Raw genomic sequence first — 144,179 nt, 5'->3', positions numbered from 1 at the left:
GAAAAGTTCAGGGACACATAAACAGCCAAAAAAAACAAAAACAAGTTAGACAAAGCCAAATGACAAAAAGGGAAGAAAAGAAACTTGAAGAATACAACATGGTTCAGACTGATGGGTGTGTAGTCTAAGGTATGGAGATGGATGTGTGTGTGTGCGCGGTGTGTGCGCGGTGTAATGGATGTGCCAGAGGTTTAGTATGAGGCTAGGGGGTAATACAAGACACATGAATACACATATATGTTACATACAGATCTGCATTTACATATGTGTACATACATATATTGTTCAGTTCATGTATAGAGGATAGAGGGTGCAAGAGAAGAAGAGGAGAAAAAGAACATGCAAATATTTGAGAGAAGTAGAATTGGATCTTCTAAGGTGCCCAGTGTCGCCTTTAGAGGTGGAAATCAAAAGATCTCTTTTTCCTAGAGAAAGCTGTTGTATGCTGTTGCATAGTTCTTTGTTTTTCCCGTTTCCAACCGAACAGAAAAAAAGGAGCAGTGATTAGTTTTCACAGCTTAGTTTGAGACATGGGGAGATTCTGATGTTATTGAGCATGGTTGATAATATTGTGATAAGTATGGGTCTCTTTAAATAGTATTTTAAAGAGTGTGGTCTAGACCTGCTCTATATGAAAAGTACCCTCTCTCTTGGGACATTTGTATTATAAGTGAAAGGCCAAACAGTACTCTGAATATTTAAAAAACTATTCTGTTATGTCAGGTTTATCACAGGGAGAATTCAGTGTTGCTGGTTAAACACAACATTTGCTTGCAAATAGTAGTGGCATCACTGTGTGCATGGAAGTATATCCATATACTGAACACACCTACTATAATCTAAATAAACAAAAAAATTGTTAACATATTTTACTGTACTGCGAGTTACTGGAGTGTCATTGCACAGACAATCATTAAACACGGACATGAATTTCTGTTTCCTATTCTAGATCAGGGATCTTCAACGAGTTTCACAAGTTGCAAGTGCAGTAAGGACCCCCTAACTACATATGTATAACTTTGAGTTGCATATTAAACTGGGCCTACAATAACGTGTAGGGTGGCCTATAGGGACATATATTAACTTAATTATATTATGGGTAACAGTCAATTCATAAAAATCGTTTTATAAAACAGAATTCAGGTCCTCAATTATGATTGGATGAACAATGTTCGAACCCGTTGTAAAATGCTCAAACACACAGCTGTGACTGCATTACAATAGTACTGCGACAATGAGTCACCTATTGTGATAAGTGGTTGGAAGAGACAGACAGGATAGAGGAGGAAGGTAAAATGATTTACCTGATGATATAAAGCAGGGGTAGCCAACACGGTGCTCGCAGGGATTACGTTCTCGCAGGGATTACGTGAGTCGCCCGCAGGGCATGATCCACAGCCACTGAAATGAATAATCAATGGTTAACAAAAGAGGAGTTATACATGAAAACCTAATTAAAATAAACACCACCGCTGCAAAAGTGCAACTAAATCAAAAAATTAAATGTGGGCTCTTAAACATCAGATCTTTATCAACGAAAGCTGGATTGGTAAATGATTTAATATCCGATAATAAGATTGATTTATTCTGTCTCACTGAAACCTGGCTGAGACATGAAGGATATGTCAGTCTAAATTAATCCACTCTACCTGGTCATATTAATACTCACATTCCTCGAGACACTGGCCGACGAGGTGGAGTTGCGGCCATATTTGACTCAAACCTCTTGTTCAATCCTAAACCTAAACTAAACTATAACTCTTTTGAAAGCCTTGTTCTTACGCTCTCAAACCCAACATGGAAAACAATAAAGCCAATTTTATTTGTTACTGTGTACCGCCCTCCTGGTCCATATTCTGAATTTCTATCTGAATTCTCAGAATTTTTATCAAGTTTAGTCCTTAAAACAGATAAAGTAATTATTGTAGGTCACTTTAATATTCATGTGGATGTTGATAGTGACAGCCTTAATAATGCATTTATCTCAATATTAGATTCAATTGGGTTCAGTCAAAATGTACATGAACCAACTCACTGTTTAAACCACACTCTGGACCTTGTTCTGGGATATGGTGTTGAAATTGAAAGTTGATCAGTATGTCTACATAATCCTCTTCTGTCAGACTATTTTTTAATAACTTTTGAAGTCCTGTTACTGGACTACAAGCCAGTAGGCAAAATATCCTACGCTCGATGTCTATCTGAAAGTGCTGTGACTAAATTTAAGGAAATGATTCCATCAGCACTTAATTATAATACCAAGACTCAATATTATTATAACGGAGGACTACAATGCTAACTTTAGTCCCTCTCAATTTAATCATCTTGTTGATAGTGCTGCAGCCTCACTGCGAATAACACTCGACTCTGTCGCTCCTCTAAAAAAGAAGATAATAAATCAGAAAAAGAAAATGGCGTTCCACTAAATTGGAAAAATCTCATTTGGTCTGGTTAGATCATCTTAAAACGTATAAGAAGGCTCTCCGTAATGCCAGAGCAGCTTATTACTCTTCATTAATAGAAGAAAATAAGAACAACCCTAGGTTTCTTTTCAGCACTGTAGCCAGGCTCTACAGAGTATTCTATTCCTATACCGCTCAGCAGTGATGACTTCATGAGCTTCTTTAACGATAAAATTATACTTATTTGAGACAGAATTACTCTCCTCCTGCCCTCAATTGGTAATCACTTAACTTCAACCTCCGGAATTTCAAAAACAGCTGTAACTCCTGTAACTGTTTAAAGAAGTTTTACCCTTAATTAACACCTCGTTATTAAATATGATCAACCTGTCTCTATTATCTGGCTACGTACTACAATCCTTTAAAGTAGCTGTAATAACACGACTTCTTAGCCTAGTCTTGATCCAGAGGTTTTAGCCAACTATAGGCCGATATCTAACCTTCCCTTTCTCGCTAAGATCCTTGAGAAAGCAGTTGCAAAACAGTTATGTGATTTTTTACATAATTATAGTTTATTCGAGATTTTTCAATCTGGATTTAGAGTTCATCATAGCACAGAGATGGCACTGGTGAAAGTTAACAATTACCTTCTATTGGCATCTGACAAAGGACTTGTCTCTGTTCTGTTCTTCTGTTCATGTACCTCAGTGCTGCCTTCGACACTGTTGATCATGACATTCTACTACAGAGACTGGAACATTGTGTTGGCATAAAAGGAACCACACTAAGCTGGTTCAAGTCCTATTTATCTGAGCGATCTCAATTTGTACATATTAACGATAAATCCTCCATGACAGCCAAAGTCAGTCTTGGAGTCCCGCAAGGTTCTGTACTTGGACCGATTCTATTCATCTTATATATGCTTCCTTTGGGCAATATTATAAGGAACCACTCTATAAACTTTCATTGTTATGCGGATGATACCCAATTATATCTATCAATTAAACCAGATGAAACCAATCAATTGGCTAAACTTCAAGCATGCCTTAAGGACATAAAAAAACTTCAATGTCTAGCAACTTTTTGATGTTAAACACAGACAAAACTGAAGTTATTGGCCCTAAACGCCTCCGAAACGCATTTTCTATTGACATAGAAGCTCTGGATGGCATTAATTTGGCCTCCAGCACCACCGTAAGGAATCTTGACATTATCTTTGATCAGGATCTGTCTTTTAAATCCCACATAAAACAAATCTCAAGGACTACCTTCTTTCATCTACAGAATATCATTTAAAATCCCCCTGACCTACAAAGCAATTCATGGTCAGGCTCCAGCATATCTTAAAGATCTCATAGTACCTTATAAACCAATAAGCATTGTGCTCCTAGACTGCAGGGTTACTTGTAGTTCCTAGAATCTCTAAGAGCACAATGGGAGCCAGAGCCTTCAGCTATCAAGCTCCTCTCCAGTGGAACCAGCTTCCAGTTTGTGTTCGGGAGGCAGACACCCTCTCCATATTTAAGAGCAGGCTAAAGACTTTGATTTTTGATAAAGCCTGTACTTAGGGCTGGCTCAGGCTTGCCTTGGATCAGCCCCTTGTTATGCTGCTATAGGCTTAGACTGCAGGGGGACACCTCTCTGCACTCCTCCTTCTCTTCCTCTCTCCTCCCTTCCCTCTCCCCTCCTCTCCCTCTCTATCTGTATGCATTTATGTAAATATATGTTACTAACACAGCATCCGGGGCATCATCTCCGGAGTTTCTGTGTCTCATGTGGCAGGTTGCCACTGATAAAGTTTACGTCAGGATCAGGAATCGTGGCTGCGCCTGCTGCCCTGGTCCTACCGGACACCAGGATTTTCTCTTTTGATCTTTTAGCCTGGTCTTGTTAACTATTTTCACAATGCCAAAGTCCTCTAACCGATTCACGTATAGGGTGTGGAGTTCAGACAGTTTGAATAATAATGTTCCAGAGTCAACAGCTTTCTCAATATAACTTGTTAGTTCCACAAACACTCTGCTTTCATTCACTTTCTCGTTTGTGTTTTGTGGTTCCTGGTTACCTTTTCTGATCATGCTCCAGTAGCGATTTCTTAGCTTGACAGGCAGTTTAGGTGGTACTTTGCCTCTATAGCGATCAAGTCTCCCCGGTAATTCTTGCTAGGAGCCGAGTATCTTGCAGTGCCGTGATCATGGTATGGATATATCAAATGTAGAAACTTGCCGAAGATCCCCTTCCTCAACCCCTTGCTCACAGAGAAAGCACTTTTGGATATCCAGTGACTGACGTTTACAAGGCCTACTCTCTTCAGGCTCTCTATGGTCTCTTGGTTTCTTTTTTGATTTTGTGAACTTCCTGTTGTTAAATTTTAGATGACAGGATTTGTGCTAAGATGCAGAATGAGTTGTAAAGTTTTCAACACTTTCATCACTTCCAAAATAGATTTTAGTTGGGATTTTGCCAATGTCTCGGAACTGCGAAACATTTGCTAAGAAATTTGTGTAAGCATTTGTATTGTCTTGACTGGTTCCAGGGATCTGTAATGGGCACCTTAATGGCTCAGTGGTGACTTTCTGACAGATAACACAACGCATCCAATCCATCTCCATCACATAATATTATATTATAAGCTGAAAACATAAAAAAATATTCTGTAAATTGAAGATGCTGTAGCATGGTTAGCCTATCATGCCTCAGTGCATCCAACCATACAAGAACCGCCTGCTGTGTGTGCATTACTCCCACTTTTCTATGAAAAGTCTGCTACTCCTAGGCTAAAATTAATCAGTAGGACCAGGAGAACATTCATGCCAAATGTGGTGCTTGTATCCGCTCAGTAACGGTAATCTAAAAAAATGATGCTAAGCCACCTGACTATAAGAGTTTTTCAGAAAAAATCAGCCCTGTTTTCAGCTTTGTGACGATTAATTGACTTTTTCTTTCTTCTGGTTCCCATTGTACTCTTAGAGACTCTAGGAACCACAAGTAACCCTGCAGTCTGGGAGCGTAATGCTCTAGTTGGTTTATAAGGTACTATGAGATCTTTAAGATATGCTGGAGCCTGACCTTTAATTGATTTGTAAGTCAGGAGAAGGATTTTGAATTCTATTCTGTATTTTACCGGGAGCCAGTGCAGAGCAGCTAATACAGGAGTAATATGATCCCATTTCCTTGTTCTAGTCAATACACGTGCCGCTGCATTTTGGATCAACTGAAGAGTCTTAACCGACTTTTTTGGACAACCTGATAACAATGAGTTGCAGTAATCCAGCCTTGAAGTAACAAATGCATGGACTAGTTTTTCTGCATCATTTTGAGACAGGATGTGTCTTATTTTTGCAATGTTACGTAGATGAAAGAAGGCAGTCCTTGAGATTTGTTTTATGTGGGAGTTAAACGACAGATCTTGATCAAAGATGACGCCAAGATTCCTTACAGTGGTGCTGGAGGCCAAGTTAATGCCATCCAGAGCTTCTATGTCATTAGAAAATGCGTTTCGGAGGCGTTTAGGGCCAAGTATAATAACTTCAGTTTTGTCTGTGTTTAACATCAAAAAGTTGCTAGACATCCAAGTTTTTATGTCCTTAAGGCATGCTTGAAGTTTAGCCAATTGATTGGTTTCATCTGGTTTAATTGATAGATATAATTGGGTATCATCCGCATAACAATGAAAGTTTATAGAGTGGTTCCTTATAATATTGCCCAAAGGAAGCATATATAAGGTGAATAGAATCGGTCCAAGTACAGAACCCTGCGGAACTCCATAACTGACTTTGGCTGTCATGGAGGATTTATCGTTAACAAGTACAAATTGAGATCGCTCAGATACACCAGCAGTGGGAGAACGTCTTCAATTTGTACATATCAAGTTATACTTGTTGTTTTTCTTAGTAGAGTTTGGTTATATTGAAAGACAGAGGACAGACAGTACGTGCATTTATAAGGAGGTCCATAAGGAAGTGACATACCGACAGAGATACATGGCTTCTCCTACCACAGCTAAGCAGATGACACTCAACTGATTCTGTCTTTTCCCAGATCTGAAACCCAGGTGGAGGCACGGATCTCGGCTTGTCTGGCTGATATATCTCGGTGGATGGCTGCACATCACTTGATAATGGGGAAGCTCAGAATAACATTACTTTTGACTATCCACTCACTTAGCCTTCTCTGCTAGGACTCTGTGGCTACAACCAACCTTGACAACCAAACCAAAAGACCAGACAAGACCGAGCTCTTTTTCCTTCCGGGAAAGGGCTCTCCCATCCAAGACCTTACCATCAACATCGGCACCTCTGTTGTTTCCCCGACTCGGACTGCAAGGAATCTGGGTATGACACTGGACGATCAACTGTCTTTTGGTGCCATCATCGCTGCAACAACCCGCTCCTGCAGACACACTCTGTACAACATCAGGAGGATATGTCCCCTACTGACTCAGAAGGCGACGCAAGTTCTTGTCCAGGCTATTGTCATCTCATGCCTTGACTACTGCAATTCCCTCCTTGCTGGACTGCCTACATGTGCCATCCGACCTCTACAGCTCATCCAGAATGCAGCAGCCCGACTGGTCTTCAATCTATCCAAGTTCTCCCACACTACACCGCTTCTCCGCTCCCTTCACTCGTTACCAGTGCCGTGTGTTGTGCATCCTTCAAAAACAATTTCAGCTATGTTGATGCTCGAGATAGTACCACTCATTCCTGTGACAGGAAAGGAGTTGATGGGTCAAATTTACAGGATCTATTACAATAGCATGTAGTAGCAAATTCCACTATATGGGTAAGAACCCAAACTATAACTTTAGGCATGCAAAAAGCATATAAGACCATCACGGTGCAAATCCACTTCAAAATCAGGCCTTGGCAATGTTTTGGATTGTTTGGTAGTCAGAAAGGAAATGGCAGAGATTACTTTAAATGATAATCCGGATTCTCTCTGACGTGAGAATGAGTGCTTCCCCAGGAATTTTTACATGTCAAAATGATTGCACATGGATACCGCCAATTGCGGCTAAAGTGAATAGGTGTCAGCCTAATATGTTTAAGCAACTCATACCTGGTACATTACATTACATTTCATTTAGCTGACGCTTTTGTCCAAAGCGACTTACAATAAGTGCAAACATTCATGAGGATACAACTCCGAGCATTACATTAGCTTCAAATCGGGGAAATCATTTAAGTGCAGAACAATAGTGGTCATTAAAAAGTGCTGTCTTTCAGCTGGATGTTAAACATTAAAACATCTAAAGCCAGCTAAATGCAACTCACTATCTGCAAATATTATAGATGAATACCACAGACAAAGGATCATGTAAATAAAACATTTAGACAAATCATGTCTTAGATAAAGAAGTCCAATTCTGGATCAGAAAAAGGGCCTCTTCCCCAACACTTTTAGTCTTCAGCACAATCAACTAGTTACTGAAGTCTCTAATCATTTTCAAAAAGAATACACTGGAGACAAACAGAGTCCGACACAATAAAGTTTTATTCTTTAAAAACAGAGAGAACAAAACCCGAGTCCGCCTCGAGAACAGATATAAATGAAATATTGTCTGATGCTCGCTTTTATAACAAGAATATTTTGTCCTGATAGGTGAAAAATGTGGATGGACACCCCCTTTCTTACAAAACTTGCTTTTCAGGACTTATGTAGGTCACAGGTGTGATATGATCTCACGCTGGTGGCCAGGTTGTTGCTGACTTCAGCATCCCCGAGATCCCTTTATGGCAGTGTTTCTCAAACTTTTCATACCAAGGACCACTTAACCAATAAAAAAACACTCACTGACCACCTAACTCCCCAAATGTCCAAAAACAATATGCCTGCTTACCACTTCAACAATATATTACAAATGACAGCCTAATAATGAGCTTTATGTGACAACCACAAGCATTTCTTTCATTTAAACAATAAATTCTGATAGATTCATATTACACGTAGACTGCATTTATTACTGAGTTTATGTCCGTACAGAGTCGCAACTTACCCACGGCAAGATCGTTTGCTACTGAGAGATACGCAAAATGCAAACTGTGAGGGCGCCTTCGTCATGTGTTTCTTAAGTTCATCACAGTTTTCTCTCAACAAATCCTAAAGGTTTCCCAAAATAATCCTTGTGTTTACTCTCAAAATGTTGCTTGAGCTTGGCGGGATTGGATTGGGATCCTCTTCATCTCCAGTTCAAAAAATCCAGATTTGATGTAGTCGCTGTGATATTTTCTCTTCACTTTAGCGCTGGACTTTTCGCGTTCAAGCCAAGTTTCACAGCTTTCAGCCGGGTGGTGGTTGGACGGCGAACTGCTCTCCTGGGACTCAATAACGCACACAAAATCACTTGTTGTTGCTGTAGCTGAACTACTTGTAGCTGCTGAATCACCTGCATCAGGACAATGTACCTTCACTGCCGCATCAGATTTTTTATTTAATTTTCTTTTAGCTGTCTTGAGCCATCGATCCATCTTGTCAGTTGATCGCGGCTCAAATTGACCGTGCAGATCATGTATGACGTAAGATCGTTTAACAAACCTACATAGCTACGCTACATCTATGCTACACTCTAGTCTATACTAGTAATTTCTAAACAGTTTGAGAAACACTTTTTAACTTATAATATATTAATTTCAAATGTGACATTTTACCAATGTACTCACGCACCACTCTTTGAGAAAGACTGCTTTGTGGTATGCCAGACCTGCTCGCAACCCTAGTGTTTTGATCATGCTCATAGCTCTCTGGTATCAGTGTGCTCACATGCTGCTTTGATGTACATACCCCTGACTCTCTTGGGCCTGGCTGCACTGTTTATGCTCAGGGGCCTTTAACCTGCTACTATACCCCTCCAGTTATAAGCTCACAGTCTCTACCTTGCCAATGAACATGGATACAGGTTTACACGCTGAATACATAGATACGTTTTTACCATTTTATAATGTAGAGCAGTTTCCTAAGAAACTTTACTACAACAGTCATACAAAACTTGTAGTGTGAATGTGATAAAAAAACAAAAACAAAGCACTGTTTGATACAGCATGAAATCAAAGGGGGACAAATATTAAAGGATCAACATAAAGATATTTAGCCACACAACTCAATGTATAACTTATTTTACTGTAATAATCAATCAAACACTGCAAAAATGTTTTAAACTATGCATTGTTATGCTTATGTTTTATGTTGATTGATCTAAACTTTGAAATGAGTTTCATTGTTTATCATCTGATGTATTGAATTATATGTGTATTATAAATATACAATATATATTATCACTATTTTTCAAACTATTTTTAGCTAAGGCACATTTTTTACATAGAAAGATCCTGCGGCTCACCACCAACCAAAAATGTCACAAAATGACACATTTACAATGACAATTTAGTCTCTCAATATATTTATACTCACTCAGTGTGAAACCTGGGCCTGTTTATTTTCCACTGAACAACCTTTTCGATGTCTGCAGACATGTCATCAATATGTCTGGCAATTAAGTTATCTGAGAGAGGGACTAGGGGCTACTTCTTTAACCGCGTCAGGGCCGAGCATCTCATTTACAATGGCTTTGCAGGTAGGTGGTATTAATGTCTCTGCCACAGTGTGTGGCTTTTTTGATTTGGCTAAGAGTTCAGCTACTAAGTAGCTCTGAGAGCTCTCGCAGACACCGTTGTAGTTTTTCTCATAAATGTTGCCTGTTCCTCCTTATTTTTTCTCAGGCGAACAAAATAGTCTGTGTTCTTGCTTTGAAGTGACGGGTGTGTAGTTTGGAGATCGCGTTTAAGCTTGTTTGGGACCATGGCACTATTTTCCCCACACACCAAGCATAACGGAGTCGGATCCCCGGTGAAAGTAAAGCCAAACAAAAGATAACTTTCGCTGTATTGTCTCAAGCTCATCGTTTTTGCTTTCTTTTGATTACCACTCATATTACGCTCTTTATCTGGGTTAGAATTTTGTCCAGGGACCAGTTTGAAGTCTTCATTTTTTCTTTTCAAATATTTAACCAACGCTGTTGTACGTCTTGTCACCGACACCTTTCGCACGCATAACTATTGTCTTAAATTAACAAGATCATTATTGCGCTACCTACTGCCACCTACTGACATGGAAGTTTATTTAATTACTCCGCCAGTCACTACATTGCAGGTACAGATGTGCAACCATGGCAAATTATTTGCAGTAACTGAAAAAAAATATTTTGGACTAATTTAGTGAAATTGTGATCATTTCCCACAGCACACCTGACGATCTCTCACGGCACAGTGGTTGAAAATCACTGGTCCACATACTTACAAGATCTAAGAGGTTGCCCCAGGATACAGTCTGATGTGACAAAGGATGCTTCAAGAATTAGGTATCTATAAAAGATAAATGGTTCTAATTAGAAACAAAATTAATTTAACATGTAATTCTAGAATTTTTGATTTTCTTTTGTCTCTGAAATCACAAAGCCAGTATAAATCTTTCATATGTCATCCTTCAGACCAAAATGTGTCCATTGTCCTTATGCTTATTTATCAGTTATTTTTTAGAACTCATAAATAATATACAGAATTTTAGAAACAGAAAAAATAACGTACAAAAGTAAATTTCGAATAAATATTTTTCATGAGGCTTTAATCAGAAAAGGACAGGGTTCGTAATTAAACTTCAGTATTTCCTGCAGTCACAAGAGAAGTACAGTAGGTATAACACAAGTGAATATTTTTACTAATGATACTCTTTTGCATGTAGTGTCAGTAGAGTCAGATTGCATATCTATACAGTGTAACCAATTGATAATGATTAAAGTATTTTTAAAAGGCTCTTCATAAAAGGCCATGTGTAATGGATGCAAACATTTCCGTCCTACAGAGTCAAATTAATTTTGGGATTTTACAAAGCAGAGAGCTTTGTAAAATCAGCCGAGTGCACTTTAACCTGAACTTTCATCGCTTGACGTAGGTGGGTCTGACTACAACAAAGGGTAATGGTTCTGATGACGGATCCCAGTGCTGTCTCCCTGTGTGGCATGCAGTCTGATTCTGTGCTACTGCTGTGACACACACACACACACACACACACACACACACACACACACACACACACACACACACACACACACACAGACAGATATTACTTAATGCCTCGATCAAAGCTACTTGTTAGGTTCTGCCAAGAACAGCTCTGTTTCAAAGTGATTTATTTATGCTGTGAAAAGACTTCCACCAGTACACCGGTATAAGTGTACAAATCACCTTTGCAGGATTTTCTGCAGCCACAAGAAAAAACGGCAATCAATGGCAAGCAGTGAAACTCATAGTCCTAGAATGCATTTCTCATGGTTTTTGAGCCAATACAGAAACTAATCAGGAGTGTTATTACAGGAACGTTCTAAGTCTGAAATCCTCTCTTATTATCAGTATAGAACTTCCTAAGTGCATTTAGGAAGAAATCCTATTCTAACATGGGATAGGATTTTAGCTATTACAGAACCATCCTAATTTAAGGATTTCCCAAGTTAGCAATCATAAATTTGGATAGCATAGAAAAACAAACTGCCAAAAAATGTTGATCTGGAAGGTAATGACAATGGAACAACATGAACAACAAAGATTCCTGGACCATGTAATAATGGGTATATATCGACTGCCAAGATGATTAATTTTGCATCGTTTCAAAGTGCTACGTCCGGCTCTAGAGAGGTAAGAGAGTTGATATTATGGCTTGTCCATCTGGAGTAGCCTACCGGTACATTCTAATCAATGATACAGGCATGACAGTGCAAGTGCTGATTGAAGAACAGAATTTACAGTTATAGTTAGGATTTCTTAAGTTAAGATAAGACAGGAGGTCTGAGGTAGGAGAGGAGGCAGCCATGAGTTTAGGAATTGCGTCTGGGATTGGAAGACAGGATTGTTCCTGTCTTTGAAATTTGAGTGAAGATAGGACTAGCATTTAGGATATTTCTTTATAATGACGCACCTGTACTGAAAAAAAGGCTTGGAGATATGTTCCAAAACATGCTAAATAATATGTGCTCATGTATATTATATACATTGCATGTGTACTGTATGGTGTCAGCAACTTATTTTGGCTTCACTCAATTTCCAAACACGTTTTGGAGTATAAATCAAATTATTTTTGTTTTATTATTAACCTTATTTGACATACAGTGTAGCTGTCTGCAGTAGAAAAGCTGTCATTCAAGTGTGGTTTATAATCATTGTGTAGGCTGCAGATAGATCCTATTTGCCATCAACTCTATCAGTTACGATATCATTGTACTCGCCAAAGTATCTGCTGAAATTCGGGAACATCGAAACATCAGTCGGACAAGGTAAGAAACACAGAATGTCTGTTGGTTTCAAACAACACCCACAGAATAGCCAGATTATATAAAACACTTTATATGGAAGTAAAACCATGAGCCCTCCAACAGTAAGTACAGTTGAACCAAGAAATTAGTGACGGTTCAGACGGTTTAGTGAAAAAACATATTACCCTTTGCATTTGTTTTCTCTCTCTCTGATCGTCTCACTGCTTCTTTTTACCAATGTCACCACATTACCAGATCTGTATCTGTATCAGGTGTATTGTATACAATGTTATTATTAACTTTAGAAATAATGGCCATAGAAACCTCAGAGTCTACTTTCCACCCTCCCTATCAGTATCAGTATCGCTATCTTCCTCTCAGCTGGACATTCCTCTTTGCTTTCTAGTGAGTTGTTGTTGCCTTGAGTAACAAATCAGCTGAGGAATGTGTGTTGCAAATGGATTTAGGGCTAATACATTTCCAAAAGGCCAAGTAATGGACAGTGCTTCATAATGATGAAGAGTTGGGAGAAACAATGTTATGGAGTTTTTGTTATTACAAAAGGCAGTGTGGAATCATCACTGGGTTTCAGCCTGTGTTAAACCCTGACTCCCTATGAATTAGAGTAGGAAGCCCCTCTATGATTTAGATCTCACAGCTCCTAGCGACAGCGCGGCAGACAAAAGCTTTTAAATGAACAGGTACTGTAGGCTAAATGTAGCCTGACCCAGCGCAGAGCGGTAGGGTTTCTGCTTGCCTGCAGTCGAGCACACCTCAAAGGCCAGATGCTCTGTGCTTCAGATTTGAACTAACTCCCATCCACAGCTAATGAACATCCTTTCAGTGGGTGACATATTGACGAGACAAACTGTGTGTTAGGTCGTCATAAAGTATTCTCCCACAGAGCCTTCCGAGTGCTGCCTGTGGATGTGGGGAATGTGAATCTGCTCTGTTGTGCAGCAGTCAGGCGAACAAAGAGCGGGCCAGGGCCGTCAGCGACTGTGGGACACACTAAGCATCTGGTGACAGATCCGTCGGGATGCATGACCACTTTACACTGGGCTGTCTGTGTGTGGGAGTCCTGGATAGATACATGGAGTGTTTTTACTGCCAACTTAGTGCACACCTCAGGAATTCAAGCAAGGTCCTTTTCTCACTAGTAAAACCTGCTCGTGTGCTCTAATCCAACCAGCCACATGTTTAATTGTCTGTGGTAGGGGCCTGCAAAGCACAAATGCCTTCCTTTTCTCCACCTGTCACATGAACACATCGCTCGGTGCTCTTCCCCAGGCTGAATAAATCAGTACAAAAAGCAACACCCTGCTGCATTCATGCAACTGCTGGAGTTGTTTATGGGAATCTGAAGTCTTTGCCGAGTTTGATGATTCAGTGGTGATGATTCAGCAGAACGGTAATGAAATGTTGCTCTTAAAGGTCAGATTTAGTAGAAAGACTTTTTCTGTGGAGAAAAGTGTTGTATATATATATATATATATATATATATATATATATATATATGTATATATATATACATATATATCAAATGACAGTTGTTGAGTTGTTTTGTCACTGTCAATCTGATCAAACCACATCCATACAATCAAACCCGATGAAGTAGATTAACTGAGTTTATGAGAGTAAAACTCCTAAAAGAATAATGCAAATAAAATCAATCAATGGCTGTAAACAGAGATTAAAACCAAATTTGTTATGGTTTAAAATGATCTTCTATACCGGGAGTACCTGTCTTGTAATAGCACAACTGCACAGTGATTGGTTCATAAAGGTTTATTTGAAAGACAGCTAAGTGTGATTTGCAGAATTTATCTTTCATACTAAAATGATATACATTTTAACGCTGGGAAATGTTCTGACAACCAGCTACATGATCCTTTCCTAGATATGAGCTACAGCAAAGGAACAAACTATCCCTTTTTCTAGCTCCATGTAAAAAAAACATTAGGGCTATGTGTGGTGGAAGTAACACAGCCTCAGGGCATGAAGCCGGAATTCACAGTTGGTTTAGTGGATAAGAAGAGCGCTGCCGGTGCCGTCAGCTACAACAGGAGGTGGTGCAAAGTTCAGCAGCAGGTAAAACTTACCTGACAGACTGACCTGGAGCTATCTGACTGCTGGGAAACCGAAATGGGAGGGAGTGGGAAAGGAGGAGCTGACATACGATTACAAGAGGGGACACATGAAGGGAACATTGTTTAAAATAGGCCACCTCTGAATCATATACTCATCATAACTCATATTGTATATATGTGATTACACTTTAACTGGTGACAGTAGAAATGCATAACATGCAAAGCAAAAATATCTTAAATGCAGTGATATTATTTCTCAGCAGAGAGATGCAGATAATGAGAAACCCCAAATTATTGAATCATACAACACAGATATTGTTCAAACAGGCCACACATGCCAAGGGCTTCAAATTCCTCAACTAATCATCCCTCAAAAACACACATATAAAAGTAGTAGTACTTGTTATATATTTGCTTCACTTCCTCTGCAGCACAGCAATATACAGGCTAGCTGTCATGTGTAATCTTCAAAACCGAAGCAATTGTGTGTTGAAATGAACAAACCTTTCTCTTTATGACCCCTAAGGCTGTTGACAGGAAGGTATCAGGTTGTTCTGCAGGACTGGTGCTTATCCGTCTTCCAGAAGATTGGGATCTCACTTCAAAGAGAATCTTAGTGCTTTCTATCAATACTGGTGAGTTATAAACCTGTAATTAAGTCCAAATTATGTCTATTAATAACCTGCATAGAAGAGGTTGAAAACTTAATGACTTAATTTGGAGGTAGGATCAAGACATGATCATTTAAGGAGACAGCCTGCATGCGCTCACCGTGACAATGAAGAGTGGACCAGGTGTTGAACTTCCTGAATACAGATATTCAGAATGCTTGTGAAAGGGCTGTCACCCTCCCTCTTTTTACCCATAAATACCTCCTCCAGGTTACCCCTGTCCAGCCAAAACTTGAAACTACAAATGCCATACTTTTAAATCCATATGTAACTTGATTGACTTTTGTGTGCACTAGTGCGGCCAAAAATGAATGGCAGGTGCACTTTATTATGAAAATTATTGCTTTTCTTGGACATGTGTAGCATTCAAGGGCAAAATTGTAAAATATGACCTGCATAAGTAAACAACTTATAAGTAAACAACTTACTGGGAGCTCTCAGCCCATCGCAGACAGACCCAAATCCAGCTTGGCTGCCTTCGACCTGATCAACATATTTATATTTTAACATCGCTAAACTTAGGTGTGTTGTATCCCATCTTGAGCTAGAGATGATCATATACGCTTTTGTATCATCCCAGCTGGACTATTGCAATTCCCTTTTCCCCTGCCTCAGTAATTTATCCCTGAACATTTCCAAATGGTCCAGCAGGGCAACTCACACCTCACCCATTGTATCTGCTTCACATTGGCTTCCCATGAAGTTTAGGATTCATTTTGACTGGTTGTCTCTCAAGCTCGAATGAAAGCAAAAGGTGATCTTTGAAGTTGTGGATCCGACACTGTGGAATGCTCTTCCTATAGACATTTGATCTGCAGTCTCTGTTAACGCCTTTAAAAAGCAGATAAATGCTCCACTTATTTAAACTGGCCTTAGTCTCGCCTCCTGCTGTCTAGTGTTTGTATATATGTATATACATACGTCTGTTTTATTTCTTTTACTGTTTTTATGGTCTCATTTATAAAAACATTTTTATTATTTTAAAACACTTAGTGATCTTGTTCTATGAGAGGTGCTATACTAAATATACTTTACTTCCTTACTTTTAGTGTTTTGTCCTTTTATTTAAAGCATTTTTCAAAAGTTAATCTATAATCATTTCTGGTTCACATTTAAATACATTTTATTTAGATTTGCACTCCTTTTGTATTAACTACTTACTGATAATGTAAGATTTCAAATTGAAATCTGACTTTCAATTGGTGTCATTTATTTTGTGAGGTTGGAAACTGGCCGATTGTGTTTATTTATTTATTTTTTTGACCCACTATATTAGCTTCACAATACCCACAAGACCTTCTCAGAGGTCGCAACATCTCAAATAAACTAATCAGATAAATTGTTGTTTTTTTACAATAAAAGTATAGTTTCTCAGTGATTATTCTGCATTGTCTTAAAGAAATGTCCCAACAAGACCATCACATAACATTAGCTTTTCATTTCCCTCTTGGCTGTTGCCCTCGGAGAAAGAGAAAATGGTAGGCACAGTGGTGTCCTTCAGGCATGTCCTTCTCTAATAAAAACAAAAAATATGAAATTGTTTTTCCATAAAAGACCTTTGTATGTGAATGTGGTTTCAAAGTTAACAGTGTACTACAAAGATAATCAGTATGAACGTAGAGTTCATCCAAATTAAAAGTATTGTTACTTTAAAAATTATATTAACTCAGACTAGGTTTGGCTATTCTCACCCTATGACAAAAGGGTCTTTGCAATAAATGCACTGAAATGTGAAAGTTTGCAAATAAGTGTCATGTTGCTTGAATGTTAAAATATTTTTTATTTGGCCTTTTGCATACTTCACTGATGTCACAGAGCAAGCTGTGCCTTAATCAACTATTTAGTAATGTATTCTAGTAAATAGTTTTACTTTATACCAATAAGTTGCTTGATGCTTTGTAAGGTATGATAAAACTGTTGACTCAAAGTTCACTGCACAGAAGGCGAGTCTTGTTAGGAGTCCAGTTCTGTCTTCTCATGTTGAGCATCTTCTGCTCTAGCCTGTCTGGACCAGTGGTTCTCAACCTTTTGGGCCAGCGCCCCCCTTATCCATTATCCAGGTCCCTTACCGCCCCCCATCAAATAAAATGTAGGCTAATTGTCTCCCCCGAATTTCAATGTTGATTATCATTCTATTTCTATTATCATTTCTATTACATATTGATTATATTCCTTTAGTATTTAAATTCTTATATTATTTTTCTTAATAGGCTGCTATATTATCTTATTATAAAAAACTCAAATTCTCTGAGATTGAAGTTACATAATAACATTTCTAAATATTATATATTCTTTGTTGTTGTTTTTACCTTCAATTGCCCTAATACTGTCACAGTTCTGTTCCTTTAAGTGTCGCTTACCCAGTAGTGTGCCACTCACCTCACTCACCTCCTGGCTGACTGGTTGGCTGGCTTGCTGGCTGGCCTTTTCAGGGGAGGAACTCTTGAGTCTGCAGAGATACCAGCCATTCCACATCCATGCAGTGCAGGAAAGAGAATCTATGCATCTCATGCTTCACTCCTTGTCATTGGAAGAGGGATTGCAACAGACATGGATAGAGACAAAGAACCCTCAGGGAAGATGAGTCATGATTCAAGGATCAGCAGAGGTGCCTGCTTTCAGACAGTTGTTCTTCACCCAAGTTGCAGTGAATGACAACGTGGTTGAACTGAAGGGCATGATAGATTCAGGATCCATGGCCTGCACTCTGAATGTGGAATGGTATACTGAGAGAAGCTGGAGCTCTGGTGGGAGAACCTCAACCAGCAGAACGATTTGTGCTAGTCGGCTGTGGAGGAAAGCAGACCCACCCAAAATGTATTGACACTGAACATCTACTGAGTGAAATGCATTGTCCCTGTTTTAGTGGTAGCAGGTCAATACGATGATCTCATCATTGTCTCAAACACCTAATGTGTGTCATGAAAGGCCATAATGACTACAATAAGCTCTATATCGGCAGGGTGTAATCATTCACTACTTGATTATGAGCATTTCTTAGATATGATTTCCTGCACCAACAGATGGAGGGGAGATGAGGTTCCTGACAGGATTGGCACTGTGATGCTATTACTTCCTCAGTGTGAATACCTAGTGTGGGGAAAACTGTCCTGAAATGTACCAGTATCTCCAGGAAGCACAGTAATTGTAGAACCCTGCACCTCTAAAGGCAGACCAAGAGACATCCTTGTTGGACGGGTCATCACACCGATGTGGGGAGATTGGTGGTTGCCCATGAAGATGACTAATCAAAAAATGAAAAAAAATATTTTAAGAACCTGCTCTGTGACCTAGGTTTGAGCAACCTCGGCATTGACTAATGTCTAAGAGTAAGCTTGTTGAGCTTGTTAAAGAGTATGACAACATTTTCTACAGACACTCGCTTGACAGTGGCATAGCAGAAGGGTTTGTACACCACATTTGCCTCACTGATGACCGCCCATTCCGCATGTCATATAGAAGTGTGCTCAAAATTACCATTAAAGGCGTAACACACCCGTTACACATTCATCACCTTAATTAAGTAAAAGTACAAAAGTATTAGCAGAATATACCTAAAGTACAAGAAGTAAAAGTACTCATTATGGAGAAAGGCCAACTTCAGAATAATATATTCTATGTTATTGAATTATAATTAGTGATGCATTCATGTGTTCATCACTTTAAAGGTTGCAGCTGGTAAAGGAAGAGCACATATGAATGACTTTATATACTGCTGGGTAGTTTAATCTAGGCTATATGATATATTAGAACCTATTTGCAAATTTAGATTATTAATACAAAATATAAATAAACTGGGCATCCCGGAAGCACTCACCCGAAAGCGCTCACCCGGTAGCTCACCCGGTAGCTCACCCGGTAGCTCACCCGGTAGCTCACCCGGTAGCTCACCCGGTAGCTCACCCGGTAGCTCACCCGGTAGCTCACCCGGTAGCTCACCCGGTAGCTCACCCGGTAGCTCACCCGGTAGCTCACCCGGTAGCTCACCCGGTAGCTCAGGCGACCCATATACAAAGGCCTTGCCACAGCGGCCTGTGGTTCAAGTGTGACCATTTGCTGTCGTTCCCCTTCTCTCTCTCCCCTTTCACAATATACACTTCACTATCTGTCATTAAAGGCATAAAAAACTATATATATATATAAATAAATTAAGTAAAATCTAAACATGAATGTATGTAAAAAATTTAGTAAAACATGCAATAATTGCCTCTGAGATAAAGTGGTAGAAGTATACAGTAGTATAAAATGGAAACACTACTAAGTAAAGTACAAGTATCTCAAAAGTGTAGTACAGTACTTGAGTGAATGTAACATTCCACCAATGAAAATCAGGGTTTTAAAAATATGTTAATGATAACCATTTGAGACAGGTAAGACAGTTGAGGGGTAGAAAACATTAGTTGTGACGTTGTTTTCTATGGTGGGAAGGCTGACATCTTTGTTTTGAATCAGAAACAGAGGCACATCGTTATTGTGGACAGAATCTTTTTTCAAATGACCTGGGTTTTTTGAGACATAGCCAGTTAATTGTCTTTTAGTGAATACGATGATATCTAATGGTGACCCGAATGTATACTAATACATTGGAGTCAAAAACTAGTTAAAAGAATGCATTGTAAATAAAAAACTGTTGCTGTCACAGTTTAAATTGAAAAAAATTTAATTTAGTGCTGGACAAAAATGAATGAATGATTCTGTTCTATTGATACTTCTGCGAGTTCAATACATACCGGGTATTCACTGGTACATAAGGCCTCCAGGAAATAGCTGTATGCTTGCAGCCATAAGTCGGACACTTAGAGTCCCCTTCTCCTACATATTCTGCTTTTATAAATTACCAAACTAACTGCCAGCCATATAAATTGAATCATTAAAACTGTGTGACAAAGTTTAGCTTTTAGCATTGTTGGTTATGACTGACTGATAAATGTTTTCCCTGCGGGGCTTACAGTACCTGTATGTACTGGCTGCTGAGACAATTCAGTACTAAAACCTACAAACTCGACCTGACTCAACTCGGCTGCTGCTGAAACCAGCTCTCTTGAGGCACAAACTGGGACTAACTTTGAACATACTTTTGCTTACTAAGAATTAACCAGGAGAGGGATAGGTACAAGAGAACGTAACATTACGATTTGGACAAGTCTTTCGGCGGAAGCAGCTGTCTTTGAATGGTAGATTTACAGGTTGAACTGGGGAGGTTTGTCATCTTTATCTGGTGCAATATCTGCTAGCTCCTGTACTTCCACGGTGCCTCTCACAAATGAATGTTGAGCCTTGAGGGCCTGGAAACTATTTTGGTGTAGAGGCAGAAAACTTGTCCAACAAGTTTTTGGCAGTCACAAAAAATATACATTTCTCATTTACTCCCTAAGTCTATGAGGATTGTCAGCCTTTGCACATGGTATACTGATCAATATCAAACTAATGTCAGTAAAACAATGTTAAAACATAATTTATTTTGCATTTGTGCTAGTATTTCAACAGTTTGCAATTGAGAAATAGGAGATTAAGTGGAATATGAGTTATAAATGCCTTAGTCAGCTGATCCACACAGTATGGCAGGTACAATTTCTATTGTAATAATATAGTAGTCCTGTACACACGACATCTATTGCACGTCTGTCCGTCCCGTGAGAGGGATCCCTCCTCAGTTGCTCTCCCTGAGGTTTCTTCCATTTTTCCCCCTTTAATTGTGGGGTTTCTTTTAGAAAGTTTTTCCTTGTGCGGTACGAGGGTCTAAGGACAGAGGGTGTTGTATCCTGTACAGTCTGTAAAACCCACTGAGACAAATGTGTAATTTGTGATATTGGGCTATATAAATAAATTTGATTTGATTTGAGTAATCCATAATGAGCTAAACCAAAGCACTGCAACTACGGGGCTACACTAATGTGCAGTGTACAGGGAAAGCACATTAATAAAGCAGGTTCATTCTGGTAAATCTGTCATATTATTAGGACCGCAATATTTTTTCTTCCATCCTGTTGTTGGCAAGGAAATGTAAGCTTAATGCTAAAGTTCACTTTGCCTGTTACACCGATGCAAGTGCTCTACTGGATGATGTTGCATTGCCACAGGGAGAAAATAGAACCAGAACTAAGGTTACTGTCATTTTCTAATTAAAACAAATTGTCAATATATACATTTTAGGCCTGGAAACTTCAGTGGGATGAAAAAGTTTATTTTTCATTTTTATTTAACATTAACCATGTCCTTTTTGTTATGCACACCTGTAATTTTGGAGCATTTAGCTGCAATTTCCTGCAGGGCTTTTCTCACTTTAATGCATTCCCTCAGCTTTTGTTCACTCTTTTTCCTGGACGGTCTCTTTTTAGCATGACACGACTATAGGACACGACACATTGACGATAACAAACAGACAATATTAGACACCCTATATCAGGGGTGTCAAACTAAATTTCAGAGAAGGCCAAAATTAAAAACTGGGACTACGTCGAAGGCCAACATTTATTGAAAAAGATAGACATATTATTGTATGTATTGTGTTGGATGTAACTGTGTAAATGGGCCTTGAGTTTGACATGTCTGCATTATATATTATTTACAAAAAAAAGTTAAAATAAACTAAAATAGAATTTAAATATAATATTACAAAATTTAAGATTTGAAAGAAATGTCATAATGTTACATTACATTATTACAGTTAATTTAGCTGACGCTTTTGTCCAAAGCGACTTACAATAAGTGCAAACAAGCATGAGGATTCAACTCCGAACAGCAAGAATCTTGAAAGTATATTAGCTTCAAATAGGTACAATCCTTTAAGTGCAGAACAATAGCTTAAAATTAGCCAAACAAAAGTGCAACATACAGAAACAATGGAATATGAATTCAACCATTAACTACAAATAAGCCAAACCAAAAACAATGTTGTCGAGGTGCAGTAGAAACAGGTGAGTTTTCAGTCTGCAACGGAAGGTGTGAAGACTGTCTACTGACCTGAAATAAATAGGGAGGTCGGAGAAGTGGTGTACCGTAGTGTGGGAAAACTTGGATCGGTCGGGCTGCTACATTCTGGAGTCGGGGAAACAACAGAGGTTCCGATGTTGATGGTAAGGTCTTGGATGGGAGAACCCTTCCCCGGAAGGAAAAGGAGCTTGGTCTTGTCAAGATTGAGTTTCAAGTGATGTGCAGCCATCCACTGAGAGAGATCAGCCAGACAAGCAGAGATCCGTGCCTCCACTTGGGTTTCAAATGGGAAAAGACATAATCAGTTGAGTGTCATCTGCGTAGCTGTGGTAGGAGAAGCTATGAGAGTTGGTGTACAGAGAAAAGAAGAAGGGACCCAGGACGGAGCCCTGAGGTACTCTCAGTTCTTGGAGGGTGTAGAGGAGGATCTGGTGGTTCACTGTGTCAAACACAGCAGAAAGGTCCAGAAGGATGACAACGGAGGTGAGGGAGGCTGCTCTCGCGGCATGAAGTTCCTCAGTGACAGCGAGTTGAGTGGCCTGCCTTGAAACCAGATTGGTGCGGATCTAGAAGGTTGTTCTGGTGAAGGTAAGACGAGAGTTGATTAAAGACTGTACACTCAAGTGTTTTGGAAAGAAATTAAAGAAGAGAGACAGGTCTCTAGTTGTTCACTTCCGAGGGGCCGAGTAAGGGTTTCTTTAAGAGAGGGATCACTCTTGCCTCCTTAAGATTGTTAGGAAAGCAACCAGTTGTTAAGGAAGTGTTGATGAGATGGGTGAGAAAAGGAAGGAGGTCAGGAGCAATAGACTGGAGAAGGTGAGAGGGGATAGGGTCCAGAGGGAAGGTGGTAACGAGGTAACGAGGGATATAACTTCATTTGAAGAGAGGGGAGAGAAATTAGTTATAGTGGGGGGAAGTGATGTGGATGGTGAACAGTTGATGTCAGTCAGTAAGCCATAAAATGAAGAGCGTATGAGATCAGCAGACCAATGCCACCTCCTCGGCCAATGGCTCTGGGTGAGTGGGAGAAGGAGTAGGCTGTGGAGAGAGCAGCAGGGGTGGAAGTGTTATCTGTTGTGATCCAAGTCTCAGTGAGGGCAAGGAAGTCGAGGGATTGCTGGGAGGCGTAGCTAGAGATTAACTCAGTCTTGCGAGTGGCTGCCGCTCTAACAAATGCTGTTTCCTTAAATTAAGATTTAATTACCAGGGTGGCTACAGCTGTGTTAGCCACACCCATTGTAATCAGTCCACAAGATGGGCCTAATTGATGGCTTACAATTGAAACTCACTCAGCAGTCAAGACTAATTGTAAATAAAGTACAGTATATCTCAAAAGTGAGTACACCCTTTAGATTTTTGCAAATATTCTGTTATATCCTTTCAGGGGATAACATTATCCTACTGAAACTTTGATATAACTTAAAGTAGTCAGTGTGCTGCTTGAATAACAGTATAGATTTATTGTCCTTTGAAAATTACTCAGTACACAGCTGTTAATGTCTAAACAGCTGGCAACAAAAGTGAGTACACCCCATAGTGAACATGTCTAAATTGTGCCCAAAGTGTCAATATTTTGTGTGACCACCATTGTTATCTAGCACTGCTTTAACCCTCCTGGGCATGGAATTCACCAGAGCTGCACAGGTTGCTTCTGGAATCTTCTTCCACTCCTCCACGACGACATCACGGAGCGCACGGATGTTGGACACCTTGCACTCCTCCACCTTCCTCTTGAGGATGCCCCACATGTGCTCAATTGGGTTTAGGTCTGGAGACATACTTGGCCAGTCCATCACCTTAACCTTCAGCTTCTTCAGCAAGGCCGTTGTCATCTTGGAGGTGTGTTTAGGGTCATTATCATGTTGGAAAACTGCCCTACGGCCCAGTTTCCGAAGAGAGGGGATCATGCTCTGCTGCAGGATGTCACAGTATATATTGGAATTCATGTGTCCCTCAATGAAATGCAGCTCCCCAGTGCCGGCAGCACTCATGCAGCCCCAGACCATGATGCTGCCACCACCATGCTTGACTGTAGGCAAAACACATTTGTCTTGGTACTCCTCACCAGGGTGCCGCCACACACGCCGGACACCATCTGACCCAAACAGGTTTATTTTGGTCTCATCAGACCACAGGACATGGTTCCAGTAACTCATGTTCTTGGATTCATTGTCTTCAGCAAACTGTTTGCGGGCTTTCTTATGCATCGGTTTCAGAAGGGGCTTCTGTCTGGGGCGACGGCCATACAAACCGATTTGATGCAGTGTGCGGCATATGGTCTGGGCACTGACAGGCTGACATCCCACTTCTGCAACCTCTGCAGCAATGCTGGAAGCACTCGCACGTCTATTTTTGGAAACCAACCTCTGGATATGACGCTGAGCACGTGGACTCAACTTCTTTGGTCGACCCTGGCGAGGCCTGTTCCGAGTGGAACCTGTCCTGGAAAACCGCTGTATGATCTTAGCCACTGTGCTGCAACTCATTTTCATGGTGTTGGCAATCTTCTTATAGCCAAGGCCATCTTTGTGAAGCGCAATAATCCTTTTTTTCAGCCGCTCAGAGAGTTCCTTGCCATGAGGTGCCATGTTGTCCAGCATTCAGAGAGAATTGTGCCCAAAACACCAAATTTAACAGCCCTGCTTATCATTTACACCTGAATCCTTGTAACACTAACGAGTCACATGACACCAGGGCGGGAAAACAACATCATTGGGCACAATTAGGACATGTTCACTATGGGGTGTACTCACTTTTGTTGCCAGCTGTTTAGACATTAACAGCTGTGTACTGAGTAATTTTCAAAGGACAATAAATCTATACTGTTATTCAAGCAGCACACTGACTACTTTAAGTTATATCAAAGTTTCAGTAGGATAATGTTATCCCCTGAAAGGATATAACAGAATATTTGCAAAAATCTAAAGGGTGTACTCACTTTTGAGATATACTGTATACTTTAGCAGACAACCTATTAAAAGCATTACACTTTAACTTAGTAAAAACTTAGTAAACAATGTTCTCACAGTCTAGTAAAAGTTCCTCCAAGATTCAGATGCACTAATGTTTTGTTAAAACATTAAAAATTATACTTTGGACCGTATACTTCAACAAACAGATGAACTTTTATAGCCTTAAGAGCTTGGCCAAAGTAGCTGTCGATAGAAAAATAAATTAGTCTTTCTCATACAGGAATCGTAACTTCATCATTTAAGATAACACCTATTTTTTTAAGTAAAAGCTTCTTCTAACTCAGACTCACTCGCTTCATTCAAACATGATATAACTATTAGAGCATCGGTCCCCAACCTTTTTTGTGCCACGGACCGGTTTCATGTAAGACAATATTTTCACGGATCAGCCTTCAAAGTGTGATGGGATAAATTTTGACGAAATAAAATGATACGGCATAAAAACAAATATAAAGTGCATACAAAACTCACGCTGAATTAGTGGAAGCCCTGAGCTTGTGTCTCTGCAACGAGCCGGTCCAATATAGGGGTATAAATTCTTCACTTGGAAACAGACAATGGTAGGGGAAACACTGATAGCGCTTTTAGTACTCGGAGACGTGATATACTTAAAACTCAATTTTATTAAATATATGGCTCTCAAGGAAATAGATTTAAAAATATTTGGCTTTTATGGCTCTCCCAGCCAAAAAGGTTCCCGACCCCTGCTATAATATCTAAAAGTACATTGGGAGCCAGAACCTTCAGCTATCAAGCTCCTCTCCTGTGGAACCTGCTCCCATTTTGTGTTTGGGAGGCAGACACCCTCTCCACATGTAAGAGCAGGCTAAATACTTTCCTCTTTGATAAAGCTTATAGTTAGGGCTGGCTCAGGCTTGCCTAAGACGTCAGGCTGCCAGGGGACGTACACCTCTCTCCTCTTCCCTTCCCTATCTCTCTCCCTCTCTATTTGTATGCATTCACGTCTCTTACATAACTGTTACTAACTCAGCATCCGGCCACTATTAAAGGGCCTACGAAATGATAAACATGAATTTCTACAGATGCTAGTAAATGCTATTTGTGGTGTAAAATGATGTGTTATTTATGACACAATGATCGCAGTATTTAATAAATCATGATTTAGTATGTCGACCACCGATGTTTACGTTGCCGCTACCGGAAACACCCAACGCTGTGTTTTGACGTCACAAGTAGAATACAATCCACCAGTAGAATAAACAGACAGCACGGCAGAAGTAGCAGAAGTGGCAGACGTGGCAGACGTGGCAGACGTGGCGATGTCGGACTCTGGCTTGGATGTTCCGACAGAATCGAGTAACAGTGAGTTGTCAATAGACTCGTTGCACCTTCAAGAAGAGGAGTTTATTGAAGAGGATGCCGGTGTCGTGGATTTAGATCATGCAGGCGAGTTTAACGTGGTGGAAACAGAGCAGCTTGAGACACAGTATTCAAGATGGAGACACAGACGGGAGCGAACATGCGGATGACGGTGACGGTGATCCTGGATTTGGTGGAGATCCTGTGCGGCAACAGAACACAGACAGGTATATACATTTGACTATAGTTCATAGAACTTCCCAATAAATAGTGAATACATCATAATAAAACGTAACATAATCCTTGATCGTAAATAGATCGCAAGTTATCCTATCCTCTACTTGGACACATCGCCGTCTGTAAAGCTTGATAACTTGATTCTTTCTCGAAGTTTCTGCGGTTGAGGTTCTATCGTTGTGTCTTATGTCAAAAGTCATATATTACGAGGCTGTATATAAAGCATTAGCTATTAGCTAACAAACAGACCATCTCACGGCTGCCTATAGTAGCCGGAACACTTACCAGATGTTCGTGGAAGTTACAATGTCGTAACTTTACGAGACTTACGTGAAACAGGTAACAAGTTGCTACTAGATAGATCCAACCTCCGTACGACCATAACAGGCTTATGAGCAGCTTACGAGCCTGTCGTGAAACACAGGCATATAAATAGTATGAAATTAAGATGACGTTAATATTGGCCTTTTTTCTGGATATTGCATATTGTGTACATGTCTTCTTTTGTACAATTAGGTGTACATGTGAAAACTGTACAATTATGGAAGCAATTGAAGAGCTGCTGCCAAGAAAAGGATGTCATGAAGGAATTTAATGAATATGAGGGACATGGTGCAAACATAACCTGCATAACAGATAACCCAGGATTCAAATCAAAGTGTCTGGATGTTTGGGTGTTGCAGACAGCCTACCAAAGGTATTCGAAGAGGGACAGACAACAAGCAGGTGATCAGCCACGTAATGAGTAAGTTACTTGTGTGCACAAATGTGTAGAGCTCAGAAACTTTGATGTATTTATGGGGAGTCGAATGGTCACTCTGGCACAGTCACAGAATAAATAGATAAATAAGCAAATAAGGTTAAGTGATTACCATTGACATGTATTATCTTGTATTTTACAGAATGTATCACTATATGGCATACCACCAGCTGGTGAGATTTTGTTGGGGAATACTTGGTAAGAACCACAGAATGCCATCATGTGCCATTCAAAAGATCTGTGCTACGTTTCCATCTGACAACTACACGTCGTTCAAGTATCAGCACTTTATTAGAGTCAATAACAAAACACAATGTCAGTTCAGTGATTGAATCTGCTTCTATACAGCACAACAGCATCCCTCTTGTTTGGTTCTTCCACCGACTGCTGAGTGGAGCTGGGACTTCGAAAGGTTCCTCATCAACATTGTCTTGGCACAAAGCATTGAGTCTCAGTCAAGAGTTCAGTAACATATTCTGCAAAAAAGATGTTTTAGAATCAAGCATTTTATATATATATATATATATATATATATATATTATGATGCTGACCTTTGGAACAATCAACTTGGATTGGAACTTGTAGTCCAGCTGACCGGACACATGGTCGCGCCTGCATGGACTTGTAGTGTGTCCGTGGAAGGGGATCCGTCTGCACAGCAATTTCTTTCTGACATGTCTGAAATGTACAAAACACAACTTTACTAATAAATCTTTCAAACCAGCTTGAAATTGTATTGCATGTTTATTCATGTCTGCGTAAAGAAAATATCTAATAACATTCATAATAAAAGATGAGGTTGAATTGATTGAGAGAGCAATGATATCAAATTAAACAAATATATGAATTATGTACATGCATGTGGTGATTGTATTTTTAACACATCATGTGCAGGTCTACTGGTACTACAACTGTAATGTACAGATGACGTACAGTCTGTATACTTACTGGTGTACACACAGCTTCCTCCCCAGTGTGGATGTCCAATAGATGGTCGCTGATCATACAGGTATCCTCAGTTCTGTCAGTGGCTTCATTCACCAATGTTTCAATACCTATGTAATAATAGGGTGATAGTTAAAAGTTAAATAGACTCACGCTTTTACTCAAACTACAGAATAAAATTGGGAAGCCTGTTATAAACATTGAATCTATACTTAATTAAGCTAATGAAGTGTAATTAGCTAAAGTTATTAATACTACAAACAATAACACACAGATATTGGCTAGGGCCTGGTGTAAACTCGTTACATACAGTAGGCCTAGACCGATTATGGCTTTATGCTTGAAACAATAAATAAAGTAAACAAGTAGCACGGCTTACCTTTGCTCTCTCCTTTTTGGCGAATGCATTTCATCGTCTCTTTGGTGGAGGACTCTGCACCGGCGGACGTGTTTGAATCGGCGTGCTGGCTTGTGCTGGCTTGTGCTGGCTTGTGCTGGCTTGTGCTGGCTTGTGCTGGCTTGTGCTGGCTTGTGCTGGCTTGTGCTGGCTTGTGCTGGCTTGTGCTGGCTTGTGCTGGCTTGTGCTGGCTTGTGCTGGCTTGTGCTGGCTTGTGCTGGCTTGTGCTGGCTTGTGCTGGCTGGGGTCTTGGCAGTATTGTAGGCACAGCATCTGCGTTCAGTTTTTAATTATTTTTGAATTTAATTTCCTTGGTGAGCATAGTTTGTTCGAAACACGATCTCTCAAAGTGCTGGACACAAATCATCGGTTTCATCGATGCACATGTCTTGTCCATAAACGCGACATTTTATCATCTTTTGGCCACAGAAAGCTAGATTTGGAGACGGCCCCACATCCCCATACAATACATCGCTTCACAATTATCCTTGGCCATCGATTGTTGTCTATTCTTTCTCGTAATAATTGACAGCAGTCTTTGCTGGACGCTTCAACGCAGACGAACACTGGCGGCGGCTATGTTCTACTTGTAACGTCATCGCCCAAACATTGCCGAAGTGGATGCTCTCGGTGCAGCGATCGATTGTTGTTAGCGGAAGTCATTTTTATGCTGTTACCCAATTATATCTATCAATTAAACCAGACGAAACCAAGCATGCCTTAAGGACATAAAAACTTGGATGTCTAGCAACTTTTTGATATTAAACACAGACAAAACTGAAGTTATTATACTTGGCCCTAAACGCCTCCGAAATGCATTTTCTAATGACATAGAAGCTCTGGTAGGAATCTTGGTGTTATCTTTGATCAGGATCTGTCTTTTAACTCCCACATAAAACAAATCTCAAGGACTGCCTTCTTTCATCTACGTAACATTGCAGAAATAAGATACATCCTGTCTCAAAATGATGCAGAAAAACAAGTCCATGCATTTGTTACTTCAAGGCTGGATTACTGCAACTCATTGGATTCATCCATACTTTCTATTTCTTTTTTTCCAACACAACATAATTTCTGTCAAATGTTGTATTTGTACTATGTTGTTTATCCTGTACACACGAGATTATACGATTCCATATTAACTGGACTGGACTTTTGGTATTTTTAAACCTGAACTATTGCTTGACCCATTTAACATTATCAAATCAAATCAAATCAAATTTATTTGTATAGCCCAATATCACAAATTATACATTTGTCTCAGTGTGCTTTACAGACTGTACAGGTTACGACATCCTCTGTCCTTAGACCCTCGCATCGCACAAGGAAAAACTTCCTAAAAGAAACCCCAAAATTAAAGGGGAAAAAATGGAAGAAACCTCAGGGAGAGCAACTGAGGAGGAATCCCTCTCCCAGGACGGACAGACGTGCAATAGATGTCGTGTGTACAGGATAAACAACATAGTACAAATACAACATTTGACAGAAATTATGTTGTGTTGAAAAAAAATGGTGAGTTAGTAACATACATTTACATAAATGCATACAGATGGAGAGGGAGAAGAAAAGAGGGGAGGGGAGGAGAGAGGAAGAGAAGGAAGAGAGCAGGGAGGTGTCCCCCGGCAGTCTAAGCCTATAGCAGCATAACTAGGGGCTGATCCAGGGCTAACCTGAGCCAGCCCTAACTATAAGCTTTATCAAAAAGGAAAGTCTTTAGCCTACTCTTAAATGTGGAGAGTGTGTCTGCCTCCCGAACACAAACTGGAAGCTGGTTCCACTGGAGAGGAGCTTGATAGCTGAAGGCTCTGGCTCCCATTGTACTCTTAGAGACTCTAGGAACCACAAGTAACCCTGCAGTCTGGGAGCGTAATGCTCTAGTTTGTTTATAAGGTACTATGAGATCTTTAAGATATGCTGGAGCCTGACCATTAATTGATTTGTAAGTCAGGAGAAGGATTTTGAATTCTATTCTGTATTTTACCGGGAGCCAGTGCAGAGCAGCTAATACAGGAGTATGATCCCGTTTCCTTGTTCTTGTCAATACACGTGCCGCTGCATTTGCATCAACTGAAGAGTCTTAAGCGACTTTTTGGGACAACCTGATAACAATGAGTTGCAGTAATCCAGCCTTGAAGTAACAAATGCATGGACTAGTTTTTCGGCATCATTTTGAGACAGGATGTGTCTTATTTTTGCAATATTACGTAGATGAAAGAAGGCAGTCCTTGAGATTTGTTTTATGTGGGAGTTAAATGACAGATCTTGATCAAAGATGATGCCAAGATTCCTTACAGTGGTGCTGGAGGCCAAGTTAATGCCATCCAGAGCTTCTATGTCATTAGAAAATGCGTTTCGGAGGCGTTTAGGGCCAAGTATAATAACTTCAGTTTTGTCTGTGTTTAACATCAAAAAGTTGCTAGACATCCAAGTTTCTATGTCCTTAAGACATGCTTGAAGTTTAGCCAATTGATTGGTTTCATCTGGTTTAATTGATAGATATAATTGGGTATCATCCGCATAACAATGAAAGTTTATAGAGTGGTTCCTTATAATATTGCCCAAAGGAAGCATATATAAGGTGAATAGAATCGGTCCAAGTACAGAACCCTGCGGAACTCCAAGACTGACTTTGGCTGTCATGGAGGATTTATCGTTAACAAGTACAAATTGAGATCGCTCAGATAAATAGGACTTGAACCATCTTAGTGCGGTTCCTTTTATGCCAACACAATGTTCTAGTCTCTGTAGTAGAATGTCATGATCAACAGTGTCGAAAGCAGCACTGAGGTCTAACAAGACAAGAACAGAGACAAGTCCTTTGTCTGATGCCAATAGAAGGTCATTGGTAACTTTCACCAGTGCCGTCTCTGTGCTATGATGAACTCTAAATCCAGATTGAAAAACCTCAAATAAACTATTATTATGTAAAAAATCACATAACTGTTTTGCGACTGCTTTCTCAAGGATTTTAGCGAGAAAGGGTAGGTTAGATATCGGCCTATAGTTGGCTAAAACCTCTGGATCAAGACTAGGCTTTTTAAGAAGTGGTTTTATTACAGCTACTTTAAAGGATTTTGGTACGTAGCCAGATAATAGAGACAGGTTGATCATATTTAATAACGAGGTGTTAATTAAGGGTAAAACTTCTTTAAACAGTTTAGTTGGAATCGGGTCTAAAAGACAGGTTGATGGCTTAGACGATGAGATTGTTGAAGTTAGTTGGTTATGGTTGATTGGAGTAAAACAGTCTAGATATATTTCAGGAGTTACAGATGTTTTTAAAATTCCAACAGTTGAAGTTAAGTCATTACCAATTGAGGTCAGGAGGAGATTAATTTTGTCTCTAATAATTATAATTTTAGCGTTAAAGAAGCTCATGAAGTCGTCACTACTGAGAGATATAGGAATAGAAGGCTCTGTAGAGCTGTGGCTCTCTGTCAGCCTGGCTACAGTGCTGAAAAGAAACCTGGGGTTGTTCTTATTTTCTTCTATTAAGGAAGAGTAATAAGCTGCTCTGGCATTACGGAGAGCCTTCTTATACATTATCATTAATAACACAACTGAACAGTTGATCGTGTTTCCATGACCCTCATATTTAATTAGCCATTTGAAGCATTGTCAAAAAGACACCATAATAAATACACTAATGTGGCTAAACTAAATCTTTAAATCACCTTTGTTATGACATTATAACTGTAAGAACAACTCACCGAACCACATTGATGGCATAAATAAAGTTATATCTTATCTTATCTTATCTTATCTTATCTTAATCACAGTTACATCCAATCAACATGTATTTCTTTAGTTTATAAGATCAAGTAAAAAAAATACAACATCAACACTCATCAGTCACCGATACAACTAATAACACTTTATAGCAAACTGTCTGTACATCAGACAGTTTGCTATAAAGTGTCAGCCTGTGACTTTGTAAATGAACAAATTGTTGTGTGAGCCCTATCAATAATCCGACCTAGTGAACCTGCAGATGGCGCCCCAGTTCCTGAGCCCTCTGACAATCAACCTAAGTATGCACAACATATGCTAGGAACATAGAGCCATGATTAAGCCATATTCAACCAGTCATCTAGTTTGATAATATTTTGGCACAAAGTCATTAACTGCACCCTGTATTTCTTGTAAAAATCCTCATAGTGTCAAAATCTGAAGCCAAAGTCTTACAATCATTTGTGGCCTCCCGTACAAACATTTGATCACATTGTACAAGGTGATGAAAAGAGAAAAATCATCAACATGTGGCAATGTGAACCTCTGTCCCATAGCATGTAAATGGAACTGTGTTTGCTTGTTTTCAAATAGAAGCATCCTGTGTCTTGCAGTGGATTAAGCCAAAGTCAACAGATAGCTGAGCTTTAAACAAACTATGCTTCAGGGACAGTCAACTGGTTTTAATCTGTATGCCTCTATTGAAAAATAAACACTTCAATGCAGTATGGCTAAAAACTATTTATATAAAACAAATATATATATATATATATATATATTATAAACAATCACGCTGATTTTTGGGAGACTGAACTTGGAGTTCTGGCTATTTGAATTCCTCATATTGAGTTGTGCTTGTATCATCTAAATTTGGTCTCAGTTGTACAATGCAGAAGTATTATGGGAAATGTTAATGAGCCGTACTTATGCAACATGTTTCAACCTTAACAGACAAGTGCTTTACAATTTGTGTCTCATTCACACACTCACACACACAGCTGCCAAGCGCCGGCCTGCCTATCGGGAGTAAGTATGGGTTCAGTGTCTTGCCCAAGGACACATGGACCGGAGGAGTAAAGTTTTGCCAAAGGGATTTCTTTTTCTATTTCCTAACAATGGCAGTGAAATGATTAAACTCACAAGGGTGCAGATTTTAAAACAATGTCACAATGTCCTGATTTCTGTATAATCAGATTACTGCTGCTCTGGCAAAATGAAGTCATGATTTTAAATAAGACTACCTCTACTTTTAATATTGATTTGTATTTACTTGAACCTGAATCAAAAGAGGCTCCATTTAGTCAATCTGCACGTCTTCACTCTGCCTTAAGTTTTGTTTTACATGATGGGAACCTATAACTTCTGACACATCAAGTAATATATTTTGTCTGTGGCAATACAGTGTTAGCTTTAGCTTCAGATTCCTGGCAAAGCAAAAAGAAATACAATTACTCTGGGGATATCTTTGCTTAAAATCAAACTCCACATTGTTGCAGTCAAACCTCAGAGCTGGGGAGGGTTCGCACCCTGGCATTGGAAGGAGATTGTGCTGAATGACTAACCTTGTCTGTGAGCGGGTCACCATGGCTGGCTAGCTGCCATTGGGAACACTGGAAGTGTGAAAGGGATAGCAAAGCCCCTCAATTGGCTTGCAAAGCTGAGCTTAATGAGGCCTCTTTTCTTCCTCACTCTGACTAGCCACTGAGGCAGGATCCACAAGAAGTCTGTCACTTTGACCTAATCCGCTTTCTGCCCAGCTGTGGGGGGAAAGTCACCTCTTAGTTTTATCACATTTGAATGCAAACAAGGCCGGAAGGGTGATCACATCGGAGGGTCTGAGAGCCCTTCTGAAAGGAAGCCCCTGTAGTCAGGGAGAAAAATGTGACAGCCAGCTCTATCATTGCTCACCAGCCAGACAATTTCAAAAATATTGCCTCTTTAAAAAGCGCACTCTTCTTCTTGGGGCCCTAACCCAACACACCAGTCTGTTTAGCATCTCCACAGCCATGAGATTGCTCCTGATCGCCACATTATGGGGCCTCATTGTCAGTGTTTAACATTGCCTTGGAACTAAGAGGATTAACTTTAACAATACAGCAGTCAACATACGCATACATTCATTCATATACCCTTCAGCCATAAATCACTGAATCATATTCTCTGAGAAAGAAAATCTGACTCAAACTCTTTTGCATATTCTGTAAAATAACCTATTTAGATCATATACAAATAGCTTGATTTGCTGAACATTTTGACATTTACATCTTTGTGTCATTATGTTGCATGAGTTTGTTATTCAGACAATGACCATGTGCCCATCGATCTGCCAAAGACATAATTGTACCAACCCCATGATGAGGTCATTAGTTTACTGGGGGTTACTTAAGGTACAGTGGTCCTGTGCGGGCTCAGCAGTAAATTGTGATGCAATGGACAAATATAACTATCTATATATAAACCATGTGTGTTCCCTGTGATTGCAGAGATGAAATGTTCTTCCTCAAGGCTTGATCCTGAAAGATCTAAGGTGTCGCTTAAGATAAATGATAGATAGAACACTTTAATGTGTTTTACTGTATTGAATACATTTCAACACATTGACATATACATTCAAGCTTCGGCACTACTTGCCTGAGACAGTGGCAGTCATATATGAGAGCAGTTTATGGAGAGACCCCAAATCAAGACAGACTAAAGGGAAATATCAACAATACAATACATACTGTGTTCATGCTGTCCTCCAGCTACTATACTGATGTGACAGTCTACACCGGGTAAAATGATGAATGGCTTTAATAAGTCTGTAGCTCACGGTTACACCACAGGCAGATAAGACAAAACAAACCTGTGTGATTCTATGTGTTTTAAGGACCATATAGAAAACACACACATGTACAGACTAGCTTTATGGCTCTCTGGCAGCATGTCATCTCTAGACTACTGATGGATCTCAAGTCTGTGCACACAGAGATGTTTTCACACAAACTGATGACTGAATTTAAAGATTATTGTCTAAATTTCATTTTATAGTGTGGCAAATTTGAGCAGCCAGTGTAACTTTTTTAGAATAATTACTTTGACACATGTTAGCAACAGCAGCAAAGTTTGTTTTTAGCATGAACAGCCATAGCCACCATGACTGAATAGACAAAAAAAAGATACATACAAACTCAAACTATATAAATGGAAAAACCCAACGGAATAAATGTGAGCACATACAGTTTGATTGACAGGAGATTTTAGGGAATCACTTTGCATAAAACATGTGAGACAAAATTCAATTTACACCAAATTTGGTCAAACCAGATTTAATGCCTATCTCATTTTCAAAAAGGATTTTGGTCTTTGTAAATTGACTCCAAAGAGATGGTTGGTTTTAAAACTAGACAAGCGCACGGTTGGTTTATGCCATATTTATCTGTATAACCTTTTGTGTTAGACACATGAAGGATTTCAAATGGGAACAAGCCTTTGTTGTACCTGCAGCTGTAACCAAAGAATCATTAGATCTCAGGAACTGCAATTTATGGCGGTTGTGATCGCACAAGTATCGTCTGACACTGTCTTTGCCACATTTTATTTCAAAGAAGTACTGTAGCTGTGTCAATGGCTACTGGTAATAATAGTATAGCTTTCTCCTCTGGGAGAAAAAGTGAAAGCAATCTTGCCACACCATCTCTCTGCTTTTAAGCCTGGTGCACACTGCTGACATATCACACAAATGCTTCTTTTATTACCTGGCAGTGATTGTTTGCTGAATGGGGAATGGCCTCCAGGAACCTGCTAAGCATTCCAGAGGAGCACTACATTATTCCAGGGGGAGAATCAGTCATTGTGTCCTTGCTGGGTCGGCCTATCATGTGGCCCAGAAATCAAGGATGAGTTTGTAAATAGCTGGATTTGAAAGAAAAAGGGGGCAGCAATTGAAATTTACAGTCACAGTTTAAAAACAATAACAGCAGGGCAAGAATATGGAACATATAACCGTGTTGACTCTGAGATTCGGTCAAAATAAGACTTCTTATTATAATCTTATAATTTTCACGTGTGTTGGTGGTCAGGAGACCACCCTGCCAGAAGGAGACGCTTCCGTTAGCGACTGTAGCAGCTTCAACTCAGCCAGCACAAACCCAAGCGCCGAGGGTCACAGCGGGCTGGTGGAGCGCTGGCTTGAACCTGTGTTAACGCCAGCAACAGAGAGTTTTCTGATTTTGCGGAGAGTCAGGGTGGTACCCTGGGATCAGACCTCTGGGGTAACCGTTAATTTCGGGTCTGTCTCCCAGAGCTGCCGACAACTCGCCTCCCAGCAAAGCAGCCTCTTGGCGACAAGGAGTACAAAACAGAAATATAACTTGTTTTCTCGTTTCTGACACTTTGGATTTAATTCAATAAACAAAGCATCAAAACGTACACAGACCCTGTACCTTCAACAAGATTGACAAGCAGTTCTGGTGCAGTTCTACTACTTTGTACTCACATATTAGACTAAGGGCCGGTTTGATGCTACAGAGGCTCACTATCGCCTCTCGAGGGTTACACAATACATTATGTACAATAACACATCAACTTCTTTGACCTAATATCAACACTGTAACCTTTTTACATTCTGTTTATATTGTTAGTTCACTGTTTTTAATGTTTTAAACTAAAATTGTGGCCATATCTTACACATTCCCCTTTAAAGGGTGGGCTCATTTCACTCCAATGATATCTAGTCAGACAGATTTATATATTCAATTATAAATTATAATGCACAAACCTCACTGTTCACAGTTTTTACTGGAATGTCTAGTCTGAAAATAGTAATTATCCACAGTATTGAAGCTATTGATTTTCAGTGCTGTCACCACCAGAACAAAGTGGTATCTCCAACATTATCCACCTATATACCACTCTACCACTATGTATATGAGAAAATATGTTTGTTGTGTACCTTTGAACCAAATATACTCGAGATTAAAGCTGCTCTAATCATATTTTTATATTAACAATCGATCAAATGAGTTCTGTATAGTGACTATCCCACAGAGAACTGTCCTGACTCTGCAGCTCCCCTACAGACGCTACCTGCCCTGCACCAAACTGAAGACAAAGTTAGCAACTAGCTAGTAAACATAGTGCAGCATTTACGTAGCAGGTAAAGAGCCAGATATTTTTTTCTAAGAGACCAAAATAGAGCTAAAAGATTGATCCCCGTCCCTAAAAAAACAAAGATCGCTGGACTTAACAACTACAGACCAGTCGGCCTGACCTCTGTGGTTATGAAGTCTTTTGAGAGCCTTCTCCTGTCCTACCTCATAACCCTCTTAGACCCACTCCTGGACCCCCTGCAGTTCGCATACAGAGCCAACAGGTCTGTAGACGGTGCAGTCAACATGGTCCTCCACTTCATCCTCCAGCACCTGGACTCAGCAGGAACTTACGCAAGGATCCTGTTTGTGGACTTCAGCTCTGCCTTCAATACCATCATCCCAGCTCAGCTGCAGGACAAGAATGATCAGAACAACTTAGAGCTCAACACTCTAAAAACAGTAGATATTAGTGGATTTTCAGAAGAACGCACCCCACCCGCCCCCATCAACCTGTGTGACACCTCAGTGGACGCTGTGGAGTCCTTGCCCTTCCTGGGCTCCATGAAGTGGGAGCAGAACATCAGTTCCCTCATCAAAAAATCACAGCAGAGGATGTTTTTTCCACGGCAGCTGAAGAAGTTCAACCTGCAAAAGACAAAGATGGTGAACTTCTACACTGCCATCATCCAGTCCATCCTCACCTCCTCCATCACCATCTGGTATGCTGCTACATCCAAGGACAAGGGCAGGCTGCAGCGTATCATTTGCTCTGAGAAGGTGATTGGCTGTAATCTGCCATCCCTCCAGGAGCTGTTCGCTTCCAGGAACCGGAGGCAGGCAGGGACCAAAACCTTACGCCACAAAAACAGTTTTTTCCTGATGGCTACTGGCCTCATCAACAAGGCCCAGGACCCCCCCTGACACATACAATTATCTCCTTCCATGTTACATTAACGTATGTTTTACGTTAACGCATTCTTTGTGATTCATACTCTGTACTGTGAACCTTTGCATATGCCTATGACTATTTTGCTAATCTTTGCACAACACTACCACTTTCAAACAGCTCGTCCACTTTTAATTCAGATATACTGTACATTTTTTTTACTGTGTTTATATATGCACCATTATACACCAAAGCAAAATCATGGTGGTGATGGCCTAGTGGTCTGGTGGTACGCCTTCCAAAGAGAATACCAGAATGTCGTGAGTTCAATACCAGCGCTGCCACCATTGCGCCCCTGAGCAAGGTACTTAACCCTGAGTTGCTCCAGGGGGACTGTCACTGTAATTAGTTCACTGTAAGTTGCTCTGAATAAAATGACATGTAATAATAAAAATTCCTTGTATGTGAAACCCTATTTATGCTCAGATCTCAGCAATTTCTTTGGGGAGTACAATGTTATCATAACCAATAGAAATGATAGCACAAATTATGAAAATAAGGGTTAGGGACCTGTGCTCCATGTACCAAGGCTTACTGCAGTCGGGGGCTTGAATCCAACCTGTGGCCCTTTGATGCATGTTGTCCCCTCGCTCACTCCCCTTTCCATCTCCAGCTGTCCTACCAAAAGAAGCCCAAAAAATTGACCTATTAGGGTGATTTGTGATTGCAACCAATGCACTGTAGTACTGTTATTGTGCATTGCTTCGTGCTCATCATTTGTTTCCTTACACCATATTAGCTCCATGTCAATCAGCCTGGCCAACATCAGTTATTTAATTAGGTCTGACATCACTGGCCTGGCCAGCTGTGTTTTTCTGGGCGGAGGATGACATCGACAGACACCTCTGACCTCATGCTGAACTACACTCTCAGCCAATCAGGCGGCAGCAGGGATCCACTAGCTATCACTGGAACACACTCAAGGGCTAAAGATGGGACATCTTTCCAGATCAATAGGAAAAAGAGGAGCATTGAGAGGAGCTCCATGGAAAATGTGTGTTATAGGAGATTTTGGTGACGCAGCCTGCCTGCGCTTGTGGGATACAAAAGATCCAGAGAAACCTCACCTGTTCAGTCTGACAGCCACTGTCTGAACCTGTCTGTGTTTCCCAAAGTGATGAATAAAAGTTGGTATCAGTGCCAGGTTGCCTGAGTCTGGCCAGAAGCTTCTCTTGCTTATGGTCAGTCGGAAAGCCTCAGAATAAATATCAACTTTCCCTTGTTGAGGAGGTCTCAAGCTGTCTAAACAATGATAGAGGAGGGGGGGGGACAGCAACATGAGGCAGCCATGGGAAAGCAGAATGCACGTCTCAGGGAGCAGAAGGAAGAAATAGCTTTTATTTTTTCTTATTCTGAGAAAAATGCGCTTAGATCCCACATGTGTTTGTTTGACTTCTAAAATTCACTACATTGTGTTATTTACATGTAAACACTATCATACCCCACATTGAAATTACGATATTGACAGCAGCCAGGTTAAGGCCCTGTCATACATATCCGTATGGTGGAAACGTATACGAAAATAGCTCACAATTTGTCAAAGTCCAAATACGTCCAACTTGTCATCGGATCAGATCAGAAAAGTGAACGTATACAGATATGCATGTCTAACCTATTGATAGAGTATTACATACTTATACAAAATGTATCAGACGAATGCCCAATGAATGCATAACGTATACAAAAATATGGCGTATACAAAATATCGGCAATACGCTGGTGTACGTTGATATAAGGTAAGGCATAAGTAGTATTTGTTAAGAGCACGCTGTGTTATGCTGGGGTGCGTTGTTGAACGCTGAGTCTGTGAAGATGTTTTGAGCATGTTCAAAATTTCCAGACGTACCCGTGCTTCATAAGTTATGCAGAAGCTACACAAAAGTTATAGTACGTTACGTTAGACATACATGAATACTGAATACAGTACGTCAATACCTATGTCAATACAGTACATCAATACCTATGTGAATACAGTACGTGAATACCTACGTGAATACAGTATGTGACTACCTACGTGAATACCTACATAAATACAGTACGTGAATACAGTACGTGAATACGTTAGAGGTACGTTAGATATAGGCTACGTCGGCTGAGGGTGAACCCTATAGCCAATTTATTGATAAAGAGTGGATAGCCTATTCGTAACCTATGTCAAGCTTATGCCTGACGACGGAGTAACTTATTAGACGTGTTTCTACAGTACAGCTAGCGTTCAGCTAGCGTTTTGGGAGCTTATTGGAGTTTGAATATAGTATATAGGGTCCCTGTGAGTAGCTCATCCTCACTTCTTCACAGCCCGTCTTGATGAACACATCAACCCATCATCAACCCATCAGAGCATGGAGGATGCTGAGAGGCTGCGACAAGAGTACATTCGAGCCATTCTCCAGCATCAGCACGACGTGAAACAAATGGCACTTTTCCAGCTCCGTTGGCCAGACGCTCTGATATGTTTTATATAAGTAAGTGATACGCTATCAATAGGTTTGACATACGTACAGTAATTTGTTATGTATTCGTTATGAATACATCAGCTACAACACCAATGTGGAAAAGTTGGACGTATTTGGACTCTGACACATTTTGAGCTACTTTTCATATATGCCAGCATATGTTTCTGCCATACGGAACTGTGTGACAGGGTCGTATGTCTGGTGTGTTCGGCGTATCATCTGCGTCCTTCAAACGATCACAATTTACCCTTAATTTATATCAACATATTGCCGATATTTCGTATGCGTCGGCATACGTTTCTGTCATACAGATATGTGACAGGGCCTTTAGACAGAAAAAATGTGTGCAATTGAAGGTTTAAAAATTACTTCGATGGTCTTCATTCAGCACTGCAGGTGAGTCAACAAGTGACAACTGCTAACACCCGTCAATTGGTTACCTGGATGCTGAGAATTGATTGTGATTGATACATTTATCTGCCAGCCTCAACTATTGAGGCTGTTTGAATTTCTTCTTCTATACTAAAAATCACAACTCTATGGCCAGACAAGAACATTAATATCAAACTATTCAGCAAAACTCATTAAGCTCAATGATGTCTAATGTCAATGCTTTCAGAAAATTCTTGCTTTTTACTTTTAAATGTGGTGATAATTTATTTTTTAAATGTCTTTGGCATTCCACAATATCTGAGGGAGTACTGGACAAGTTCCATTTTGTATAAAGGAAGGTCATGAATTTGGGAATTCAATTTGAAGAAGTTTGCTAAATGATGATGGTAGAGAAAAAAAGCAAGAACACATATTTATATATGAACACACATATCTGTACATAACACTTACAAATTGTTTTTGCAACATTAAAAGTGTATGAAAATTGGAGCTGTATGTATTTGTATATGCTGGCCTTGCTCTGCCCAACAGTACAAAAAATCACTCATTATTTAACTTGTTTAATTTTGCACAAAAAAATAAATATAAACTATTCACTGTTTTTCAGTAGTTATGTGTCTTCTGGCTGTGGCCTTATGTTCATCATACAGACAGGAGAACAATATCAATCTTGTCATCTAAATCTCTGCTAGAGAGCGGCAAATAAGGCATATTTTCTAAAATGTCAGGCTTTTGCTTTAAGATAAGGCAAAGATAAAAAGTAAGAAGTGGAAAGACAATGAAAGGTCTAGAGCAGGGCGCAAACTCCACTCACCCGCCTGAAAATCAGACATGCTATACATCCATTAACCATCCGACCAAAGCACACTTACTCTACTTTCCAGCACTTTCTGGCACTAAACATTGGACGTAAACGGCTTCCAGAATTTTCCAATATGGACGTTATTACCCAAGAATACTGGGCTAAAAACATGGTGAGATAAATAGTGAGAGTGGCTTGGCTAACTGCTATCCTTAAAAGATTGCTGTAATTGCTCTTTAAACAGTAACAAGCGGTTGACCCATCCAAGGACAGTGGCCAATACAACAAACTACAAGAGAATCTCCTTCAACATGAAAAAAACAAAAATGCAGAGTATAATTGCAAAATAAATCTTCATAATGTTTTGATCTCTGTTTCCCTTTTTACCTCTGCCAGACTTTGTCTGAACATCAGAGGCTGCCACGAGATGAAATCGCAGCGAAACCCAAAGGTACAGTAACGTTGTTTTCGCTATTGTCTTCTCTGCAGTGTCAGTACCCTGACAGCTGACATTAATCTGGCTTTTAATATGTCACGCAGACCTCCAAAAGATCTGCAGTGTTCACAGGTAAGTAGTAGTCAGAGCTGCCTCGGCTTCCAAAGCATGACACTTGGCACAGAAATGAGCTTTTTCCCTTTAGAATCCATGTCATGTCTTGTCATTTATTATACTAATCTCATAGTTTCCACAGTTCATAAGGCTGGGCCATTATAGTGACCTTACTGTGAACTTCAAAACTGAAAAATCAGAAGGCTTTTTTGTGCAGGCTCTGAATGTGAAAAAAGATTGCTTCTGCATTCATCTTCTAGCAGAAAAAAATTATTTCCTTCCTTCCTTGATTAAGAGCTCTATCACGGTTGAAGCATGCTTTTTTGGTGCAAACTCCAGTCATACACATTAACAATATGAGTGTGTCTTATCTCAGTAATTCCTCATGAAGCTTATAAAGATATGTGCTTGATGAATGCGAGCAGAATAGTTTCCTAACTGAAGCAATGCATACATGAAAAGAGACAGGCGATTGGACGTAAAGATAACATGTGGCGAGGTCCTGCACAGATAGTGTACGCACACCCAGACCTCAGAGGAAAACAAGCTCAGCTTTTCTGATCTGTCATATGTATCTAAGTCTGCTCTTGTGTCTGTCTGGGAAAAGGAACACTAGATTTTGGAACGAATTACCACTGCTTCCATAATCGGCAGAATTGACCACAAATATCAGCAAAAGATCAACAGTATAAGAGTGGGAATGTGGAAGATTTTTAACAATAAATGTTTTGGTGACGTATTTCAAAGCGACAGTATTCTTATAACAGCAATGTATGAATAATAATGTGGAAACGGTGTGAAAGGGAAGAACTATCAGTTCAATCTGCAGCTCCCCTTGGCTTTACAGAGCTTTATAGTGAGTTTCTCTGTCCGGCCCACACCTTTACTGTTCTAAAACAGCGAGAATGTTAGACTTACAGAAATGAATTGGCCGAAATATTTTTATAATATATAGCAGGTTATAGTAATGTCAAATGTATTTATATAGCCCAAAATCACAAGTTTGTCTCAGTGTCACGGTCTGTTTCTCTCCTTTCTTGCTGCACCTCAGTACTTTTCCACTCATCCCGCCTCCACCTCACCCCACCAGCCAGCCACTCCCACCTCATCAGCTCACCTGGGCTCCAGCTGCATCTCATCGCCAATCAAGCCAGTATTTAAGCCTCTCATGCTCACCCACTCGTTACCAGATGGTTATTTGACTCATACAAGACTCTCTAGCACGTCGTTCTGGACTGATGACCTGCCTGCCTCGTCTGATTCCTGATCCTCTGCCTGGGGCAAGACCTACCTTCTGCCTGTCCCCAACTGGTTTCTCTGCTTGGACTTTTGTACTTACCTTTGCGTGGCTGAGAGACTTTTTGAATACCTCCGATTGCAGGCCCGATCCACAGCCTCCCTCCCAATCGGTTAGCCGCCGTCCTGTTGGCATTCAGCAGGCTAGCCAGCACTCCATGAACCTTGGGTTCCTGACTCTGCAGCCCGCCAATTGTCCGGCTCTAGCAGCAAACCCATTCCCGGGAACTCGCCTGGCCCTGGGAGGTCCTCAAAGTCTGTCAGACTTCCAGGTTTCTAGGGAAGGAACCCAGCCGTTCAACGCCATCATGTCAGCTTCAAGTCTGCTCTTCGGCTTGGCTCTCCGCTGCCCAGCAACCCTGGCTCTCCACTGCCCTGCAACCCTGGCTCACCGCTGCGCAGCTCCTCGACTGACACCAAGCTAATTTGAGTCCCTGCGTCGGCAGTCCGGTCGACACCTGGTCTTTCAAAGCCGTGGCAGACCCCTTATCCTGCCCAGCTTCTGCCCAAACTATTTGCCGACGGAATCTTGCACTGCCCCTGTCCAGCTTCCCTTTCTTTACTCCCCTGGCCACCTTTTTTCCTGAAATGTCACTACCAACTGTTACTGCGATCTTATGTGTTGCATTTGGGTCCAAACCTGTGACATTCAGAGGGTTTTATAAATCTGTGAAATCTTTGACCGTCAACAACAAAAAAGGCACAAGAAGCTGTAAATATAACACTGACATATTCAAGGATATTCATTAAGGAAAACAAGGAATGGACAACAAAATGCAGTTGTAGTAGTCATTATCCTTCACACTAACATGACAGAACAAAAAGTAGTGCATTTTTATTTTTTTTACGAACAACTATGGGGAATTCTCGTGTGCGTGCGCCTCAATATTTAAGTATAAATATAGTGTAGCTAGTAACTAAAAGCAAAATAAATCCTGTGTGTGTGTATAATACTATATGTAATTGTTTCAGGCCAGGAAGAAAAGTGGTTTTAACTTGAGTCTTCTCATAATAAAGTTCGAGGGCTGTTTTTATTCTTTATTTAATCAGCTGAAAAGTAGAATCAGTGATATCACTGGTGATTGCTTTTAAGGTGAGCTGGGAGAGACTGTCATAATTCAAAGCATTTAAAGAGTGCACAATAGTTTTGGATGTATTGATATAGCATTAGTCTGTCATCAGGCTGTTCATTACCTAAATGTATTTTGCGTGACTGTCAACTGTTTTCAGGTTCCTTTCTGTTGCCGGATGATCCGCCACATTCCTCAGCCTTAATCAACTGTGAATGGTGTGAGGTGATGAAACCATCAAGAATGGAATTTACCTGCTGGATCTGTGTTGTCCATGCACTAAACAGAATAGAGGATTTGCGCCCACACTCTGCCGCAGACATCACAGTTTTTATCACGTAATGGCTCAAAATGCTTCAACATTTCGTATCCTTTTTTTCCGGGAAAATTATAGCTTGCCGGGCTTGAAGCAGGAAGTCGTTTGTGTATCTGATGCTTGCTTATTTGGTTTTCCTGTCAGCATGGCCACAGGGACAAACCTTCCCATGTGCTGCCAGTGCTAGCGGTTCATACGGTGCACACCATGTGTCATTATTACATTCTTCACACATTTTTACAGTCAAAAGAGCAGAGGGTGTAGTGTTTAATGTAAACCTTTTGTAGGGACAACTCATTTAGTTTCTCTGCGCTGTAAGCTCTAATAACAGCCTAACATTCTTCTATATACTCCACAAATTGGTTTGAAGTGCAAGCTAACACAAGCACAAGAATCATTTCTAATCCTTTTCATACGTGGAGTGTAATTTCAGATGCACGCCACACATGTGGTAGAAAGGCCTCCAGGAGTAAAAAAAAAAAAAGGGTAATTAAGTGCATCTTGATGTTATTTCCTTTGGCTTCTCTGGGATTAAGCCGCCTGTCAATCACTGCAGGAAACAAAGAGGGCCTGGGACCTCCTGCACGGCTTCATGTCTCAGTCTCAGTCTCAGACCAGTGTGTAACTACAGCACAACTACACGATGCCTCAGAGCCCTTCTCTACCTGCTCCACACACTGATATCTGTTTGGACTGAGAGGGAAAGAGCAGGTAGTTGGCATGACAGCAATATTAGAAACTCATATAATCCTTTAAATTTAGAGTTATGTGTAGTATTTACAAAATTTATTTTTGTCTTGAATATCATGAGAGCCTGGAGTCCACATTATGACACCGTAACTTTGAAATTAGCACAAGTGGAAAGTGAATGGCTTTCAGGAACCTAGTTGGTTGGATTTTTTTCCATCTTAATACAAAACTGACATGGCTGCTGTGATCACTCCTGTTCATACTAGCCATAAAGCAATTGTGCCATTGCTCAACTCTACTGTAGCCATGCAAAATGCATTCCAAAGTTGAGCCAAAGCTAATATGTCTCAGTTAAGCAAATCAGATGGGTATTTTCCAGACTTCTGGTCTATTTGCTACATGTTTGTATTCCTCCAGAAAGTGTTTCACTCTAAAGTTTTCTAAATGTGACTTCTTAATGTTGTAAACACCACAAACAAAATCCCATTCACCTCCATTGTGTTGGGGTGTAGGCAGAAATAACAGAGATGATCTCAACAGTTGATCAAATGAAAACAAGACCATCTGCATGGCTAAAAGCCACAAGAGGTAGGTTTTTCAAAAGATCAAGAGTCATAACTTCTTACCACTCCTCAACTGTGTATGAATTTAAGATAAGCAGATTATTGAAATGCATTTGCTTTAACAGTAAATCCATTTCAGAACTAAAACATTTTACAACCATATATATATATATAGCTCAGGGCTATAGATTTATCATTATCTGGCATGCCCAACCGTGCAACCAATAACACATCATTCATTATTCAATCACTTCTGAGCCAAATTATGATTTATTGTAGATTCACTGTTTAAAGTATGTGATATGAAATGTGTGATTTATGCATCCTTCAATTAAAATCTTCATAACACCCTTTGGTTTTCCAAAGTATGTCTACCTTTTTTCTGGCTCATTCCTTGGCTACAACGTCATTGTTGGCAGAGGAGATTTCTGTTTGGACCCTGATTGGCCCTCGCTCTCAAGGTATTGCTATAATGATAGTTATTAAGAATCAACTGTCTTAAAGGTTCAGTGTGTGGTTCTGAGCCTCCTGCTCCAAAGAAATAGAGGGCAGTATTTCACCTCTACTACTGGGTCTAAACAATCTAAAATCATCAATCATCAAAATCACGAGTTATTAAAAAACTATTACTAGTATGTTAACCTGTTTATATTTTAGTTGTAGTATTTTTTCATATTTATTGTATTCTAGGTTTTAGAGTAACCTAATGTATTCTTTATATCGTGTATTGTATTCTACAGCTACATCCCTCTCTCTTCTAGTGTTGATATATTTACTGTGTATTTGTTACTCCTCTGTCTGTCTCTCTGTCTGTCTGTCTGTCAGTCAGTTCATTAGAGCAGACTGCTGAAACTCTAAGAGTCTAAATATCTCTGCTATCTTATAATCTTCACGTGGATCTTAGATATGTATCTGTGTTTACTGTGGCACTAGGGGCTGTGTTATGCTTATAGTTTGTATGTTGCTTGGGTCCGGGCGGCGGAGACGAAGGAATGACTCGTGTTTTTGTTTCGTCCTCAGCGGCAACATAGTACTTCCCAGGAGGGGAGCTTGCTGCGGTTCTGGTGGCTCGGATACGGCTGGCGTGTATCCCAGCATGGCTGATAGACTAACCTGTGTAACGGAAGCAACAGAAAGTTTGATGATTATGGTCAAACCAGACACATGGATGTAGGAAGGGGCTGATGCATTCACAGCACGGTAGGCCAGCACCAGAGTCTTGAAGCAGATTCAAGCAGCCACTGGTAGCCAGTGAAGGGAGAGGAGAAGCAGTGTAGTGTGGGAGAACTTGGGTAGGTTGAAGACCAGTCAGGCTGCTGCATTCTGGATAAGCTGTAGAGGGTGGATGGCGCATGTAGGCAATCCAGCAAGGAGGGAGTTGCAGTAGTAAAGGCGTGAGATGACAAAAGCCTGGACAAGAACCTGCGTCTGAGTCAGTATGGGACGTATCCTCCTGATGTTGTACAGAGTGTGTCTGCAGGAGCGGGTTGTTGCAGCGATGTTGGCACTGAAGGACAGTTGGTCGTCCAGTGTCACACCCAGATTCCTTGCAGTCCGAGTCGGGGAAACAACAGAGGTGGCGATGTTGATGGTAAGGTCTTGGATGGGAGAGCCCTTCCCTGGAAGAAAAATGAGCTTGGTCTTGTCAAGGTTGACAAACTATCAAAGCGTGCAGGGATCATGAATGTAATGTTGACCCTGAGTCTGCTGAGTCAGGCAGCTGTACTTCTTCTCCCTCTGTACTGAGGCAGACTGCAGCTACACTGACTCACTATCACCTCTAGAGGAACAAGTGGTATTACAGGCTGGACGGAGCACAGCTAGCTGTTAGCATGCTCACTTCAGTAGATATCGCTGCAACACAACACAGAGACGTCTTTGACATAACGTCAACCCTGTTACCTCTTCACACTGTTGATAATATTAGTTCATTGTTTTCATGTTTTAGGTTTATAATCTGGCTAGGGCTGTCAAGCGATTAAACAATGAATCTAATTAATTACAAGCTTTGTGATTAATTAATCTAAATTAATCACATATATCAATATTTGCTGTGAGAAGTTTCAAAATATTCAAATGGATTTTGGAAGATGAGTGAATCAATGAGTAGGCATTATACACATAAAGGTCAACATGTCTTTTATTTCAATACTATTTCTCCAATATCTTGTTTGCCACAATTATCTTAAACACACAGACCATCAGTTTGACATAAAGTGAAATTTCAAATCGGGCATTACACCTTTCATTACACAATAAACAATATCTTTAAAAGTTGTGTCATTTGACGCCATCTGTAAAGCCTCCGTTAAGCCCCTGTCCTCTACCACCTGCAATACATTGCAATCCATTTTGCGATTGAGTTGTTAATGTGTCTCAGGTAGACCGACTCATTCTGCGTCTGAACGCCTGATCGAGAGATGACGAGACAGGTCGCTCACTTTAGCATCAGCGGCGGTGCTAGCTAGCTCCGAGCTAGGTGCTAAGTGCTTTGCGTTGAGGTGATATTTCAGCTTGAAGTTCTCCAATGGTTCGAACATTCTTTGCTGCAGAAATCGTACAGAACGGAGCATCAACAGGTACATCCGGGAGTTTATTAAATGTAAACTTTCCATTCACTGGGCCAAGTAACGTTTACTCATTCGCTTCCATCATGTTGACGAGGCTTATTTATTATTGTTATTATTGTTATTTTTTCTGGCAAATTTTACATATTGAATCTTTAAATAATCAAAGTTCTTTCATATAGAATCTCTCCTGCTCCAGCCAAGCGTGACAGCTTACAGTGCCATTTGAAGTGGAGCACCCAACCTGTCAGTTTTACATGTTAAAAGACCCAGATCTGAAAACATCAAACATAGTTCTATATTAAAGAATTAAGCTCTGCAAAAATAAAACATCTATTCCGAGTACAACTTACATGAGCAGGAACAGGAACAGAGATGAGGCAGTTGCACCAATATCAGCTGGATCACGTTGCAGACTGGCAGTACCACCATTTTGGCCACCTCAATGCAGGTGTTCACAGCTGCAAGGCCGGCCCCAGCAGATCCAGACCACTGAACAACCAGAGGCATTAAACACCTGGGCCCTTAGCAGTGACAGTACTGGTGTTTATAGGAACACCATGTAGCTGTTCATATATATATATATATATATATATATATATATATATATATATATATATATATATATATATATATATATATATACATATATATATATGTATATATATATATGTAATATGTCCATAAATTGGACACATGTATATGGAAGCAAATTCAATTGCACATAGTCCTCTTGGCTAGCATTGATTTGTACTGTTATGCCATTCACTATCAATTGTTTTCTTTGTATAAATGATGGTATGCAAATGAGAATTGGTGGTTATTCACGATATTATACTTGCAGAAAAGTTTATTCATTCTAAATACTATAAAATATATAAATAATTTAAGTAAATTATCTAACAAAAATGCAAAAATTGCTGGTGCCAGCTTTTCAGTTTTCTGTTTAATAATGCTGATTTAATACATTTAAGCTTTGGAAAGTTGGTTGGACAAAAGAAGCTATTTAAATATATAATGTTAGCCACGGGAAAATTATATTGGCACTATATTGAGGCATTTTCTAGACAAACTTATTAATCAGAAATAATATTAGTAAATCATTAATAAGTACTCATGGGGTTCTCACCTTCTAATAAACTACCATCAAAGGTTAGTAAGTCATTAGTCATTTTAAATGTAGAAAAGGCAATAATAAAGAGTTATAATTCATCAAGTCTGCAATTGTCAAAAAGAAGTGGTCTATTGATACAGTGGAATCAATTCTTCAGGTCTTCCTGAGGAATTCCTGAGGAGGTTTGATGCTGGAGGAGGATAAACTCCAGCCAGGCATTGTTGCCAACAAAGTCTCAACACAATGTCCATTTAGCAGTTCTGGAGTTTTCCAATTATAACACATTATCTTCCTCAGCAGAGTTTGCACAGTTGTCATGGATGTTTAAATTTCAAAAACCTCTTGTCAATTTTGTTTTAAAAGTAGAATTAATTCATTTTTGACCTTGGAAATAGTAGTTGACAGTTAAACGCACTATGCTATAGTATACTTCATTTTATTGTTCTAGTACCATAATGATTTAAATAAATGGATTGTCTGCTCAGGTGGGATCCTGTCCTCCATTTTTTAGGAGCCAGCAGTTAACCTTCGGTCTAGACCCAGGTGTTGATCAGAGGAACGTCCATCCCATCCTCGTCGCCAAAATGTCGGAGACATTCTTCTAAAATATTGAGAGTTAAAGATCCAAACAGTTATCCCTGAAAGACTTTCAGAGTGTCTTGCCCTATATATCATCAGTTAAATGCTATATATAATACTATGTATTTTATATCTATGCTGACCTCATGACAAGGGAGATTCTATCAGTTATTCACCTTAGTCATTCCTGAGTACAATGGCCTTTTACTGTTACCTGGCAGCTGACTCTCATCTGACTTCCTATCAATTTAAACACAGTAAATCACATAGGCATAAACAACATCAATACATTGATTATTAAATCCAGAAATGTACATTTCCCACACATGGTAGGCAGTTCAGATAGTACTATGCGGATGACAGGACAATTACTTTGATACTTGAGAAGATATATTAGCCAAAGTGCTTGTGAACCTCGACAACAACAGCTGAGCAGTTTATTTCCACTCTCGAAAGGTAAACCATTTAAAAGGGTTGCTTTATAATATATAATATATACATAATATATCAATATCCACAAAAATATTAAATGAACATTGTGGTGTGTTTCCATTTCTATCACCAAGATATTTTTAACAATAACAAACGATCTACATACTGAAGTATGAATAAATTAATTCAACATCAATGAGGCCTTTATGAAGGATGCATTAGTAGGAAGTGGACGCAACGTTACAGATATACAGAGGAGTGGTCATAAACTATATTCATGTAAAGGTATAGACATCTGTCTATCTCATGTTGACAGAATTAGTTGTAGGTATATCATTAGACTTGAAGCATGTAACAAGCCACTGTGTCAGACACTGGAGTAACGATGCAGAGTTCTCAGTGATAGAGCCTCGGTGTTACTCTAAGCAAGGCTGTTTGGCCAGCTGCCTATTGAAAGCGACACTCTATTGAGCCAAAGTTTAGCCGAAGGAATGTTTTGTGCCGATTATTCCAGAAGTGAAGACCTTTTCTATTGCTCAGATTGAAATCCTTCTTGACATCATCCCCTTGCAATTGTAAAGCCCCCTCCCCACTTTTGTCCCATTTGCCATTTCCACAAAATAAATAGCATCCAAATTTTATCTGGGTTTTGCATGGTTACCATTTTGTTAATGAGCAGTCTGGCCTCTTGATGAGACGAAGAGCATTTTTGGGGGGCACAGTGTGGTTGTTGTAGCAACGTTGTTGAGGAGTGAATGAAGCAGATGTCAGAGTAATCCATCAGCCGGCAGCTCCACACTCCCACACATGCTGTGACAAACCTCAATCACACCCACTTCACTCTCATCTGTCCTCATATAAGACTTGAAAAATGTGTTTTAAATACAAAATGACTTCCTTCTGTTAATTCTGAGACAACATTTATTAACCGAAGAAGAAAAGACATACACATGTGCTTTTACTTGAAATATGTCAACAATGACCTCTGATTTAAGAGCAGTTGGATAATATAATTTCATCAGTTCAATCACATATAACAAGCTTTAATGAGGACTGAGTCAGTATTAACTTGCTCTTCACTTGAAACTCTTTATAATAACCAAACGACAGAACTGCAACCATACCCATCCTGAGAGGTTAGTCTATATATTATGATACTTTACAATCACAACTGTTATCCCAGTTAGAATTGGTTGTTTTATGTTGAAGTTTTAGGGCTGGCTAACACACCCCTTTATATCAAAAACGTGTGCTAATATTTGGGATTGAATGCTTGGTCTGGATTCAGTGTCTGGTTTATCTATTACTCAATCAGATATTTTATGATCTACATCAAAACTTTATTTAATTTTTTTTAATTGGTACAGAAAATATGACCAGGTCCAAGTGATCTACCTGTTAAAAATGCTGCGTAGTTCACTCCTCTCCTTTCCTCCGCTATGTCTCCAACTGTAGGTGTGTGCGCTCGTGTGTGTTTGTGGGAGCGAGTGGAGGGAATGTGAACCCGCCAGGCAAGAAAAAAACTAACGTTCAGGGGGCACAGGGTTCCGTTGGGGAAATATATATATATATATATATTTATTTTTAAACGGTGCGCGATTTACCCGCACTGCACTCGACCTTTTGGGCACCCCTGGTGTAGGGGTTATGGCGCCGACAATAAACAATGTTCATGTACTCCATCAATCTCTCTACTTTGACTGTCTAATAAAAGACCAAACAATATTTATATGAAATGATACCCAGCCCTAGTTGGTGTTGGAGATAGACTGGACAAAGAGCAAGAAAAGCACAGCTTAACCTTATAGAGAGCCAAAGTGAAACGGTAACTCCCAGATTCTGTTTCTAAAGTCACGTCACATTTGTGGCCTTGGAATATAACCTTCAACAGTATGTCATGTGGTTCAATCTATATGTCTACATGGATCCATTAAAAAGCTTATATGAATGAATTTTTTGTTTTTCTTCTGTTTTTAGCAGCGTTTAACAAACACCATTGAATACCTTTGCAGGTTACACAAATCCCCAACTCAATAAAGTGGCTGCAGCTAGTTGTGGCAGAATGATGCAGACGTCTTTAGTAAGCACAGCTTACAGCTAAAAAGATGTAAAGATGACAAAAAGACTGTGGGTGGAACTCATAGATAAGGAAGAGATCAACAGTTACAATGTTGTTTTACTAGTAAGGCGTAACACGCTGTTAAAAATCTATAATAGCTGTAGTTTTTGTATGCTAACAAATTCATTTGTTTGGGTTTGTTCAAATTAACAAGGGTTCAGAGTTTAATGACAAATGCTGTAGTAGAAAGTAGTTTAACTTAGAATATGGATAGTAAACAACAAAAACACATTTTACTTCTTCAGAAGAGATAAAAGAAACACAAGATAGCTGAGTCATATACACTAAGCTAACAATCGTGGAGCAGCAGCTAGCCAGGTCTCTTTGGCTCCCTGTAGGTAACAAAGCAAGGTGACATAAAGTTTCCTGACATGGGTTACAAATCACAATGTGGCATATTTCATTATAACATCATTATGTTTTGCTGATGAGGAACAAGGCACATTTTTAAAACAGTGTTTGAGTGGTAAACTCAGTAACTGAAAAGTTAGACATGCTAAGGGAAAATATCTTACATAGCGATAGAAAATAAATAAAACAAAATATTATATAAAAATAATCTCTTACAAAATATATTCTATCAACCAACATTGTGGGGAATGTTTGTCTGGAAGCTCGCGTTTGCTCCTGGTGGTGTCAACTTAGCTTGAAGTGTCAATATGGCTGCTCAGTCACAAACTCTGTAACTTTCCAGACAACTAGCAGCAAACTGTCGGAGACGGGGGACAGAAACAAGTAGAAAACAATATCATCATATACCGAGCCCAGGATCAGTAGTTTAATGTTCTTCTGCTGGGCTTAATGCACATATGCTGCAGGCCCCCAAATATGTCATTCCGTTTCAGTTTTTAGCTCCAATGTCTTGTTACAAAAAAGAAATAAAATAAAATAGGTTTTGCTTTTAAGTGCACTTAAAGGCATCTACACCAACTTAAAACCTTACCAGATTTAGTCAACAGTGAATTTTCTAAATCATCTTTAATAATATATTATTAGTCTACAAAAAAAACTATCACTATTTGAGGTAAGTCATGCCAATATGGCCTGCATAGAAGGCAAGCCTGGGGCAGGAAATGGCATTCAATGTATGAGCTCATAAGTATGGTCCAGTGTCATGGGTAGATGTCCATTGGCATCCGAATAATCAACACTCATTGGAGGAACAGTCTGTCGTGATTGCTGCAATGCCAAGGCAGTAAGACAGTCACTCTGCATGAGTGTATCAACCACAGAGAACCCTTATTCTGAAATACATTACCAACACGCACATTCACACGCAGTCCAGTGTTGCTGTGCGTCTAAATACACATCCAATAAATATTTCTATTTACAGGTATACACCTCTGTCCTCTCACTGCAGGTGTTGCATTTCACGTAGCAGCACCACAGGAACTTGCAGTTGCACTGCCAAACGCGTGAGTACTGGTGTGTGTTATATCCTCGACCGCAACACATCAGGTCGCAGCTGTTGGGCTGCTGAGCCGTTTTGTTGCACAGGCGACCCTGTGTTCCCACGCTGCCGGTCAGAGGGTCGGCCTCGCAGTAGTTGGGCGACCTCTCAATGTAGACCAGCTCTGTGTCCATGGGTTTACGGTAGGAGTGGGGTTTTTTGATCTTTAGGAAGGTGGGGCGCTTGTTGCGGCTGGCTCGTACCGGCTCCACGTGCACGGCCTGGTTGTACTTGTCCTTGAGCATGTATCCCAGCTGACGGAACTTGGGGAGCGTCGTCCAGCACGTCTTGGTGGTGCAGGATCCTGACACACCGTGACACTTGCACTCCAGATGCATGCCCTTCTCCAGGAGCTACAACATAGAGGGAAAGTTGAGATGAAGATTTCAAAGTTTCAAAATTAAAAGTGTGACCAGTTGCAGCTGCCCAAATGAAATCCAGTCATATTTACATATTTCATTTGTGAGGATCAAACTGTCTTCTACACCTTCATCAGCGCTTTGAATAATACAGATATTTTCACATTTCTTACAGTTTGTTTGTTGCTGTCTTTCCATAATGAGCAAGTAAGAAACACATGAGTTCACAGAAATATTCAGTCTAACATTGCATGAATAGTTGAACAGGTTGAGACAAAAGTTTTTCTAGCATTCCAAATGAATGTAAGCATTCCAGAGATCTCAGAGCTGCTACAGTATAGCACCCTATGGCCAGTAGCTTTGGAAGAAACATACTCATACAACAGCATGGAAACTCTAAATTCATGTAGGTCCTGCAACCTAATATTAAGAATGATAAATGTTAAAACCTCTGAAATTGGTGGTATAGTGGTATAACATAAGTTCATAAAGTCAAGTAATTAATACTAGGATCAACACGGAAGTGGACAAATATGCTTTCTTTATGAAATGTATGTATATTTATTGTTGGAAATCAATTAACAACACACAACAAAGACACTTATTGTCCAGAAACCCTCCCAAGTTTTGCTTTTAGAAATGTCCCCATACCACAAATGTACTGGTCGAAACCATTACCAGGGGAATTGCACGATTCTCGATACCCAATTTGAAACCATATAAATGATTTGTACTTTTATTTAAATATTTGCTTTGATTAAACAAAAAATCTTTGGAATAAAATCTTTGTACAACTATCTTGTTTTTACTGATTTTCAAATACAAAAATACGTGGATGTTTTTCAAAGGGGCAGACAGATTCTAACTAATTTTCACCAACTTTAACAAACCCATGCCCTATATCACTGCAGTTTTCACTAAATGTTTCCAGTACATGAAAAACAGGTTAAAGTACTCATATATTTTACTTCAGTAAAAGTACTAATACCACAGTGTAGAACGTAGTGGCATTAAAATATACCTAACATACCAAGAGTAAAAGTTCTCATTCAATGGCCCATTTCTTACTGAAGTATAATTAATGATGCATTATTATGTTTATCACTTTAATGTTGCAGCTGGTAAAGGAGGAGTTTATATATACACTGCCAGATAGCTTTTTAACTTCAGCATGAATCATTAAAGTTTTATCTTAAACTATAATAATACATGATTCATTATTTCTTGATCATATTTTATATTAATATTTTGAGTCCCTCTAAATCAGTTAAAACAAATCAATAACTGATTTATGCTGCACATGGTATTTTCTGATTAAATAATGAATTAATAATAGTAATATAATAATGAACAACATTTAAGATTATGTCTGCAAACACCTGAGAGATTCACGTTTCTTTATTCCCATGCCTCTACAGAGCAATCTGGGTTTTCTTCACAGATCTAGTATCTTGAGCAACTGCTGTACTATGGATAACAGCAATGAAAAAACAGTCAGTGTGAACATAAAACTTGTCTTCGAAAGTGCTTAGAATAAAATGAATCTGTATGAGGCGATGAATTGAGACAGAAGCTAGGTTCATGTACGGATTCTTGTGGAGACTGAAGACATGGAGGCATTTACAGCCAGCAGGCTGGCAGCGGTGGAAGCAGCCGGGGTATTCTCTGTGTGCCTCAGGAATGACATCAGCTTACTCTCCTTCCTCCTCGCTGAGTGGGAACCCTCGCTGGCATTAGAGAAGCCTCACCCTGCTTTTTAATTATTCCACTGCGATGTGGCCTCAGACTTTCTGGAGTCTCCTGGTGTAATTGTCAAAAGCCTTGGATGCATACAGCTTAGTGTGGTCATGCCCCCGAGACCTGACAAGCATTTAATTCATGGAGTTCAGTGAAGTGAAATGCCAACCAAGCTGCAATAGTTTGTCTAACAGAACCCCAGTAAGCCTCCCGTGGCACCTTTTACACTATTGTTTATTCTTCTCGAGAAATGTGAAGGTTGGAAGTCAAAACACACACACACACACACACACACACACACACACACACACACACACACACACACACACACACATTAAACATAAAAGCCTTACTACAATAATTACAGAGGTATCAGTTAGGTTAGTTTGTGTGCTTGGTCCACAGGGATGGAAGTTCTTCTTCCTGCTGATTGAAATGCACTTGACATCAAATCTTTCCAGGAAAATTCACTTCTCAGCTTTTCAACTTGTACATATGTAGCCCTCCAAATACACACATTTCCATATACATCTCTCTAATAATAAGTAGTGCATATTAAGGAAACCACAAGATATTTTTAGTGCTCTCAACAGAAAACATCTGAAACATTGCGCATTGTTGCAGCTACTGATAGCTTCTTAAACCATAAAGGGGTCTGCTCATGTGCTCTCATATCTATGAGATATTTCATTGCATAAATATGCAATGAAATAGGAATGAACACATAATAAGACAAGATGGAGAGCAATTGAGAGTTGGTTGTTAGATATATTGACTGCATTACCTATTAAGCTAGTCTCTCAGCCAGCGTACAGCTGCAACTACTAACCCTAAAGAGTATTGTTTCCATTCAAATGTAAGCAAATGGTTAAGAGTGGTCATCACAAGCTATCATTTGTTTTGTCCAACCAGAGCCAGGCTGGCTGTTTCCCCCAGTTTCCAGTATTTCTGCTAAGCTAAGCTAACTAAGCCTCACATTTATAGTTCAGATTTGAGAACGCTATCTTCTCATTTAACGCTTGAGTAGAAAGCGAATAAGTGTTCCCAATATGAAAAAACTATTCCTTTAGGGTTACCTTTTTTGAATGTTCAGGACAAATAACTGCAGATATGTTGACATTAACCTTTAAAATCACACTCTTATGATCTTTGTGACACTTTGGAAGTATGTTGTGCTTGCCGTGGTTTTTCCAGTATATGGGGACACTTTGTGGACAGTCCTGTACTTTCTGTCCTCTCCTACACAACACATGGTCCGGAGCTCACGTTTGTGCATCGTGTCAGACACTGTTACTTCTTCACTCTACATTATTTGCAGGATCTGACCACTTTGTCCTCTAACCTCGACTGATTTGACTTTGACCAAAGCATGACTTAATGATATATGACCTAAAATTTATATCATTATAAAGGACCAGATTTACCTAATTATAAATGTATGCATTTATATTTGTTCTAATACTTTTGTCCTGTTTTATTAAAGATACTGGGCTGTTGGCTGGTTGGTTGAACTTCTGGGAAGAAGCCACTGCTTGTTGTAGCAAATGTCAGTTTATTAACATGTGGGATTAATACTATAGTTTGATCAATTAAATGTATTTCCCAGTCGCAGTCTAAAGCACTGTCCAGACAGCTCCACCCTTTTAGTGAATGCTGCATATATTTACTGTGTTTACTGCACATTTTAAGATGACTCTCAGCCAACATTATTCCTTTTTTCTGTATCACCTACCAGTTACCTGCTTTTTTAATTTATTGTCCTGTTCTTTTTGGGCCAGGGCATGCTGGGATAGCTACAGTGAACAGCAGTGCGTATATGTAGACAGTTGTAACAGATACCAATTATTGTGTACTGCCTTTTTACTTCATATGTTCTTTTGCTGTGACAAGATACATTTCCCCGTTGTGGGACTAATAAAGGATTGTTGATTTCTGATAAAACAGAAAGATACATGGATAAAAAAAGTTGCTTTTTTGCACAGCATAAAAGAAAGGTGAAATGAATGGGCTGTGTCTTAAAACAAATTTTTTAACAGAGGCTTTGAGTTCAATAATTAGTACGGCCCTCGAAGGATGTTGTAAAAGAAAAAAAGGCCCTTGATAGGAAAAAGGTTCCCCACCCCTGATATACAGTTTGCATGTTTTCGTTGCACCTCTGTAACAGCCATGCTTCTGAATTGTACATGCGTGCGGGGTGAAGTGGGTTCGAGCCAGCAGATCTATTGTAGAGGTTGAATCATTACGAACTCATGTATTCACACAGGCTTTGTATTTTGTCACCCAGTCCTTAAGTCTTAATGTTTCTGAAGCAAGTAGTGTAAAATACTTATTGTCAGGTCACTATGATGAAATATGAAATAAAGTGAATTTTTGGATCTGTTCAAATAAATTAAAAAACATACCTTGCGTCCCACTTCATTGTTATGTAAATTCATGAGAGTCCTGGCGTTCTGCTTGATCTCCCGCGCGTCCACAAACACCTTAGAGAAACCCAGGCCGTAGTGGATGTCTGCAGAGCAGCCACCCCACCTCCAGCCCTCCTCCTGGTTGTAGAAACCCTGCTTCTCCTTGTCGCAGCCACAGCCGCTCAGGCTCCCCTGGGTGCAAGCCGCAGTCACTGCATGGCCCACCCCAGCAGCAATGATAGCGTAGGTGAATGCAGCCTCCTTACTGCCTGCGATAAGGAGAAAATACATTTTAATCATAATTGCCGACAGAATTCACTATTTCAGGCACTGTCAAGACTCCTTACATACCTGGCATAGCTGCCTCAAACCAAATCATAAAATACATGAGCCAAGCCAAGTCCAATCTCTTAAAACAGATCAACTTCAGGAGGAAGCTCTGGATCTTGCAGAAAACATAATGGAGCTGTTATAATGGAACAGATTAAGGGAAGCAGGACAGTTTAATTCTCTTTATGATGAAGACTAGTCTGTGCATCTAAGCATATAATAAAATTAATTCACAGATTAACAGTCAATCTGCTGAGTACATTTGATTAAAGATGATTGTAGAGATGATGTTTTGAGACCATTCAGTGGGAGATAAAACATTAAATGTTTAGGCATTATTGGCCCTTGTCCAACTGCTGTCACACTGGGATCCACCCTGTGAGGTGAATCTAAGAGGCATGCAGAGCCTCCCTAAAAAATATATCTAAATGCTTCAGGTCAACTGCGTTTTTGAATTAAAATGGAGATAATACCTGTTGGAGCACATGTGAAAAGCATCCAAAAAATAAAATATCCAATAAAGTCATCACCTTTAACAATTAAACTGCCATACAAACATTTGAGACTATAAAGGTCATAGTTCTCTTTCAAACCCTGACATTTATGTGCAACTGTTGTACTTTGCTGGTAGATGTTAGCGTTTGAGTGCTTTGCCGGCATGCTCACATTGAATTCTCATTAAAAAGACAATGGAGACAGAACTTTCAACACAGAAGCATCCTGACATCAAACTCTCTGATCAGCCTTGAGAGCCAGCAGAAGCAGCCAGTACCCACAGTGAGTTACCTCAGGTAGATGATGGGGGGGGGGGGGGGGGGGTACTTGATGTGCATGCTAAAATACTGTACAGTGCTGCATCACTGCCAACAACAATCCCAAATGTATGTGTTCTATTAGTTATCAATGTTCCAGTCTGCTGAAACTTAACAATGGATGCCGACTGTGTGGGGCTATGGCTCAGGAGGTAGAATGGTCGTCCAGTTGTCGTCCAATGGTCCAAAGGTCGGCGGTTTAATCCCCAGCCCCTGCAGTCAGCATGTCAAAGTGTCCTTGGGCAAGATACTGAATCCCAAATTGCTCTCAATGGCCAACAGTGTGTGTGAGTGTGTGTGTGTGTGTGTGTGTGTGTGTGTGTGTGTGTGTGTGTGTGTGTGTGTGTGTGTGTGTGTGTGTGTGTGTGTGTGTGTGTGTGTGTGTGTGTGAATGTTTATCCCTACTGACGAGCTGATGTCCACTGACTCTGTGTGAATGCTGATTTATGTTGTAAAGCACTTTGAGTTATCGCAAAGACTATAAATGCAGTCCATTTACTGTGTGGAGCTCTCATCTGATTCTAAATATGGGTCACATTTTTATTATTTTACTAATTTTTAGAATGAGTTTTGTTTAAATCTGAGGATATGCATTAAAAAGGTAGTGTCTTCCTGAAGCAGGGGTCTAAAATAATTCTACATAAAACGTCCCCTGCAAAGCGGAAGTACATTTGTAAATCTAGCAGAGAGTACCTGTCTGAACTTGAAGCTTTTGGGGAAAGTATTTTATAAATATACTGCAGTATTTTACTGTGTGCATTACAGTTAATCACAGATTCAGCTCATATTTGTTGCAGCTAATACTACAATCATTTCAGCCAATGTAATATAACCTAAAATAAAATAATGTAATATAATAATATATAATAAAATAATATAACATAATATATGTTAATATAATATTAATAAAAATAATAAGATATAATATGATATGATATAATATAAAATATTATAATATATAATATTTAGGGCTGTCGAATTAGCGCGTTAATTTCGATTAATTAATCACAGAAAAAATAACGCGGCAAAAATATTAACGCAGATTAATCGCGCTCTTAGATGGTGATTCCTGCAGCAAAGAATGTTCGAACCATCGGAGAACTTCAAGCTGAAATATCACCTCAACGCAAAGCACTTAGCAGCTAGCTCGGAGCTAGCTAGCACCGCCGCTGATGCTAAAGTGACAGACGCAGAATGAGTCGGTCTACCTGAGACACATTAACAACTCCATTAGGAAATGTATTGCAATGGACTGAAGGTGGTAGAGGACAGGGGGATAACGGAGGCTTTACACATGACGTCAAATGGCACAACTTTTAAAGATATTGATTATTGTGCAATGAAAGACGATAATTAAGCCAGATTTGAAATTGCACTTTATTTCAAACTGTTGGTCTGTGTTGTCTAATATAATTGTGGCAAACAAGATATTGGAGAAATAGTATTGAAATAAAAGACATGTTGACCAGTTTATAATGCTACTCATTGATTCACTCATCTTCCAAAAAACCATTTGAATATTTTGAAATGGTTCTCACAGCAAATGCGATTAATTTATATTAATTTATATTAATTTAGAATAATTTATATTAATTACTCACAAAGCTTGTAATTAATTAGATTATTTTTTAATCGCTTGACAGCCCTAATAATATTATAATGATATAATATAATATAATATGAAATAATATAATGTGAAATAATATAGCCTAATATAATATAAGGCGGTCATGTACAATGTAGTAATTAGCATACATTAAAGGCTCAAACGGGATGTGAGCTATAATCCTTAATGACATTTGAAGTGAAAAATTACACCCACGCTCTGCATCTCTGTGTTGAACATGATTCTCAAATTATTTCCGCAGTCCTGTCTTTGGAGCAAGCGTTGCCTCGAGCCTTGTTCCACACACAGGATACAATCTGTGGCTCATGTTCCCACCAAGAGCAGAGCTTCAGACTTACATACATTTGTCAAAATGTCAAAGGTCCAGGACCTCGGTGGAATGCTGTTTTCGACAATTTTTGGACAAATGATAGCAATTTTCTAAACATGTTTTGACTTCCTAAACACCTGTATAGATAACAATAGTAAAGATAACATACAACTCAGTACATCCTGAAACATGCTGTGTCGACTATTTGAGTGCAAGCAACACACAGTTATCAAGCTGCTGGTGTACTATGCAGCAATTTAAAAAATGAAACAGCTTATTTCTCAGAAATAACTATTTAATTGGTTGAAAACCACCTTGTGAGCACCGGAATTCTGAAGATCAAGGGAGCTGACATGTTTCTCAGTGTAATAAGCATATAGGATCTTTCTTACCTTCAAAAACAGCAACAATAATAATTATGTAGTTACATTTAGGATGGTAAGTGTGCAGACTCCACAATGAGCATGTGATGTGAGCACAAAGCAATACAATAACTTTAAACCCCCTCACAGAGCCTACAGAACAATGTGGGGAAATAGCCCTAATTCAATAAGACATAAAATCCCTGCGTTTGTACAAAGAAGTAACGTACCCACTCTGAGCTCCTTCCCGAACACGGTCCTCTCCGCCAGGGCCGAGCAGTTCCAGCGGCCGTGTCTGAACTGAAACTGGCACTCATTGATCCCCATTTGAACCCCCTCTCCGATCACGATGATCGCGTCGGGCCGGCTCTGACAGATAGTCCGCTGCCGGGGGGCCAAGCCGGGGATTTTGTTACAGATGATGCTCGCTCCCAGTGCAACCACCGATGACAGACCCCTGCGGTGAAGGGAAACGTTCAATATGGAAGTTGTGCAGGTGTTTAAATACAGACCTTTCTGGGGAGTTACTCTGAGGAAATAGACGCTGTTGACTCATCACACATGTATATAACTGTGTGTGGTCTGATGACATTCCTACACCTCCCCCAAAATGAATGTAAAATGTAATAAAAGGTTCATGAATATAACTATAGTCCACTTGCATGGAAGCACAGCCAGAAAGCCCCTACACCTCACTTTGTGGCCCTCATCATGTCATCGGTGGAGAGCATCATTCGAATCTCTAATTGTATTACAATCACCAACATTGTTCCTGCACTTGTTTTTAACATCTTAATTGCGCCTATTTGAAAATGCAGAGCCAACCTGCACTGCTTCCCAGGAACTCACCCGATGTTCAGATAAAATACTCCAAGGCACAGGAAGAAATGGAAAATCCAGCGCCGAGTCTTCCTACTCATGGTGCTGCTCTCAGCCCGCCGGGGTTACTGCTGTGTTACTTCTACCGAGCCCCGCGGGCGGTCCAGGTGTTCCGAGCTGCACACGTGAATAGAGCTCCTCGGGACAATCCAAAGTGTCGTCCTGCTTTCATTTGGTAGGTGTCCGCTGCTGAGGGCCTGCGGTGGGGCATTGGGGCTGTTGTTGCAGGTAAGCAGCTCGGCTCCTCAGTGCTCAGGCTCAGTGTGTGTGTGTACCTTTTGTACCAGGGCGTGTTCTGCAGAGGATGTGGCTCTGAGCAGCCTGCAGGTAGACTACACGCTCAGCTCTGCAGACCTGGTATAGCAAATGTTCAGCTCACACTTGTTACCTGTCACGTGATGTCTCCCGCGGATCATCCGTGTGAGCACTTCATGTCTGACGGACAACCAGAGACCGACACTTTTATTTCTTTCCCAACAATGCACGCCCCTCCCACCCCCTCCCTGTGGTCTTGGCACGTTTTGAACCCTCATCTCCATCAGATCTCATGTCATGTGATGTCACACCAGCGCTGGCTGCATGTGATCAGGTACTTGTACTTTACGTATGTATTGGATTTTCCTTTAAAGCTACTTTAGGCTCCAACTCCGTAATATTCCAGAGGGAAATATTGTGAATTTTAATAATATATTTCATTCCAAACATATTGTCATATTTTAATATATATAATATGATGCACTGGCGGTCTATAATTAAAATACTAAATAAAGTAGTTACAATTAGCTTCGGCTTGACCAGCTTCAACTTTAAAAGGGTTATTTCATGATAATGCATCAATAAATATAATCCAGTAATATAATTTAATGAATTATTAATAATCTATTAAAAAATAAAAAGAAGCAATTCTACATAATGAATACTTTCACTTTTAATAAGTTCAGTACATTTTCTTGAACATACTTCAGGACTTTGAACTAAGACTTCGGTCATTGTATTATATACAGTTAATTTTTAATTTGTAGTATTTTTAAATGATCTTCTTCCATCACGTACAGATCTGCATCTTAATTATTTTCCAACGAGGCTAGTGTACAGGTTGCACTCCAAACATCAACTTCAAGACTTTAAAACAGTAAAACTACAAGTCAGGATCAGACCGGATCTTGTATCACCATTGTTCCTTCAATGATGAACACTTTAAGTTAAAGGACTATAACACCATCTATTGACACAACTGTGTAACTACTATCAGCATGTTCAAAAGTGCATGGTCCAATGAGCCTGATTGGGGGGCGTGGGTAAAAAAATGCAGTTCCACAAAGACCCTGAGAAACATGCAGTATTATTATTATTATTATTATTATTATTATTATTATTATTATTATTATTATTATTATTATTATTATTATTATTATTATAAAGATGCTAGAACTCAATTCTGACACAAGCACACATAATAATGAAAGATAGTAGATCTAGATCTAGATCTTGTGCCCTGAGGCCTGTAGTACGAAGCAGGATTTGGGGTTAGTGAGGTAACTTAACCCTGCTGTGTTTTCAGTCCGACAATGGTGGTTCACTTCTTACCGGGTTACAGCTCTATGGGAACCTGCGACGCAATTTATGCTGCACAACTAACCTGCTCTGGTTATGTTTGAGATCTCATCTGAGACTTATCTGTGTAATTATAATATGTATTCATTTATCTGTGTAGTTATAATATATATGATATATATTCATGTATCAGTGTAGTTATAATATATATTCATTTATCTGTATAAATGTAAAGGGAAAGAGAAAGAGAAGGAGAGACCCTGAGGAAGCCCAGGGCCCCCGTCTGGGGCCAGGCCCAGAGGGAGGGCCCGACAGCGAGCGCTTGGTGGCTGGGTTTGCCACAGAGCCCGGTCGGACACAGCCCGAAGAAGCTACGTGGTACCTCCCATCCATCCATCCATGCTGTGGGCCCACCACTCACAGGAAGAACCGCTGGGTTCGGTTGCGCTGTCACACAGGTGGCAGTGATGGTCAGGGACCTCGACAGACCAGACCCAGGCAGCAGAGGCTGGCTCTGGGGACGTGGAACGTCACCTCTCTGTGGGGGAAGGAGCCGGAACTATTGCGGGAGGTGGAGCGCTATCAGTTGGATCTGGTGGGGCTTACATCTACACACAGTTTTGGCTCTGGAACCGTACTCCTGGATAGGGGTTGGACTCTATTCTTCTCCGGAGTTGCCCAAGGTGTGAGGCGTCGGGCGGGTGTGGGGATACTCACCCTGAGCGCCGCTACGTTAGAGTTCACCCCAGTGGACGAGAGGGTCGCCTCCCTACGCCTTCGGTTATGGGGGGGAAAACTCAGTTCGGAGTATTCGGCCTTGTTGGAGACCCTGAATGGAGCCCTGCAGGGGGCTCCAGTAGAGGACTCCGTTGTCTTGCTGGGAGACTTTAACGCGCACGTGGGAAACGATGGAGAAAACCTGGAGTGGCATGATTGGGAGGAACGGCCTCCCTGATCTAAACCGGTACGGTCGTTTGTTGTTGGACTTGTGTACTAGTCACGGAATGGCCATAACAAACACCATGTTCGAACATAAGGATGCTCATAAGTGTACATGGTACCAGAGCACCCTAGGCCAAAGGTCAATGATCGATTTTGTGATCGTATCATCTGATCTGAGGCCGCATGTTTTGGACACTCGGGTGAAGAGAGGGGCGGAGCTGTCAACTGATCACCATCTGGCTCCGGCGGAGCTTTTCAGACATCCCTGTGGAGGTTGGGGGCATTGAACCTGAGTGGGCGATGTTCAAAACCTCTATTGCTGAAGCTGCGGTGAGAAGCTGAGGTCTCAATATCTTAGGTGCCTCAAGGGGCGGTAACCCTCGAACACCGTGGTGGACCCCGGTGGTCAGGGAAGCCGTTCAACTGAAGAAGGAGTCCTTCCGGGTTATGTAATCCGGAAGGACTCTGGAAAAAGTTGTAGGGTACCGACGGACTCGAAGGGTGGCAGCCTCTGCCGAAGCAGCGGATGTGGGAGAAGTTCGGAGAAGCTATGGAGAAGGATTTTCGGTCGGCACCAAGGTGCTTCTGGAAAACCGTCTGGAACCTCAGGAGGGAGAAGTGGGGAACCATCCAAGCTGTGTACAGCAAGGGTGGGACCCTGCTGACTTCAACTGAGAAGGTTATCGGGCGGTGGAAGGAGCACTTTGAGGAACTCCTGAATCCGACTAACACGCCCTCTATGGTTGAGGCAGAGCTGGATGGGGGACCATCGTCAATTTCCCTGTTGGAAGTCACTGAGGTAGTCAAACAACTAATTTATCTGTGTAGTTATAATATATATTAATTTATCTGTGTAGTTATAATTTATATAATATATATTCATTTATATGTGCAGTTATAATATATATTCATTTATCTGTATAGTTATAATATATATATTAATTTAACTGTGTATGTATAATATATATAATATATATTCATTTATCTGTATAGTTGTAATATAAATAATATATATTCACTTTTCTGTGTAGTTATAATATATATTCATTTATCTGTGTAGTTATAATTTATATAATATATATTAATTTATCTGTGCAGTTATAATATTAATTTATCCGTGTAGTTATAATATATATAATATATATAATATATATTAATTTATCTGTATAGTTATAATATGTATAATATATATTCACTTATCTGTGTATTTATAATATATATAATATATATTCATTTATCTGTGAATTTATAATATATATAATATATATTAATATATCTGTGTAGTTATAATTTATATTATATAATTTCATTTACCTGTGTAGTTATAAATCATATTCATTTATCTGTGTATTTATAATATATATAATATATATTCATTTATCTGTATAGTTATAATATATATTCTCTTATCTGTTTAGTTATAATATATATTCATTTATCTGTGTAGTTATAATTTATATAATATATATTCATATATCTGTGTAGTTATAATTTATACAATATATATTCACTTATCTGTGTAGTTATAATTTATATAATAAATATTAATATATCTGTGTTGTTATAATTTATATAATATATATTCACTTATCTGTGCAGTTATAATATTAATTTATCCGTGTAGTTATAATATATATAATATATATTAATTTATCTGTATAGTTATAATATGTATAATATATATTCACTTATCTGTGTAGTTATAATATATATTCATTTATCTGTATAATTATAATATATATAATATATATTCATGTATCTGTGCATTTGTAGTATATATTCATTTATCTGTGTAGTTATAATACATTTTAATTTATCTGTGTAGGTATAATTTATATAAAATATATTAATTTATCTGTGCAGTTATAATATCCATGTAGTTATAATATATATTAATTTATCTGTGTAGTTATAATTTATATAATATGTATTAATTCATCTGTGTAGTTATAATATATGTAATATATATTCACTTATCTGTGTAGTTATAATATATATTCATTTATCTGTGTAGTTATAATTTATATAATATATATTAATTTATCTGTGCAGTTATAATATCCATGTAGTTATAATATATATTCATTTATCTGTGTAGTTATAATTTATATAATATGTATTAATTCATCTGTGTAGTTATAATATATGTAATATATATTAATTTATCTGTGTAGTTATTATATATTATATATATTCACTTATCTGTGTAGTTATAATACATATAATATATATTCATTTATCTGTGTAGACATAATTAATATATATTCATGTATCTGTGCAGTTATATATTCATTTATCTGTGCAATTATAATATATATTAATTTATCCGTGTAGTTATAATATATATAATATATATTCATTTATCTGTGTATTTATAATATATATAATATATATTAATATATCTGTGTAGTTATAATATATATAATATATATTCACTTATCTGTGTATTTATAATATATATTCATTTATCTGTGTAGTTATTATATAATATATATATTAATTTATCTGTGTAGTGATAATATATATAATATATATTCACTTATCTGTGTAGTTATAATATATATATATAATATATATATATTCATTTATCTGTATAGTAATACTATATATTGACTTATCTGTGTAGTTATAATATATATTCATTTATCTGTGTATTTATAATATATATTCACTTATCTGTGTAGTTATAATACATATAATATATATTCATTTATCTGTATAGTTATAATACATATAATATATATTCATTTATCTGTGTAGACATAATTAATATATATTCATGTATCTGTGCAGTTATAATATATATTCATTTATCTGTGCAGTTATAATATATATAATATATATTCATTTATCTGTGTATTTATAATATATATAATATATATTCATTTATCTGTGAATTTATAATATATATAATATATATTAATATGTCTGTGTAGTTATAATTTATATTATATAATTTCATTTATCTGTGTAGTTATAAATCATATTCATTTATCTGTGTATTTATAATATATATAATATATATTCATTTATCTGTATAGTTATAATATATATTCTCTTATCTGTTTAGTTATAATATATATTCATTTATCTGTGTAGTTATAATTTATATAATATATATTCATATATCTGTGTAGTTATAATTTATACAATATATATTCACTTATCTGTGTAGTTATAATTTATATAATATATATTAATATATCTGTGTTGTTATAATTTATATAATATATATTCACTTATCTGTGTAGTTATAATTTATATAATATATATTAATATATCTGTGTTGTTATAATTTATATAATATATATTCACTTTTCTGTGTAGTTATAATATATATTCATTTATCTGTGTAGTTATAATTTATATAATATATATTAATTTATCTGTGCAGTTATAATATTAATTTATCCGTGTAGTTATAATATATATAATATATATAATATATATTAATTTATCTGTATAGTTATAATATGTATAATATATATTCACTTATCTGTGTAGTTATAATATATATTCATTTATCTGTATAATTATAATATATATAATATATATTCATGTATCTGTGCATTTGTAGTATATATTCATTTATCTGTGTAGTTATAATACATATTAATTTATCTGTGTAGGTATAATTTATATAAAATATATTAATTTATCTGTGCAGTTATAATATCCATGTAGTTATAATATATATTAATTTATCTGTGTAGTTATAATTTATATAATATGTATTAATTCATCTGTGTAGTTATAATATATGTAATATATATTCACTTAAATGTGTAGTTATAATATATATTCATTTATTTGTGTAGTTATAATTTATATAATATATATTAATTTATCTGTGCAGTTATAATATCCATGTAGTTATAATATATATTCACTTATCTGTGTAGTTATAATATATATTCATTTATCTGTGTAGTTATAATTTATATAATATGTATTAATTCATCTGTGTTGTTATAATATATGTAATATATATTAATTTATCTGTGTAGTTATTATATAATATATATTCACTTATCTGTGTAGTTATAATTTATATAATATATATTGATTTATCTGTATAGTTATAATACATATAATATATATTCATTTATCTGTGCAGTTATATATTCATTTATCTGTGCAGTTATAATATATATTAATTTATCCGTGTAGTTATAATATATATAATATATATTCATTTATCTGTGTATTTATAATATATATAATATATATTCATTTATCTGTGTATTTATAATTTATATAATATATATTAATATATCTGTGTAGTTATAATTTATACAATATATATTCACTTATCTGTGTAGTTATAATTTATATAATATATATTAATATCTCTGTGAAGTTATAATTTATATAATATATATTCACTTATCTGTATAGTTATAATTTATATAATATATATTCACTTATCTGTGTATTTATAATATATATTCATTTATCTGTGTAGTTATTATATAATATATATCCCTTTATCTGTGTAGTTATAATATATATTCATTTATCTTTGTAGTTATAATATATATTAATTTATCTGTGTATTTATAATATATATATATAATATATATTCATTTATCTGTATAGTTATAATACATATAATATATACTCATTTATCTGTATAGTTATAATACATATAATATATATTCATTTAGCTGTGTAGACATAATACAATATTCATGTATCTGTGCAGTTATAATACATATTCATTTATCCGTGTATTTATAATTTATATTCATTTACCTGTGTATTTATAATATATATAATATATATAATTTTATCTGTAGTTATAATATATATTCTCTTATCTGTGTATTTATAATGTATATAATATATATTAATATATGTGTAGTTATAATTTATATAATATATATTCACGTATCTGTGTAGTTATAATATATAATATATACTCATTTATCTGTGCAGTTATAATATATATTAATTTATCTCTATAGTTATAATATATATTCACTTATCTGTGTATTTATAATATATATTAATTTATCTGTGGTTATTATATAATATATATTCACTTATCTGTGTAGTTATAATATATATTAATTTATCTGTGTATTTATAATATATATATTAATTTATCTGTGGTTAGAAATGTATATAATATATATTAATTACTTAGTCACTTATGTGTAGTTATGTATATTCATTTATCTGTAGTTATATGTATTCCTTTATCTGTATAGTTATCATACTGTATATATTAACTTGTTTGTGTAGTTATAATATATATATTAATATATTCACTTTTCTGTGTACGGTAGTTATAATATATATTAATTTATCGGTATAGTTATAATATATATATTCATTTATTGGTATAGTTAGAATATATATATTCATTTATCTGTGTAGTAATAATATATATATTCACCTGTGTAGTTATATATCATATACAGTATATTCACTGTGTCTGCTTCTTGAGCCGTGTGAAACGTCAGAGTCCTGTGCTTAGTCACACAGGCAGTAGGCAGTGTATGCAGTGTCGATTTTCAATATATGAAAGCAATTCTGCTTACTGCTTTGAATTATGTTGTTTTATTTGCTTGCAAGTCTGTTTCACACTGCCGGGGTTGCAGCAGAAATAATAAGACTCCAACACGTCATCATTTCCCCTAGAGCATTAATAAAGTATCTTATATTCCATAAGAATACATCTAAGCAACACCTTCATTTAATAAACACACAAATGTAATTATCGTGAGATCTACTCGTACTCGCTGGGCAGTGATATCATACATCTATTAAAACATTTTCCTAGTCGGAGACTTTTTGTCAGCTCTCCAGCCTGCACTTTATCACATACACCATCACTATACGGTAGGTTTTTGCAGATATGGGGGATAGTCAACAGAGGATTTACACAAATGTCAAATGAAATAAGTTATTTACTTATTATCCGGACATTTAAAAACTTTATAATAAAGTCAATACAAGCAATGACATGCTGTAACATACCTTGTGACCTTTATTAATCTACAAAGTACATGTTTCATACAAGGATTTTTGGTCATGACTGGAATAAGTGACTAAAAACTTGTAGTCAGAGGGTCTAGTGGTCCATAAGGCTCTTTGATGAGCTCATTCAATATAAATAAAACAGAAGAAATGCCACTCCTCAAGGAAGGCAATAAATTGTATAGTTATCTCCCAAACAGGGCAAAATCACTACCCTACAACTATACAATCTACTACCTCACACTGTGTGAGCAACTGCTTTTTTTGAAGACATCTTGGTCCATGCAAACACTGACGGAAAAGTGGCCTCCAGAAGAAATGGAGGGTCCACTGAGACGTGTGTTTGGCACTTTGAGAAAGACAGTAGGTTGAATAGTTATCTCCCAGTGCGGGTGTGACCCTAAAACTATACAACCTACTACCTCATCCCATTGTACAAACAAAGATGTAGCTGCAGTAAAAGTGAAGACCAGGGATCAGGGACGACCACCAGCTGGATTCAGATCTTCTGACACGGGCAGACTGCTGAGACCTCGGACTGTGGAGAAAAGTCACATGGGTGGTGAGCTGTTAGGTTGTACATCAATAATATTACAGTGTTACCCAGGATTTTTGAGTGAATATGGTGGGTGGACCTCAGACCCGCTGGGGGGGGGGGGGGAGGGGTGTGTCCCGGGACATGGTGCCCAGGAAGAAGTTAAATGCATAAATCTGGTGCACTTTGAGGGCAAAATTAAGAGATTAGATCTACAAAGAACCTTAATTCTAGTAAAACAATTCTGGTTAATTGTGTGTTCAATAAAACAATTGAATCATAAAAACAGTGGTTTTATAGCTATACAAATCTAATCCACCCAAAAAATCCTTCTTGTATATTGCATGTACTTATAGTGTTCTTCTTTTTGTTCTGGACCCACCGGCTGCTGCACTCAGCTCACCTTGGACTGAATCCCGTTATGGGTGACGTGCTGCTGCAAATCCACTTGTCACCACAATTGTTAACTTTGCACATTAATTATGAATTAATCTTTGCTATACCTACGGCTAATAAACTATAGTATACAAGTGAAAAAATTTAAAAAAATCTTGAACGTGTCAATTAAAATTCACAAGTGACGTAATGCGCAATATAAAAAGGTAAGTAGGGATTCCCCCACGGCTACATGTCAGCATGTTTTTATATTTTTAGGAATCATTAATGAAAGCTTGTGATCTTTGAAGCACAAGTGCAGTATTTGAACTGTTAACCAACTGAGTTTCGGCATAGATCACTTCTGTACATCAATGTACTTTGCATGTTGTTAAATGGGAATGCTATCATGTCCTGGAGGAAGAGGAATTACATGACTGACTTTGTCTTCCTCCTTTTGCCAGACTGGCTTTACAAACCACACAGAAAAGCTACCCCATGTATGCCTACATTGAAACGACTCCTTTATTCTTGCCAGCAGTTCAATGGACAACACAGCATAGCTTATTGGGAGCCTCCAGCTCAAGTACGACACAGCGCAGTTTACCGGTAGCCTGCAGCTCAAAGACGACACAGCGCAGCTTACCAAGAGCCTGCAGCTCAAAGACGACACAGCGCAGCTTACCGGTAGCCTGCAGCTCAAAGACGACACAGCGCAGCTTACCAAGAGCCTGCAGCTCAAAGACGACACAGCACAGCTTACCGGGAGCCTGTAGCTCAAAGACAACACAGCGCAGCTTACCAAGAGCCTGCAGCTCAAAGACAACACAGCGCAGCTTACCGGGAGCCTGCAGCTCAAAGACAACACAGCGCAGCTTACCAAGAGCCTGCAGCTCAAAGACAACACAGCGCAGCTTACCGGGAGCCTGCAGCTCAAGTACGACACAGCGCAGCTTACCGGGAGCCTGCAGCTCAAAGACAACACAGCGCAGCTTACCAAGAGCCTGCAGCTCAAAGACAACACAGCGCAGCTTACCGGGAGCCTGCAGCTCAAGTACGACACAGCGCAGCTTACCGGTAGCCTGCAGCTCAAAGACGACACAGCGCAGCTTACCGGTAGCCTGCAGCTCAAAGACGACACAGCGCAGCTTACGGTAGCCTGCAGCTCAAAGACGACACAGCGCAGCTTACCGGTAGCCTGCAGCTCAAAGACGACACAGCGCAGCTTACGGTAGCCTGCAGCTCAAAGAAGACACAGCACAGCTTACCAAGAGTCTGCAGCTCAAAGAGGACACAGCGCAGCTTACCGGGAGCCTGCAGCTCAAAGACGACACAGCGCAGCTTACCAAGAGCCTGCAGCTCAACGACGACATAGGGCAGCTTACCAAGAGTCTGCAGCTCAAAGAGGACACAGCGCAGCTTACCGGGAGCCTGCAGCTCAAAGACGACACAGGGCAGCTTACCAAGAGTCTGCAGCTCAAAGAGGACACAGCGCAGCTTACCAAGAGCCTGCAGCTCAACGACGACACAGGGCAGCTTACCAAGAGTCTGCAGCTCAAAGAGGACACAGCGCAGCTTACCGGGAGCCTGCAGCTCAAAGACGACACAGCGCAGCTTACCAGGAGCCTGCATCTCAAAGAAACGTAATCAGGATGTGTTCAAATGTAATCTTGTAAAATTTTATTTCATGAGACAAATGTGAATAAATCCAGTTGTTTAAAAGGAGATGTTTTCACAGCAATATAAAAAATAGTTATTAGAGAGGGAATTATGACAAACTTTCTAAAACTAGCTCAAAGCAGTTTATAATGCATCATTAAAACTACTAATGCCAAGATTTTCTTTAAATCAAAGCAAATATTTATCCTAAATAAAAACACAATTTATTTCCTTTTTAAACATTTTTTATACTAAAACATTACGGATGACACTACCAAAGTATAAGGATAAGATTAAGAATATTTGGCAATGTACTTCATTTACGGTTACATTTTTTCTTCGAGATGGTGGCGAAAAAAACTTAGTTTAGAGCCTCCATCTTTTAAATGTACAGTCCCAGTTACAGACTCTCTCCATTTCCGTATAGGCTACTCCTATTTTGAGTGTAATTCATTTCCAAAAAAAAGAAAGAAAGACACAAAACGCAAAAGACAAACAAAGATAAACATGAATTTGATTAACTTCTTTATTAAATACTTTTTCAAATTTCTTGTAGATATACAAAAAAAAACGTTATTGTGTATTATTTGGCAACGATATAATTGTGTAGTGTTACATCTGATATATATATCTGAAGTTTCATATCAAAACATTGAATTTACATTTTCTCCCTAAGTTACAGGACCTCACTCTCACTCAAACAAATACAAGTGTTCAAGAAAGTGAAACTGAATTGCAGTATATCCCACTTTATATCATCATAATGTTTGAACATGTTTAACTTTCTCCGACGGAAACAGGTGCAATCATATCATAACAACGCACCTAAAGTCATTTATATCAAAACCTGTGTGTGGTTGTGACGTTGCACAGTGGGCTGGAGAGCTGAAAGTCTCTGCTAACAACCTAGCGTTACGTGCTCTTATTGTATGTCTTCTCCAGTGAGGGACAATTCGCTAGCTAACCCTGTCGAGCTAACAGCTAGCTAGCAGCACGTTCCGGCATGGCTGTCCGGAAAGCAAAGGTCGGATAATAACATTAAGTATTAAGCAGCTGGCTCTCCCGCTACAAAACAATAGTGACTGTTACTAAGACGCATTTTAAAGCATGCATGACCTGCCACTGAGGTATATTTATTATTTTTAACTGTATGATTAATACAGTGTACCCACCTGTCTGCCATGTCGAGACGCTGCTCCATCATCACTGCTTCGTCGTCTCGGGTTGTTGGCGCAGCTTACTTCCCCCTGCTGTTTCGGGGTGTAAATGCAGCAACGTTTTCTTATCACAACGTATGAATTCATTGGTGAATCATTGGCCTCGTGCGGCAACATTCTCTTAATTTCTGTTAAGAGAAAAAAGAAGATGCCATCAAAGAACCAAAGACGCCGTTAGAGCAAGAAGTTCAACACGAGTTACATCAGGGGCGTAGCTAGGTTTTCAAGTTTGGGTGGGCTTAGCCCAGAGGTGAGGTGGAGCTGTGTGCACTTGCATGGTAGTACAATTACCATTAAAGGAACTCAGATTGCATGATGATGGAGAAGTAAGTCTGGGAGTTTTGCAAAGCCACTACACACCCATAGTGTTTTGTGCTGTCGTCAATATATTAGTGTGGGGTTTAGAAGTTCTGAGGACGCTATGACTGCCTTTCAAATCAATCCAGCAAACTTCTGAATGTTCAAGATAATATTTATTTAAAGTGATGATAACAGCATTTCGATAATACTCTCAGCCGAGGGCACTTTCAACTCACCAAGTCCACAGGCTGAATCAATAAAGACTCAGTTAACTTGTCTGTTGGTATAGCAGGAAGTGTACAAAAATCACATAAACAATTTGACTAGTCCTCTCCTCATTGGTCCACGTTGGCGCGGTCACGCCCCTTGGAGAGCAGCGTTATGACGAGATGGTTTGTAGACCTGTAACTATTTATGAAGAGAAACGTACCTGACGTGTTGTACATTCATAACTAATACATTATATTGTCATTATATATGTTGTACAGAAATACATTTTGTGCAAAAATACATATTGATTGAGGTGGACAAATACATGTGATAATCATCAAGTGTGAATTAATACAATCAGGAGTTATTTACTTGACATTAGTCATGTAAACCAGGTCCATGTTACCTGGTCTTAGTCATGTTCACATGCCGTAGGAGTAGGGTGGACTTCACATCCTCAAGGGGAGCATGCTCCACTGGGCAGATTTTTTTTTTACATTTTAAAGTGAATTGTATGCATCTGGTGCACTTTGAGAGCAACATTAAGATGCTAGATCTAATAGAACTGTGTAGTCTTGGTAAGGGGAGGGTGCACAACTCTCAACACTAAAATGAAAAATATATCAATCAAAGTATAAATAATACCATAACCAATGACAATTAAGTGAAATATTTCATTTTGAAAACTTTATTCTTCAAAAGGGAGCTTGAGCCGGGAATCCCAGTTTTTTTTATTTGGATGTGAATTTATAATTGTTTCTTACTAATCTTATACTTGCTAATCTCTGTGAGTCCATGGGGCTGGGGTGAAAATATAAGAATGTTTGCCCTTACTGTTGATGGTACTTGCAACTGTGAAAATAATAATAAAAGAATATTAAAAAAGAAGGTGAGATGGCAATAACTACAACGCAACAGACATATTTTCTTCTTTAATTTATCATCATAAAAACATTGAATGATTGGAGAAAACACTGACACCAATTTCTAATAGGACACAGGTCCCCCTTGCCCAAAATAAAGTAAATTTGCATAAATCTGGTACGCTACAAAAAAGCCTATCATCTCTTAAACACACCATCTGTCTTTCAGACACTTGTAGGTGGAAGCATCAAAGAATTCCTTCTCTTTTATCACGCTGTTGTGATTCAGATGCCATAGAATGTCACTTTCAATGGACATAACTACAAGACTGTGAAGCCTTTTCTGCCCCATTGTTTGACGCAGCCAGGTGTGCAACCGACGCAGGACACTAAAGGACCTTTCGCAAGAACAGCTACTCACAGGCACCGTTAAGGCTACCTATATGGTTGCCTTTAGAGTGGGAAACATATCAGCGTCTAGAAGGTTGTAGACACCCAACATATCTTGGGGTGGGTCTAGGTGCTCTGCTTTCCGGGCCAGATAGTTTTTGGCCACTATCAGTTTCTCTGTCCTAAGCTTGATATGGTAGTGCCTGGCAAGCTCACCCAGGTCTGACTCACACAGAAAGGAAGCAGATTTGGGGCTACATGCTTGGATGCCTTTTAGTAGGCCTATATCAACACTGCCAAATCTTTCTTCAAGCTTACTAATCATTCTGTCCACAAAGGGCAAAAGCAACTTTGCTTTGTACATTGCTGATGTGGACATCTCTGTGCTAGAACCCACTGTTGTCTCTAACACAAAGTCATCTAGCCTACGCTGTTTATGACACTTTGGTTCTGGCTCTGGGATGTTGTGGCTGTGGCATACGGCCTTGGCTCTATCAAACATATCAGCTGCAAACTCACCTGTGCATTTTCCCCTCAGGGTGTCATGCACAGCTTGCTTAGCAATAAATGCTTCTGCTAGATCTACTGTCTCCTTCTGAAGGAACTTATGAAGTCCTTGAGTGACAGAGAGCAGTGCCTAAAACATCAGTAGTGCATAGATTGTTGTAAACTTGCACAGCTTGGCTCTTAGACCAACAGCCATTGGGGATCCAACGGCAGAGAGGCACTCAAGAACTGCAGGTAATACCTCTGGAACTGCATTGATTGAATGCAGTTGGCATGACCAGCGAGTGTTCGAAAGTTTCACTAGCTCAACTGATGTTTGTCCAAGCCTGGACTGAGCTTCTTTGAACCTGTGATGATGGACAAGCGACGTGCTAAAAAAAGAGTACACACACTCTAAAAGATTGAAGAGCTCCACTGCCTCTGGAACAGCCCTGCAAGTGTGGCACAACACTAGGTTTAAGTCGTGAGCATAACAATGCACATACGTAGATAGCCTCAGGGTGGAGCTTTCTAAAATGGGCTTAGACCCCTCCAGTTGATCCGCTCATAACAGCGGCACCGTCGTATGTTTGTGCTACACACATAAGCTCTGCAAGACCGTTGTTCTGGATCTGCTGCTGCAGCTCTTTTGTTATGGACAGGGCATCAAATGACTTTATCTCTGTAAGTGCTAGGAAAGGTTCTTTCACTTCCCCCTCTGAGACATACCTAACACAAACAGCCAGCTGCTCTGAGTGTGCATCCCTTGCCTCATCTGCCATGGTGGCGTACATCGTGGACTTTGTCATCTCAGATACAATGACGTTGGTAACTTCATGAGCACAAGACACAATCATCTCATTCTGGGATTGTGATGAGACATAGGAAGCATTTGATGGAGCATTGTATTTTTGAAGGAAAGGATCAAACACTTTCAAAAGTTCCATGCAAGCCAGAAAGTTGCCTCTATATGTGTTGTCTTCACTTTCATCATGGCCCCGGAAAGCCAGTCCCTGTCTTCCTAATATGGAAGTGACTGCAACAATTCGCCTGAGGTACTCCCTTCTCTCCGCTATCTCACTTGCATGTGCAGAGGTTGTCATCTGGGCAATGTTTCCCTGTCGGAAATAGGTACTTGGTAGTTTTTCCATGCAACAACACTCTCTTTATGTATATGTGTCATCTCATGCTTGCCAAATAGAGACAGCGCATGCTTCCAGCTCTTGCAACCATTACTGATAAAAGCATCACCATGAATGTTTTTACCAAACATCCTACAGGGAAAGCAGAAAGCTGCATTCTTGTTGACAGAATATTCTAACCAGTTGTGCTTTTCAAACCAGCTGTGGTGAAAGGCCCTCATCTGTGCACCAAAACTAACTTGTGGGTAGCTCTTCAGCTTCACCAGTCTGGGCCCTTTCATTCCCAAATCATCCCCACTTGTGGAAGGACTTGCTTCAGCTGCTTGACAATTTTCCCTCTTTTGGCCTGTTTGGTCGTGTTCCCTCTATGGATCACCGTGGTTTTCCTCAGCCTCAAGTTGTATTGTTCCTGGATTTTCTTTCTGTCCCCGACTTGAGCAGATTGCCTGATCACTATGTTCTGCCTCTCCTTCTGCATGACCCTTTAAAATAAGTTTAAACAATGATTTATTAACTGATCGAGACACTAAAGTAAGTTTCATGACATCCAAACGTCATGTTCAAAATGCAAACTGGTGACATGTATGGTGTACGTGTGTTCACTGTCATGTGTGTTAAACAAATGCATTACTCTCTGGAACTTCGGGCTATGTATTTTCATTAATGATTTATTTAGCTAGTACTGTGGCCTATTACAGGAATTTAATCCAAAATTTGCTCATTTACTCCTAGACCTGAACTAACCTCCATCACACTGTTGCCTCCAAAATCCCTTCTCTGCTGCTGCTTCCCTGTGGCAGAGCTGCCACCTTTCCTTAGGACTCTTCTTATATCCATCTGATCAATGAACATTGGCAGATTATGATAGTTAGAATAGCTATTCACCCTTTCCTGCTTACAATTGTTTTCCATAGTGAACAAACGTTAGCTGTTCTGTAGCTAGCCAGTTACTATTGACTACTGACAGTACACCAACAAACATAGAAGACCTAATTTTACTACACTTTTCCCTTTCCTAGAGTTATTAAAAGTTAAGGAGCTAACACATATTAATAACTTCCTACAATTTCACAGTGCATCTTCCAAAATGTCAACCTCTCGTCTCCAGCATGACTCGTCAGAAGTTACAGATATCTATCATGATATCAAAGCTGTGCTACACCTGTACAGTCTATGCTAGGACCCTTTTCCCCAGGGTCCTAACGCCCTTGATTTACTCAGAGCCATTTCTCCCCTCCCCCCGGCTCTTAGTGCCCGCTAGATTACATTGTAAGCATGAGCAGGGTTTGAACGTTACACTCCTGTGACACCACAAGGAGGCAGCCTTTCCTTCTCTCAGATTTGTAATAGAAAAGATTCACACACACTTCATCGACTTGCAGTAAGTTGTGTTTAATTCTGTAAGAAGTAGACTGTTGTAACAATGAAAAAATAGTGTTTGTTGAAAATCCCCCACAGTACAACGTCTCATGTCATATTATTATTATTACAATTATTATCATCACTGTTCCACATTCAGAACGTGTGAGCAGATACATTATAGTGTATCCATACTGTGTATGAGACATTTGAGGTGACTCTCTCAACATCTACACACACACACACAGAGGCGAGGCGATGTTACACACAGCAGCATGAGGCAGAGGCCATTTGAGTTGAGGCAGGCAGCATTTTTGCTAAATGCAACAATGGAGGCAGATTGATGTTTGACACATGCATATACACCACAGGGACATGTTTTCAGTGCACAGTATTAAGGACATAACATTGATTGGAAACGCAAATGCACTGTGGCCTGTCGAACTTGCATTGCCATAACAATAGCCACAGTTTGCATTTGACTCTAAGAAAACACTTTACATTCTACATGAACATAAGGTTATAGTTATTAAACTAATGGCTGCATTTCAAATAAGAACTGAATAAATAAGACACAATGTAAAAACATATTTTGGTTTGAATAAGAAATAAGCCTGCTGAGTTACACATTTAAATAAAATACATTAACATCATGAGAACGTTTTTCACTCATTTCCCTACCACTAACAGTTCCACAATAAAAGCAACATATAGTCCCTCACAAATATTACAGTAAACAAACCAATGCTTTCAAATTAAGAACATTGGCACTTTAACAGAGAGAATGGCAGTGCTTAGAGTCTATTAAGCTTTAAAAAAAAAATGAAATGCTAGAGCTTCAAATTACATTGTCTTCATATACCTTGAAAGACTAAAGATTGGCAGAGCAGTCTTAAAAAACAATAATGCCCAACAATGTTGGTGTTGAGGCTGGATCAAGAGTGATCATTCTCCTCCACAGCTTTGTCACACAGCTCATGAAGAATGGGAATCAGGATTGCTTTAAGTGTTGTGTATAAAGACTTGTCCTTCTCTGAGGCAGGGTCAATCTGGAGAGAAAAGAACAAACTAATTCCTGCATGCAAAACACATCTTCATATATTCAATATATGCCGTATGTTAACACCGACCTTAGTAAACACTTTTATCGTTTGGTTGAGAAAACTTGTCTCCATTTGTTCAGGCATTGGCAGGAGATGAGCAGCACAGTCGAGGATACACAGCAAGGTGAGTCTGTGGCCCTGGCAGTGGGAGGACAAGGATGTACGATACTATCAGATTACATGGCATTTTTCTTTGTCCGACAGTCAGTCACACATTCAGTCAGAGTCAGTCAGACAGACAGAGTCAGTCAGACATTGTCAGACAGACAGACAGAGAGTCAGTCGGAAAGACAAGACAGTTAGTCAGACAGACAGAGTCAGACAGTCAGTCAGAGAGTCAGTCAGTCACACATTCAGTCAGAGTCAGTCAGACAGACAGTCAGTCATTGTCAGTCAGACAGACAGACAGAGAGTCAATCGGAAAGACAAGACAGTCAGTCAGACAGACACATTCAGTCAGAGTCAGTCAGACAGACAGTCAGTCATTGTCAGTCAGACAGACAGACAGAGAGTCAGTCAGACAGACAGAGAGAGTCAGTCAGACAGAGAGTCAGTCAGTCAGACAGAGAGTCAGTCAGTCAGACAGAGAGAGTCAGTCAGACAGAGAGTCAGTCAGACAGAGAGTCAGTCAGTCAGACAGAGAGAGTTAGTCAGACAGAGAGTCAGTCAGACAGAGAGAGTCAGTCAGACAGAGAGTCAGTCAGTCAGACAGAGAGAGTCAGTCAGACAGAGAGTCAGTCAGACAGAGAGTCAGTCAGTCAGACAGAGAGAGTCAGTCAGACAGAGAGTCAGTCAGACAGAGAGAGTCAGTCAGACAGAGAGTCAGTCAGACAGAGAGTCAGTCAGACAGACAGAGAGAGTCAGTCAGACAGAGAGTCAGTCAGTCAGACAGAGAGAGTCAGTCAGACAGAGAGTCAGTCAGACAGAGAGAGTCAGTCAGACAGAGAGTCAGTCAGACAGACAGAGAGAGTCAGTCAGACAGAGAGAGACAGTCAGACAGACAGAGAGAGACAGTCAGACAGACAGAGAGAGTCAGTCAGACAGAGAGTCAGTCAGACAGACAGAGAGAGTCAGTCAGTCAGACAGAGAGAGTCAGTCAGACAGAGAGAGTCAGTCAGACAGAGAGTCAGTCAGACAGACAGAGAGAGTCAGTCAGACAGAGAGTCAGTCAGTCAGACAGAGAGAGTCAGTCAGACAGAGAGTCAGTCAGTCAGACAGAGAGAGTCAGTCAGACAGAGAGTCAGTCAGACAGACAGAGAGAGACAGTCAGACAGACAGAGAGAGTCAGTCAGACAGAGAGAGACAGTCAGACAGACAGAGAGAGTCAGTCAGACAGACAGAGAGAGACAGTCAGACAGACAGAGAGAGTCAGTCAGACAGAGAGAGTCAGTCAGACAGAGAGTCAGTCAGACAGACAGAGAGAGACAGTCAGACAGACAGAGAGAGTCAGTCAGACAGAGAGAGTCAGTCAGACAGACAGAGTCAGTCAGACAGAGAGAGTCAGTCAGACAGAGAGAGTCAGTCAGACAGAGAGTCAGTCAGTCAGACAGAGAGAGTCAGTCAGACAGAGAGAGAGTCAGTCAGTCAGACAGAGAGTCAGTCAGACAGAGAGAGAGAGTCAGTCAGACAGAGAGTCAGTCAGTCAGACAGACAGAGTCAGTCAGTCAGACAGAGTCAGTCAGTCAGACCGAGAGTCAATCAGTCAGTCAGACAGAGAGTCAGTCAGACAGTCAGTCAGTCAGATAATCAGTGAGTCATACAGTCAGTCAGTTCATTAGAGCAGACTGCTGAGAGTCTAAATATCTCTGCTATCTTATAATCTTCAGGTGGAGCTCAGATATCTGTGTGTTACTGTGTCACTGGGGGCTGTACGTTCTGTGTATCGTTATGTTTTGATATGTATGTTGCTTGGGTCCGGGCGGCAGAGACGAGGGAATGACTTGTGTTTTTGTTTTCTCCTTCACGCCCCAAAGTACTGCTTCCCCGAAGGGGGTCATGCGGCGTGCAGCAGCTCCAACGGCTCGGATACAGCCGGAGAATATTCCAGCACCGGTAGTAACAGCGGGCTGATGGAGCGCTGGGTCTAACCTGTGTAACGGCAGCAACAGTAAGTTTGACGAGTCGGCTAAATCAATGCAAACTTCTGACTGCTAACAGAAAATCTGTCCGTCTCCCATCTATCTCGTTTTCTCCTTTCTGCCACTTTGAAATAAACCAAAACAAATTATAAAAACCTGCAGGGATCATGGATGTAATGTTGACCCTAAGTCTGCTGAGTCAGGCAGCTGTACTGATTCTCTCTGTACTGAGGCAGACTGCAGCTACACTGACTCACTATCACCTCTAGAGGAACAAGTGGTATTACAGGCTGGACGAAGTGCAGCTAGCTGTTAGCATGCTAACGTCAGTAGATATCTCTGCAACACAACACAGAGACGTCTTTGACATAACGTCATCACTGTTACCTCTTCACACTCTGTTCATAATGTTAGTTCATTGTTTTAATGTTTTAGGTTTATATTCTGGCATATCTTACACATTGAACATTTAAGTGTAAGACAGTTGTATAAATGACATGGTTGAGATGATTACAGAGAACTAAATGTTTTCCCTGCACTGGCTCAAAGTTGGTCAAAATGTTTCCAAGCCTTACTGCCTATTTGTCTAAACTGTATAGCAGTTGTGTGTTTTGAGTAGGAATGTCACGAGAACAGATAGCCTACTTCGGTACCAAGTCGATGCCAAAATTCTGAAAATGTGACGTGTTTGTGGGTACCAGGGGCCTCGAGACTAATGGCGACCCGTCAACGTGTGAAAATCCGAAAGGTAATTAGAAATGTTTTAATGTCAATAGACACAAGACTGGCCGTGCGTCCTGGACCCCAGGTTTCCTCCTCGGCTCACTCTCTCCCTAACAGCTGTTTGCTGTCGGCACAGCCACCACTCTCTCTTTCGCTCCACACACAGCTAGTTGACGTTAGCTGTTAGCTGCTAGCAGCCATTATCAGAAGTGATGATGACTTGTATTAAGGTGGGTTCAAGTTCCATTCAGTTCAAATGGAAACTGGCCGAAGTATAACATTAAAAGGTGGTGGGTTCAAATGTAATCCTGTAAAATGTTCCAGTTGTTTGAAGGAAATGATTTCACAGCAATATAAAATAGTTATTATAGAGGGAATCAGGACCTGTAATGTAATAACAAAGTGCAAATGGGATTTTTTGTTTTGTTTTTTATATAGTATCGAATCCGTATTGAGAATTGTGGAATTTCACCGACTACTAAATTTCTGGTATTGTGTGATCCCTAGTTTTGAGTATCTTGTGCAAATATACTAGAAAAATGACTGAATTCAGTTTGATTAAAAATGGATAGTGTTGATGGATATTACTAGCTGTGAAATTAATATGAAAAAATGTCTTCAAACACATTTGTATACACTTTTCAAACTTTATTAATTTGACAGTTGTGTTCCAAACTGAAATTCTCATTGATTCAGACTTTGTATAATTTTCTGTATTTGTATTCATGAGAATGCTGTTGGAGGCTTTAAAACATCCACAATGATTAGAATAAGTTTGACACTGTGTAACACTGTGTTAATCAGCAGTCTGAAAGCGTGACAGTCTGTCATCACTGTGTGATGCTGTGGAAGATATTCAAGCCAGCTACCTTTTCCAGCGAGTCGAGGGCGTTCTGTGGATTTACATTGTTCTCCCTCAGGGCTTTTACATCCTCGGCGCTGATGACTGGATCCTTAAGCTGCTCCAGCCATGACCACATGAGACTGGAGAGGACCCAAGGATCTCGCTCCATACACAGCCTCTCCCACGCTCCCTCTCTGGAGTTCAGCTCTGTCTGCACAACACAACACAGAGCAGGACTGAGGTGAAGGGTCACTAGGCAAATCAGGGATAACAATGGACTACAATGTGCTGAAGTTATGCTTCGGTCTGAAACATTAGCACAGTCAATAAAGGTTATAGGAGCTCTGAATGTATGTTGTATAGTGTAAACTGTGTCATACACATTGAACTGTGGATAAAAAAACGTTTCTAATTCTGAATAACTGAAGTGCCACATGGCTCACAGTGACAGAGTAAGATTTGGAGGAAGTCACACTGTCTCCTATGATCAAGGCTTCCACAATTATAGCTTGGCATGTGTAGTCACCATTATTTGTACACATCTAAAGTATGGTGGAGATGATGATTACAGTTCCACAAGTGGATAACAATTGGATTGCATTTTCCACTTGGTATGACTATTTCTATCCTTACCATCTGACATGGTAAGCATCTATAAAGCTTTATCACACAAGAAACCAGGTAATACAGCAAACCTGACAATAACACATCCTTGCATTGTATTAGAAACCTGGTGTGCAACAGGAAAACAGCTGTGACTTAATAAAAATATGAATTAGAATTAATGATATAATATGTATATATTTTGTGTTTGGTCTGACAGCGCAGTGAGAAATAGTCGTTATTTGAAATAAAGAATGACTTTTCACATGATTCAGACTTAAGATGGAACTATTTTAATTTTAAATTAAAGAAGAATTGTGTAATGCTTTCATCTCGCCACCCTGCAGTCCCAGCAATACTTTCTGTGTTGGGATGCAGTAGATATCCTATGAAACCTGACATGGTGGCACACCAGATGACATGCCATGCAGAGGCAGACAGTCTCATCAATTTCTCAACATTTAGTTTAGTATATTTGATATGGACATCACAGAATCATTAGAATTATAACCTACATTTATGCACAATGACTAAATAAACTGTGTTAAGTGTTTGCAGCGAAACGCTAATTTGCAAAACCTGTCCACAGGAGGCTTTTATAAAAGAAAAAGTTCAAAAAGAAAACACACACAAACACAGATACACACACACACACACACACACAGATATATACATAGATACACACACACAAACACAGATACACACACAAACACATACATATACATAAATAGATATACACACAAATACACACATACATAGATACAAACAGATACACACAGATACATAGATACACACACACACACACACACACACACACACACACAAATAGAAACACACACAGATACACACACAGTTACCGTTGTCTAAGGGGTATTCGGTGTGAGAACAATGTTGTTTCTCTTTTAGCCATGCTTTAATAACTCTATTAAAAACATGTCAACTATGGAACTGCCTACCAACGAAATTAAAAGGTCAACACTGACCTTTTAATTCAGTTGGTAGGCAGCTCCATAGTTTTGCTCCTTTAACAGAGAATTCTGATTGTCCAAACTGATGTAATGCAATGTGACAGTCTGTGTGTTGATTTTACTGCCATGCTGGTGTCTTGTAACACATTCAATAAACAGGGAAGGAGGCGCATGACCATGAAGGCATTTCCTTTAAAAAATCAACTTTAAGTTTAAATAGCTTATGAAGATATGAACATATTGTGTTTTTCCAAGATGTGACAATAGTGCCGCCATATTTCTTATTGTCTGGTTATACAGTGATATGATGGCTTTTATAGAGGCTTGTGATCAGGTAGTGATGATTTATTGACATTAAATGAATAGTTCAACATTTCAGGACATAAGCTTATTTGTTTTCTTTCCAGAGAGTTAGATGAGTAGATCGATAACACTCTTCTGTTTGTCTGTTATATAATATGAAGCAAAAACCAGCATCACGCAGCATTAGTTTAGCTTAGTTTAAAGACTGGCAACAGGGGAAACAGCTAGCCTGGGCCTGAAATAATCCCCTTATCAGCACATCTAAAAGATCACGACATCATCGTGTGTTTAATCCGTAAATAAAAGATTTTGTGGTTTTACAGGAGGATCATGTTTCGGCTTGTATCTTGGCCTGCTGCAGTGGCTTCCTGGAGCTAGCAGGTATGTGAGCACATTACAATGGTCATGAGACTGGTCCAGACTAGTGTCTAATGACTAATGTACAGCCCAGGAGTATTGTTGTATTGTATATTTTATGGGCTACACTACCTGCCACATTGAGACCTTGGAGGTGAAGTCCTTATCTGTCAGGTCCATGGCCAGAGCGTTGGCCACCAGCAGGCATCTGCTCTCTGGGGAGAGCTCAGACTGGAGGCTGATGTCTGCTCCACCCGCTGACACATCCCTCTCACTACTGTTTGATAAGGCCGGCAGTGGGACGTTACACTGAGATTTTCTTCCCTGCTTGGACAGATCTAAAGACAAACTCTGATGTCCCTTATGTAGTTGCCTCTTTACTAAAGGGGATCCAGTGTCTTGCTTATATTCTGTATTGGGGCCCTGAATGATGCTGCTGATGTCCTGAAGAGAGAAGTCATACAATCTAGGAGGGACTGTAAGGCTGCTGTCAGACGAGGAATGTTTGATCAGGCATGTGATTGGTTTGTTGCTCTTCAGATTTCCTAACTGGTGCTGCCGTGGTCCAAGTTTGTCAAGGACAGAATCGCTGTAACTGAGGCTCCTGTTGTTGGACAGGGAGGCCTGCAGAGGGCTTTCTACGCTCTGCTGCCTCCACAGAGGGTACAGCTCATTATCACTGGCTAGAGGTTGATCATGATGAGGTCTGGAGTGCAGACCAGGTGCACTGAGAGGATGAGATGAACAAGGTTGAACAGGAATCCCCTTCCCTCTCATCTCCTTCCCAAGCTGCTGAAGGGCCTGCTGGGACACCGTCTTCTCCACCTCAGCTGTGAGGTCAGGGATCTCTAGCCACTCCTCTTCCACCACAACCTGTCTGTTGGCTGCGATGTCCATGAGGAGTCTGCAAACCAGATGGATGATCTTTGGCACATTCTTCATTTGTCGAGCCTCGTAGCCGTGCAGCAGGTGGCGCTGCCGGGTAAGGTACTGGTACAAGGTGACGGCACTGGCTCTGGGTTCTGCGCAGGAGAAAATGCTTCGGAGAGGAACTAGGAACTGGGCGAACTCCCTGACGCACAGCAGCTGGCCTCTGGTCTGGATGGAGTTGGGTCTCTTGGCTCGCACAAACAGGATGGCTTGATCAGCGCTCATCCGGGATGTGAAAACCAAGTAACAAGCCAATAACACACCTACATGATGAAAATAATTACAAAACTGATATTTTACAAGGATAAATGAGGATTTAGGTCATATTCCAAATTGCCAGTGTTACAAACCTGTTCTTCCAAGACCGGCATGGCAGTGGACAGCCATTTTCCCCTCTTGGACAGCAAATGACATGACTTTCACCATGTCAAGGATCGTAGTCAGAGATGCCACACCATAATCCTTCCACCCAAAGTTGTAGTAATAAACTGAAATACACAAAGCCAGAAGAATTCAGAGCTGATCAATATCTTCCTAAGCCCTTTACAGTCATGAGAGTGCATAACTTTACATTAAATGAGTACTCCTCCAATGTAGCAGTTATTTATTATTCTTTATAATTTCAACGTTCTAACCCACGCTGACTTCCACGCAATGTTAACGAGGCGTGTCAACCAAGACAGCCCCTCTACACCCAAAGCTTTCAGCATTTCTGGACGGATTTCATCAACCCTTAGGGCCTTGCCACTGTGGAGTTGTTTGACTACCTCAGTGACCTCCACCAGGGAGGTTGACGATGGTCCCCATTCAGCTTCCAGCTCTGCCTCTACCATAGTTGGATTCAAGAGTTCCTCAAAGTGCTCTTTTCACCGACCGATAACCTTCTCCGTCGAAGTCAGCAGGGTCCCACCCTTGCTGTACACAGCTTGGATGGATCCCCACTTCCCCTTCCTGAGGTGCCGGACGGTTTTCCAGAAGCATCTTGGTGCCGACCGAAAGTCCTTCTCCATAGCTTCTCCCACACCCACTGCTTTGCCTCTGCTATGGCTGTCTATATTATATATTATATATATAATATAATATATATATATATAATAATATAATATATAATATATCTATATATTATATACATAATATATAATATATAATATATCTATATATTATATAGCATAATATATATATATAATATATCTATATATTATATATAGCTATATATTATATAGCTATATATAATATATAGCTATAATACATATATATTATATATATATATATATATATAGCTATAGCTATATATCTATATATTATATATAGCTATATATTATATAGCTATATATAATATATAGCTATAATACATATATATATATATATATATATATATATATATAGCTATAGCTATATATATATATATTATATATAGCTATAGCTATATATATATTATATATAGATATATATATATATATATATAATATATTATATAATATATATATATTATAGCTATATATTATATTTAGCTATATATTATATATAGCTATATATATATATAGCGATATATATATACAGCTATATATATATAGCTATATATATAGCTATATAGATATATATATAATATTTATATTAATATAATAATAATATATAATAATATATACTGAATATTAAATCCTCTTTAATGTACTCATGAACCGTGTTGCATATTCTCATGGGACACATCATTGACACATCTATATATATGTATATATATATATATATATATATATTTATAAAACGGACATGTCAAATCAAGCAATCTAGTTGGTTCTTAGCCGTGATATAATAAGCGTATATCACAGGTAGAATTGTAGTTACTTTTCACAACAAGTCAGTATCCCTCCACGTCTGAGAAAAAGCTACAACCGTTACAGCTGCTAAATTACGTCCATTAAGAAACAAACTTACAAAGTTTTACTATGGTTGCTTTTATTATAAATAATATCAGCGTGAAATGACAATAATCAAACACGTACTATACAGGCTGAAACACAGACGTGTTTACAGTTCAATCTGGTCCCGGGTTCCGGTCACGCATGCGCCAATACAAGGGACCGTCCATTTATGCAATCCGTATAGTACAATGTTCTCTACTCTGGAGGAGTGGATTGATCAGTGCCTATCTCCAGGGAAAAAAGTCCCTAAAAGACGACATGCAGAGCTACGTGAAGAGCAGGTAGACCAAATGGAAAAAAAACGAAACGAACAGAACACTGCGATAGCTGTTAGCGCGCTAGCTGTTAGCACGCTAGCTGTTAGCACTATGTTTTGTGCAGACGGCAACGGAGGGACTATTTTATTTTGAACATCATTATTTAATAATAAAAACTATTTAAATTGGAGTGTGTATTTTTCTTTCATATTGCCCCACTTGGTAACCGTTTTATAAAAGCAATAGCTCACTTCAGACCGTGGTATATTCTCATTATATCACAGTTAAGGGGGTTGTCGACCCTCCACTTCGTGTCGGCCGAACCACGCCCCTTAACTGTGATATAATGAGCATATACCACGGCCTGTCACGAGCTATTGCTTAAATATATATATATATATATATATATATATATAGCTATAGATATAGCTATAGATATATATATATATATATATATATATATGAGAATATGCAACACGGTTCATGAGTACACTAAAGAGGATTTAATATTCAGGGTACACTTTATAGACACTGACTGTAACAATTGTATTTAAGCGTCTTTGAGTTTCTAGAAAAGCGCTATATAAATGTAATGTATTATTATTATTATTATTATTATTATTATTATTATTAATTGTAATTTTCTTTAATCATCTAATTACGTTGATGTAAAAGTGTTTTTTTTTGTTTATATCCAATCATTCACATCCATTTGTAAAACATTTCCTGATTAGTTCATGTTTATTACCTCACATCACCTACCTTTTCTGTAAGTTGAACAACAATTTAATATATTTATTGGTTTGTGTCCTGTGTTTCTAGAGTCTACAGTATATACTGGTGAGGGTGGATATAGAGACTCACTGCCTGCCTCCATGAAGGTTTCAGGTCGATAAGTGAAACCGCTTTCCTGCTCCAGTGGGTTGCCACAGCTGGCATGTTCTCCGGGCCGTTGCAGGTTAATGACAGTCTTCAATCCACACCTGAGCACAGCAACAGGTCTGTGTCAGTGTACAGAGAAACCCACGCAGTGGACTACCACAAGACAACACAACACAGACTGTACAGCACAAAGACAACAACCACCCTCCATTTCACTGACAATACAAATGTTAATAAAGAATCATATCAATCAAATACACAAATCTTAGATTTAAACGAGTGAAAGAAGGATACTACTGTACCTTTGAAACTGTTCAATTATATTATATTTCTCTATGATTTCAGTGGAAGGCCTTGCCATAGCTAGCACGTTGTCGGTAATCCTGTAAGTGGAAAAAAAATACAAGTTAGGGGGAGTTGTGTGAATTAGGACTTGTAAACAACTTTAAATAGCTCAAGATATCCAAAGACTCTCTTAAGAGAAAGCGATATCCAAAGACCATGCAAACATACTGATGAAAGATTCAATTTAAAAAACAGATCACAGTGCAAAACTAAACCCAGAACAAATGGATTGGCTTTTCATGCAACTATGGATGTGGACACACTGAACAGGCACATCACTGAGAAGTATGTGAAAACTGAGGGCTGTATGAAAGGCAGTGGTGACACTGGCCAACGTACCAGGACGAGTAGAGTCCTTTGACGGCTTGCTCCTCGTCACTCCAGCGAGAGGGGTTCTCATATTTACAGGCTTTCCCGCCACAGGCCATGGAGCACTGCATGTGACCGGGGATGACATGTCTCAGGGTCTCCCCCATCTTAGTGTACTTTGCTGTAGGGACCCTAGCATTGGCTGGTGAAACAAAAAAAACAAAAAAGAAACATAAGAACAATTTGGAAATACTCATCAGACCTTAGTGCATGCTTTCCTTGCAGCTAAAATCATAATCATCAAAGCCCTGAATGCAAAACGCTAGTTATTTCTTCAGTGTGGTTACATCTCCTGGTCTTGCTTTCAGTGGGAGGCTGAGGCTGGTTCACGCTGATGGCCACCATGACTCTGTGAAAGGAGGAGAGGGTCTCCAGGGCAGAGCTGAGTCAGTGCTGCAGGACCTTCAGTAGGATGTCCGAGGCAGAGTGCTTGTAGTTGTGCCTCCTCACGCTGCCATCATCTCCCCGGCTAAGGAGTGCCGTCCTGGGTGCAGCTGCTTCTTACAGTGTGGTCCGTGCTGCTGTCTGCACTGCCAGCATCTGTATACTAACAAAAGCTTGTGGCTCAACATGGTGAATCACCACACAACAATCACCAGAGGCAAATGCAACCTATCAGTTCATTAGTAGCATTTGAAGTATCACCATGACAACCATCTTCAAAGTCGTCAGTGGGGAGGTAGATAGGGACGAATGTTGCACACACAGACACACACCACACAGATCTGAAGCAAGTGGCTTGTAAATGAAAGAGGAAAATACCCTATATCTGGTGGTGTAGGGCAGGGGTCCCCAACCAGCGGGCCGCGGACCAGTACCGGGCTGTGGATCATTTGGTACCGGGCCGCACAGTAAGAATAAAACTCCAACACTACCAACAAAAAGAAAGCTGCTTTTAAAAGAAAATACCAAGAGTCCTACTTAAAGTATGGGTTCATGGCATCAGGTGATTTACACACTCCAAGCCCGTTCTGTATAATATGTGGCGACCGGCTCGCCATCAAAGCCCTGAAACCTTCAAAACGGCCTGCTACATGAAGACCAAGCACCCTGCATTAAAAGACAAGCCTTGGGCATTTTTGGAAAGAAAAAAACTAACATAACATACTTTAGCAATAATCCTTGTCAGATAATATATTTGATTTTCCTTTCATCAAGTATTAAGTATACTACTTATATCCATCTGTCCAGCTACATAAATAACATATATTCTCATAAGAAATTAATCACTTTAGTTAGTTTCACCTGAAAGACTTGTCTCAATGCTGCTGATTGCCACCCTGCCTCTTGTCTGACTTCTAATTAATTTCTTCAACATTTCAACATCTTCACTGAATCAAACCATTTCAAGTGTACAGTCCTGTGTCGTTGCTTTGCAAAATAAAAGATCAAGCAGCTTGTCTTGTGTTGTTTTTGTGTTGCAGAGCTCTCCTACCTGTCTCCATCTCTGTGCTGATCTCTCCGCTGTAAGCTCCACTCGTGGAGTGAGGCAGGTCACTCAGTATGCTGACACCAGCTGCCATGGCAGGGGCTGAAATGTGTGAATAAACATTGCGTGTCAAAGGCAGATGAAAAAAATAGAAAAGAAAAACAGCTAAGCAAGCAGCAGCTTTGGTTGAGGTGAAAATGCGAGCAGTAACAAGGTGCACACACAAATGAGGAGCGTGAGCACCGTTGCCTGGCAAGATAACCCAAGGGAGAGAGGGAAACATGCAAAGTGAGCCACCATGTCAGCAGCTCATGTGTCAATGTGACCACTGCACCTCTGGGAGCAGGTGGACAGGGCCTGGGGACGACAGTGGCAGCTCCAAGGTGCTGAGTTACATCCATACCGTCTCCAGCAGCACCAACACAGGCAGCCAGAGAGGCTTCAAGATGAGCATCATCACACTCGGCTTCAACTCGATTTCAACAGATTGAGTAACCAGAATACTTTAAACTGCATATGAGGGGTTAGGTAAATTACTTCTAGTTCATTGGGCTTTTGCCACACTTAACAATTATTCAAGTGAACATATCCACCTGCTATTGTGCAGCTTCAGGGCAATACTTCTTGACACATCCGATTTATGTAGCCTGATATCAGAGTTTTGACACACAGAACTCTTGTGTGTCAATTTAACTCCAGGGAGCAACCATTTCTCACGTTACATCCAAAGCTCTAATGGGCCTCATCACTTGTGCTAACTGGTGTTGCAGGAGTGAAACTCTGCACCTTTACAGCTCCTCACTGCAGTCCATTAAAAAATTGAGCAAGGTCGCTGTACTTCACTGGCTCACTTTTTGATGGGCAAAGGATTCCTTGACCTTTGCTTTTTCCTTCCTCTTTGATAAAGTCAATAAGGATGGCTTCATCAAAGAGTATATGAGGTAAGTTTACTATAAAGTTGATAGCAATTAAACAACTTAGCAAAAAGCTGAAAGGACTTTTACATCCCTCTTCATGTTGTCTATACAACTTATTTCTGTCATACTTTTGGAAGCCAAAATAATTCAAGAGAAGTCAGTGGCCCCGCCACCCATTTTTGGGAACTCTAAGTCACAGTTTCACCTTGACTTGAAAGAAGAATCAAGATGAAAATATAAAACATCTGTCACGGGAGGTGTATGGACCCAAATGCAAAACAAAGGAAACCAGAAATGGTGAACACGGCGGTTTATTCACCAGAAATCGACAGGTACAGGAAATCACAGGAAACCAATTCAGGAATCAAAAAACAGAGGATCGGAACCAGGCGGAGTCTCGAGAAGCCGCACAAAGCGATGCTCATGGACAACTGCAACAGAGCAATAACAGTCTCCAAATCCCGTCGTAACAGGAACTCACTCAGACACAGGTAAACCGAAGTCAGAGACATGGAAGCCAAGCTTGAGGTCAGGGACAGAAGGCTGGTGAGTATTCTGGGGACTCGACGAGGCGGGTAGGTCGGAGACAGGCAGGGTCGGTAACAGGAAATCAGTTCGGGGGTAATCGCTGGAGAGTCTATATATATGTATATATATATATATATATATATATATATATATATATATATATATATATATATATATATATATGTATATGTATATATATGTATATGTATATATATATATATATATATATATATATATATATACATATATATATATATATATACATATATATATATATACATATACATATATATATATATATACATATACATATACATATATATGTATATATACATATACATATACATCATCCATCTACCGTCTACCGCTTATCCGGGATCGGGTCGCGGGGGCAGCAGCTCCAGTAAGGAACCCCAATCTTCCCTTCTCCGGGCCACATCCTCCAGCTCCGACCGGGGGATCCTGAGGCGTTCCCAGGCCAGTGAGGAGGCTGAGCTTCTCACCCTATCTCTAAGGGAGACGCCAGCCACCCGTCTGAGAAAACCCATTTCGGCCGCTTGTACCCGTGATCTCGTTCTTTGTATACGTATATATATATATATATATATATATATATATATATACATATATATATATACATACATATATATATATACATATACATATATATATATATATATATATGTATATATATATATATATATATATATATATATATATATATATATATATATATATATATATATATATATACATATATATACATATACATATATATACATACACACATATATATATATATATATATATATATATATATAGAAAAACTATAGTCAGGATGGTGGTATGACCGTTGGACATAGGCAGACAAAGTCCTGAGAGATGTGGGACCAGGGTCGATGGGAGATTGGTGAGACGGCTTGTGCTGATTACAAATGGGACAGGCGTTGACGAACCCACGAGTGTTTTCATTCAGGGTGGCCCACCAGAATCTCCATGGCAGGACTTCTTTAGTACGTTAGATCCCTGGGTGGCAGGTGAGCCGGGAACTGTGGGACAATGAAGGACGTCAGACCTTAGTTTCAGGGGAACGAACAGCCAGTCCGGCGGGCAGGAACTAGGACTGGGCTGGTGCTTCAAGGCGGCCTTGACCCTCTCCTCCACGTCCCAAGTGAGAGAGGCTGGATAAGCGGTGGAGTCCTCCCTTCCCACAAACAGACAAGACAGGGCATCATGCTTTACATTGTGGGAGCCAGGCCGGTAGGACAGAGAACAATTTAACCTGGTGAAGAATAAAGACCACCTGGCCTGTCGGGAGCTCTTGACTGATTGGATGTACTCCAAGTTCTTATGGTTGGTCCAAACCAGAAAAGGCAGCTTGGTCCCCTCGAGCCAGTGACGTAATTCTTCTAGCACCAGCTTAACGTCCAACCATTCCCGGTTCCCAATGTCATAATTTCTCTCTGTCGGGGAAAGTCTTAGAGAAAAAGGCACAGGGGTGGAGTTTCTGGTCGTCAGCCGCTCTCTGTGACAAGATGCCCCCTACCCCTACGTCGGAGGCATCCACCTCCACTATGGACTGTCTATCTGCGTCCGAAACTCGCAGGATGGGAGCAGAGGTGAACCAGGACCTGAGGTTCTGGAAAGCCCCCTCAGCCGAGGGAGACCACTGAAACAACACTTTGGAAGAGGTGAGGGCCGTGAGTGGGGCAGCCACTGTGCCGTAGCCGCAGATGAACTTTCTGTAAACGTTTGCAAACCCCAAGAATTGCTGTAACTGCGTGAGTCAGGAACCGGCCAGGAGGTGACCGTGGACACTTTGGCAGGGTCCATTTGCATGCTTCCCTGTCACACAATGTAACATAGAAATGAGACAGAGGAGGTATGGAATTCCCATTCTTGACAAACAAAGAGTTTTCAAGCAGGCGTTGAAGGACCGCCAGGACAAGTTCCCCCTTGGTACGGGAGAAGATCAAGCTATTTTCCAGCTATACAAACACCTGCTTGTTCAAACATGTCTCTTAGATGGTCATTTACCAGCGCCTGGAATACCGCTGGGGCATTGGTGAGGCCTAACGGCATCACCAGGTATTCATAATGTCCAGAAGATGTGTTAAAAGCCGTCTTCCACTCGTCTCCCTCCCAAATCCGAACCAAGTGGTAGGCATTGCGTAGGTCCAACTTAGTAAAGATGGTAGCCACCTGCAATGACTCAAAAGCGGAGGAGATAAGGGGAAGAGGATATTGGTTCTTTACCGTGATGTTGTTGAGACCAATCAATACACGGTCTCAGAGTCTTGTCTTTTTTGTCCACAAAGAAAAATAGGGAATATAGGCATCCACGAGGAGGGGACATGCCGGGGTGTAGATCGTAGGGACAGTGTGGAGGCAAAGATGTGGCCCGGGCCTGGCTGAATACCTCCTGGAAGTCATGGTATTCACCCGACACCCCAGATAAATCCGGAGCAGGACTGGAGCGGACTGGCTGCTACGGATCGACGGCTTGCTTAAGGCATACCTTGTGCCAGGCAGGGCTCCACCCCAGATTGGCCCCTGTCGCACAGTCGATGTTGGGGTTGTGGCGGTAGAGCCAGCGGTAGCCCAAAATTAATGGAAGATGAGGAGACCGCAGGATGTAAAGCTGGATGGTCTTGTCGTGGTTGCCGGAGGGTAGCATCCGAACAGGCGTGGTCTGGTGAGTGACTGGCAGGAACAGGCACCAGCAGGGGAACCCGGTCAATCCCCAGTTGCAAGGCGAACAGGGTAGAACAGTTTGTAATGAATGGGTTGCAGCCCTCAGAATCTCCGGCGTAGCGCTCCGGTGTCCCCACCCGAGGCTCGGGTGCTGTTCCCGGAGCCGAAGGAGGGCCAGGACTAGGTGCCGGCATCAGAGCTACCTGTAGCTGCTGAATCTGGGCAGCTAATGTAGCCATCGCTTGCTCCTTGTTAACGGCCACTGCCGGATCTCGTTAGCCACCGAGGCTAACATCGCCTCATGTTGCTGGACGGAGTTCTCCACCTGTTCCATCCGGTTCTGAGGTGATGCTGTGCGCCCTGGGTCCATGACTGGCCAGGTTGTATTGTCAAGGAAGGTGCATGGACCCTAATGCAACACACAGGAAACCAGAAATGGTGAACACAGAGGTTTATTCACCAGAATCGGTAGGTACAGGAAATCACAGGAAAAGCCGGTTGCTCACACAAAGCGATGCTCACGGACAACTGCAACAGAGCAATAACAGTCTCCGAAACCAGTCGGAACGGGAACTCACTCAGACACAGGTAAACTGAAGTTGGAGACGTGGAAGCCAAGCTCAAGGTCAGGGACAGAAGGCTGGTGAGTATTGCAGGGACTCAACAAGGCGGGTAGGTCGGAGACAGGCAGGGTCCGTAACAGGAAACCAGTCTGGCATTATGTTTATTGTAAATTATACAATAAATGAATACTAGGTAAGTAATCCGCATACACTTTTTCTTCATTATGAGTGTTTGACACCAATACATATTTTTTTATCAAAGGTTCATATCAAATTACAAATCTAAAAATGTCACGATAGTTCATATTCACCCCAAAGCCATCCATATATTATCATTGTCCATACTGATCTTTGAATTTGAATTCATCTAACACATTACATCTCACCATTAAGCATTAACCATTTAGCAGCTTTTGGAGGCAGAAATGTTGATATGTGTGGAATAACAATGATCATTTTTATATTTTTTTAACAATAAATTATTTCATTAATGTAACACAACATATTATTTAGGTTACTAGTAGATCTGACTATAATTACATTAGATTACTCGATTAAATTAACATTTTGATTAGATTTACTCTTATGGAATAAGAATATAAGATACTTTACTCATCCCCTTGGGTAAATGATGCTATGATATGATACTATTTTATCAATCTGCAATTCCAGTGGTGTGAAACGGACTTCTAAAGCAACTTCAAAGTAAAATATTCTACTGTATTTAAATGTATTAAAGATTTATATCTATATAAATATATATCTATATCTATATTCAGTATTCACACATCAATCAGTGTGAAAGTGAACCAACACGTCATTCAAAAGTGATATTATATTTATTAACAACATAAGTCACATACTGTATTATCAGCCAAGTGAAAACACCTGTGTTAACTGTTGGGCTTTTAACCTGCCATATAATCTTTGAGATATTGACTGACTGACCAAACCACCTGAAAAAAGTATTTTTGTACAGAAACTAGGAGTAAGACAGTGGTTCCTAGTATTTAAGGGACCATATCTGAATTATTTGCCTGGGTTAGTGTTTTATCTGCCAATGACCAATTCTCTGTTAAAAGGTGGCACATAGTTATTGAAAAGCATTTTTTACAGCTTCAGGGACAGGTCACATGTATGTCACTATGCCACCCCTGTGAAAGGTTTCAGTAGTCTATGAATAATTGCTGGTGTAAAGTTAGAGCCTGTCTTTTTCCATCCACAACTGTTTTTGGTCTTCTTTTACACTGTAATCCACACTTCTTGATACAAACTAATATGGCACCAAAACCTAGTATGACACAGTCGGAAAGAAGTCTATCTAATCCGTCTGTCCTGCTGGAGACTGACACCACTTGGCATTGGTTATAGGAAGCTCTTGATAACAAGCTGGTGAATGAGAAGGTGTTATTCATGTAATGTATATAATGTAATGGCTGACGAGATGGTGCTCCTCACACCATGCTAAATTTAAATATGTCTAAACTAGTGATCCTCATCAGACAACAGGCAAACCATCAGAATACACAGGCTTCACAATACTAAAGCCTGGCTATCTGTCACAGTGGCGTGACATTACATGTTACAGTCATTACGTCATTGTGACAATTTTCTAATTTTGCATTGGTGCCAGACTTTGATGCCAGTTCTATTAAAGTTAATGGGGCGGGCATGACGAGTCCCACTAAAATCCATCATATCTGTTTTGTTTCACCTTTGACTGGATAAAACTTCAACAAAAATATAAAACACATTACGCTAACTGATGTTTTTTATTTAAATGTGCGCGTTTGTTTTCCTTGTTATTTGTCTCCAAACAGATCATGGCTCTGTGCAGCAGCTGCATATAGCGGCTCAACATCATGATACATGACCAAAGTATTATTGCTGACCAGACTGCAATTACAACTAGATCAATATATTAATGGCTCTGACAGGCCATAGCAGTTAGGTAAGCATCCTTAACTAGGACTTGACTGTATGCTACAATGCCTCGCAGTTTGATTTACATTCCCGCTAGTCATCTAGCCGATATTATTGGCAAGCATACACATAAGTCATGATAACGATTAAGTTAAGCTCCCTGTCTGTTTGTTCTATTTCATCCTTACTGACCGCCAGAGGCAGTGCTTAACACTGAATATCTTCCGTCTCGCGCATGTGGAGGTCAAGTATTTATATCAACAAAGTCACGTGTGACCTTGGATGACACCGTTCATGTATAAGTTCCGGTGTCATCGACGAGATAGGTCCTATTTCATCTTCTCTGTAAACGCAGGCTATTACTCGCAGAGCATTAGCTTGAGCTACATAAAATATTATTAATTACTCAAATTACTTTCTTGTAGCCTTACGATCGCATTGGTCGGAGTTGCGGGGTACTCGTGCTTTTCATGTTCCTATTGTGCCTCATCACAGGCATTCTCCCTCTCCCCACGGTTGACCAGGTACGTTATGGCAGCCCTCTTGAACTCCTCTCAGAGCCTAACCTTCATTGGTGTTGCTCTGGACACAGTCACTATGAGGGCTCTCCCTTAGGCTTATTGTCACTGTGCCCCCTGCAGAGATGGCTAAACAGCCTCCACTTGGACATCAATTGCCACAGACACAAGAAGATCAGGGTGTCACATTGCTTGACCAGCTTACGGGCAATGTATCTACCAGGAGAGCGGACTTCCTCTCCCGTCACAAACCTCCACCAGGGGAGTGGCGGCTTCATCAAGAGGTGGTGCACAGCGTCTGGGGGCTCTTTGGTAGGGCAGAGGTAGATCTTTTTGCCTCAAAGATGTCGACCCACTGTCCCCTATGGTTCTCCTTGATGGATCTCACACTTGGCCAGACAGTCTTCTCTACGCCTTTCCACCCCTTCCTCTGATTTTACCGACACATTTCAGAGTGCTTCGACAGAGCCACAGGCTTCTTCTGGTGGCCCCCTTTTGACCAGCCAGGACTTGATTCTCCCTGCTGCACAACGACACAGAGGGGAGCCAGAGGCTGGTATCCTTCTTCATAAAAGGGAGCTCTGAGGTTACGCACCCTGAGCGCCCCAAGGGCTCCTACATGAGACCTTCCCCTGGTTTTGGACGCCCTATTCTTGCCTCCCTTTGAATCCTTGGAACAGGAAGAGCTGCGATAGCTGTCGGTCAAAACTGCTTTTCTCCTTGCCATCACTTCGGCAAAGCGTTCCTCCCTAAGGTGCTGGCACGCTCACATCTGAATCGGCCTATCCAGTTGGCCAACGAGGAAGAAAGGTTAAAACTCTTGTGCCCGGTGCGAGCTTATATCGAGGCTACCGCATGCACACGACAGTCTGAACAACTCTTCATTTGCTATGGTGGTCCTAGGAAGGGCTCAAAGCAGCACCTGTCCCATTGGATCGTATACGTAATTTCCCATGCATCCTGTTCAAAAGTATTAAATAGAACGAAGGTTACGGATGTAACTATGGTTCTATGACTACTCGATGACCGGGAGAGTTCTTAGTCACTCGGAATCTCGTGATCCCGTGAAAAGATTCTGTAGGACTGATCTCGTCGATGACATCGGAACTTATATATGACCGGGGTCATCCGAGGTCACACACGACTTTGTTTGTATAAATACTCAATCTACACATGCGCTAGACCAGGGGTGGGGAACCTTTTTCCTATCAAGGGCCATTTTTTTTTTTTACAACATCCTTCGAGGGCCGTACTAATTATTGAACTCATAACCTCTGCAAATTTATTTTAAGACGCAGCCCATTCATTTCACTTTTCTTTTATGCTGTGCAAAAAAGCAACTTTTTTATCCATGTATCTTTCTGTTTTATCAGAAATCAACAATCCTTTATTAGTCCCACAACGGGGAAATGTATCTTGTCACAGCAAAAGAACATATGAAGTAAAAAGGCAGTAAACTATAATTAAATAGAATAAAAAATAATATAAGTACCAGGTGGTTGATAGAAAATAAAGTGAATATTGCACATGGCAGTGATAATTGCACAAATTATAAAAAGTGAGTATTGTAAATGGCAGTGATAATTGCACAGCAGTGGTGGAATAGTCTGTTCTTGGTGTGGTGGTCTACCTCTCTATCTCTCCATGTTTGTATGTTACGCTCTGGAGAGAGCTGCTTGTTGGACCAAACTCCGTCGAAGAGCGTTAACTTTATCCAAACGCACTCGTCCTTTCAGCTCGTGCAGTTCGACATGTTTCGTGCAGTAATGACGCTCAAGATTATTTTTCATCACCGCAAGTACGTCCACACAAACTAGACACACCTAGACCTTTTACTTCCACAAAGAAATAATCGTTTGTCCATTTGTCCAAGTGCGACATTCCGCGTCCAGCTTTCTCTGTTTTACACTCTCCATGCTGCATTCGCTGATGCAAAATTGAAGTTTTTTGACATGACGTGACCACGTGATGACACGTTCCACTCGTGTTGTGTTCAAGGACCCTGACCGTGGACAGGAAAAACAGTCAGTCGGTCGTCTAGTTTTTTTTGCTAGAAGATATTCATTGTTAAGTCAGTCTTAATTGCTGTGAGCAAACAACCTCTGAAAAGTCACGCCATCATCCAGAGATGAGAAAGTAAACAATTAATTATCATCGGACGGAGGGAGTTATAAAACAAATGTTTGAACGTGACTAATCATTCATAGAACTGAACTTTCGTTTTGCACCTTCACAAGGATTATTTTTTTAGTAACCTAATGTTGAGAGTTTTATCTCTTCATACCGTCCTTCGGTAGGACGTCGCAACACAGATATGGCTGTAGCGCCACCTCCTGACAATTATAGGAAACATTATCGAGAGAACTAGATAACGTTAGACTCCTAAATATTAGGAGCAAGTGAGAGTAGAAGAACAGTGAGTAAGGAAAAGTCCACTAGTCGATAGGCTAATTTATGAAGTGTGAAATGCCATAGGCTTAAGCTAAAGTACATTTGTGCATGAAGTCTTGAGTGAAATTGTTTCAGTCGGGGATTTTCCTCTGAACTAGTAAAGAGACACAAATGTGCTTTCCCAGGTTAATGTACACCTCTACCCCAGTCTTCTATCAAAAGTCCCAACTCTAATAAGGTTGAGCAAATAATTTAAAAAGACAGCCAAGATTGCTACTGTGCAAGAAAAAATGAAAGGGCTGGAAATTCGGTGAAAACTAACAGAAGACTGTGTGACCAATCTGCCCTACAGGAGAGACAGTCTCACAGAGACACTGTACACAGGGTTGGGCGCACCTTCAGGTACAAGGTATGCAGGGCTACTCTCTACGCTCATGAAAATTAAAATAATCTTCGGATGGCCCAGGAGCTAACCTACTCGGAGAGAAGGTGCAGAAACTGACTTTGACCCCTTGTCAAGCAAGTGCACACCGAGGAAAAGAAGACCAGATGGCATTATTGACGTGTGAGATTTACTGCATAGTATAATATTAACTGATTCATTAGGTGATTCAACTAATTTTGGTTTATTATGTAACCTACGTTTTAGGCGGTTACCTCTTATTTTCATGCCTACATTTTTGATTAAACCATATGTTCACTTCACTGGTTTAAAAATAGAGAGATCCTCTATACTCAGATTTTTGTACTTGAGAATATGTAACGTTAATTTCTCTGAGAATTTCTATATCAGTTTTATAAGTGTATAGTTAACTTTAACAGACATCCAGTTCAGATCATTGCTATATATATTTTTTTTTCCCTGTTTTAGTTCCCTAAAAATAATATCTCTTAATGTCCGAGGTATCCGTGACAGTACTAAAAGAAAACACATTTTTATGTTCTGTAGACGAATAAAATTGATATTTTAACAGGAGACTCGGACTACAGTTTTGGAAAACACTATGAGGTGTCCAGTGTTAATTTTGTCATGACTCTCATCACTCAGCAGGTGTCGCCATCCTCCTTAAAAAGTTTAAAAGAGATATTGTCATTCACTTCAGATGAGGGCAGATAGGTAATTCTGGTTTTCAAATTAGATAACACTTTGTTAATAGTTTGTCATTTATATAGTCATAATAACACAACTCAGGCAAAGATATTGTTTACGCAACTTCGTAAGAAGCACTTAGAAACAAATATAAGGAAGCACACATGATGTTCCATAAGATCTTATGGAGAGAGTTCCTGCAAGAATAGTCCAGTTTACAAAATTCAAAAGCACTGCATTTATCTGTGAGCACCTTTGTTATTGATGTCTTTTTAAATTCTAATATGAAAGAGTTGACTTAGAGCAAAGCCAATAGATCTTTACAATCCCGGATCGATTTATAGTTTATATGTCCCTCTTGTCTAAAATTTCCTTCAGAATTCTATGATAATTACGCTACACTAAAAATAGTCATTTACATGGTAGTTGGACATTAAACAATAACATATTTAATGAAAACTACAGCAGAAAGTGTATTTAGGGAACAAAAAGGGAATGTTTCAATTTCAAGATTAAGGAATGAGCAATGAGACGTAGCAAAGAAATACAATAAATAATATAGCTAAATAGTAATATATATAAAACCAGTTCACATAATTGTGTGCACTTTTTATACAAATGGCATTGATATCATAAGCAAAGGTTGCACCAATATAAGGAAATTACATCTGAAAATATTACACGAAATATATCCAACAAACCTGTATATCAATTATTTCAGATGTTGAACAAATGTACTGTCCAATACTAAACAAGAAAGTATAATGTATTTGTTTTATGGTTGCCCTATTGTACAAAACAGCACATGTAATTAATAGTGAAGATACAATGTTACACTTATTTTGAATGTGCTGATAGGCATTCATGCTTTATTGTTAACTTTTTTTAATCTTATTATTTTATTATTAGTTTTGTCAACCCAATCTTTTAAGTAATTTTTCAATTGAAATTGAATGTTATTTTAATTCTTTAAAATGTGTAACAAATAAGAAATCCCTTTATTAATTTCAGTAACTAACATTTAGTCAAAGATGTTTGTTTAAAGAATTATGTCTAATTTATTCTATAAATCTTTTTAAAATTATTATCATAATTGTCACCTCAAACAAATGTTTGATATGTTTAATGGTATATGTAATTATGACATTGTCACTACATTATCAATGTTTCAAAGTTCGAATTAAATAAAAACCCACAGTAAATATGGTGCATTATAATGTCTTCTCTGAGTAGCAGGAAAAGCACAGGTGTATTTAATGACATGAATCATGGTTACAGCTCCAGGGCCTGCTGCTGGTCATGCTGGCTCCCTGAAGGGGCTCACTTGGAAGCGCCATCATTAGTGCTTTTCTTATGACAAAGGTCTAATATAGAAGCAAATGTAGACTATTTACAGAACGTGGACTACATATTTTGAAGTAAGACGATGATGAAGGAGGACACAAGAGCAATAGGCTATGTATCTTTAACAATAATATTGGAGCTATTTAAAAGCACGAATGGCCTTCTTTATAGTGTCACTCCATAACATGTATCCTGTCCTCTGACTACAGGTGTGTAGCATTGAGAGAAGAGTGTACAGTAGGTGAAGCAGAGAGCTAACTACGTGTTGCCACTTGAGTCAGCAAACCAGCATCTTCTGTCCGTCTGTCCTAACGTCAGCTCATATGTTAATTAGCTAAACATTCAAGATCACTGACATTGAGTTAGTTGCACTGTAAGTTTAAAAGTAACAACGTTTCTTCTGGCACAGAAAATGAACGTTAAGTTAACTTGTTGAGTGTTGTGTAACGTTAGTGTCCGCCCGGTGCTGATGCTGCAAGCCGAAGACTTAACGCTAACGTTAGCTACTTATCTTACTGTACTGTCTGAACTGAAGCTAACGTAGTAGATGGAGAAGGCCTAACTTACCGTTTTCCTTTCGTCTGAGTCCGGGGCTGTCTTTCTAATATCGGACATAGTCGATTCATCTCTCTGAGTCCATTCTTGTTTTATTGCTGGCACGTAGAAAACTGTGATTTTCATCCAGCCACATATTTTGTTCCGCTAAGTGCAGCTAGCTTACTAGCTAATTTAGCAACCTGGCATGTTGTCACGGTCCAGTAACGTCACGTGACCACAGTTTCATTTCAGTGAAGAAAGCAGGGGAAGAGGGGAAGATGTTCATAAGTGGAAGACATATTGACTGTTCGGAGGTAACTAGTACTCATAGTATAAACTCAGCTCATCAATGCTCTTAAAGCTATGTTTGTCTTTTTTCAAGTAGGCTGTTTTACAGAAGTGCAAATTGGCCCCATATTGATTTGGTTAATTACCGTTAGGTGATAAGCCAACATTTTATTTTGTATCTTCAAGTGGAACTGTTCCTTAAGCAATATTTACGGACATCAGACAAATTAAAAGAGAATAAGCCGACTACTTTGCATGTGTGACAATGAGAGATTCAAAAAGAGCCCTTGTTAATTATTTATTTATTTTATTTATTTTTTATCTCAAGAACAAGCTTTATGAGACTAACCTAAGGGTTATACTTATGGATATTTAGGTGGTCATGCATGGGCACAATCCTATTTTCAAGAGGACCTGCACGTGTGGCAAATGTTTTCAAACATGTGCAATAATATATTGTACTTTCATGTATTTATTGAATTATTCTTTCTCTTATTGCCTTTTTCTTTTTTACTTCTAGCAGGGTAATGGAAATAATCAAACATCAAATGTTCAGGCTGCCACTTGATTGGAGGTCAGACTATATCTTCATTTTTACTTTAATCACAGAGCTGTGTTTTAGCCGCTGAAGCGGTGGATGCCCTGTCAGCATATTTAGTTATGCAACCCTGAATCCTTTAATGTCATAGCTGCTGTCTGGATTTACACTATTCATTTTATTTTTGAATCCATAATAGTACATATACTGTAGATGTGTTATGCCTATTAAAATGATTTTTGATCACTGCCTCATTCTCTGTGGATTTCCTTCAACACGTCTCAAGGTTCTTTGGTGTTCTGTTGGTTTACAGGTAAACCTAATTTTCTTAAGTATTTTAAGTGTTATGTTTGTATGGATTGTTGCATTTAATTCTCTTAGTGTTATGTCTTTAAATGTCAGGGATATGAAGGAAACAGTGTTATTTGTTGTGCAAGAGGACTGAGGCTGAATTAATTTTTCATTTTAATTTTAGGAACCCCATCCTTGTAATTCAGATACAACATTCTGGAAAACACAATGTGGATATTTCAGCCATGGCTCTAATCATTCAGCTTCACAGAGCAATTGCATGCAGAGCATGTCTTTGACAGAGGCATAGTGTTTCTTCAACCCTAAAGAATTCACTTGGTGTAATAGAAGATTAACTTCAAAATGAAGAATTAATATATATATATATATTTTTTTTCTCTCTTTAATTAAAGAAGTAAGGAAATAAAGACAGGAAAACTCAGGAACTTTGAAAGAAAAATTAAAATTGAAGGACATTCATCTACAGCTAGATTACATTGATTGTACAGAACACAAACTATTGTTTTGCTCTTGACAAAAGGCATGGTTAAATTCAAAAGATTGTTTCCTGGAAAAACAGAATACAATTATTTTTTTAATTGATGACAAATTCGAATCTATGTGTGACTGACTTGTCTGCTAATAAATTCAAAGATATGAGAAAGGCAAATCTTCAGAAATGTATCTGTTGAATTTTATATAAACTTTTGGGAGTTTATTTAAAATCTGTTAATCTGTAATCTGTTAAACTATAAAGAATGCATTAGTCAGGAAGAGATGGCAGCTACACTGAAACAAGGCATTATATATCTTATCCCCAAACCTGATGAAGACTCTTTATTAATCAATAACTGCAGTCCTAACGCTCTTTTAGCTTTAGATAAAAAAAACTATAGCCTCAGGATATGCAAACAGATTAGGAAAGGGCATCATATTAGTTGTCATATAAGACTCATTTTTTATTTGTTTAATTATGTAAATACAGGTAAATCTATGGCAATCATTTTGTTTTTGGACTTTTACAAGGCCTTTGAAACAATTGAGCGCAAATGTATTTTGCTGTCCCTCAATGCATGTGGTTTTTAAAATATGAATTGCTCCGTTATAATTAATTTCAGTGCCTCTAAAATATTTTAAAGGAATAGAGGGGTCAGGCAGGGTTGCCCTATTTTCCCTTTTTTATTTATTAAGGCACTGAAATATTGCAATTAATATTGTAAATGACAGAAACTTTGAATGAATTAGATTTTAGTAGGGATTTTTAAAAAGAAACCTTCTTTTGCCTGTCTTAGGTAGATTCCATTTGATATTCCAAACAAAAACATTTGGTTTCAACACAATCATAGGTCTTTCTTTTCTGTTGACATATAAGTTTTTGCCAATCAATTTATTGGAATTCATTCAGCTGGCCCTTCTGGCATGGAAACTAGCTTTTGTTCACCTTTGTCACCTTACAAAACTTTCTCTGGAACAAATCATTGTTCTTCGCTGAATGGTTCCATATAGATATAAATCCTATTATTTATATTTTTAACTTGTCTTATTAACAATATATTTCTGTACACAGTTTTACAATTCATTTCAAATAAATAAATTCTTTAAATCGTGCTATTACAAATGGATTACTTACATTAATGTAGGCTTTTACCTTTATTTATAAGTATTGTATTTGGAACAAGGCTAGGAAAGTACATTTCAAAATTTGACAAATTGTACCCTGCCAAGAGTTGATATTTCTTGTACCTTATGTAAACCTGATATAGAAACAGTCATCTTTTCTTTGATTGTGAAATATCCCCCACATTTTGGAAAGATCTGGAATCTCACTCTTTAGAAACTCCTAATTCTGTCTACTCTTTGAACCTTAAATATATTATTTGTTATGCTGTCATGAGACAATTATAAATGTGTCCTGAATGAGCCTAGATTGTACAACCCAAATTTCTTACAAATCCATGTAGCTGATTACGAAATATTAACTTTTCAGGTATATTTGAGACACTTGGCCCAACAGTTTCTGGCGAGTTATCGGGAATAGAACTTTGAAAAAATTGCAAAAGGTCACAAAACCTGACATTTTTAGAGCAGAAGACCATTGGAGCAAAGATGCAGATGAATTAAGGGATTACAATGATGATTGAATTTTGATAATGTGTGTCATTTTATGTGCCTGAGTAGTGGGTGGAACTTGAAACCCACCTTTTAGCGAAGAAGTAACAGCGTATCAACTAAACAAACTAGAGACCATCTCAAATCAAATTTATTTATATAGCCCAATATCACAAATTATACATTTGTCTCAGTGTGCTTTACAGACTGTACAGGATACGACACCCTCTGTCCTTAGACCCTCGCATCGCACAAGGAGAAACCCCCTAATTAAAGGGGGAAAAATGGAAGAAACCTCAGGGAGAGCAACTGAGGAGGGATCCCTCTCCCAGGACGGACAGACGTGCAATAGATGTTGTGTGTACAGGATAAACAACATGGTACAAATACAACATTTGACAAAAATGATGTTGTGTTGAAAAAGACAAAGTATGGATGAATCCAGGAAAATGTCAAAAAGACTTCCCGGTGTCCAGCAGGACCAGGGCAGCAGGTGCAACCACGATTCCTGATCCTGACATAAACTTTATCAGTGGCAACCTGCCACATGAGAGACACAGAAACTCCAGGGATGATACCCCAGATGATGAGTTAGTAACATACATTTACATAAATGCATACAGATAGAGAGGGAGAAGAAGAGAGAGGGAGGGGAGGAGAGAGGAAGAGAAGGAGGAGTGCAGGGAGGTGTCCCCGGGAGTCTAAGCCTATAGAAGCATAACTAGGAGCTGATCCAAGGCAAACCTGAGCTAGCCCTAACTATAAGCTTTATCAAAAAGGAAAGTCTTTAGCCTGCTCTTAAATGTGGAGAGCGTGTCTGCCTCCCGAACACAAACTGGAAGCTGGTTCCACTGGAGAGGAGCTTGATGGCTGAAGGCTCTGTCTCCCATTGTACTCTTAGGGACTCTAGGAACTACAAGTAACCCTGCAGTCTGGGAGCGCAATGCTCTAGTTGGTTTATAAGGTACTATCTTTAAGATATGCTGGAGCCTGACCATTAATTGTAAGTCAGGAGAAGGATTTAGAATTATATTCAGTGGAGAGCAGCTAATACAGGAGTAATATGATCCTGTTTCCTAGTTCTTGTCAATACACGTGCCGCTGCATTTTGGATCAACTGAAGAGTCTTAAGCGACTTTTTGGGACAACCTGATAACAATGAGTTGCAGTAATCCAGCCTTGAAGTAGCAAATACATGGACTAGTACAAAGAACGGGGCTCTGGGCTACGGAGTTCTAAAAAGCTGAAGTGATAACCTCTATGACTTTAAGTGTGTGCCAGAAAGAAGCACACTTTGTAACTTCAAAGAAAGCATCTCCTCAGGTTTTCTGCAGGATGTTTAGGTGTGGTCACTTGTCCAAATAGCTAATGACGAGGGACATGTATATATTAACGGCTGAGCGTCACTACGTTGGAGTTCACCCCAGTGACTAGAGGGTCGCCTCCCTACACCTTCGGGTTATGGGGGTGAAAACTCTGACTGTTGTTTGTGCCTATGCCCCAAACAGCAGTTCGGAGTATTCGGCCTTCTTGGAGACCCTGAATGGAGCCCTGCAGGGGGCTCCAGTAGGGGACTCCGTAGTCTTGCTGGGAGACTTCAACGCGCACATGGGAACGATGGAGACACCTGGAGAGGCGTGATTGGGAGGAACGACCTCCCTGATCTAAACCTGAACGGTCGTTTGTTGTTGGACTTCTGTGCTAGTCATGGAATGGCCATAACAAACACCATGTTCGAACATAAGGATGCTCATAAGTGTACATGGTACCAGAGCACCCTAGGCCGAAGTTCAATGATCGATTTTGTGATCATATCATCTGATCTGAGGCCGCATGTTTTGGACACTCGGTTGAAGAGAGAGTTGAAGAGAGCTGTCAACTGATCACCATCTGTTGGTGAGTTGGATCAAGGGGTGAGGGAAGACTCTGGACAGACCAGGTAAGCCCAAACGGGTAGTGTGGGTGAACTGGGAGCATCTGGAGGAAGCCCCTGTCCGGGAGATCTTCAACTCACACCTCCGGCGGAGGTTTTCAAACATCCCTGTGGAGGTTAGGGGCATTGAACCTGAGTGGGCAATGTTCAAAACATCTATTGCTGAAGCTGCGGTGAGGAGCTGTGATCTCAAGGTCTTAGGTGCCTCAAGGGGTGGTAACCCTCGAACACCGTGGTGGACCCCGGTGGAAAGGGAAGTCGTCCAACTGAAGAAGGAGTCCTTCCGGGTTATGTTATCCGGGAGGACTCCGGAAACAGTTGCAGGGTATCGAAGGACTAGAAGGGCGGCAGCTTCTGCCGTGGAAGAGGCAAAGCAGCAGGTGTGGGAGAAGTTCGGAGAAGCTATGGAGAAGGACTTTCGGTCGGCACCAAGGTGCTTCTGGAAAATCGGCCGGCACCTCAGGAAGGGGAAGTGGGGAACCATCCAAGCTGTGTACAGCATTGCGTGGAAGTCTGGAACAGTGCCTAGGGGGTGGCAGACCGGGGTGGTGGTTCCCTTATTCCAAAAGGGGGACCAGAGAGTGTGTGCCAACTACACTTCTCAGCCTCCCTGGTAAAGTCTACTCCAATGTGCTAGAAAGGAGGGTTCGGCCAATAGTCGAACCTCTGATTGAAGAGGAACAATGCGGATTCCGTCCTGGTCATGGAACAACGGACCAACTCTTCACTCTCTCAAGGATCCTGGAAGGGGCCTAGAAGTATGCCCAACCGGTCTACATGTGTTTTGTGGATCTGGAGAAAGCGTATGACCGGGTCCTCTGGGTGATACTGTGGGAGGTGCTGCGAGTATGGGGTGAGGGGGTCACTTCTGAGGGCCATCCAATCCCTGTACGCCCAAAGCGAGAGTTGTGTCCAGATACTCGACAGTAAGTCGGACTCGTTCCCAGTGAATGTTGACCTCTGCCAGGGCTGCGCTTTATCACCAATCCTGTTTGCGATTTTCATGGACAGGATATCGAGGCGTAGTCGTGGAGGAGAGGGGTTGCAGTTCGGTGATCTGAGGATCTCATCGCTGCTTTTTGCAGATGATGTGGTCCTTATGGAGTCATTGGTCAGTGACCTTCAACAGTCACTGGATCGGTTCGCAGCCGAGTGTGAAGCGGTTGGGATGAGGATCAGCACCTCAAAATCTGAGGCCATGGCTCTCAGCAGGAAACCGGTGGATTGCCTACTCCGGGTAGGGAATTAGCCCTTTCCCCAAGTGAAGGAGTTCAAGTACCTCAGGGTCTTGTTCGCAAGTGAGGGGACAATGGAGCAGCGGGGGCGGTATTGCAATCGCTTTACCGCACCGTTGTGACGAAAAGAGAGCTGAGCCAGAAGGCACGTCCAGCTGGGAAGAGACCCCAGGGAAGACCCAGGACTCGGTGGAGAGATTATATCTCCTCACTGGCTTGGGAACGCCTCGGGATCCCCCAGTCGGAGCTGGCGGATGTGGCTCAGGGAAGGAAAGTTTGGGGTTCCTTACTGGAGCTGCTCCCCCCGCGACCTGACCCCGGATAAGCAGTAGACGATGGATGGATGGATGGGGGACATATTGTGCACGGTAGACATGCATCATGTTGTAGTCTGCTTTATAGTGTATATTTAGAACCTGTCAAAAAGACCAAGAGACTCTGGGGCCCCGGGAAAAAAAAGAAGGGAAGAGGAGGGAAAATGTGTGAAAGACAGAGGTAATGTGATGAATGAATAGTTTATCTTTTGCATAGTAGTTACTATTGTTGGGGGTTCTGGTATGAACAAATCTGGTTATTAACAAATATTAAGGTAATTCATTTCTTTAAAACTATTCATATTAAAAATATAAAAGGGCTCAATAACTGCCACTACAATGATGTAGGTGCAGTAGCTCAAAAATGCATTAAAATGGCTTTCAGTAAGGAATTAATGATAATGTGTTATCCAAATTAATTATATTTTATATAATTATTAATTATATATCTTAGTATGACTTAATTTACATCAAATGACCTCTAGGGGCACCACCTTTGTATTAAATGAAAACGATAGCCAGGTAATGTTCTCTCACAAAATAGTCTCATAAAATGTACTAGACATTGAATTAGGAACTCTGATTAATAATTAGATTAATAACTATAAACATATGTACAATTTCAATAGCTAGTAAAGGTTGAAAGATTTCTGAATTCTTTGACCGTAGAGGTTGGCAGTACTCACTCTTGTACAACATTAAACAAACCAGCATGTGTATTCCAAACATTTATTAATAATAATAATATAATAATAATAATAATAATAATAAGCTTTATTTGTATAGCACCTTTCATACAAGAATTGCAGCCCAAAGTGCTTCACAGCAAAAAAACATAACAATTAGTACAAGGACAGAGTAAGAGCATTTACAGTACAATAATCACAGTGTAGATGTAAATGAGTTTGAAGTACCATTATAGAAATAGCCGAATTAAAATAGTATAAAATAGCAGATAGAATAGCAGATAAAATAGCAGATAAAATTACAGAATTAAAATTGTATAAAAATAGCTGAATTAAAATAGCAGATAAAATAGCAGCCTTTACACATTCTTTGACATTTTCATAATCCCTTTGTCTGTACTTTCATCTATATTTGTCTTTGCAAATAATCCACATACTTTCTTCCTGTCCCTGTTCTCTGCTACCTTCTCCCATAACATAAATTGTCTTTTATGTTCTTCCATTGTTTTCAACGCTTCAGATTTAATCTTTCTCTTTGACATTACTTTTTCCTCTTGCTCTCTCAACCTTACTTTTAACTTTCTTACTTCCTCAAAACTAAATGATGATGAAGAAATACTGGGGGGTCTTTTGTTATGCTATTCACAGCTTGTTCATCTGTTGGAAGGCACTCCGTTTGTTTTGCAGAGCTTGTTGCTTACTGTTTGTTTCTCCTATTGTGAAGTATTGTGATAGTCTGCCTCCAACAGGCCGCCACCAGTGATCGGCCAGCTGTGGTGTTCAAATTTGTGGCAAAAAGGGAGGAGCAAAGAAAAAAGGGAGTAAAAACATTGTTGTTGTGGTTTTGTTGACCCGGTGACATCATGGGTCACAGGTTACAAAAACCAATTGCTACTGTACATTGAGTCCGATAGTAACGTTTGTTAATTTAATAAATAGCTAGCTAACATAAATTACTCTCACCTTAGATTATTTAGGGAAAGTTAAAGTGACTATTCAGTTGTTTGGGGAATAGCCTACAACATCATTTTGAGAAATACAATTTTTCTTTGAAGTGTGCTGCACGCACTATCCACTGCCTTAAAAAACCAGACCTAGGTTTGTATAGACATCTTAGTCTGGTTAGACAACGTTAGCCCTGTTTGTTAATCTTAGAAGGTGGGCGAATTTACCCGAAAATACCTACAAACGACATACCCAAAGTAAATTGAAAGCTGCTCTTCGACCATTTGCACCAGCTGCATGATTTCGGTCTCATTCAAAAGATAACTCTCTTATTGTTCTTGCAAAACAGTGAAGAATCACTCCAAGTGCTTCTGGCACTGAGTAATAGTGGTCTGAATATACTGAATTTGAAGAAAATACACTCCGCCAGAATTTCTTTGATGAAAAAGATGTCTGAAGATGGGTATAGCTGGTAGTCCCGAGCTGAAATACACAATAGAAACATAGAACCAAGTGTTATCAAGTTCACCACCAAATTTCAGATAAAAAGGATAAAACATTTTTTTATTAGACAGGTTTGTCCAAGAGTAACACCAGGCGTACACCAACTGTGCAATATGTAAATGTACTGTACATATTATAATATTTATTAATTAATGTTATTTTTATCTATTTATAAATAACTATTATATACCCATATTCCCTGTTAGTAGTAATCACACAGAGTAAGTGAAGTATAAAGACATTTTTTTCTAATATTTGTATGTATTTTTGTATTTTTTTCTGTACAATAAATAATAAATATTATTTTGGAAATACATGTTATTTTGAAAAACAAACCATGGGAAGTGACGCATCTAACGAAAGAGGCGCACGGTTCCTTTACGATGCGCGCGCCACCAGGACGCTGAGCTGGTCCAGGGTCAGTCTGTAACAGAAGAAGTGGGTGGGCACTTTCTTATCAAGTTGACACTTATTGGCTCATGAAGGTTGTAAAAAACCCATCGAAGCTCCAATTGGCTCAAATGACGTGTCAATATAATGCTGAGAGCCCGCGCTAAAACCAGGATGTGTTTGAACCCTGATGAGCGCACGAGATATTAAGTTATGACTGTTTATGATCACACAATGTAAAAATCGACCAGCTGATTTCACAGATTGCAACACCTGTTCATGGACTTTTATCGATGTGATGATGTTCACAGTCGATATCTTTTTACCGGAAACGAACGTGTGGACCTCTGGCAATGCCTTAGGAGCGTCTTTTTAAAAATATTGCTGAAAAGAGGATATTTATGAGGCTTTATAGGTAAGTGGGCTCAAAGTTATGATTTTGATTTTGAGTGTACTTGCTAGTTTGAGGAGCTGATTGTACCGCTGTTGTGATTTTCATCTCCATATTAAAATAGACGAGATTCTAAGCTTTCCAAAAATATATATATATATATTTATTTTTTCAGAATTCAAAAATGTACATGTATAGGCGCAATAAAATTCCTGCTGGGCCCGCCGGCGGGCCCGCACACTCTAAGAGTGTCCATCTGCTTTTGTAAGCATTTGCATTTGCGTTTCCATTATTGATTGGTCTTATGTGTGTAGCAAACAGCATGTATCATGTGAGAGAAGTGCTCATTGAATACATGTTTTTTAACATTCATGCTAGCTGTAATTACTCTTGCTGTTTGTGTTTAGAATGCTATAGGCTATATTGTGGCTCAGGTGCTATTATCGGCCACCATCAGCAGCTTTCTTATTAATATAATGTAACACCCAATGATAACATATACTCCTCTTCTCTCTTCAGATACACTTTTGAAATATTTTAATTCCACCCCTGTAAATCCTGGGCCACCTTAGCACCTTCCAGTGACGCTGCATCAGGTTCTCCTGTCACTTGTTACTTTTATACTGATTTTATTTTGTGGGTTTTTTGTTTCTTAAATAAAAACAATCTCAAAGATATAAAGATATATAAAGCTATTCTGTGTGAGTGTATGAACATGATCAGGGCCGGCTCTGGACAGCTCAGTAATATTAGCTGACTTGCTATGTCTTGTGTTGTTGCCCTTCTTAGATGTTCTGCTATGTTAGCAAAGTTGTCAATTTGCTAGTTTTTGTTCATAATTATTGAAATGTAATCATAACAAATGCACATGTAATGTTACAGCTGTCCATTTTCACACCAGCTGTGTCATAGTGAATTGAACTCTGAAACTGTAAAACACCCTTTATCAGGCATAAAATGAAAGAAAGTTCAGGGGGAGCAACTGAGGACGATTTTCTGAGATTTAGTTAAGCAGAATCACAAACAATAAGAGTTGCAAGAGTAAACTGGCACCAGTTTAGCAAAAGTAACCTTCACCAAGTTCATGTGTATAAGGAATTTCTTTATTGCAGGTGTCATTACAATAACATAAACATAAACTTGTTGTAAGTCACTTTGGACAAAAGCATCAGCTAAATGAACTGTAATGTAAAGTAATAAAGGTGGCAAGACAAACAAAGATATAATTACCTTAAAAAGATTTAGAATTACACATACTCCTTATCCCTCATTTAAACAATCCAAATTCTATGAATGTGTGAATATTGTTAACCTGCTGGAGCTACATTGTCAGTGTACAGTATATGCCTTGCATGCGTCACATTTGTGTTGCATGCTCCATACTGATGTCACTAACTCCTGCTGGTACATCCAGCTGTTAAACTCTGCACATACATCAGTCTGCTCAAACATCCAACAATAGACAAAAGTTAAAGAATTATAAAACTTTAAATACATGACATTCCACAAATATACTAAAACAAACCAAATGTACAGGAAAAGTATGGATATGTTAAAAGTGTTAAATGTACATAGTGTGCATTCCATGGTGTGCAGAAGTATTTAATGTCATCCATTTATACTATAGAAGTGGCGACGAACGTTCTCTGGGAACTTTCCTTGTAATCCGGGGAGCGACCACCAGAGAAAGATATGTTCAAATAAAGCCTGGTCATTGCAATGAGATGAAAACACACATACATTTAAACAACTTGAGCAAATCCGTTGTTCTACCTTAGTACTTGTTTCTGAGGTCAAGATGTTGGTGGCCTGTGAGATCTTTTAATTGTACGATATATTAGAAAGAATATGAGCGATTACCATTCACATGAACTATTTAACTGATCATTTGCAAATATATGACCAATGACAAGTGAACATGTGAAAGCCATCATCTCTTCTAAACTTCAGAGGAGTTTTCTGTTTTCCTCCGAAAGATGACTGTGTGTGCTCATCCTTACACATTATTATGGAGGATTTGTGATTTTGTACCACAGTGCACTTAAAGGACACTTGCTGTATCAAGACCACAATTTAAAACTTTGAGTATTGATATATGATTGAAAATATCATATTCATATTTCATAACATATGGCCATTAAACTTAGAGCATTCCTTAGGAACTGCTCCTCTCTAGACTTGAAAACAGTACTTTGTCATTCAGCCGGCACTTTTGACCACCATTAATGCTGCAATAGCCTTGTCAGTTGCACATACAGTATATCTCCATCATGCTGCTTATATTACCAAACATGTACCTGCTCAGTTCTTATGTTTCCAACGTGTTCGGTGATGTGTGGGATGTGTTGGAAGAGGTATTTACACCGACCAGTTTATGGGTATCCTGCCCCTAAATTGTGTCAACAAAATAAGATAAATAAAATAGTTATCAACAATCTAAATAAACCACCAACTTTGAAGCATTCAGGTGGTTCTTTGAGGTTTTAAGTTACAGAGCTGATTTTAGAAGGTCAGAGCTTTTCTCAAAGCAACCCTGAGACATGCTAAAAATATGCTGTGGGAGATATTTCACAATTCTTTAGCCAAATAACCTCAAATTAAAAAAATCCCAGTGGTGCTCTGGGATTTCTGACCTCTAGAATGAAATATTTTCCACTGATCCCATCAGCTGACTTTGCATAATTTATACATCATTTTGGCAACAATTTCATCAAATTAAATAATCACAAGTGGATATTCAGACATAACAGTAGAAGAAAAAAAGATAATATTGATAATTTTCTTGGCAAAAACTAAAATATTGTACAACCTGCAAACTCCTGTGTTACTACAGGCATGTATGTGAATGTAACCTAACAACATCCCAATGCCCTAATATAATCAATCCTTACATAATAATAATAATAATAATAATAATAATAATAATAATAATAATAATAATAATAATAATAATAATAACAATCAAAAACACTGATAATAAAAAAATGTAAAACGTATTTATGAAATGAAAGTGTCATGTTTGTTTATTACTTTGCCTTGAGCCTCTGTGCTGCATTAAGGGCTATAAAACATCATCATCATCGTCTTCATTATCATTTTCATCAAACTAATGCCCTAAAACTCGCAAAGTCACCTGCAAGGTATATAAAATGTCTTTATTTTCCTCCTTTTCACATATAAATCCATGCAGGATTGCATGTAACCTGGTTGTAACTTTGGCGCAGTGAAGGCAGACTCACCCTGAGAGGTGGAGCTATGACGAGACTCATAAAACCCGAAGTTTATTCCTCAACTCACTGCCAAGGTGACGCGCTGAGCGGCTCACACACAGCCAGTGGGCATGCACACGGCTGGGTTCGCGGGTTTTTGGTCAAAGGTTTGCTCTCTGTTCCAGATTTCTTCTCCAAAAAGAATCAACTCTGACCAGAAGTAACGTGTCAAACGCGCATGGGACGCACAGACGCGCAGAGAAGTGGCTGCCTGTACTTGATATTTCCCTTGACCTGAGGATAACTGTGATCTACAGTGTTGATATCCGGACTGTAGAGACACTACAGGGAGGACATGACAGCTGGCTTGGGCCACTGAAGGAGAGCGGATCGGTGTACTTTATCGCTTGGTTTCTGTAAAGGTGACCGCACAGCCAGATTATGCAGCATCCTTTGGATATGGGGCTGCATTACTACCCTCCGGGGGTTCATCCTGACCACAGAACTCATCGTTACAGGAGTTTCATGATAGAAGAGATCCTGACTGATCACCCGGAGCACAAAGCGTCGGCTCCGGCCGGGGAGCTGCTTAAATTCGGGGTACAGGCACTCCTGTCCGCCCGGCCTTTCCACAACCAACTGGGTAAGAGAGGGCCTGTGACAAGATGAATGCGTCGATGTGAGTGGTTTCATACTGGAAACATTGTAGGACTGAAGATAATAATATCATGTATTTGTATTATTAATGATAACATAGATTTAAAATTAGGAATATATTTAATTGCCAATATTATAGCGAGTGGGTATTGTGCTCCAGATAAAACAGTGTATTTCAAGGGAAGATAATTCAACTTTTGACACAGGCAGGAATATTTTTAAGAATCGAATTTCAGCTAATAATTTTCAATTATTAAGCAAACTTCAGATTTACCAGATATATCGAGTAAATGTGTCAAAAGAAAAACTTAAAGTAAATGTCTCATTTGATTTGTATTCAGAACAATACATAACGGATGAAAACAAGCTTAAATATAATATATGTTTTTAAGTTGCATGAGTAACATTTGGCTTCTCTGGCGGGGTTCAGCTCCTCACGCGCTCCTCGGACAAAATAAAGAAATCCTAAAATATTACTCATAGGCCTATACTGTTTAAAAAATATATATTGGTTGCATATGTGTGTGTGCGTGTGTGTATATATATATATATATATATATATATATATATATATATATATATATGTGTGTGTGTGTGTGTGTGTGTGTGTGTGTATGTGAATGTGTATGTGTGTGCATAGCCTTGTATAACACCCGGTGATTATAAACTATAATTATTACTAATATTAATAATAGATTACTAATTTTAACATAAACTCCAGTTTGTGTGAAAAGCCCTGCTCCTGTGGCCTTATTTAAATTCAATGATGAATCCGAATCAGTGTTTTAATAGAACCTGATAATAGCCTACATATAGACATAAATAACATGACAATACAGAGGTGTAGTTGTAATTCATGTTAATAAAGTTCCAGTGTAGTTTAACTGACTACAATGGGAATAAGCCTTCGGGCTTTATTCTGTTTGTATCCTCGCTGATTTTTTTACGTGCAGTGTTATATTTAATCATCAAATAAATCCAATCAATCAAACTGCATGCTCATATTTATCAGAAATGCGTTAGCTATATTTTTCATCAGCTGCAGTATTAAGATTATGATCTGAACTCTGACCTGAGAAGTCTGCATGTAGATAGATACACATATGCATGTATAAAGCACTAACCTGAGTTCCATTTTTAACATCCAGCATTCCGTGTTTGTGTCTTTGTTCCTTTAGTGCTGAAAGCCGACCAGGTGAGCCTCCTCAAGTTCCCCATGTCCCCGCTGTCCTGCTCGCTGGGCTCTCCGCTCGGCTCCCCGCTGCTGTCCGGGGCCTCGGGCCTGCAGCTCGGCGCTGCGTCTCACCACCTCCCGCTGGACCTGCACCTCCGCGGGAAGATGGAGCACGGAGCCGACGGATGCAGCAAGACAAAGAAGGGCCGCCGAAGCCGCACCGTGTTCACCGAGCTGCAGCTCATGGGGCTGGAGAAGCGCTTCGAGAAGCAGAAGTATCTCTCCACGCCTGATAGGTGGGTACAATGTCTGTACACAGAAATGGGATGTTTTACTCTAACTGTTCAATTGGAACTATACTTTCTGTAAATTGTATTTCCCACAATGATATTGCAAAGTCTTCTTTGCACTGATGGTAATATAATTATTTTATTGTGTTGGTCTAAAAGTAGTCAAATACAAAAGTACCCTGGGTACAACTGTGAAATGAAATGAGCCACCTACATTTGAACTCCTGCGTGTTGCTAACAAATTCACAAACACACATACATGACGTCAGGGTTTCACTGATGGCAGCTCATATTTGGGCATTATAATATAAAGTGGCATTGTTGCAATTGGTAGCCTTGAATGCTTGTAAGTTAATACTTTAATGATAATGTATTATACTGAGTTATTAGGGGCAACTGATCATTTGCCCATACATAAAAAGTGTCGGCAAAACCTTGAACTGTAATCTGATGTGGAATTATTCATTTGATTCCTCTATTTGTTCCTCACAGAATAGATCTGGCTGAGTCTTTGGGCCTCAGTCAGCTGCAAGTGAAAACATGGTACCAGAACAGAAGGATGAAATGGAAAAAAATTGTAAGTTATTCTTCATTATGGTGGTGATGATGAAGGTGATGATGATGATGGTGATGAGGTAGTGGTAATTGTATATGAGATATGGCCTTTACAACAACAATACAAACAAGAAGAACAAAGAATAGGAAACTGTTTGTGTTGTATTATTGACACAGATGTTGATGGGAAACGTTGTTCAGTACAATGGATTAGCACTGGCAATAGCCCAGATTTCTTTATATGAAATGTATCATATCTTTAAATGTGGTTAATTATGGAAAATTCAGAAAATAACATGACCTGAAGTGTCTGAAACTATATTTGTTGCCTGTGTTGATGTTACACATTACAGTATGTCGTTGATTGTTCTGCCTGTTTAACCTGCAGGTGTTGCAGGGCGGAGGCCTGGAGTCCCCCACTAAACCAAAAGGCCGTCCAAAGAAGAACTCCATCCCCAGCAGCGAGCAGCTCTCTGAACAGGAGCGCTCTGCGGCTGACACTGACCGCCAGCCTGAAGGCTCAGAGAACACTCAGGAGGAATGACTCTCAGTGTGGGAAGCTCTTTTGTCTGGAGCCAGACTCAGAACCTGCGTGGAGAGGATGTGCTGCAAGATGCTGCTCCTGAAGCTGGGCCGTGTGCTGCGGGCCCTGCACAGGCCTCCTCTCTGCCCGGGCCCTACCATGCAGCCCCTCATGATGAACTGCTGCTGTTGAGGAGGGAGCTCAAACCTGTGCAGTAGGTCTCCCCTTTATATTCTAAGGATCCACTCTCACTCTTCGGTTTTGCATTCCCTTTGTGTAACTATGCTATGTTTAATTATTAAATATATTTTCACTTATACTGTTCTCTGTTTATTATAAAGGACGCAGGCGCATGAATCACCTTGAATCCAGGTTGTACAGTACAAGTGATGATGATGATGATGATGATGATGATGATGATGATGATGATGATGATGATGATGATGATACAGGCTCATAAGTCATGTCATATATGGTTACACACAATAGTTCATTAAACATTAAAAAATAAGAGAGGCTGATGCAGCCTGGCTTTAAATCAAAGTGTGAATAATATGGGATTCACACATAATAATAATAATAATAATAATAATAATAATTATTATTATTATTATTATTATTATTATTATTATTATTATTATTATTATTATTATTATTATTATTATTATTATTATTATTATTATTATATTTACCCATACATTGGGACTACTCTTCATGGAGTTGTGTAAGTGATGCTGAGGAACTATAATGAGAAACAGAACAAAGAATTTCCCCTAAATTATTCTAACAATCTTTTTCTTCTTTTTCAAATTTTCAGATTTAAATGATTTACATATTAGTGTTATTGATTTGAACTACAACATAACGTCCACATCTGTGCGTTCACTTACATAGTGTATACCGTTTTCTCTTTCTGATTCGTATTACAGCTTATATTCGCACTAATATATTTACATACGACCTTTTGTCAGTTTTATATTTAATTTGCCGTTTTTTATTCCCTCTTAAAGCGCTGCTGGGATGTTGGGCCGAGGCGGGTTTTAAATGTGTGCAAACAGTCAGAGGACTCACACTGGACACAGATCAGAAGTTATTTATTTTAGTGAACATCCAACATTACTTGAGTTCAGGAGATCTGGATGAGGACAAACAGTTTAACGGCGCGAGGACTTCCGTTACTAACATCTACATGTAATCTGTACATGAATGTACACACTTATTATTTTATCTCAATTAGTTTGCTGCTAAATCATTCATTAAAGTCGCGGAGATCTTTACTGGACTTCACTTTGGCTTTTTAACCAACCTTCTTCTACTTTATTGACTTTTTCTTTTTAGTGCAGGCGGGGTGAGGATGAGCGGCACACAACATGTGATGTCGGCCTAGAAATGAAAGTAAGATAAATGAAAGTAAGATAACCTTTATTCATCGCATAGCGCACATGTGCAGTGTTAAGGGCGGTGGAACAAGAGGAAGTAAAGAAAACAAAATATCATAAATAAGCAAACAGTACCAAAATATAATACTAAAAGTAAATAATTAAAAATGTAAATATAGTAGACAGACTAAATAGTTTAATTGAAATGATTGCGCATATGCTATATGATATTGCGCGCACGTTTGTGTATATGTGTGTTTGTGTGTACAGAGCGCTAAAACTTTAATAGACGCGGGAGAAATTACGGTATCATTATATATGTAATATCTTTCTTCTTAAAAACAGCCCTGCAGATAATAGCAGGCGGGGAGAGTTTAGAGCCAACGTGCGTCAGTTATACGGGGAAGTGATTTTAAAATGACATTTTCATGCTTAAATTGTATTTTTAATGAATCCATAGTAATATTTAAAAGGTTCCAATATTTAGTTTAATATTGTTGTTTAATGAAATATTGTAACGTATTTATTTTACGATTAGGCCTCCCTGTCTCACAGTCTCGAGTCTGAGTCAGTCCATATAACAACTTTACTTCATAGAGATTTAAATATTAAGAACACGCTGATGCTTCTCTAACATGTATTATGGAAACTTATTGATTAAGAAAATTGTTAACATCTCTCTTCCCCCAATAACACACACGCGCGCGCGCGCGCGCGCGCACACACACACACACACACACACACACACACACACACACACACACCTAATTTTTGTTCAAATTATGTCAAAAATCAAATAAGTAGGTGTTGGAATAAAAGGGAAATACAACAACCAGGCGTTTTCCATCTTGTCATGGTTAGCTGCCATGACCAAAGTGCAAAATACATTTGATACAAAAAGATTGCTAATTAATTTAAAAAGAAATACATAGAAAAACACTCTCTCACCAGCCCAGAATCTGTAGAAACAGATGCCCAGTATTTGGGCTTCCACCTGTAAATATAGCAACAATATAAATAGTGTCTGTTGCACCAGGCTGTGTGTGCTGTGTGAAGAACACTAGACACCAAGCTTTAAATGTTTCAACATGTCTGTTTCACAAAGCTTTGTCTTGGCCTGATGACCTTGAGGTTCAGCTGTTGTCCTTGAAGCTGGTAGTGTGTGGGATCTCATGTCAGTGTGTATGAGAGAGCTGTAAAGAGCAAAGCAAACACGTCTTAAATACTACATTTAAAGGTCTGGATCTCAGGATAAATCAAAACACACTAAACACATCCACACACTCAAATCCATCAAGAAGAGACCTTTACTGTTATATAAAATGACCAGCTCTCTATCAGAGTGTCATTATAATGTAAAGACATAATTAAATGAAATAACCCTAAAGGCTAAATGATCATAATACTTACACTTGTTTCATCCCACAATGCCTCTGATGCTTAATAAACTTTCTATATTCATTTTCATCGGCTGCTCTTTATGATGGAAGACAGATTCTTCAAATTCCTGCTAATCATCTAAAACCTCTTCCTCTTTTCTTTTTCACGGGGTGGTCAGACACACACACACACACACACACGCACGCACGCACACACGCACGCACACACACACACACGAATGGCGGGTTGACCTAAACAACAGGTTTGAGTCCCAGCAACAAGGATGAAAACATGGGCACATTTCAGAAAGTAGTTCACTTGTGAATGGTAAAGGTGAAGCTGCAGCAGTCTGGATGATACACGTGCACATCCTCTCTCCTGGGCTTTGCACGAGCCGAGTGTTGGACAGCAACGACTTCCGACATAAATTACAATCAGGAGGAAGAGTCGGCCGCCAGGAATCTGCAGATTCCCAACATCCATACTCGACGCAATTTAATCATTAAGGGGGCCCTTTGAGGTGGCATGATAGCGCTCTGGTGCGCGCAATGAGAGGTTGACCCCAATTTCTGAGAGCGGGTGTTTATGGAGTCAAGAGGTCTGTGACTAGAAAGAGCCCAGTGTGTGTGTGTGTGTGTGTGTGTGTGTGTGGGGGGGGGGGGGTGGTGGTGGTGGTGGTGGTGGTGTTATGTCTCCACAATTAAAGAGCCCCTGATTAATCTAACATATGTGCCAAAACTGCACATGCGGTGTGTGATCCCAATTGCACTGAAACCCAGCTCTGTGCAGGCCCAGCTCCACGTCAGCTCTGACATGTTTCTCTTTGTTTTATCACTCTAACTAAATCATGTTCATATTGTATTATTATTGTTCATATGCTTCTGATGGAAACTATGACTGCATTCAAAGAAGAAGACTGTCATTATAAGCCGGCCAGTAAAACACATAGTACGGGACATGATGTGCTAAATATGAAATAATTGTATCATTCATTTTTAAGGTTAGTCACCAGAACATCTCAAAAGTTCAAATGTGTCTAAATGATAAAAACACATATGTTCTCACTTTCCTCTCATGGTATTTAGCCATAGAATGCAGTTTTGTGGTGCCAGGGCTGGATTAGCATTTGGACAAATAGACCTGGAATGTGCTTATTGAGAATGTGGAGTATTTACCATTTACAGTATCATGAAGGGGCCTTAAAGCTGCACTGATCAATATGTCTTTATCACAATGGCTGAATGACTGGCAGTAATGGACCTCAGTGTCTGCTTTTATGGCCCAATTGAACAGTTAGTTCACTCTCAGCGCTCTCATTAACCGACAGCAGGCTGCAGATGAAGCTGCTGTACTCCACCTGCTGCACACACAGTTAGAGACTAGCTGCTGAACACATGGAAGACAGAGGAGACACATGTGTCTCCCAGGAGCTGCTGAAAGCCACATCAGAGCGAAGAGACAGAATATTGGACTGACATTCTTCAGGTGGACACAAACACAACTTTAACTGAATGCTAATGTTGCTCTGTGTTTAAATGAGCAGATGTTCTCTAACAACAACTTTATAAAGTGTTTTGTTTGTTGTGCTGCTCCCATGGATTGCTGCTGTAAGGTGGGTCCTACTGTATAACTTGAACTTAAGGCCCTGTGTTCCTGTATCCAATATAGTTTTAAGACTTATTTGATATATAAGTGTAGATAAGTATGAGTAAGGGGGGGTTATCAGGTACGCAGGAGCACATTTTTGCCCCCGGGCCCAGTATGTTACGCTGGACATGGTGGTGCTCAAAAATGTACAAAATGACATTTGAAATCTCTTTTTTAGAAAACCAAAATTGTGCATCTTACGGTGAACAGTTATGTCAATAAAGACTATACAGTTAATTCAAGAGAAAGTAGCTCCAGAGAACAGTGTTTTGGGGCGTAGAGAGAAAAGTGTGTGCATGGCTACATACCACAGAAGGTTTGTGTTGTTGTTGTTTAATATCAAGCTGCCAAACAATGATATTCACTTCATATAACACTTCTCTTGGTCAAATGACCGATTCCACAGTCATGGTGTAAATATGCACGTAAATAAAAATGATTTGATGGTTCTGCTTGAAAAGCTACAGCCTCAGCTTTATAAAAAGTCCTCACTGTTCACTTTAAATAAGTACTCTTCTCTATGTGCACTTCAGAGTCACGTTTGACCAGAATCCACATAAAAGCCATATCATCATTTGTTTGTAATACCAAAGTGATAACACTGTTAACATTGTCATTGTTATGATCATCAAGGTGACCATTATGATCCATGAGTTTATGCTTCTCATATGTTTGTATATATTTGTGGAAAATAGTTCCAATAAAAACTCTTGTTATCCTGAATGACAGGTTCTGTTTCACTGCTCAACTGCAACGTTTTGATGACAGATCTGAACAGATGGAGGGGGCACAGGATCTGACCTGAACATCCAGATGACGCATAAACTGCTCAACTTTTCTTCCAAGAGATCCATCAGAATCATTTGAAAGATGAAAAAATCTACAAATAATGGCACGAGATGATGTTTTTCTTTTTATCCTGTCAGAAGAAGCACATCCCAAGTTTCAGCTCACAGCCCACAGATCATTGTCGAACACATTGATTTAGATTTTTGATTTATTCCAGGTAGGACTAATATGTAAAAGCGATTTTAATCAGTGTGTGAACGATCAGTGATGTAACAGCTTTCAGTAACAAGTAGTTAAAAGTATAATTATTTATATGAAAATATCACAGGTTTTTACTTTAATGATGTTGCTGCCTTTCACAGTCAATATAAAGAAATGTGAATTGTAATAGTCTGGTCCATCATCATCACAGTGCACTCAGAGTCATTTTCAGCCCTAATGGAGTTGTGTTAAAGTTTCCTCCTGCAGGTGTCAGGTGATTTCCTGTGGCTCAGATCTCAGCTCTCAGTGGAGCAGCTAATGGGAGAAGGCATTAGAGGACATAAACAAGAGCACATCAGCCCGTCACGATGCTCCCTCTCAGCCCGTCGGCTCTGAGCACAGTTTGCAGGAAACGTCAGCCGGCGTGATTGATTTGAGATGGGCGATTCCCTGACTTCATGCTTGTATAAAGCAAGACAGCTGTTGGGAGAAATCAAATTCCTGCAGGAGCTGGAGAGACATATTTTTTCCATCTGTTTAACAGAGTCGTTGCCTTTTGCGAGACGAGTAAATAAAAAAACATTGCCAAGATGTGGCAGGAGGTCAGTGAAACCCTCATTATATAGCAATTACAGCACAAAACCCCTTCCCTTTCAAAATCCAACTTGAAAGTCAATCCCACTTTCCAGGGCTTTTCAAAAGGCAGCCATCTATCTTTGGTAACAACTTCAAGACTTAAGTTACCCATGGTGCATAGCTAAAGGATTTATACAGTCCTTCATTTCTTTTCTCTCTTCAGAACACATATTTCCTAAAACACTGAGGCCTTCTTCCCAACACTTACATCTCTTTGAAGCCTTCATAAATCATTGTGGATGTGTTCTGTGTTCATATTTAGCTTCTTATTTAGATGTAGATGATAGTCTTAAGCATTTCTGTACCGGCTAAATGTTGGAAAGGAGCTCAGCCGTGCAAAAGCCCTGCGTCTTAAGTGATAGAGATTATGAAAACAGATGAAACCCAAGAAGTGTAAACAGCAAAGCACTGTGAGAAAACATTTGAGCCTTTCGAGCTGCGAACTGTGATTCTTATCATTCAGCATCTTCAGGTGACTCCCACAGCTGCAGTTATCTTTTATGTGAGGAAGTAGTAGTTGAGGGTGTCTGATTCTTCAAGCCTTCAGAGGATCAATCATGGTTCCACGTGCCTCGGACTTTATGAATATTAAAGCAGTGTGAGTTTGGGTTAGGGCAGCAACGTATGATGATTATTTTCTGAATTTTCAATGAAATATAAAATCCAAGGTGTCATCTCCTAATTGCTTGTTTATAAATATAAAAATACATATATATATAAATATATATATACACATGATTTTATGATGTTCTCTTATTGCGCTCAGGAGTTACAGCTCTTGCAGTTATTACACTTTGTGTTTTATATTTGTATTGCTTCTATTAGTTATGATAATATTGTACTCACCAAATTAACTGCTGAGATCTGAGAACACGTCACTAAAATTAGGTCCAGTTAGGCAACAAGCAGACATCATCCAGGTCAGTCAAACGTCTTTAGAAGTTCTTTGTTTAGGCAAGTGGTGAAATTATTAGTCAAACTTTACATTGCAGAGCCACTTCCTGGTTCCACTGAATTATAGCTGCCGTAGTGATGCATGCACACAGTGTGCTCTGAGGAGCCATTGTATATTTTACGTGCTAAACGTGTTGGTCTGTCTGGTGGGGCCTTGTTGGGTATAACCCTTTTCAGCCCTGAGTAATGTCTGCAGGGATGCCTTACACACTCCCTATATAATACACACTAAACCGTTTACTCTATAGTGACAAGTGAATTGAGAGTTGGTCTTATGTATTTTGTTCCATAAGGTTATGTTGTATTTCAGTTACAATATATCCCAACCACTAGTTTCTTTTAATGGATTATAAGGTCCTACAAGTGACATCTTTAAAATGTGCATCACTGCAGTTTCAGGATATATGCTGTCTGGATATTTGTTTAAACAGGACATGCACAACACAATTATACTCCCCAATCTTACAACCTTCTGTTGTACATCCAATCATCTCTCATGTAGTTTGATTGCAGGCTGTTGGAATATTCAGTGTGGATTAAAATAGCAGAAGGCCTTTGGTGTGTGTGGACTGTAGTAATCTCCCAGATGTGCCTCACATGGCTCTGGAATCACTGGGAAGTTTCCTCTCAGGCCTTATGTGATTTCAGTGAAAACAATCAGGAACTCCTGGCACAGGAACTGTAAGTAATTCTATGATGGCCTTGGAGACAGTAACAAGAGGTGACAGTTATAATCACAGTTGTATAGCCATGACTAGTGGAAGAGATTCCTTAACATGGATGTAAAAGATGTGCATAGAAAACATGTTGGACATGACGGACTACACTGGAGGAACTAACCTGCTCTCTGTCCCTGCTTTAATATCTATTCTCCACTACATGTCATTTAGTGAGATTCTTCTCACAGCATCAGTTGTTTTAGGAAATCCAGAACTACAACATGTGTTTACGCTCCAGAGACAGTGCCCTCCAGTGGCTGCGTGATTATGACAGGAGCAAAAAAGATAATCAGGTAATGTAATAACCCTAACCCTAACCCTAACCTTAATAAAGGACTTATTGCAAAGCAAAAGATCTCTCCCTCACCAAGTTGTTTTTGTGCCTAAACCTAACCACAGCGTAGTTATTCACCCCGTCGACAGTGGCATCGGATCAGAATTATTCTGGACCGACAACGTTATATTTGTATTATCTCTGAGCATCATATATTCTATGTGTGTGTGTGTGTGTGTGTGTGTGTGTGTGTGTGTGTGTGTGTGTGTGTGTGTGTGTGCATGCCTATATTTTATGTGCTCATTTATAAATGTATGCTCAAGGACTTCTTGCAGTTGCGGCGGTTCACACTGTTTGAACAAACCCTAACTTATTAAACGTTATTGACTGCTGACCAACAGCTGCTTCAGTTTGGTTTCTTGTTTCCACTCGGGATTGTGAACGCTCCCTGTCCAGATTTGCACATTTTACTAGGTAAGTAAACTGTTGTTGGTTCTTTACATGGCAGAGATCTGCACTCTAGTTGTTAAATGTTGAATTTAATAACTAAAGCCATAAATAAGAACTGCATTTATCTGTGTGTTGTTGTTGTTGTTGTTGTTGTTGTTGTTGTTTGGAGAAGAGCATCATTTCTGTATCTGGGAAGAGTCTCTTGTGCTTTACAGCACAGAAGACATTTTGACACCTCACAGTATAAAAGTACAGGTGTGATAATAAAATGAATGATGGCACAACTCTATTAAGCTGCTTCGGTTTCAGGTCCTGGTACTGGCTCATTGTCACACTGTCATGGCTTTATTGGGATATTGTACATTTTAAAAAAGGCCTATGATAATTGATTCATGTCTCAACACAGAAAGAGGGCATTGTGTAAGCAGAGCTAAATATTTTAGCAGCTGCTGGAAGCATTCATGATGCTGATCTGTTTAGTAAAGCTGGCAGACAAGAAACAACATTCTGTTTTAATATCCCCGGAGTGACACTGTCCATTACCTTCTCCATAGTTGTATGTATTCAAAGTGGCCGGATCAATACCTGGCACTTCTAAAGTATGAGTATGCAGACCATATGATGGTTTGCTCATTTGGATTCATTGTGTTGCTGTACTAATACTTACATTGGCCTTTTATGGCTACATGAATGGCTCTGTTTGAAGACTTAGTGTAGCACATGTGCTAATGCTAACTGCTCTTTAATGCAGAGCTTCTGGGTGACTGCATGATCATAATGTATTAGTTGTAGAAAATGAATAAATGAAAGTTCTGCTGCCAAACATTTTGTCCCTGACCCCCCCCCCCCCCCCCCCAACCCACTGCCCCCCCACCTCCACCATCAAGATTGACCAAATAACACTGCAGTCGCCAAGAACATCTCCCCGAGCCATACACAGACTGCACGAAGGGAAAAGCTGTCTAACAGGATGGTGCTTAAATTGGCAAAAGATTCATGACCTGTTAACACACTGGGGGGCAGAGGCAGATATGCCAGTGCATCCCATTAAAGCCCAGGACAGTGTGCATTAAGGAGCTGGCTCTCTTAAACATACCGATCAAAATATTAATGGTACGTTATAAACACTGTGCCTTTATCTGACAGTGATTTACTTTACAAAGACCTTAATCCAAGAGCGCGGAGCACCGGTGCTCATTAGCAGTGGCCTTTAACTCACACTCTGGGGTGACACACACAGGTGGACGCGGCTCAGCCCAGACTGACTATTGGGTTTATGTTATCTTTTCATAAGCTCTGTTTGAAATTTGTCAAACTGCATCACTGTTTAGCTATGTGCCAGTCAAAATTCACACTGCCAGATGGGTGCCTTTCTGCTAACCTTGCCCAAGGCTGCTCAGCCACACAGCATTTCTCTCTCTATCTTTCTCTTTCTGTTTCCCTCCTGCGAGCTCTGTCAAAAACAGACTATCATGACTCCAATTTCCTTTTAAATGAAAGCGCATTCTGGCTTTGAATAAAAGTTCATGTCACTCATGATAACTGCAGACAAGCGTCAACATAACACCATAAAAATGTGTGGTTACTAGCAGCAGAATTGTGGAGCACAGACGCCCTGTTATAACGGTTGTGTATGTTTGAATGTTTATGGAAACAGCGAGGGAAAACAACCCAGTAATTAGTTGCAAATTAGATTTAGCAATGGGACCCACCACACACACACTCACACACACACACACACACACACACACACACACACACACACACACACACACACACACACACACACACACACACACACACACAAACATTGAGCAGCTCAACCATGTGCTCCTCACCTCGCCTGCATGCCCTTTTTAACAAAGCATTTTGCTAGACTTTAACCATCCATCTGATGTCTTGTCTGTCTACCAAATGTTTTTTAAATGTATATTCTGCTTCATCTTTTTTATTCTGTAGCACTTTGAGTTTTGTTTACTCAAATGAAAAGTGCGCCTATAAATACAATTTATTATTATTATTATTATTATTATTATTATTATTATTATTATTATTATTATTATTATTATTATTATTATTATTTATTCAAATGTCTCAAAACGTTTCCCAACAAATGTCAATTTTTTCATGTCATGGATAACATCATGACATGAAAAAATTAAAATAACAAGAAAAAGTCTCGTTTAACCCATTAACTGCATATATATATCATTGCTCACCATTTTAACAAACCATACTGTTTTGTTTTAGACATTTGGATGTGTTTCTCCTTCAATTTTTTCATTAATTTCTATATAATATAAATATCAAATAGGACACTTACTTGTGAAAATTACGACAACAAATATCAAGTTTAATATTATTTGTTGTTAAAGTGACTTTATTTTGTGAAAAATGTCTGCGCTGCTTTACCTCACAATAATGTAACATTCACAGGAATGAATGCAGACTTCATGTCCACTATATTGTATTATAAAGCTTAAAGGAAAAGTCTGGTGATGTTCCATATTTGACTTAATGTCATCAAGTATTTTGTATGCAGCCTAATATATCGTAGTCCTGAGCAATAAAGCTCCACCTCCGTTAAAATCACAGTAATGTGCACTGGCTCACATGTTTGTTCACTTCTCCCTGTTTGAATGATGTTTTATAAAAACTACAGTGCCATGCAGCTTTTTTCTTAAAATGTTTAATTTTGAATGAAACTTTACATTTGTGAGCCAATATTGGAGATATATGTATTCATGGAATCAATGGTCCAATGAAAGCCAAAGGTATGGAAGGGAAGTCAGAAAGTCTAAAGAGATGTTGCATTTGCTCTTTTTATGACAATGCAAAAAATATAGAATATGGCCATCTTTATCCTTTAAGCACATTTCAACGGTCAGACTCTGTCAGAATAAAAAAACACAAATCTATAACTGTACAGCTTGTATTCAAAAATCGTAAAAATAAATAAATAAAGTAAAGTCTACATGATTCGTATTGCATTAAACACGCATAACACTGGTATAGTCCTTTAAAATAGTTTGATTTTAGGCCCACAGGTAGCCCACCTGGTAGAGCGGGCGTGCATGTACCAAGGCTGAGTCCTTACCGCAGCGGCCTGGGTTCTAATCTGACCCATGGCCCTTTGCTGCATGTCGTCCCCTCTCTCCTCGTCTTCTATCGCTGTGTCTGTCAAATAAAAGCAAAAATGCCAAAACTAGTATTTTAAACAATAACTTTGATTTCAGGACTGCATTGTTTTAAAACTCTGGACCCTTCATCATTGATACATGTATTTTAATAGTAGGATATCTTTAGTAAATGTTGGAACCAAAATGGTGATTCACTTTAGACATTATCCCTGCTCAAGACTTATTAATAAGTTGAAACATGAATGTTGAGCTCTATGATAATCATTAGGATCACTCTTCAGACTATATATTAATATTATTTCAGGAAATAACAAGAAGGAAAAATGTTCCCGTCACTTTTTCACTAATAATATGTTCTGTAAGTGATTTACTTTCTTTGCAAAGCTGCATTAATGGAAAAAGTTTATTCATGGGACTTTTATAAACAAGCTGATATAAACATTATACAGGCTAGGTAATTTCCACTGTGTAGAATATATTTCCATAAAGAAAATACCATAAATTGAGCCACGGAAAGTTGAACTGAAATCTCATTGTGTTGTCGTCTACAGCCGCACAGTTTTAGGAAACTGTGAAGGGAGCTGTTTGAACAGATGTAAGGCGGAGTGAGTCAAGAATCTGTTTTGAACAATCATCCAAAGATTAAGGACGTTAAAAGCCATTGCAGTGCTTTGTTTTGACAAGCTAAAAATGTTCCTCAAACCTAATATTTACAGCAGACAAGCATCTTCGCACTAGACACTAGACGGGTGGATGAGCTCCGTAAGTGCTTTGTATCAATTTAGCCAGCTAATGTCCAAGTTGGATTGTGAGCTGTGCTCTTGTCATCAAATGCCATAAATAAGGTGAAATGTAATGTGTTTCTGTGTTGCCTTCTCCTCTGTTATTGTAAGCCTAGTTGGATCTAATGATAGCGAGGCCCAGCTGGCCCTATCAGCCTCTGCTCACAATCTAAACACAATGACAGAGTGCAGGTGTCCGGCACCTCTGTGGAAAACATTAGATTGGAGCAGGGCTTCCTTTATAGCTTTTAAATGGAGGCACAGGTCAAGGGCTCCCATCCAAGGCCCCGGTCAATACCATGACCCCCCTCCAGTCAGCCGACTCCGGCCTGGAACAGAGAGAGAGAGAGGTGTAAACCAGACGCTGACCGCTGACCTCCTGACAAACTACCTGCAGCTACAAAGGAAGCCTCTGATGGATGAGGCCCAACATTGTATATAAAAATTCACCAGCTGCCTGTCGCCTTCTTAGTACACAGCGTCTGCTGCCTCTCTGAGTAACAAGCTAACGTTATTAGACATTTTACGTTTATCTATGAGTTTTCTATGTGTTCTGTTGGGTGTAAATGCTCCACACATTACTTCTCAGATGGAATGTTTCTGTGATAATCTGTTCAGCATTGCTTGAAAGTTATTTACATTTTGCATTAACAAAGACAGCGTTAGCCCAGTGTGGCCTGTGCATGCAATGGCTCAGATTTTAGGAACTCCTCCCACCAGAGAAGTTTCGAACAGATCATCACTGGCCAGATATTACATTTTCAATTCCCATTCAGCAAGTAGTTTTAATTTGGAACAAAAAGCGTCAGCTGGATATGAAGGTGATGACCCCCCCCCGCCCCGCCCAAAATTAATAAGCTATGATTTGTATGTAATGCTCAGTTGCTAAATAACCCTCCAATATTTCCAACATAGAGACAAGACCATTCTTACTCAAATGTTAAAAGTTGTTAATGTTCATTCAAGATGGCGAAGCGGCATTTCCATATAATAAATCCAGTCAGGTTTGGCTCTGCATCATCGAGTTTCACTGAATGGATCGGGGCATAATTCATCAGAAATTCATTTCTTTCAATAAGACATTTGTCACCATCTGTCAAAGTCATAAACTGAGACATTTTCCACGTCACCACAAGGATTAGCATAGTGACCTCAAATCAAGGAGGGATTCAACTAAATGTAGAAAGTAATTCATGACATTGATGGAATGTAAAGTACATTTACTCAAGTTCTGTACTTCAACTATATTGTGAAGTACTTAACTGAGCTATCATTGCATATTTGAACTGAAAATAATAGCACTGTATAAGAGACCATATTACTGTGTGTGTTAAAAGTTTAGTTCTGTTCATGCGTCAGTATTATTTGCAGAATGTCACTTTGTTCATCACAATGGCATTCAGGTAATGGAATAAATATCAGGCTACAGTTGAAACACAATAACCCAAGGCCACACACATATATGATGCATACTTTGTGTCTGAAACAATATGTTTTGTCTTCCTTACTAATCACCACTGTGATCCCTTTGTAATTGTAATGCTGTGCTTTGCAGTCATCAGGAACCACAAGTAATATTTCACAGTGATGTTGTGATAGCCTAATTCCTCGGGTCTGCTCTCGGCCTGTGAAACGTAGCATATACTGACATACAAGTGCAAACAGCAGAGAAAACCGCAGGTGTTAAAACACTATATAGAGCGCTGGGTAATTTTGACGTGTTTTTGTTTCATTAACACTATATTAATCCATCTGAGCGGTACACCAGTACACCTGTGCTGTGAACACGGATACTGTAGCATTCCTCAGTGACAGCTCGTCTCCTTCTCCATGTCCGCACCTGTGGTAGTCACAACAATTTACCCCCCACTTCTCCATCCTAACACCCACGTCTGCCTGACTCAACCATGTTGTTTTGACAGACAGTGTGGAAAAAACAGCTGCTGGAAGTGTACAGCAAAGCTTCAACCGCCCTGTAAAAGGCCGCTCGAGTGTTGGCTGACACAATCAAAATGCAATCCATTAAGAGCTCTGGGATGATAGCAGCAGTAGCCTGTAACTCAGCAGCTCCGTTAATGGCCTGTCTTAATGTTCACTGTTAGCTGATGTCATGGCACGCCAGTTGAGCCTGAATACACAAGTAGGAATGTGTGCTGTCGTGACACGCAGTGATTACAGCCAACAGGATCATTTTATTATCACGGCTCAATGATTCACTTGAATGTGCCTCATAAGGTTTGAAGTGAGAAGTGACAACTTGGATGAATAGACTGGCACTTCCAAGTGTTTCTGAAACTCATTTCTACTTACAGAAGAATGCAAGGATTGGTGTGTGGCTATAAAAGGAAGCTTACATAATGTACATAATTTTGTAATGCTTACAAAATCTCAGAAAGGTAAAAAAACAAAACTATTTATACTAAATACTAATATATACCATGGCTACAATATAATACATTGAATGTCATAAAATATTATTCTGAAATGTAGGCTATTTCATTATTTATTCTTTGACATAGCAAAACAGAAAATACCTACAAATCTTAAACACAGTTTTCATATAGTCATTTCTTTTGCTAGTAGCTAACTGCTAACAGGGCTAGTAACGTAGCTACCAGTAGCTACAATACACATTAATAGTGGACGCTATCTAGCTAGCATTCCCTACTACTGTCGCTAACGGAGCTTTTAATGTAACAGCTGATACTTTTCTCACTTGCACACATTTAAAAGATGTGTTTGGGCTGTCCCTGTTAATTTATACCTTTGCCCCTGAAGAGGATAGGCTGAAATACAAAATGCATCAACAATTCAAAAATAGTAAAACTACGCTATTAAAATTACTCCACATATAGAAAACCTCCTGATCTCATGTGGAATTTGTACAAAAATATTATGTTCTGATACAGTGTCTGTATGAAAGTGTACCTGTGTTGTCTCAACCAGGGTGGTTTTTCAGAGAAATAAATGGAACCATGACCGAAACCTCCGTTAGCTAAATATTTCCCTTAAAACATAACCCTAACCCTAATATTACAAAAAATAGGGCCATCACTTTTCATAGCCTATGATGAATAAATGAGTGGTTACCAAGAGAAGTAATGGGGATGAACATAGCCTAATTTGTTGCTTCCACTATTGTAGAGAAAGATGCACATTTGTTGGAAATCATCTCGCCTTGTGTCTCATGTGTTATTGTGTCAGTATCATAGCAATGAGGCCGTATTTGGCTTTGGGAGGTTCAGTTGTGGCGGCTGAGTGACGTGAACCCTCGTTGGCCCCTCTTAGAGAGGACAGGCTGATTAGGTAATCACCTGTGTACACAAAGCCTGCGCTCCTCTCCCTCCATATCCTCTTTGACAGGCATGAGGGGACGACACAGTTCTGCTTTCACACCCCTTTTCATCACAGCTCTGCAGCCTGCAGCCTGCAGCCTGCGAGATGCTAAAACATATTTACCCTCTCAACAGAGAGGTCTGGGCTGGTCTATTGTACACTGATGAAAAGTTAATCTTTTAATGCAGGCCAGGTAGAGGCTTATTACCGGCTCAGCACTGGATCTTCAACCTGAAGCTGCTTAAGAGCTTTTACTCTGCCACTACACAACAGGATAATAAAAAAAGATGTTATAATAGTTCATAAAAAGTTACATATTTATTTTTGTCCTGCCATGCAGGGGACACAACATTCATGGTACTAGTGCTTTATTATTCACTTGGTTCAGTTATTAATGGGAAAAATACACTCAATTGCTTGTTTATCAATGTTGCAACAAAGTGCTACACAAATGTTATCTCAGGGCTCACGCTGACTGCGCTGCCATTCAGGAAGCTCTGTACTAATTAGCTAAGCACCGCTAACAGATGAGTTGGTCCGGTAAGAAGAGAAGGGCCCGGGTGGAGCGGCTGGCCTCGGAGGCCTGATGTGGCTCAGACCTGTCAGTGCTCAGCAAATTGATTCAGTGGCACGCTCCGTGCTGAATAAAAGAGCAGTGGGTGGGGGTAGTAAGAGACTAGCAGGCCATTCATTAATCACTGAGGTAAACAGGCCATCCAGTGACACCTGGTCGGGTTAATGCCCGGGACCCCAGAGTAATTACCACTCCCCTCCCTAGCCGGCCCCAGCCAGCCACTCACATGAAAGCTTGTGATTATAAAGGAAATGGGAATTAGCAGAAACATTTGAGAAAGGCGGTCTTCAGTTCACTGGTAGCGGGGAAGGCTTGCAAAAGAAGAGGGAGTTGAAGAAAAAGTTGGTGGAGATGTGGGCTGATTGGAGTTTTCCCCATGGGGCATGAGAGGGGGGGGGGGGGGTGCAGGGGTCAGGCCCACACCAAATTAGTAGTGTCTGTTATTCGAAACCAAAATAAAGCAGGAGCAGCAGTAAATGATTTCCCCAATGCTGGAGTGCCTTTCTGGGTTCTCTGTTGAAATTACCGAGAGGCCATGTCGCAATTAGTGGTTTGTTTCTTTTAGACTGAAATATGGCCATAATTCATAGCTTTCAACCCATTGCATTGGGAAGATGTATTGGCTGGCCAAACTGAGGAGGTAATTGTAACACATGATACGGCAATTTGTTACCCGAAAAGCAAGAACACAAGGTATTTGCATGGACATGTATAATGCTGCGTTAGTATTCCAAGGAATAAAAGTCCTTTGTTTCCAATAGGATGTAATTGAAAAGTGGCTGCTGGAGTTTTTACACATCTATTCATTAGAGAGGTATGAGGTATAACAGCTTGTAATGGTTCCAGTTAGGGTCTTTAATGTCAAAATGAGCTAGCTTACATTTCCTCTTAAGCAAATGTTCTCCAGAGCTTTGGCAAAGTCAAAGTGAAGGCCTTCGCCTCATCAATGCTTTGTTTTCTATAAAGAAAACATGTATCAGTTACTGTGTATTCACAAAAGCAAGCATGAAAGATCATTTGATAATAATTCTCGATGTTTTTCTGCATGCTCGATGTCCTCCAGGTCCTTTGTTTCCTGGAGATTAGCAAGATAATCTTCTTGCAATGACTCATGACGCTCCGTATGTAATAATTACTGTGTGAAGTAATGATCTAAATACAAGTGTTTCCACTCATAATGACTCTTCCATTTTCCACAATGTTGACCTGGCTCTGCAGCCAAGTCTTTTGCCAAAGTGGATGCAGAACATTAAACCCCTTTTTTCTCCTTTTTCCCCACCGTCACAACATTTACAGTAAAACTTCATACTTCCCCAGTGATTGTACAGAGTTCAGGTTTTTACTTAGTTCTGGGCAAAGACCACAATGGAAGTGAGTGTGTGGCTTTAATGCAGCTTCATATAGAGATATGATGCTGTAATAACCTGCAGATTAACAAGTAAAGAATAGTATAGTTGTAGCAGCAGGCACTGAGCTGGATTTCTCTCCAGGCCTCCACCAGCACCAGAGGGGCTATTACACAAGTCCCTTAATGACACTTAATGATTTAATTGTGTAGAAATCATGGAAACAAAGTGATACATGACTTACTCATGTTGACATTTAGCAGACCCAAATCCATGTGTTCCCTCACTGAAGGGAGGGACTCCCCCGCTCTGTTCGTCCCTCTCACCTACAGACATTTTAATCAGACTTCAGACAGAATGTTTCTTTATGGGGAATAGAATGCAGGTTAGGTGTCCCTGGCCTTCAGCACACTGGAAACCTTTGGTAATAATCCCTTTAATTGAAAGCCAAAGCTGTCTAATTAGAACTGAACATTTTTATGCCCATTTATGTTGTCACTGAGCTGAGCCTCTTCCTGCATGGTCTACGTAAAATGGATTCAGGATCGAAGACGAATCATCCCAAAGCAGAACTGGTTAAAATGGTAAACAGATTAGCAATTAATGGCATCATTGAAATTCTTAAGGATGAGAGAGCTCTCTCACTGTGGCACGCTAATGTCTTCAGAGAAAGTCTGCTGCAGGGCTCCATCCTGCACACATCTGCCACATCTTGATAAATGGAAAACTACACTTAACATCCTCAATTGACGCATACTTTTGTTCTTCTCCTGTTGGAAATGTGAAAGTTTACAAGTGCTCTGCAATAAATGAGGCCTCAAGTGCACTTAAAGTGACAGCAAGTGCGGATTTAAAGGTCTACACCTAACTGTAGCCTTAATGCTGGAGCTAAATCCTTGATCTGGACCAGTATCAACAAATGACCTTTTCATTCAAACAATGCTGAATAGCAGGTCTGGTAAATATGTTGGACATGTTACAGTAACATTATGACTTTTTTTAGCCAAAGAGGCGTATCAGAACATCAGCACCCATAGTTTTCTATGAAAGCCCGCACTGCTGTGACCATTTCAGGCAGACGCGTGGCAGAATGTACCGAAGTCCTACTTCCACTGTCATTGTGTTCACTTCAAATCCAGGTAGTAAATGTGATACCATATTATTACCATAACTACTATATCTACATTATTACCTCTCTCTGCACAATGAAGACAAAATAAATAAATTAAAAGGTTCTTTGTATGTAGCACTTACATTGGTTTGGTGTATCTGATACTATTGTAGTGCAATTCAAATGATTTCAAGATAATGTACCTGCAAGATTCTTGCTGTTCGGAGTTCTATCCTCATGATTGTTTGCACTTATTGTAAGTTGCTTTGGACAAAAGTGTCAGCTAAATGAATTGTAATGTAAAGTAATGTATGGCACATCTGCTTTGTTCTGCACTTAAATGGTAACTACACCCTTAAAACCCTCTGTGTCTCTAGAAGCATTGATGTCCCTTTGAGCAAGTTGCTGTGTTGTAGCTGAGCTAGCAGCTCTACCATGAGAGGCTGCCAGTACATAGCTGTAGCCCTGCTGTTCATTATCCTGCCCCTAATATCTCGTGAAGCTCTGAATACAGTGCAGTTATCTGCAGCCCCATGTTTTGTTTACAGCCACTAGAGGAATAAATCTTGTTCATGTACAACGTTATTTCTCCCGTTTTTTCAGGCTTGCTGATGCTAATGCTGTAATGTGTGAAAGGCACAAACTTCAATTCAACTTTATTGTCATTGTGCAGAGTACAGGTACAAGCCAATGAAATGCCGTTAGTATCTAAAAAAGGAGTGCAAAAAGTGCTATATTAAATACAGGAAGTGCATTGAATGGTGCTATAAACTACTATAAATATGTAACATAGTGCAAATGCAGGTTGTATGTGCAAACAGTAATGGTATGACCATATATGTACAGTAACAACATTGAACAGTATAAAAGGTTCAGTCTGTGATAAGTCAGTCAGATAAGAATACGATAGCAGTGCAGGTGAGTGCAATGATGCTAATGAAGTGATTGAGAAGAGTTCAGCAGAGACTCAGGGATGAAGCTCTTCCTGAGTCTGGTGGTGCGAGAGTGGAGGCTTCTGTGGAAGGAGGGTGAACAGGCCGTTGTTGGGGTGGGAGGCATCCTTGATGATGTTCCGAGATGTGACCAGACAGCGTTTGAGAAAGATGTTCTTAATGGTGGGTAACTGAGTGCCGGTGATCCGTTGGGCGGTTTTCACCACCAGCTGGAGTGATTTCCGGTCTGAAGCGGAGCAGTTGCCGTACCACACTGTGATGCAGTTTGTGAGTATGCTGTCGATGGTAGAGCGGTAGAAGTCCACCAAGATCCTGGGGCCAAGGGGAACTGGGGCTACAGTTGGCAGTCGGTGTGATAAACATACGTAATAGACCTTGTCACAATTAGGGAGGGCCAAGAGAATTCCACTGAACTAAACTTTAAAATCAAAGATGTGTAAAAGCTCATTTTTAGCTAAAACAGTCGCATGTTCCTCTTTAAGGGATTACAAATGGAATTAAATCATTAGCTACATTACAGTAAAAACAACAGTAACGCTTCGTTACTTTGAATCTTTCCTGTCTTGCAGAGATGTGGTTGGGAAGGTCCTGCTCTAGGAGATGTTTTGAACAAAAGCCTTTTCAAATCGTTCTTATTTTTAGTTTTCTAGACAATCAACATAATCAACATCCCTAAAGAAGTTAGTAATAGCTGTGAAGGAAAAACTCCAACATTCATTTTAACCATAGACCTTGCAACACTTCAGCTCTGTGAGGTTTTCTTTAGCAGCCGAGTTGCTTTTGGCTAAATCAACCAGCAAAATAAACTTGGAGGAATTCCCTCTGGTAAACTGAGCCGCTATGAGTTGAGAGACAGAGGTAGAAGGGCAAAGGCCTCTGGCTGGTATATATGGTCTGTGCAAAGCATGCAGTGGTCGTAGAGCTGTTAATAGACTCCAATCTTTAACTAATTATATTGTTGCAAGGTGAAGTGCAGGGTAGTGCCAAACGTGACGAAAATAAAACGTTACTTCGGCAGAGAGGTTCACTTGGAAAATAAGGACTTTTATTTTCCAGCCATCCAAAAAAACAACAAATAATATGAATCAATCAAACAAAACATTATTTCCTTCTTTGTTCTCCTGTCTGGTATTGGTGCTGCTCTTTCTCCCACCACCTAACAAAGGAAAAACCACACACATATATAGCCATAGAGCCCGTCCTCTCAGTTCAAACCGGCCAATCAGGTCGGCACTCCAGAACAGAGAGTTTACAACTTTACAAAATTATACATTGTTTAAATCTCCTTTTAAACATCACAAGGCCTCAGTACATCCTTCAACATGTTAACAAAATACTGCAACTTCAAAACAACAAATCTACCAATACATCCTCCAGTATTCTAACCTAATTAGCTGCCAACACATTACCCATCAATCAACTAATTATCTCATAGAGCCCGCCCACTCACACACCACATAAAATGCCTTCAATTGAGGGTGCTGCCTCTTTAGGCTTCCACACAGGACTCTAATTCGGGTTATGCTTTCCTGACAGTTTATCTATTAATATGTTTAACATGCAAAAAATGTTACCTTGTCTTTTGTGAATTGAAATTAGAACCATAAATGAAATAAAGAACTGAACAACTGTCTACCTTACTTAACAGGAAGGCTAAGCAAATTGTCAGTGAGGGAGTTAGTGCTTCATCACAAATATCAACAAAATCTCCACCATACCTTCATTTTTGAAGTTCGGCCTGCACTTATTGGTCCCACTTTTGTAGGCTACTTATGCTCATATGATTTTAGAAAAACAGATGATTCTGCTATTTTTAAGTGTTTTAACATGCAAAGTCACTTTAGCATCAGGA

General features: G+C 39.5%; 3 protein-coding genes across 6 annotated transcripts; 1 reads left to right on the top strand and 2 right to left on the bottom strand.

Annotated features, from left to right (window-relative positions):
• Window positions 1-52,517: 52,517 nt before the first annotated feature.
• wnt7aa (wingless-type MMTV integration site family, member 7Aa) lies at window positions 52,518-64,395 on the bottom strand. The gene is made up of 4 exons (XM_029432799.1): window positions 63,963-64,395; window positions 63,344-63,570; window positions 59,670-59,941; window positions 52,518-55,524 (listed from the first exon to the last, which is right to left on the bottom strand). Exons 1-4 carry the CDS (start codon window positions 64,031-64,033, stop codon window positions 55,045-55,047), a joined length of 1,050 nt encoding a protein of 349 aa, XP_029288659.1. The 5' UTR covers window positions 64,034-64,395; the 3' UTR covers window positions 52,518-55,044.
• A 16,626-nt stretch (window positions 64,396-81,021) lies between these two features.
• On the bottom strand, window positions 81,022-106,859 carry ptpdc1a (protein tyrosine phosphatase domain containing 1a). 3 transcript variants are annotated; one of them, XM_029432516.1, is made up of 11 exons: window positions 106,655-106,859; window positions 94,126-94,221; window positions 92,978-93,561; window positions 92,661-92,832; window positions 92,279-92,359; window positions 91,959-92,077; window positions 89,269-89,406; window positions 88,121-89,181; window positions 85,783-85,968; window positions 82,140-82,250; window positions 81,022-82,058 (listed from the first exon to the last, which is right to left on the bottom strand). In XM_029432516.1, exons 3-11 carry the CDS (start codon window positions 93,033-93,035, stop codon window positions 81,945-81,947), a joined length of 2,040 nt encoding a protein of 679 aa, XP_029288376.1. In that variant the 5' UTR covers window positions 93,036-93,561; window positions 94,126-94,221; window positions 106,655-106,859; the 3' UTR covers window positions 81,022-81,944. The 3 variants fall into 3 exon arrangements, with proteins under 3 accessions (XP_029288376.1, XP_029288377.1, XP_029288375.1); XM_029432517.1 differs by having other exon boundaries at window positions 93,453-93,561; XM_029432515.1 differs by lacking the exon at window positions 92,978-93,561.
• Window positions 106,860-119,661: 12,802 nt separating this feature from the next.
• On the top strand, window positions 119,662-122,894 carry barx1 (BARX homeobox 1). 2 transcript variants are annotated; one of them, XM_029432384.1, is made up of 4 exons: window positions 119,662-120,100; window positions 121,293-121,584; window positions 122,071-122,155; window positions 122,531-122,894. In XM_029432384.1, the coding sequence occupies exons 1-4, from the start codon at window positions 119,899-119,901 to the stop codon at window positions 122,675-122,677; spliced, it is 726 nt and encodes a 241-aa protein (XP_029288244.1). In that variant the 5' UTR covers window positions 119,662-119,898; the 3' UTR covers window positions 122,678-122,894. The 2 variants fall into 2 exon arrangements, with proteins under 2 accessions (XP_029288244.1, XP_029288243.1); XM_029432383.1 differs by having other exon boundaries at window positions 122,522-122,894.
• The last annotated feature ends 21,285 nt before the right edge of the window (window positions 122,895-144,179 follow it).

Source organism: Cottoperca gobio, chromosome 5 (assembly GCF_900634415.1).
Source record: "Cottoperca gobio chromosome 5, fCotGob3.1, whole genome shotgun sequence".
In the NCBI taxonomy this organism is placed as follows: domain Eukaryota; kingdom Metazoa; phylum Chordata; class Actinopteri; order Perciformes; family Bovichtidae; genus Cottoperca; species Cottoperca gobio.
Note: the sequence above shows the minus strand (reverse complement) of the source record. Positions and strands in the feature narration are given on the sequence as shown.

What these genes read in the sequence shown, in the direction of transcription:
- wnt7aa (XM_029432799.1), bottom strand. Translation starts at nt 64,033, where the DNA reads ATGAGTAGGAAGACTCGGCGCTGGATTTTCCATTTCTTCCTGTGCCTT. An exon ending in GTATTTTATCTGAACATCGG is followed by an intron (nt 63,571 to 63,962) that starts GTGAGTTCCTGG and finishes CCTTCACCGCAG; the next exon opens with GGGTCTGTCATCGGTGGTTG. An exon ending in CGGGAAGGAGCTCAGAGTGG is followed by an intron (nt 59,942 to 63,343) that starts GTACGTTACTTC and finishes TCCTTATCGCAG; the next exon opens with GCAGTAAGGAGGCTGCATTC.
- ptpdc1a (XM_029432515.1), bottom strand. Translation starts at nt 94,213, where the DNA reads ATGGCAGCTGGTGTCAGCATACTGAGTGACCTGCCTCACTCCACGAGT. An exon ending in ATAATTGAACAGTTTCAAAG is followed by an intron (nt 92,078 to 92,278) that starts GTACAGTAGTAT and finishes TGCTGTGCTCAG; the next exon opens with GTGTGGATTGAAGACTGTCA. An exon ending in CCCTCGACTCGCTGGAAAAG is followed by an intron (nt 82,251 to 85,782) that starts GTAGCTGGCTTG and finishes TCCCACTGCCAG; the next exon opens with GGCCACAGACTCACCTTGCT.
- barx1 (XM_029432383.1), top strand. Translation starts at nt 119,899, where the DNA reads ATGCAGCATCCTTTGGATATGGGGCTGCATTACTACCCTCCGGGGGTT. An exon ending in GCCTTTCCACAACCAACTGG is followed by an intron (nt 120,101 to 121,292) that starts GTAAGAGAGGGC and finishes TTGTTCCTTTAG; the next exon opens with TGCTGAAAGCCGACCAGGTG. An exon ending in TATCTCTCCACGCCTGATAG is followed by an intron (nt 121,585 to 122,070) that starts GTGGGTACAATG and finishes TGTTCCTCACAG; the next exon opens with AATAGATCTGGCTGAGTCTT.